At 43.7% G+C, this 113,036-nt stretch overlaps 3 protein-coding genes across 19 annotated transcripts; 2 read left to right on the plus strand and 1 right to left on the minus strand.

Moving 5' to 3' along the window:
* Window positions 1-1,295: 1,295 nt before the first annotated feature.
* Window positions 1,296-65,109, plus strand: baz2ba (bromodomain adjacent to zinc finger domain, 2Ba). Of its 16 annotated transcripts, none has more exons than XM_047581369.1 (38): window positions 1,296-1,577; window positions 13,299-13,341; window positions 35,902-36,093; window positions 39,652-39,843; window positions 39,931-40,092; window positions 40,512-40,708; window positions 40,802-41,008; window positions 41,774-42,388; window positions 43,874-44,678; window positions 44,933-45,202; window positions 45,686-45,746; window positions 45,906-46,014; window positions 46,807-46,908; window positions 47,487-47,709; window positions 48,253-48,345; window positions 50,184-50,245; window positions 50,519-50,584; window positions 51,262-51,327; window positions 51,584-51,628; window positions 51,911-51,943; window positions 53,827-53,892; window positions 54,239-54,379; window positions 54,694-54,948; window positions 55,298-55,521; window positions 56,444-56,518; window positions 56,598-56,829; window positions 56,914-56,976; window positions 57,563-57,707; window positions 58,103-58,923; window positions 59,052-59,304; window positions 59,537-59,692; window positions 59,956-60,116; window positions 60,223-60,551; window positions 61,148-61,283; window positions 61,371-61,517; window positions 62,341-62,645; window positions 63,298-63,441; window positions 63,618-65,109. In XM_047581369.1, exons 3-38 carry the CDS (start codon window positions 35,904-35,906, stop codon window positions 63,772-63,774), a joined length of 7,308 nt encoding a protein of 2,435 aa, XP_047437325.1. In that variant the 5' UTR covers window positions 1,296-1,577; window positions 13,299-13,341; window positions 35,902-35,903; the 3' UTR covers window positions 63,775-65,109. The 16 variants fall into 16 exon arrangements, with proteins under 16 accessions (XP_047437325.1, XP_047437328.1, XP_047437327.1 ...); XM_047581371.1 differs by lacking the exon at window positions 1,296-1,577 and adding an exon at window positions 11,286-11,304; XM_047581374.1 differs by lacking the exon at window positions 1,296-1,577 and adding an exon at window positions 13,148-13,212 and having other exon boundaries at window positions 60,223-60,446.
* A 983-nt stretch (window positions 65,110-66,092) lies between these two features.
* wdsub1 (WD repeat, sterile alpha motif and U-box domain containing 1) lies at window positions 66,093-75,656 on the plus strand. Of its 2 annotated transcripts, none has more exons than XM_047580517.1 (13): window positions 66,093-66,151; window positions 66,844-67,261; window positions 67,621-67,808; window positions 68,521-68,607; window positions 69,014-69,107; window positions 69,497-69,530; window positions 69,660-69,700; window positions 71,030-71,136; window positions 71,281-71,298; window positions 71,566-71,592; window positions 71,924-72,103; window positions 73,362-73,496; window positions 74,116-75,656. In XM_047580517.1, the coding sequence occupies exons 2-13, from the start codon at window positions 66,864-66,866 to the stop codon at window positions 74,265-74,267; spliced, it is 1,461 nt and encodes a 486-aa protein (XP_047436473.1). In that variant the 5' UTR covers window positions 66,093-66,151; window positions 66,844-66,863; the 3' UTR covers window positions 74,268-75,656. The 2 variants fall into 2 exon arrangements, with proteins under 2 accessions (XP_047436473.1, XP_047436474.1); XM_047580518.1 differs by having other exon boundaries at window positions 66,120-66,151; window positions 66,864-67,261.
* LOC125005279 (protein TANC1-like) lies at window positions 75,402-111,950 on the minus strand. Its single transcript, XM_047580516.1, has 29 exons — window positions 111,861-111,950; window positions 111,488-111,585; window positions 110,016-110,195; window positions 107,773-107,865; window positions 106,209-106,339; window positions 103,361-103,643; window positions 102,436-102,717; window positions 96,245-96,361; window positions 95,287-95,577; window positions 94,448-94,575; window positions 91,379-91,610; window positions 90,427-90,593; window positions 88,407-88,715; window positions 85,170-85,370; window positions 84,926-85,029; window positions 84,701-84,809; window positions 84,260-84,382; window positions 83,937-84,173; window positions 83,015-83,230; window positions 82,759-82,840; window positions 81,370-81,503; window positions 81,151-81,274; window positions 80,881-81,056; window positions 80,264-80,396; window positions 79,916-79,945; window positions 79,738-79,829; window positions 79,504-79,650; window positions 77,942-78,042; window positions 75,402-77,786 (listed from the first exon to the last, which is right to left on the minus strand). The coding sequence occupies exons 2-29, from the start codon at window positions 111,561-111,563 to the stop codon at window positions 76,367-76,369; spliced, it is 5,718 nt and encodes a 1,905-aa protein (XP_047436472.1). The 5' UTR covers window positions 111,564-111,585; window positions 111,861-111,950; the 3' UTR covers window positions 75,402-76,366.
* Between the last annotated feature and the right edge of the window lie 1,086 nt (window positions 111,951-113,036).

Here is a 113,036-nt window from a genome sequence, read left to right on the forward strand (position 1 = left end):
ATGAGGTGTCCATAAACTAACAGTGAACACTTTGTTAATCCCATGTAATACCTGTTAAAAATGGATATAACCCAGTGATGATGTGGCAGAAAGACAGACAGACAGAGAGAGAGAGAGAAAGAGAGAGAGAGAGGCACCCGTTGGCTCTGTCTATGTGACCCATCTTCAGCCTCATCAGGGTGGGGCATATAAAAAACAGTTGCCCACTCCATCTGCAAAAAAAAAAAAAAAAAAAAAAAAAAAAAAGCTCCCCACCAAAACCACCACCCCACCCCCCCTTGTTGTTTTCCAGTTGAATGAAATAATCTTCCCCCGTCTGGAAACCCAGTCTGGGTCAGAGGGCCTGCGTTCAGCCTGTTGCTTATTGTGTGTTCAGAAGAGGAGGTAAAGCATACAATTAGGCACAGATGGCTGTCTTTGCCAGGCAATGTATTGATCCCATCCTGAGGAAGAGCCATCCCATTTCTGTTTTTTTGTTTCGCAAATGCCTTTCTTGTTTAGGGCCCGCGTGAAACTGATTTGTGTTTGTCTGATCGTATGTATCTTTTTGCGGGAGGGATGATGATTTGGTCAGTTAATAGTGTGGACACAGATAGATAGATAGATAGATAGATAGATAGATAGATAGATAGATAGATAGATAGATAGATGCAGCTTTTTAAAACAGTGAAGCAATATCAAGAAAAACTGAAACATTAGTCAAATATATGAATAACCAATTAGTCAACTGACTTAAAACATAAGACACGTATGGAGATATAACTCACTTGTTAAAACAATGAATGACGACAGACATCACCATTACCCCATTTTATCCTCCTTACTTATTAATGTATCACCTTTCATAAATAAATCCATGCAAACACACAAAAAATGATTATGCAACTTTACTTTTTGTCCACACTCTGCAAAAACATAATTTCACACAGATTATTTAAAATAAATAAAAAATAAAAAAATCTATTAAATATATAACTATATGTATATCAAAGTTATATTTGCCATAATAATATTTATTAAAATAAATGATTAAAGTTGCATAAAAGTTGGGACGTGGTGGATTGGAAAAGAGGGGAATAGCGAGCGGTTGTTTTCTTTGTTGTGTTTGTTTACTAGCGGCAGACAAACATATGACGCCACTAAACAACATCATAAATAAAGTTACATCCCCCCGTCGGTGCCGTGCAGCTAATGACAATGTCGCAATTTAAAGTAATAGCGGTCAATTACTGTATCCTTCCTTTTTTTTTTTTTTTTTTTTTTTTTTTTTACTACGGCCGCTGCACAAATAATAAGTTTTCTTTGTGTGGCAGTAGTGAGCTGACGTCAGGTCGGTTCCTTGAAGTGGAGCTGAATAAACCTTGAGAAGAGTCTCCTTCAATCTGCTGTTAGTAACTAACACACACACTCACACACACCGAGACTCAATTACTGCCCAATTCCCTTCTTTATCATTCGTCCCCGACCTCTTTCATAACCAAAGAGGGGGAGAAAAAAGCGAGAAGAAGACGGAGCCGAAGTGTTATTTGAACTAAAAACGCTGGAAATAAGTGTAAAGTGTCGAAACTAAAAAAAAGGTAAGTGTGTTTTTTTAAAATATATATATATATTTATATGTTTCACTGGCGCTGTTTTTCGCCCCATCACAGAACGCGAACAAGCGATGAGCTGCGTAGAGCTGCTGCCTTTTCTAGTTTCTTGGCTTTCTTTCTCAGCGTGTGTGAACTGCTTTTATCGCTAGTTTTCGTGTTTTCACGTCGCCTTGTGATTCATTCCGTCGCCGCTAAAGTTTTTTTTTACCTCTTTAACATTAAAAACCAAGCGCTTTTCACCCCTCTTCTTCTTCTTCTTCTTCCTTCTTGCTGACCTGATAGTGGGAATCGTCTTTGTGTGTCCCTCTTTTTCTCTCGCACCGTTCACTCTGTGGCAACTTCTCTTATCTCGGAGAAATTGAACTTTTTTTTATTTTTTTTTAAAGGGCTTCTTGTTTTTTCTTTTTTGCGGGTTTTAGTTTGGGCTTTGTGTCGACCGTGTGCGCGTGGAGTCGCCGGGTTTATTGGTGTATTTCGCTTTTAATTCAGGCTACTGGACTACCGTCAACCTCGCTCGTCCGTCCGTTTAAATCCATCCAGTTTTTAATAGTCGCCCCCCTCTTCCTCTCTATCTCTCTCTCGCGCACACACTCACACACACAGAGACATCGACGCCAAAATACAACAATTAGCGACAAATACATAAATATTCCCTTCGGTTTGGATTAAGTTGGACGTTTAATGTTCATTTCTCTTCCCATTGCGGTTCTGAGTTTGAGTTTATGCTTTTCTTTTTCTTTTTTTGTGTCGTGTTGCTGGCCAGCCTGCTGGGGAGCTGCTATCGCGGTCGCTTCCTCAAACCTCGAGGCACGCAGGCGAGAGAGCGAGCGTGAGCGCGAGCCGCCTGGCCGAGTAGTTGAAATTTATCCCTTTGTGTATATTACAATATCCTCCATTTTTTTCTGCCCCTTCCAAAACAACAAGCCTCTCGCCATCTTGGTTGTTTTAAATTCGTCCCTCAAGCACCCCTACCTTTCCTATCTCTGTCTCTCTATCTCCCTCTTCCCTCTCTCATACATACACTCATACAAACACACGGGCTACTTTAAAAGGAAATGGATCCAAGTTTTTTTTTTTTTTTTTTTTTAAACAAAAGTTTTTCGACTTGTTAGAGAAAAACGAGGCGAGGGTTCGCGTCCCGATTAAAGCGGTTTTGACAGATTGTGAGCGAACATTTGAAGACAGTTTAGTCCAAAAGAGGGGCGATATTTTCGCGTTTGTGGTGCTTTGAAAGGAAATGCGTTTTATGTCCGTTACGTTATTTTTATTCGCAGAGGCAGGTGGCCACGGTGGTGTTTTGATACAGTCACCTTTAAAACATGTCTGTGCTATTTCGTGCTGTTGTTTATTTTGATGCAACTAAACATGAATGAATGGATGAATGAAAGAGGGGAGGAAGGGGGAGGGAAGGAAGGAAAGATATTAGGCATAATTAGCAAGAATCCTATTAAAGGAAGAACAGTCACCGTAAAAATTAACTGGATGTCACAACCACATAACTGTGATTAAACATCATCTGAATCACAAAAGTTTATAATTGCATGCGCACAAGCACTCAAAAAAGATTATGACCAATTAAAGAAATGCAAACAAGTTTAATCATTGTAAGATCGATGGATCGACTTGATCATATGGTATCATATCATCCGTTACCACAGAGGTATAACTCTGGTTTGCAACAGTTTCGATGGTGACCTGTTTTAATTTCTGTCATCCATCTTACAAAAGGTGTCATTTTAGCTCATGCATATGCACACAGTTGAAACTTGATCTCACTTTCTTCCGCTGTGTCCCTGCATAAGCAGTTTAAAGAAAGAGGAGTCAGGGAAGAAAAACAAACTGAACAAATGCTTTGAAATGGAAAATCTGATCATTTCACCTCCCACCTCTTTTGTTTGCCCGTTTATTGCTGCAAAGCTGGAGTGCAGAGGAGCAGATGTTTAGCCAAACATGAAGGCGCGGTGCCTCTGTCCTTATGGGGACGGCTCTCCCTCCTCTCACTGCTGATGCATCGACATGACAGCTGCTTGATTTCATGGAGCTGCTAAGAAGCCATTAGTGGTATCAGTGAATTGAAACGGAACAGTGTCTCCCAGTTTTCTATCACTAATACAACGGTCTATTGTAAGCATTATTTTTGTGCAGATTTCTTTGAATATGTGTGTGTGTGTTTCTGCTTGTGTGTGTGTGTGTGTGTGTGTGTGCAAGTGCTGCAGCTGAACATACAAACCGACAAGCAGTATTAATATATTTGTGCAGTGTGTTGTCTCATAATTTGAGAGAGAGTGAGCAAGAGCAAAAGTGAAGAAAAAAGGGGAACAAATCTGTCGGAGTATGTTTGCCATGTTGGTTTGAAATGAAAGCACACTGTGCTACCTCAAGCACACTCAAATCAGAGATGTCTCTCCTCGCCAGGCCAAGGGAAGAAAAAAAAAAGTCAACTCTCGGTTTGAGTTTTATTCTCCCACTGTTCCTCTCTCTTTCTCTCTCTCTTTCTTAAATTGGAACTGTTGTTCTTGAAGAGATAAAGGGGAACTTCCGCGTGACTTGAACATTTAGGAATTAAGGATAGACATAGTTAAGCCCTATTTGCATGTCTACCAAAGTCACAGCAAACGGTTGCTATTGACTAAGCTGATTAGGTGAAATTAGGTTCACGAGCTCTGTGTCTGGGGGTGCTGAATCTGACAGAACGTGGACAGCTTTTCAGAAGACAATCCCATGTGCACACAAGGCTGTAGTCTATATAATCCTTAATGATTGAATATGGGGCTATATCTTATGGGTTCTTTTTTTTTGCAAGAAATCCATAGTTTATGTTCTTTTGAGAATGAAATGGAGTGAGATTTATTAGGTGTGTATGATATAATGATCATCGTGTGGGACAGTGCTTGCTTTAGCCTGTGTTACCATAAATCTGTCCAATGTGTCCGTCACACAAATGGGTTATCAGTTAATTATATGTACACTGGTGGGCACTTTTTGACTTTTGCCACAGCACGTTATTTCTCTTTAAAAAACGACAACCACTGGCTTGTTTTGAAAGTTGTTGTCTTGTGTTTCTAACAACTTTTGTGATGACTGAGTAGAGCTCAGTTCCACATTTTAATATTAACCCAAACCGTGTGACCATGTCAGCAATCAGGGCTTCTCCTGCTGTAGGGAAGAAATGCAAGAGCAAAGTAAATCCTGTACCAATGTGTCGCAAAAATGTTCCCGTCCCCTGACTGATTGCAAGCACAAAGTAGAAAGCTACAGCGATATGTCTGACAATCAGGACATGAATGAATGAAGCGGTGCTTAAGGGCCTTTGCATCTGTACCAAGGAAATCTCTTATACTATAGTTTGAATCGATAGTGTCAAGAATGACCATAGAAATGATACTTATTTGATTTTCTTTCTTTTATTTTTTACAAATTATTACTCTTTAGAGTGACTTAACAGCTATTGAGCCTATTACTGGTCATATTTTCCCTGGGCTAATATGTGTTCTGCATTTTCTATGTGACTAGGTATGTCATAATGTGGCTGATGCATGGGAAAAGATGAAGTGGATTATCCCAGAAACATTTTACGTTTTCACAATCATGAAATCTAACTTGCATATTTTTAAGTGTCTGTATAAAGTGCTCAAGAGTGCTTCTGTAAATGACTTCCACCCTAAATCTTTCATGGCACTGATGTCAGTGCGTTATATTTAGTCAGAGATTAATAAGCCCTACAAACAATCTATTGATAATAACGGCCATCTGGGAGCACTGTCAAATCTCTGCGTGTTAGCGCTGACACAGAGCTGTGAAATTTAGAGAGGAAGTAGAGGTCGGCCCTGTGTCAACCAAATGATTCAAGAAGTAATGTTAGACAGCGTCCTGAAATAATGTATCAAGAAGCTGAGGACTTTAACGGACTTTTTTGAAGTAGACATTAATCTTATAAGAGTTAATGGTTCTTTGAAGAGAAGCTGCATTTCAGTAAAAGTCCTAAAAGCTTCTCGGCATTAGATTGATGACACATCTTATTGTTGCAGATCAAATTGGTGCTGCTGTGTGTCTGTCTTGGACTACTGTTCTGTGTTATGCGTCGGAGGCCCATGCAGGCAGCACACTTATTGATACGTGGTTACATGGCCTCGCAGGTTAATGTCCTCTCAGCTGGAAAGTTGGTTAGCTCTGCCTAACCTTATGTTACCTCGCTATTTTGGTAACACTGCATGTTCTCAGAGTGTCCTGATAATCATCAGGGTACACAAATAATTGTCTAAAGTGCATGCTCGGTGTCAGCTGCTTTTAACATAAGCGGTCTGCATCCATCTGTATGGCGTAACGCGCATATACACTGCGAAAACTAATGAGATAGGGCACATATGCTTCCTGTTGTAGAAACAAGTAAACAATCTCAAATGTTAATTAAGACTAAACAAATCAACACCCGTTTGGTTTTTCTCCACATTTGTGCGTGGATTACATGTGGTGGATTAATTACCAAACAATAAGCAGTGTAAAGTGCAAGTGGGTCACCCCATGTTGACTTTCAGGAGACAGAAGACAGAGCGGCCAAATTTGGGAGGGAAAGGCGATAAGCTGCTTCTTTGCTGTTCGTCCCCTGGGCCTCTATTTATCATTCAATGTGAGAATTTCCTTGATGAAAGTCAAGGTTGTTTGTGCATGCTCTGTCTCGTTGGGATGCCTGTTTTTCCACCAGCAAGGTGAAAAGGTTGATTTTCCCCTCTAAAGAGATGCCTTGTTTGGAAAGTCCAGGCCAGTTTCTTTTAATGAAGTCTCAAAAGGTCCTGATGATTTTTCCACTTCAGGGCTGTTTTTGTTTTGTACATTAGTGAGGAGGTGAAAATACAGATGTACTTTGTGTTTTGTGAAGCAGTAGAACAAAAAAGCGTGTGCGTCCTTATAATTCACCGCGTCTGCGCCGCATATTCATGTGGTAAAGACATTGCAGGGAAGGTTATTACTTTATGTGAACTGAAAGCATCCATTTAATGTGGCCTGTATGAAACATAACGGTGACTAGAAACAAAAGACATGGCAACATTATGAAAGCATTTATTTTCTTGAAAAAACCAATCACATCAGTGTTATTTGGCTTCGTGAAGCAGAGACATTCATAGTCTCGTAACATTAGCTGAAAGAGGCGAGAGAACGGCATAAACATGGTGTTACGGATTTTCTTTTCTTGAGAAAGCCACAAGTGATATTTTTTGTCCCATCTCTGTCCATCTGGGTTCCCAGTATTTTCTTCCAGCAGGGAATGTGATTATGGAACTGGCGACGAGATCCGGAAAAGCTGCTGTTTAGTTTGATGTTTACCACACCTTTACTTTCTCAATCTGTAGCAGGGGGGCCTGTGTTTACGCATTTCTCTTGAATTCTCCCATGCTGGCTGCGCTCAGGTGGGAAAGGATACGAGGAATGGAAAAGAAATAGGAAGAATGTTTCGGATGTCGGAATGGGAATGATATTGGTTTCTCTATTGGTGTGCCTCCTGGGTCAGTGGGGTTCTTGATGATACTATAGAATAGCTTGTAGCAGGCAGGGGAGCCGTGAGCCTTGGTTGATGTTAAGATGCACGTACACACACGCACACGCAAGCAGCTTGACACACACACACTTTGCTGTCAGAAGAGGCATTTATGCATAGGGACAGGGTGCACACACACACAAGACGCACACAGAGGTATACACACAAATGTATGAGATTGTGCCTCGACAGCCCCCCATTTATTGATCTTCTTCAGCATTTAAAATCTGGTCACTGCTGCCACAAAGGCTTTTTATTTTAGCTGCGCTGGCAAAGCCTGCTCTGAGCTAAGCCAGAATTTTAAATATTTAACTCCTACGTAACGCGGAGAGGAATGACAAAGATAGAGGGAAACAAATAGGAAAGCGGTTTTGATCTATAGGTATATTTGTTCACACGCCGTGTTTTGTGTCGAACAGACAGATATAATCGGCCCGCGGTGTGTAAGTGCCATAGTTCAGAATAAAGATCTGCATGTGCAGCACCTTTTCCTTCATAAAGTTTGTATGAACTGACGGTTGTCCTCTATCTCTCTCTCTCTCTCTCTCTCTCTTTCTCCTGGAGAAGCTGAAAAGAAAAAGAAGTGAAAGCAGTTGACTCTGAATTTAACTTAACTCAGAACTGACCTACATGGCCTTACCCTGTTGGTAGGTGCGTCTGAAATGCAAGCAGTCATTGGATTAGTCATTGCTGGACACCCGGGACAAGCTGCTGTTTTTAGCATTTAAAGGTTAAAAAAAGGATACTCATGTGTAGAGGGGCAACTCAGCGGCGTCTAATCTGCACAAGTCACGTAGCACACTCTTTTACAGTCACCGTTATCTCTTTTCCTAAGTATAGTCATTCTCTCTTCTCGATGCAAGCGAGCCACAGCATTAAAACAATTTATTTCCCCTTTTTCGTCTTAGGAAATTGTGTTCAGTTACTGCCAGGTGGTGTGTAGAGGAAATGGTCTGACTAGCTCTGTTCACACTACATTTCAAAATAATTTGTCTTGAAAAGGTCAAAGCAGTGGATTTTGAAATGCTTCTGTATTGTTGGGAAAAAGGCATGTTGCATTAGGATTAGTCATTAAAACACGACCAGGCAGTCAAACAACAAGGTTTTTCCTCATCCAGTTCAACCTGCTGCTGCTGCTGGTGCTTCTGCCGCTGTTGTTTTTCTCTTGTCCAACCATGAAAGCCTAGCCCTGCTCGGTCTGTGGCATTGTCCCGTTTTCCCCCACTCTGTCTGTCTGTCTGTCTCTCTCTCTCTCTCTCTCTCTCTTTCGCTTTTGCTCTCTCTTTCTGAACGATGACACTGAGAGACAGCTGTAACGTGAGACGCCTCTCGATCCTGGCAGGGGCTTCGAAAGCCGAGGCAGAAGGGAGGGAGAGGGCCTTTATCTGAGACTGGGGGCGCTGACCTCCCTCATTCCCCTTCTCTTTTTCTCCTCCTTTCTCTCGCTGTCTCTGCGTCTGCTAGCATACCATATCCTCCCCCCACCAACAGAAGCAACGGCTGCACTCTTAAAGAAAAAAAAAAAAAAAAGTGTAATGAGAAAACACTGTCTCTAAACCTGATGAATGAAATAACCCGCGTTGTTCCTGTTTGCACCGTTTAAAGTTGCTTTTAAATCCCCAGCATCTTTAGTCAGTGTTGGATGGATGTAACTTAACAACTGACTATAGCGAGGGGATATTTGAGTGACTTATGTTACTGATCTGTGTAGGGACGGGTTTTGTGTGTCTGCATGTGCGTGCGGATGTAGATGGAAACATCCACACATCCCCTGGACTCTAGGCTATGGCTGCTAAATCCTCTGTGAGAGCTCCCGTGTGTAATCCAAACATTTAGAGCTAATTTAAGCATGCAGGCAGGAGCAGCATCCTTTAGGAAACAACAGCTCTCTCTTTCTCCCGCTCTCTTTTTCTCTCCATCCTCCACTGTGTGTGTATGTGTGTGTGTGTGTGTGTGTGTGTGTGTGTGTGTGTGTGTGTGCGCGTCCTTTTTACGCGTGTGTGTCTGTGTCCGTGTGTGCGTGTCTTGTTGTCGCTGGAGGGAAATGAAAGCACTCAATCACTCACCTGTCAGAGTACTTCAAAATCTGTCCATAACAGAACCACACACACACACACACACGTACACATAGACACACACACACACACACACACTCACGGACACACACGGACACATATGTGCATACACACTTACCCCTGAGGGTTTGACAGGACTGGCCCTTTATTGACTCCCTTGATCAAGGAGACAGCAGATCCATTTAATAGAAGCTCCACACACACACTCGCAGGCACTGAAATCAAAGTGGATTCACATCTGCTCTCCACACAGCTCCACTGTATCCTTCTCCTCTTGTACAACAGGGCTGGTAGTCATTTAAAACTGTTGCTTTATCGGGTGTTAAATTAAATTCCGAACGCCAATACTAATAGATGTCATGATGTTTTTTTTTGTTTGTTTTTTTTTTTTGTGGCGGGTTCGGTCAACGCGCTCTTTGTGAGGGCTGCGGTGTTATTACACCCAAAACCGCTCTGAATTGACACTTAGCCACATCTCGTGTTGTTGCGTGGAGTGCAGTCGTGTCATGATACAAAACCCATCCCGGGTTATAGGCATCTTCTGTTGGCCCTGGCCCCCGCGCTCCCCAGTAGGCCGTGTTTTGTGTTGAGTGTTTTGGAAGGCCGGTTAGCCAAGAGGGTGCTGGGAGGAGATGTGACAGCTGTGTTGGTCACGGCTACTCTGACCTTCACACGTCATCTTGATGGATCTTTCAAGCTGTAATGATACGCCGAACCTGTTGTGTAGGACTGTGCTAGCCTGATTATCCTCTGGTGATGATCTGGTCACATTCTGTCCTGATACACATATCAGAATGCAGCAGGGGACAGTCACCAGAAAGGCCTGTTTGACTACATGGGATTTGTCTCGCGGTGAAAAGCAAGAAATTTAAGTAGATTCCCTAATGCGGCGATGGGCGTTCTGCCATCATCAAAAGAAAAGTTATCATGGCAACAAAAAAAAAAAAAAAACATGCGTCGACAACATACACAGACAAAAAGAGGGAAGCACACAATCGAGCCTGATGTTTCATGCAGTGTACATTCTACCTCTCACAAATGGATCGCACTAATGTGCTGAGCTTTTCACCGGTCTCAAAGCGCTTTGCTTCAGTGTGTGGTGTAACCCGTTCCCTTGAGAGGGCACTTGCTCCATCAAGTCAAGGAAGAAACCATTTAGTGGAATGACAAACACACACATGTATTCACACACAGCACCAGGAGGCTGGGAGGATCCTTTATTCCTCCGCTCGCTCCCTTCTTTGCCCCACGAACGTACACTTGATCACATACAAAAGTACTTGCGCAGAGATTCCATTTTGTCAGCTTTCAGCCCCAGATCATGTAACGATAAAAGATGCTGCCCTGCAGTTAAACACTGCCAGTAAATCACAGGGCAAAGAAAGCTGCGAGAAGCACTTATTTTTAAGCAGCATGAGAGACCACACTAGGGGGGGGAAGGGGTTGAGACGGATAGGGTAAGACAGAAAGAGAGCGACAGAGAGGAAGAGAGAGCTTCTTTGTGCACTGTGTACTGGTATTGTGTGTGATGAAGAGATGAATCACTGCTATTTAGGGATTGGTTTCCTGCAACTGATTGTGTGACGACTCGGTGGCGGACAGACTGTCAAGACTTGCCTGTTTTGTTCTGGGGGCTTCAGGAAAATGTCTGCGGCCAAGTCTCGCTAACTCACTCCCACAGGGCCCGGTGTGGCAGAGATCAGCAGAGACAACAGAGGCAAACACCTCAACCAGTGTCGCTCTCCTAACAAGGCATCAAATATTTAAAAGAGGGGATTTTAGACCAATCTCAATATGTATACCTTCAGAGAACACTTGTATTACGTGTTTAAATGTTTTTTTTTGTAACGTGGTGTCTTCTTTCTTTCTTTCTTTCTTTCTTTCTTTCTTTCTTTCTTTCTTTCTTTCTGCCTGCTACAAAAGCCTCATATTTAACCCTGTGCAGATGCCTGATAGCTGTTGTGTGAATCCTAAACTAAAGTCAACATCTGTCTGTTTGGCTGAGGCAACAGGGGTAGATTAGGGAAGCCAAACAAGACAGTTCAGAGCGACATCATAACCGTTAGTTTGTCCATGTGCAAGCACGCCTAAAGTTTACGTGGAGGTAATTATGCCTTTTTTTACCGTCAGTGTTTTTGTCTAATTATTTGGAAATAACAAGTGGTTTATTATTATATTAATATTTGGATTGTTATTCAAGCTACTACCAGTTTAATTTGCTATAAGCTACATTCAGAAACACAATCCTTCCACAGTGAAATCATTAATTTTGGTCATTTTTTTTTAAAGGAGACACTTTCTCTTTTTCAGTATCTGCTAAATATATCTAGGATCTGGAGTGTAGGTTGGACAGTAGTTGGCATCTATTGATTTGTTTTCTGTGTTTTATGCGCCAAATAATTTGTGAACAAATCAAAAAAGATTAATCAGTAAAGGGAATAATTGTTAGTTGCAGCTGGTGTGATTTATGAGGACATTAGCGTTGAAGAAGGCTGCGGGCGTTAAGTCTCAGGAAAGAAGCGCGTGTGCATGTGTGTTTTGTGATTTTTTTTTTATCCATCTGCTATTGATGTAAAACTGGTAAGATCTTACAGTAAAATGAGGTTAATAGACTAACAGCCTGATTCTCAGTCAGGCAAATGATGGCAGACAGCACTTGCTTTCTTATCCAGTGTAATTCACCTGACTCGTGGCTGGCAAATCATTTTCTGTGCTGAAGTCCTATGAGCAGAGATCCTTTAATCATCCACTAATAGGCCTTTATGAAAAAGCTGAAGATGAATTCAGCCTACCTGGCTCTCTGTTATCATTATCACTGCGATGAGTTATCAAAGTATTTGTGTGCTCCTAAAGTCTGTGTGCATGTGTGTGTGTGTGTTTGTCTGTCTGTCTGTGTAGATAATGAAGGGGCCTATTACAGTTCGATCAGTTCGGTTATTATCAACACAGTCAGTCTCGGTGATTCCTGTTCTGCGATAAATTGAACTATAATGACAGATGTGTGTTGCATTACGTACCACTGACTCTGACGTGACAGGAGGGCATCTGGAAAAGACAAAAATCAGTCGGGCTCATGAGTTGTAATGTACTCGTGTCTTTTTTCTTTCTTTCTTTTTTTTTTTTACCATGACAGTCATTTCAACAAGTGACATTTACAGAAATTGCTGAAGCACTGCAGGAAAAACAAAAAAGCAGAAATACCATAGTATACGATCGCATTCGTGCCGATGAAGCATCCACCCGACTTGATTCTGTTGCTGTTGACCAGATGGATGTGTTTACTGACAACAAAACCTTGTTAGATAGCTACCCACACATGCTGTAACACTGTGTTGGTGCGTCTGGAAATGTCTGGAGGAATCAGCTTCCATATGTCTGCGCGCATGTGTACGAGAGGCCCGCAAGTTTGTCGGCGGTGTATTTCGATAGCACCAAATCACAAGTGTCACGAGCTACAACTACAGTTCTCACTTTTAACTTTTCCTCCATATCCAAGGACACGTTACGTCAGCATAAATGAAAGTTGTAAAAATCTGTGTGCTTTCCGTTTTATGACATACAAAGCAGGGTGGTGTCTGTTATGGTGAGCTGCTTAGATTAGGCTCAGACTGTAAGTGCACAGGAGGGCCTTAGAGACAATACATGAGAGATGGGCGTGAGAACGCTGGTAAGGCTTGGTTCTCTACAAGAACTGTCTTGTGTTTAGGGAAAAATATCCTCGCACTCAAAGCTCCAATGTCTAGATCCATTTCTAACAAACAGGTTTTGCAAGGAAGGGCTCAGGGAGAAAGAGACTTTTTGTGGGTGTGAATGTCTTTTTTGTGCGTGCATCTGTAGCCACAGCTGTGTTTCAGACGTCACCGTATTTTTTGTTTGATGTGACTGAAAACCACAAGTACTAAGCTGTGTAACTTTAACTTTGATATGCAGGTAACTTTAGGGGCTTCACCGTCCTCCGTGCTGTCGAGAGAAAACTAAATGACACTGAATACGTTCAAATAATTGTACTATGGTACGAAACAAAAACAAAAAACATGCCGGATACACATGTTCAGACTATGACTCCACAGTGATCTTTTGTCTCTGCTTTTTCTCCAGGTGTTGCAGCAGTTATGTCAAAGAGTTGAAGACATCTCTAACAGTGAGTACACAGCAGACGAAATAGTTTTCACATCTCGTCTTCTTTTACTCCGTGCCCCTGATTAATGTTTGCGCGTTGCAAAATACTTGAAGCGTGTCCTTTTTTAAAAAAAAAAAAATATTGTCACACACTTCTGCTTTTTTTTTTTTATGGCACGCCAGAACAAACTTGCAGACTCCTCCAGTTTCAGGCCTAATTTGATTTTCATTCATTCAGCGAAAGAGGATGTTTTTTTTTTTTCTCCCCCAATTAAATTTAACAAGAGCCCCTTGAAAAGCAGTTGTTATGATTACATTACAAATTCGGGGTTCATTCAGTGAATCAAGCAATTAATTAGATTTCTCCCATTCTAATCAGAATATTTGTATGAAACGTACGCGCCTAATAAACATCCTTTGAGTTTGCTATCTGTTCAGACCCGACGCTGAATGTAAATGGTTGTTAGCTGTGCGACACTGTGCTTCTCGGTCAGGATCCCGGATTGTGTTTCTGTTTCGGCTTTAATCTCCTCCGTCCTCCGACCCTTTCTTCCGTTTTCTTTCTGTTTTCTCACCCTGTCTGTTTGTGAGAGCAAGCTGTACTCAGGGGCGCGGCAGCGTCCTCAAGGCTTCACTTCACACACACCAAGGTGGCAGTTTATTGTTCCACACACAGACAATGACTTGCACTTTCTCTCCTGCCTGACTTGATGGCCTTGTGCCTGTGAGTGTGCCACCAGATCAAATGGGATCTTTTATGAGAAGTTTTTTTTCTTTTTTTTCGTTTTTTTTTTTTTTTTTATACTGAATGCAGAGCTCAGGGAAATACTTGACTGTCTTTTTTAGCCTTGTGTGTTACCAGGCCTGATTCTATCAAGTGTAACCGTTGCTGCTTCATCTCTGGTTGTGAGTGATACATGATATCCTCTGCAGGTTGGGGCAAGAGGGTTGTATCATTTGTGATAAGTATTGATGAGTCCTCTCCTGGGGAATCAATTTCGAGGGGGGGGGGGGGGGGGGGGGGTGTTTGCCTCGTAGCTCAACCCCCACAGCTGGTTGCTTCTAACTGTTGTCTTGGCTGCCCGACTCTTTCTGCAGCCCCATAGAGAACAAGCACAGCAGAGCACAGGGAAAGATGGAGCTCGTCCAAACAGCTATGGTGTAATTAGCTGACATTTGTTGCTTGGAAGACAAGGGAAGGAAAAAGGAAAGAGCTGCTTGACTCGAACACCCAAAGGAATATGCAGGAGCGAGAGAAAATGAAAGAAAGACAGAGAAATGTGTCTAATGGCACAGAGATATAATTATATTACGTTCATGTTTGTGTGTGTGTGTAACTGTGTGTGATATGAACCCATTGAACTTTATGCGAGTATTTATGTCAGTGTTGTGCCACCAAAAGGCACGAACCACTGGTCCACAGGAAGGACTATTAAATATATTAGGACAGGAATTACCCTTTTTTTTTTTTTTTTTTTTTGCTGAGAGACAATATCCTAGTCTTCCGTTTAGCATTCTTGTTTTCCAGAGCATGTCTCAAGGTATTCAACTACATCAGCTAGACATTACACAACTGAGCCACACAGTACCCATATGAAGCAGTCATCCACAACCAAGCTGATTCTCCGGTTCCAGGAAGGTTGTGCGCGCCTGCTTGTGAGTTAGCGTGCGCGCATGTTTGCATGTCTGTTTGTGTGCACGTGTTTAAGGGAGAGTGTTGTAATGCATGTGGACTATCTGTACTTAAGCCAAGGTGCTGCGTGAAAGAGCAGCAATGCTTACGCAGCCCCCATCTGCTTGATCCGAGCTTGAAATGCAATGCTTTTTAATGACAAAATACTGAGTGGCTGGGCGGTGTGCAGAAAAGGGGAGGTGTGTGTGTGTGTGTGTGTGTGTGTGTGTTGTGTGAGTGCGAGTGTGAAATAGAGAGGAATAAAGGGAGAGGGAGAAGGAGAGAGAAAAACATCTCGAAGGTCAGGAGCAGCGGGCGGCCGTAGGGGAGAGACACGTGAGACAGAGATAGTCTTGCGTCAGCCCCACAGCAGTCCGTTCTTTATGTGCGTGTATGTGTGTGTATGTGTGTGTGTGTGTCCTGTGGGGCCAGCATTTCCATCCGCATCCCACCGTGTGTTACAACGGAGCACCATGCCAGTGTTTCTATTCTTATATTCTGAGGAGTGTTTTGAAGATAGATAGACAGACGGACAGACAGACAGACGGACGGACAGACAGACAGACAGACAGACAGACAGACAGACAGACAGACAGATAGATAGATAGATAGATAGATAGATAGATAGATAGATAGATAGATAGATAGATAGATGGATAGATAGATGGATAGACAAATTACTGCTTGGAATTACTTTGGAGAAGTCAGTCATTGAGCTATAGATAATTTTTTACATGGCTCCTGTGACAGTGGAAGGGGAAATTACACCTTCTAGCCTGAGGGGAAAGAATTTGTGTGTCTCGCAGCCTGTCACAAAACCTGAATAGGGATTCATCAATCCTAGCAACTACTATCATTTTTCAGCTCTTATTCACGAAGCCGCTTTGTTTCTCACAGTGTCTTTTTCCCAGTGCCCTTTAAACTGGTGCTCTGTTAGATTGGGGAAGTGTTGGAGATAACGTCTAAACATTTAGTACTTTGTACTTGCCTCGGAGCTACGATTGTTAAAAAGCTGCTGCGAGATTGTCCTCGGGATAGGGAGCAGCGTAGTTTTCACACACACACACACACTCCTGAATTAGTTGGGGCTTACCCATCCATGGCTTTGTGTCGCCTTCACGCTCACCCACGCTTTTTCTTCTTCGCACACACTCAAGAAAACACTGACCCGTTCCCCTTCTTCTTGGCCTGCGTGGTCTCCACAATCCTGTAACCACACTTTTGATTCACCCCCACTGCCAAACAGCCTCTGCTCTCCTTGTCCCAAATGAAGGGCTGCAGCGTGGGGTGAGGCTGCTCTTTTACAGACCCTTGTGCTATGAATCACTGCTCGCACCCAGGGAGCCTCAGTCCACTCGGGGGCTGCCTGCCCCGGACCATAATGTGCGTGGTCATGAGGGGGCCATTTTGAATAGAGGCAGACAAAACAGGAGCTGTGAGCTTTCTCCTAGAGAGGGCAACAACGGGAGTGGTGTGTGTGTGTGTGAGTGTGTGTGTGTGTGTGTGTGTGTGTGTGTGTGTGTTCGTGGATGTATGTATGTGTGTGTTTTAATGTGTTTGTTGTAGTAGGAAAGAGATGTTGTGCACACAGTGAGTTTAGGTGTCATAATGCAATATACTTGTTTACCAGTAATTTATGAAACATTAGAAGAAGACCTTTAAACCCCATCACAAACCTTTTAGCTGCGTACAAACAGGATTGCAATTTGAGCTCTTGGACTCAGCCCTAATGCCTGTTTGACTGTTAGAGTTGCAAACAAGTGATGATCCAGCATTTGCCATCACTTGTACTTACTCACCAAGCTACCTATCCCGTCACACGCATGACATGTCAAATATTTCATCTGAGACTTTGTTTATTATCACTGAGCCACTTACCAAATCTAAAGGTGTTAATGTCTGGTAAAAAAAAACCTTATTACAGGATAATATATGAATCTACACACATCTGTCACGCTGTTAATTGGTGGCCTAGCTTGTGATATAAAAATAATCAGCTGTATTTGCCATGTGTATAGTAACCCATCCGGTCAGCACACTTGGAGTTGTTAGCAGGGAGCCTCCGATCTGCACCCGGGGAGCAGATTGGAGGTTTAAGTGCTTGCTCATGGCACGTCAGCTATGGCCATAAGGGGAGCAAACTAGTCTCTGTTTCTCTAATCACTACTGCTTTGTGTTTTCTGATTCATTTCTAATTTGTTTAGACCGTGTAAACTACTGGTAATTGGTTATCATTAATAGAATTATTATTAACAAGCCTTTATATTTTCTGTACTTTGTGCATGCATGTAAGTGTTGCAGGGTTACACATTTATGGAGATAATTAAGCGAACCACACACACACACACAAGCACACACTCATGCACACATACTTACCCGATGCCAGCTGTTGCCCTATGAAAGCCTCCAGGTTTATTGGGTCTATCCGCTGCGTTTATGGCTGAACCACAACTCTTCAACTGTCTTTATTCCTTGGTCTCTGTCTCTGCCGCGGCCCCTTGTTTTTTGACATCCTCTCCAGCTTCCTGCCCCCTAACCCCCTTCTCCAGTCTGCCTTCCTCCTCCCTACTTCAAACACCCCAAACACCTAATACTATGGACGGGATTTCTGCCTATAATGCGTGCTTGTGGCCGGGAATAGTTTGTCCCTGCTGGGCCTGTGCGTCCCGGGGCCTGTCGGGCAGGCCAGGTTGTAACCTGGATACAGCTGCAGTCCAGAGGAGCCATTAGCAGTGCCAGGAGGCCCCCAGCTCCCAGTGAGAGCTCATTACTGTTTGTGTGCAGTCACACTTCTCCTATGAAACACAGCAGCGTGCCTGGTGAAACTAGCCAGGACATTGAGCCTCAGGGAAACCGGAGAGACGGAGAGAGGTTTCATCGAAAGAGGAGAACGAATACTAAGAACGATATTAATCATTAAACACTTTTCGGCTTTTCATGTACTTAACTCTGAGAGTGTGAGTATCTGTGTTTATTGGATTTGATTTGCTCTGTGTTCAGTGTGTGTACACGCGTTTTGTGCTCTCTGAGGCACAGTTCAGCTGTCTGGTCTGGTCTGGTCTGGTCTGGTCTGGTCTGCAGATGCCTGAGTTGGGGCCTGGTGAACAAGATAGCCCTTTTTTTTCTACATCTCTTTCCTTTCCTTTCCTTTCCTTTCCTTTCCTTTCCTTTCCTTTCCTTTCCTTTCCTTCCCTTTCCTTTCCTTTCCTTTCCTTTCCTTTCCTTTCCTTTCCCTTCACTTTTTTCTGCTAGGTTTCATTTACCAGTTACATCCCTGGCTGCCTCCTCTCTTTCATCACTGCATCTGCTGAGGGCCATCTTGGGCAGAAGAGAGTTTTCCACCGCTCTATTTTCTCTCTCCCTCCTTCTTTATGCGCCTCTCAGGGCTCAGTGCGGCAGCTATACGCGGTGGCTTTGGAATGAAATGTCTCTTAACCGAGCCATGTGCCCCGGAGCTACGGTAATTGCAGGTGAAATTCAGCTTCCTCTTTAAAATGCCATCTCTCATTTCCAGTTACCGGCCCCCTCCATATCTCTCTCTCTCTTTCTCCGCCGCCCTCCCCTCCTGCCGCTCTCTCTCCCTCTGGCTGTCTTTCAGAGGCGTGTGAATCCCTCAGCCCCTGTCGCGTCTCTCTGCCCCAACAGACACTCCCACAATGCACAGCGCTGATGGTTGCACGGTGATATCAGCCATGCAGAGGAAAGGGAGGGCCACTTCCTAGACACATACACATTCAATATGTGTGCGTGCGTGCGTGCGTGTGCGAAAGGCAGAGTGCAAAAATAGTATGTGTGACAGAAACTGAAAGTGCGTGTTTGTTTGCGAGCGCGAGACAATGAGCACATACATCTGTGCATATACGAGTGGAAAAGTAACGTGCACTGTTGTGTGTTTAAGCGTGAGTGTGTGTGTACAGCGTCAGCAAGGCGTGAGCTGTGTAGAGGTGACATCAAGGTGAACGCGGCGTGCAGAATGCTCTGCCGACTCGGGAGGCAGCAAATGGCTCTGTGGCAGATGGAGTCTTTGTCAGGGAAGAAAAATGGCAGCTCAAGAGCGTCAAAAAGACCCCCACCTCTTCCTCCCCCAACACACAGACACACACACACACATACGCACACACTACTTTCTGTCAGCCCGTGTCCCTTTTTTTTTTTTTTGCACAGTTGCTCACACACACAAAAACATTCACACAGAACACACACTCATAGATACAATACATGCTTGCACACACAAGCAGATGCACACACATGTATTGACACACATACATCTCCTCCCCCCCCCCCCCCCCCCTTGTCCTCCCCTCCTCAGTGAGTTGGGCTGGGAGGCGGTGACCTTCCCCTGCTCGGAGGGTTCCCTGGCTGTTTGATCAATTATCCCTCTCCCATTGTTTACCAGGAAGCAGGAGTGGAGAGGAGAGGAGAGAAGGCTCAAAATGGCCACTGTCAGGTGGAGGGATCCATTTCCCTGCCAGCGAGGGGGTGGGGGTTAGGGAGAGAGAGGGAGAGACGGAGAGACCGGAGCTGTGAAGCATGCTTAGAGGGAAGGGAGGAGCATGAAACCCTGGCAGTTGGGATGATGTGACATTATACTGAAGGTAGAGCTCTGGGAGTGATTAACAGATGTAATGCTGACATCATCTGTTAAAAGGTGGCTGTCAGGTACCGAAACTTTAAAGAATCAATCATTAGTTGCGTTAATACGATATAAATCCTATTTGGAGCTGGAATCAGTGCCGTGTGTACTTTTCATACGTACCGCGATGTCCGTTGTGCCGCACGCATGTATGCATAACGCCACAGTGCTGCAGGTACCCTTCCTATTTTTAGTGCGGCGAGGTGGGGGGGGGGTGAGGTGGGGTAGTACATACTCTAAAGGTCAGGTGGCAGAAAGAAAAAAACGAGTGGGAACAAATGATGCACTAAGCGAATGACACTCTGAGGTCCTGCTTTAATATGTATGTATCGCAGGTTGATGGCTGATTTCATTAGCGCCTCTCATTGTTATGCATAGATTGTCCTCCTGCAGCAAAATGAATATTGTATTCACACGCGCGCGCGCGCACACACACACACACACTCACACACACACACTCACACACACTCACACACACTCACATACACACAACAACTGCAATTTTGCAGGGAATACTGTATGTTTGGATCTTGCAGAGGACTTGAAGAAAAGGTTGACGTTTCCACAGGCTGTTATCTGTGTCGGCTATAATTAAAACAATTTACAGAGCTGTCATTTTAACACGGGTTTTTGGCACCGCCGAGGACAATTCCTGTCAGGTAGTTGGTGTGATTATTTAGGGACCCTTGTTGATATTTGAGAGAATTGTTTTCAAAGCCGCAGGAAAAGGCTATCTTCGTTGGCAAAGAAGTCATGTTGTGTCTGAGAGTTTAGATTATGTCACTTCAGTTTACCTAAACCTGTGTGTTAGTGTTTGGCTGTAAGACAACGAGGGAGTTAAAGAGATAGAGAGAGAATAATGTGCTCGGTGTTATTCATTAGTTTGTGTGTTTTATGTGGCTATATGCTCATCCTAGCACACAGAGAATACATATGGTCAGCGTGTGAAATGCCTGACCGCCTCTTTGTAATCCTCCAAGATGACTGTGTTTCAGGAGGAATTCCAGTCCTTAGTGGGGCATGAGCAAATGTTCTGTGCAAGATATTAATAGCTATTGTGGGCGGAAAAGGAAAAAAAAAAAAAAGCTTTTGCATTTTTCCATATGTTTTGTAAGGAAACAGTCCAGATGGATTATCTCTTGGTCTGGAGCTTTTCTCTTGCTTCAACCAGCTCAAATCCAAGTGGCGTTAGACTTGCCAGACGCACACATACACACACACACACACACACATCCGAGGACACACACACACACACCACTCCTCCTGTCTGAAGTACAACAGACTATTACTGATTAACATGTCTAAACTCAGCCAGTTCAAAAAGCCACTCTAATTCTTTTTCCATCTTGGTCTCAAATGAATCATGGCTGACGCGACAGTCTTTCTTCCTCACATACCTCACGTTCCTCACAGTCACCGAGATATGTTTGTCGCCTTCCTATTTGTTGCCTGAGAAACCATGTTGGCTTGTCTTCTCACATTTCACACTTGGTTTCATCCCCTTAACCCCTAATGCCCAGCATGGATGGGCTGCCTGACCCCTCGAGTCACGGATGTTAGACTCATAGGCATCACAAGGGCCAGAGTTGAGCTTAATGTTGGCCGGCGATTGCAAGCGTGGTGGACAGGAGCAAACTTTCAGACTTTTGTTACCGTGTTTTGTTGCACATTTTAATTCTATTTGTATTCTAACTTTTTTTTATTATTATTTTTTAGTCATTGTCAACTTCGTGTTCTTTAGTGTTCGACTAGATTTTCATGTCTTAATACAGAATGACAAAGTAAGACACCCACACTCACTCCTCCTCTCCTGAGTTGGCACACACAGACGCACACACACACACACATACAGAATGCGCATGCAGACATACACACATTATGTGGTATGACAGGACGCTGCATATTCTGAGTTTCACAGCAGGCTGGCATTCCAGGACAGCAAGAAAGAGATAATGTCAGTGCGCTGCTGGTTAACTCACTGTTTTATCCTGTTTCTGGGCCACAAAGCGTGAAGGGTGTCTGTTTATGACACACAAGCATAGCATGCACACACACACACACACACACACACACACACACACACGCACACACACAGACCACTTTTCCTCTCCCAGCCAGTTAGACAACAACAGCTAAAAAAAAACTGACACAAGATGCCCATAGATATGGCTGCCAGCATAGACAAAAAAGCAAGGCTCTTGTGTGAACAGATCTCGGTTTTCTTTTTTTTTATGACACATGGTTTCTGGAACCAGGAAGTGTGCCACACTGACTGACAGGATGTAGGATGATGTTGTGTTGGTGTTTAAATTGTGCTTTTAGAGGTCGCAGTCGCCAGAAATAGACTTTCAAGTGTATTCTTGTGCAACACGTCTACTTAAAGGGCAGCCTTTTTGAGCATGTTGATTCTTCATAACCCGGCCGTGCTAAATTTAAATGAAGAAATCATGAAATTCACCTAGTCAGCGGTGGAAAAAAAAAAAAGAGCTTCCTCTCCAAACCACCCACACTGCCTTCAGCCTTGTTGTGACTTGTTTGTCTTTGTCGTTGGAGGATTTCTGCTTCTTCCTGAACAATTGCGTTTAAACACCCTCAGCTCCAGAGGATGGGAGCTGGTTACACAGAAGCAAAACAGTACTAAAAACACAAAAAGACAAGTGGAGCCTGTGAGACAGGAACTGTAAAATACTCCCTTTACCACCCGCTTTCTATATGCATGTCAGGTGCATGCATGCTATTGTCGCTTTCATCGCTGGTGTGTGTTGTCATGTGCAGCTGTTTGCTCTCCAGTTAGTGTGCTGTGTAGTGAGTTAGTGGAGTTACGGCACGGTGCCGTTTCTCTCCGCTGCGAGCTTCTCTCTGATTTATTCTTAACATCTGTCTTTGGCAGGTGTGTGGAACCACAAGGTCCTCTCTCTGAGCCTGTGATGTAGCTATCATTGCGGGCACTGTGTGTCTGTGTGCTGCATTTGTGCAAAACAACACTTCCACCACCCCCTCCTTGGGATGAGTCATATTTGAGCCCTCTGTAATCCAAGCCTGTGTTTCATGTGTGTGAACAGACAGACCCTGAGCAGTGGTCTTGGTCTTGACTCCCTCTGGGGCAGTGAGTGGGTGAGACGCAGCTATCAACAACAGGCCCAGGCAGCTTCGGTTTCAGCCCCACCACACAAGGAATCTACTCGTCATGACATAGGCACAGATATGCAACACCAAACACAGGCAGATAATTCATGTTGAGCCAAAGCTATTATTCTTTGCTCTCCTTAGCTCCTCCTGTAATAATATCAGGTGACAAAAAAGGGGCTGATGGCAAACGTTGCGATTGGTTCAACTGTTAGGAAGCGTTAGGATCGCGAGGACGGGCCTGTGGGTTTGGTTTCACATGAAACGATAGTGTGACACAGCGGTGACGCTCAGTCTAACACAGGTAACAGGGAGTGTGTGTGTGTATTTAATGGTCATGTGTGTATCCACCTGTGGGAGTGTGATTGCAGTGCAGTGATGTCAAAGCCGGGTTTGACACAGTCTACAATGGCGACTCAAATATTTTGACTTTTTGTATGAAACCACACAGGGGAAGTGTGGTGACACAGGAAATAGAGCCATGTCACGGGGGAAAAAAAAATGAGCTCTATTTTGTTGATATTCTGTGCAGCGTTTCAAAGCACCCCATTGCTGGTGTGACAAACTCTTTTAAAGGCACAGCTGGACTTTTTAAAGGGTCTTTTACATTTGCCCCCAAGGGGGAGAAAATGTGTCCTGGATAGAGCGACAGAAAGGTGATACTGGAAAATGGTAGAGTGAAACCGTTTCCCATTCTTATACTCTTTTGTTATCCCTTTATTCTGTATACTGGGGATGAAGTGTCGGCTTGGTAATCCACGATGTTCAATGTTTAGCTGGGATTCGTTTTTTTCTTTTCTCCAATAATGATGAGATATTTTGTATGTGTTTCTAAATATATCCTGCCCTGGTTTTGTCATTAGAAAAGGTAGGCAAGGGCACAGGCGCAAGAACACAAGGACTGGACAATTACATTTTTACTTTGGGAACATGAGTCGTTAAATCTTTTGAGACCATTTTTTTTTTTCCAGAACTGCTTTGAATCAGATGTCACAATAACAGAGCAGAAAGAAAGAAAGAAAGAAAGAAAGAGAGCGCAAACCATGTCAAAGTAACATTATGCACGCCCTGAGGCAAACTGTAATGACCATAGTGTTGAACAGTCTTAATCCCAGCTCCCTCTGTTGTAGTTTTCTTTACAGAGACACTCTGGACTCTTAACACAAACAGTGACCCTGTCTTTGTGCCGTACAATTAAGTTTCCTGCTATCTCTGGCACATTTATTATAGGAGACGTTACAATAAAATAACTTTTAATATAACCATTAAGGTTACTGATGTGTTTTTGTCTTTCAATTTGCTCACTTGAATATGTGTGTGTTATGTGTGGGGTGCACGTTCTAAAAGTCACACAAGACACAGAACAATTCAACACATGTCCATAACCGACTGTTGGCTGGATCATTGGAGCTCAAAACTATACTGATTAATAGAGCCTCTTTATCGTTGCTGGTGCATGTTCAATAGGCATTTTACTTTAATTTATTACCTTAATATCGAGAGACAAGAGTAAATGGCTTTGCGCATTTTACATGCTTGCCAGCTGTGATCATTTTGTCCACTTACACAACAATTGCAACAATTCACTGTCACACAACTAGAAGCACTAATCATCCTGAGGGCCTTGTGGTTCAAGGCCACGTTCACACGTACGAAAACGATCATGTTTTCTCAGGTTTTCCTTACGGTCGGGTCTAGTATTTCCCTGTAAATTGCAAAACCGCATCTAGCTGTAGAACGGCTGTAGTACATATATATCCCAGACCTATGTGGGGCAGAGCATGCGCTTCAAACCTGTGCGCCGTATACAAACGTACAGTCTGGATTATGGTCCGTAATCCTTTTTTAGCTCATCGTAACGGCGAAGCAACAGTATATATTGGACCTAGCCACCCAATAAGGGTCAATACTGTATCTGATGCTGAACCGTCACAAGCCCGTAGCCATTAATGCTGTTGTTGTTATGAGACGTCGGGGGCTAGAGGGTCGGGGAGGGGGGGGGGGCGAGCGTGGGGCGATGATATCATTATGTTTGTGTCAGGCTGTTCACATGAATGAAAAAAAAAAGGAACCGCACAGGCTCCGTATTTTTCTTTTTTTGCACTGCGACCTGGATTCAAAAGGGTGCGGTTCCAGTCACAGGAAGATCCGGATCTGTTATTGACGGTAGGCAGAACCGTGCAGGACCTATGCAGTTTCACACAAAAACCGTATTCGTGTTAACCATGGCCCCAGATACATAATAGGTTTTCTGGTTTAAAGTGACAGGGTGACATGTCACCCTCTTTTCCAAAAAAAAAGTTCATTTTGTAGTCATATAAATCCAGACAAAGCTGCTTTCATTCCGTGTTTATAGACCACTTTCCCATATCGGGAGCAGCACACATCATCACCAGGTTTCATGTCGGTGCAGTCAGTAAGCAGTAATTGAGTCTTTAGGATGCGGACCAAAAGTCGCTAGTCGCCTAAATGGTGTTGGGAAACAGGTTTATATCTTTTATTAACGGACTAGTTAATAATAGACAATATAATGACTCATTTCTCTGTTACTGTTATATCTTGTTTGCCTCAGCACTCCTGCAATGATCTGCGTACACATACACGTGATAATATATTCAGATTCTCACCTTCTGTAAGTGTTTACCTTCCACATTGGAATACTTATTAATCTACCTCACAGCACAAACAGTGAATAAACATGAATGAAGTTCTTTCCCTGTGATCTTAATGAGACCCAATATTGTCACATTAAGGTAATAAAAATGGTTACTGATTAAGTTTATATCACTTTGCTGCATCATGAAAGTTACCTGTAGAGCAACATTCGATGGGCTTGTCATGTTCTTTTATAAGTACCATTATGGTGAATTGCCTCACAGTTTCAATTCCAGCTTTATCGTCAGCCCTAACGTCTGTGACTCACAGACACACAAGCAACGTTCAGGCCAATCACACAGGGCCCCTGGTCAGACACTACAGCTTCTTTTGTCAAATCAGAAATGTGAAGCTCAATATTGACTTAACAAAAACCCTGCTTGTCAGGACTTGTGTGGACTCTTATAAAGGGACATACAGAACAAGTCAGCTTAGTGTATGCTGTCGTGATGAGCTCCGAGTATCACAGACGTCCACCGGGCTGTCACAAAAAAAAAAGGGGGGGTGATGAGATCATCTAAGATTTGGTCTCAATACAATCTCCCTGCCTTCCTTCCTGTCTGGAGAAGTGTAGAGTGGGAGTGAATGCCAGGCTTTATTTGTCTGGAAATATTTACTCAGTTCATCGGTAAAGGTTGAACTAACTGTCACAGCTCGTTTACACAAACTAATCTGTGATATTTCATTATAAAACCTACGCAAATACAACATTTTTCCCTCTCCTCTGTGTTTTGGCTACATTTTGTGATTCTTGTGTAATAGGGATGTAAATTAGCGGCTGATATTGCAGCTTATGTGTCTGCGTGTGTTTTTGTTTGCATGACTGTCTATGCGTGCGCGGGCATATACATACATGCATGTGTGTGTGTGTGTGTGTGTGTGTGTGTGTATGTGTGTTTTGCAACAGTACAAAGATGTCCCAAGGGTTTTTTCCCCTTTTCTCATTACAAATGCTAATGTCACATTAATGAAATCGGCTTAGTTTAAGGTTTATAGCGTAGCCTACACTGAGAGATTTGGCCTTGACACTTCCCACATATTTCAAGTTGAATCATATTTTTTTCCTGTGGGCATACTATTTTGAGTTGCTCTAAAATGTGCTGGCCCTGAGTGAAACTTTGGAGGTAAACTTTAGAGCATGGTTGCCAAGCTTTGTCATCGTTGTAAATTGTTGAGCCAGAGGCTACTCAGCCTCCGAAGACGAGCGCTAGTCTAGCTGCAGCAGTAATGGCTTCAGTCAGGGTCTGGCTAGTGTAAACATTGTGTTAATGTGCTAGCAGCGGTTTGTAGAGTCAGTAGCAGTTAATCATTCCTCAACAGAGAGCTTGTCAGGCACAACAACATGCCACAGAGTTAATCATACTTATAGATCTCTGGTTTCATACAAGGAAGGCTAATTTTTTGGCCTTTCCAGTGAGCATGTACAGTTGTATCAGCAGCCAAGATTACAGGGCTCAAGTAAATATATGTATGAGCAAACATATTTGCATATTTACATGTGTAATCGCATTGTTTTTCCCACTGGTTCATTTAAGAAAAAAAAAGGTTCACAATATCAAATGAATGAAATGTTATTGTTGTCAGTTACATCCTTTAGCCGTCAGTCAAAGTGAGTGCGATAGGTTCCATATTCCAACCTTTCGCGGGCGTTTTACTTTCTGCCTCAGTTTTCCGCGTTTAAAAGACATTTAAAGCTTAAACCGAGAGTAAGAAGGCAAGATTGTTCTTTGTAATTAAAAGCCAATTTTGTCAAATTGATTAGGTTATGCTAATCAAGGCAGATAATATCTTAAAAGCAGCGTGAGGAGAGGAGATAGAGGGAGTGTGAGGAGTGGAAAGGAGTGACAGTCCAGCCGCCATTACAAGCTGCTGATTTCTGCAGAGTGCTTCATAAAATGTCAGAGCGCTTCTCCCTGAGCAAGACACTGAAAAATGGCAGCGCTGTGATGTGCTGGCACCTCACCTGCTGCACTGTGTGTAAATGTGTGTGTGTGTGTGTGTGAGTGTGTGTGATAGAGAGAGAGAGTAAGAGAGAGACTACGACTGAGTGTGCATTTGTGCAAGTGTGTGCTTGCCCTTGTGTACATGCCTGCATGTGTGTTTTTACATCTGTGCGTGTGTGTGTGTGCGCGCGTGTGCATGTGTCCACGCTGGCCTCCCTCCCATGTTGCAGTGAAGCAGAACAGAGTGGCTGACTGCCTGCTGCTTTGCCTCCCTCTCTGTCAATACAACACCATTCTCTTCCAGCCAGTCATTTTCACATGTTTAACATTAAGTAAAGCATCCGTTTGAGCAGAGGAGTACAAGTGATTGGCGTACTGAGTTTAATGCTGATGGATTTTCCCTCCGCAGACCCCGCGTTGCCAGATTGTTGTCGAAACTGCTTACTTGATTTCAGCATTTGCTCGCACGCACGTGCAACAGCGTGGATTTTGTTAGCACGCCACGCACCTGTAAACTTGCTTTCTGTTCATTTCCTCGTGTTAAGTGCGTGTTTAACTTAATTCGCGATTTCGTCTGTTTGTGTTCGGCACAAAAACCGGGGTGCTTTAATGAAGTCATTATGCGCGGGTGTTATTAATGGTGATTTCAACAAAAGGATGAAATAATAGGAAGTGTGAAAAGCGAGAGTGAGAGACGAGAGATTGGGCGGGAGAAAGGTGTTAAGGTGGAGGGGGGGGGGGGTTTGCGGAAGAGACGAGCCAGAGATGTGAGCAGCCGTTTTATTTAGAAAAATGTTAATAGCTAAATGAGCTTTTGCACGAGCAGGAACCGGGGAGAACATCACCTCTTGATACCATGAGTCGTCACAATACTCCATTTTCTGTGTCTTTAATTCAAAAGCAAATATCCACTCCACTGCACGCGGTATTATACTGTCGTGATCTTGAGTAAGACAAAAGAAGAATCGCAAGATTATGCGTTATTATTATGGCTATTATTATTTATATGGTTTATAAAGTGCATATTAGCCCAAAACACGTTATGTTCGAGTCAATACTTGAACTAAATAATAGTGGAAATTCAGTTAAAAGAATAATTAATTATCAGAATTATTGCAGATTAACTAGGTATCCACAAACAAATTGACAAATTGTCTCTTGCAGTATGAGACATTTTTGTAACTGATCTTTTTAATAATAATACAATTATTTCCTGGACACCTTCTGACCTGTAAAGAAGGAACATGGCTCCTCAGGCTTCGTGTGGAGGAGGGGAGCGGGTATTGTGGCGCGTACACTGCGTCTTGTGTTCTGTTAAACAACACATTATGTGCTCCGGGAGCAGCATTAAACCAGACTAGTGGCTGCTAGTCACGGATAAGGTATTTCTGTCATCAGACCACTTATCTGAATTCTGTCACATTTGCACATTGATATCCGTTACCTACTGCAAGTAAAGTTTCCGTTGAGCTGAAATCTAAAGGGATCCTTCCCATGGAAATGGACAGAAGGGGCTTCAACAATTGCTCAAGCAAGGTTTGCCACTCTCTGGCTATTCCATTGTTCTGTCACTGTCAGTTTGTTTTGCTATTTGACATGCATGTCATTTGCATTATGCATATCTGGAGTACCCCCCACCCGTGCGTGTCTCTCTCTATCTTTCTGTCTCCTCCCCCCCTTTCTTTGGTTGATATTCCCAGATAACTGACGCTATTTCCTGTTATTCAGTCTCATGTTTTCTTGTTGTATTTCCTGCATTTATTTAGATATGTGCAGTTCACAGAACGGGGGATATCTTATTTAGATTTTCACAGGAAATCACACTCAACAGACCGTGGTTTATATCATAAATATTTTTTTCCAGGATTGTATCTGGCTGGATTGACACGTGATACGAACTTGAAATCACACACGATACATTACATACGATGGTGTATCATTTAAAATGTTTATTCTGTTAACAGAGTGTTCTTTTTCCTGTTCATTTCATTCAGTGCAGACCATACTATCAAGCCACTGTGAGAAAAATGAGCATCACCATCAATGTAAAAACTTCATCGCTATTGTTTTTAGATTATTCAGCATTCAGTTAAGTTGCTATAGCAAGTGCATGAGAAAGAGACGCATTGTGATACATTAAAGAGGAGTGGATGCGTTCCAAGTGCTTAGAGTTAAATAGTTTGCAATAATGTGTCTGTATTAGATCTGTCTTAATTTTAATGTGTTGTTTTCTCTAGATCCAGTTCTATAAAGGTACTAGATTTTCAAGTTAGCATTGCAACACTCCCTGGTCGGGGCATTGTCGTGAGAATGACACGAGATTATATCACTGTGCGAACGTCTGCCGTGGTGTTTGCTGTAGGATTGTAGCCACCTTATTTAATTTGTTGGATGCACTTTCTGAAGTGAGTGGTTCACCTGGCATTTAAACTCAATATTTGAGGCCTCGAGGAACAGTTTTTGCGAATTATCAGTCGGGCTCTTGGCACATATATTGAAGCTTTGTCGGGGAAATTGGGCTTGAGAAAATGTAAAATACTGTAACAGTCTGTAATCAAAGTGGTAATTCACCTTAACAGGCAGTTGCTCACCACACCTCCAACACATCTGGCGAGTGCCTGCGCGCGTGTACATGCGCGTCGCATGAATGTATGCGTTATTCTCAGAAGCACTGAGCTTGTGTTATTGTGTGCTTCTGAACTGCTCCGAAGTCATTATGGATTTGTGTAGACACATGCAGCCAGTGGCGAGAAGATCTGGTTCAGTCTGCAGAAAAACCGTAATGAGCAATGAGACAGATGAGTGTGAGTGGCTAGCAGAGGGAGAAGGGCAGATTCATCAGGGATGATTGCCTGATGCACACTTCTGGTTTTTTGATGTGAAGACCCTGCTAGGTTACCATGGGGAGAATAATTAGCTTTGGCTGGATGCAGATGCGAATGAGCGTAAGAGATGGGAATTTTCTTATTGAGCTTACTTTATGATACTTAGAGTGGCGCATATGGGCGTGCTCGTGTGCACACAGACACACACACAGATTTTCTTCCTTAAGCACACGCACCCAGACACACACTCAATGCCAGCTCATTCTCTTCTATTTACGGTCAGGAAATGGGAGTAGTACTATGTCTGGTTGAGCTGAGTAACACTATTCTGTCACACATAGGGTTGACATCAAACACAAGTGACAAGCCTACCCTATTCCTCTCCACCGAGTCGTCACCATGTCCCAAAATCACATTATTGTCAGTGGGAACCCAGCAGAGACGGATGGTGAGTAGGGGTGTTGATTCCAGCCTTTGGCTTCTACAGTATGCTTGAAAAGGCAAATAAAGCTATTTGGCAAGAGCTGATTTCTTGTCATTTCAAAAATATACAGAATGCGTATGGCGCACCGTTTGGTTTTATATTCGAGCTAAAGCCTTTTACTGCGACACGGACACGCGTGTGTGTATGGGTTACGCCAGGGCCCCGGTGAAGACTCAGTCTGGAAACTCTTCAGTACTAACACTCTCCCATTTGTTGAACACGGGACCATATCATTACCTTTTTACCCTGGCAGGCTGTAAGCAGCTCTAGCGTGGTAAGCTCCAGTGTTACATGAAGGCAGGCAGGCAGGCAGGCAGGCAGACAGGCAGTGGTGTGGCTGTAATAAGACCTGTGGCCAGCACCACTGCCAAGGCTAGCTCAGGCAGGGTGAGAGATGGTGCCCATCCCCTACATGCCCTGCTCTGCCATCTGTCACTGGGCAGGAGCAGCGCCGAGGGAGGGGTCTGAGTCACTCAAGTTGTTGTCACCTAGACAGGCCACACTGGGGCATGTTGTCTCTTTGTGCTCCTTTCAGGCTCTGGCGCAATCAACTGTGAGTTCACGGCACAATCTTTTAAAAAATATCCTGTTTAGTATCATTTTTCACCATGCTTTTTTTTTTGACGTTAGGATTAAAAAAAAGTTGAGTGTCTTGGTGATTAAACTCATACAAAAAAAAAAAAAAAAATGCAACGTAATCAGAGGAATAACATTTAGCTGATTAATAAAGTCATGCAATCAGCATGTTATCACAGAGTACATACTGTCTCTTTAAATGTTCCCTCAGTCGATGTTTGATACTGGACAAAGGTTGTCACTTAATTTTTGCAGAGACGCCTGGTTATGTCATTTCCTGGCTGATGGTGTGCGTGTCGGTGGGGGTGGGGTGGGCGGTGAAGGGTGGAGAAAAGGGGTCAGGCGAGCTTTTGCGTGTACATAGTGCTTTAAACAAGACGAGCTTGCTCAGTTAGTGTTCATTACCAACAGGCAAACAGAGCACAAACATCCATGAATATGCACATGCCATGTCTACAAAAACATACGCCCACACGAGCATATAAGAGGGATGGGAAGTTCAAACACACTGTGTGACTGAGCAACAGCTATACAAGGTCAGAAATAAAAGATGTTCCTGCTGATTCAGAGTTCGTGTTAATGATCTCACTTTCACAAATGCTGGTGCAACAGAAAGTACTGCTCTCTGTGTGTGTGTGTGTGTGTGTGTGCGTGTGTTTGTGTGTGTGTGTGCGGCTTTTAGTGATGAGTGATTCATGAGAACTGACTGACTGTTTGTCACCTGGTAACCAAAGGAGTGTCTGGATATTAGACGAGTATTATCAATTCTCAGAAAGAACTTCATCCCTTTTTAGAAATGGCACTGTAGAAAAGTCAATATGTTTGTTTTGAGTGATACAAAAATAATAATAATAAAAAAGAAAAACGCAATGGCCCTTAAATGCTGCTTACGATTACTCATTGCAGTCCCTTTTCGTTACCAGCCACCTTCACCATGACACACTTAATATGTTGACATTTCTCTTGTTAGCTGCTTGGAGCGGGACACGGCTAAATAGAGGTCTGTGTTTGACTCGGTTGCGGATCACAACAAAAGGCAGGGAGTACGAGATCCAGAGGAGAGAGTTGCTGTTGCAAAAGCAGTGATGATACAGTCTTTGTCGTCTGCAGTGAGGAGGAAAAAAAGACGGAGAGCTGGGAGCCACCGTGTGTCTTTGAATGGGGTCAGGGCATCGTGGGGAATAATGCATTTCCCTTCTCTTGCGCCAGGCGCTCCTTCCATTACGGCTGGAGAAGAGACATTGTGTCCACACTCTGATTACCACTGATCCATGCTGATGACTCTGTTGGCGGATTATCTCAGTTAGTATCAGCCATCTGTTACTGTGTGTCCGTGTGTGTGTGTGTGTGTGTTTTGTGTGTGTTGAAGGGGTGAGGAGAAAAGGGGCAGGAGTGACACACATGGGATGTTGAATAGTTTGAGGCGGTGACACACTCACACACACACACACGCGCACACACACACACACTTATATAGGCACATATATAGCCGGCCCTTTGTAAAACACGTACGTAACCAGGCACTGTTACATACACACAACACAGACACGCAACACCACAAAACAAATCCGTGAATTAAGGCCACATACCAAGCAGCACAGGCCATTGCGCCGCCACTATACGCCACACACTCTATCTCTCCTTTATACTATTCTGCCCTCCTTTCAGATCATACTGACATGTGAAGGCTCCTATATGAAGGCCACATGCAATCATAAAACCGCAGAGCTGTTTATAGCTACACTATCTCCTGAAGGGCCGCATGCAGCCACTATTAGCTGCATGCGTTGACAGCTGGGTGCTGCGTTGTATTTGTGGACGTGACTGTGAATCCGGCGCTGGAACACATCTTATAAATCATAGTTCAGCCATTAGCATAAATTCTCCCTCTCCTTGCATCTGCGAGACCTGCTGTTTCTGGTTGCGGTGTTCCGCGCTGATTGGTCGGCGTTGTTTAAGTCAAATTGATTTAGCCGTTCACGGAGATTATGACGCTCGCCTTATAACGCCACTGTGGTGTGCCGTTAATTACCTATAAAATCAAGCTAATTCTGATTCTAAATCCATTTTAATTTCTCATAATTAAGTCAGGATTGGATCCTTAAATACCTCGGCGCTCCATTATTGTTGCAATCATTGTTGTGGCTGTGCATTTGGTAGTACATTGCTGAGCTCAATCTTATTATTGTTATTAGATTTAATTGCACTAAGTGATCAGTTTGTAGTTGTCGGAGGAAGATGGACTTGCCTCGCAGAGGTCCCCCCCCCCCCCACTCTGTCCTCTCTCCCTCTCACTCTCTCTGTCTCTCATCCCAGAAAGAGGCCCTTTGAGAGATTGCGAGAGATGAGAGGAGATGAGGGGGAGGGAAGCTCTGCTTTACACCTCTGCAAAGGAGGGATTGCTTTTTTTGTTGTTTGTTAGGGGGGGAAATCAATTCTGTTCACATCATCACGTTTTGACAAGGCGAGGCATTAAGTGCAGATATTGAGAAACGACAGGAATGGTTTACAGCCTGTCCTTCATCTTCTCCTCTCCTTTCCTTTCTCGTGCCCTTTTCCACAACAAAATCAGAGTACATTGTCTTGCTCATTCTTTTTTTCCCCCTCCACAATCTCTCAATCTTTTCTCTCCCTCTTTCTGCGTTTTTTTTCTTCCCGGTGAAAAGGTAGGGAATGATCCGCTTCACTTACCAGCTGACACCACATAAGCTCGCTCGTCCTCTGAGACACGAGCCTTTTGTTTTCATGTGCATTATGATAATTATGAAGGGCCACAGCTCCTCTCCATTTTCATCACACGTCTAATGATACTTACATTTTTTTGTCAGGAGCGGCCACGGAAAAGTCATTTTTTTTTTTCCTTTTTAATCTCGCGGAACAATCCTTTTCAGCTTTTTCTTTTTTTTTTTTCCCCTCCACCCTAACCTGACATTTAAAAGGTGACAGCTAAAGTGAAGAGGAGCATAGAGTGTGACAGGCGTTCGCGCAACAAAGTGTGGCGGAGAGGTAACACTTTTTGGTTAAGATTAACAATAAAACTCCTCATCTGCGCTCGGGCAGAAATGAATTCTTGTAACTAATAAGTAACGTTCATTTACTCGCCTTCAAGGTTGATAATTTGGCTCTTTAGCCCACACCCTGTCACCTTGCATGAGAGGCTATTCGAAAGACCTTTGACCTTGCTCATAATTACACAACCACCGTCTTTACACTGCAGCAATGGCAGTCATGGCTGCCCAAGTCCGATGGCACACCAGCCTCCTCCCCGTGGACTGCAGCAGGTTTTCTTGTCATCCGCGCCTCTCGCTCTCTCCCTCTCTCCCTCTCTCTTGTCAGTGTTGCTCCTGGCGAAAGGCTGATACTTGATATTCAGAGGATAGCAGCTTTTGTCTCAGAGATTTAATCAGTGGCTCTGCTCCCACTGCAGAGGAGAGAGGGAGGGAGGGAGGGAGGGAGGGAGGGTGGGTGGCGGAGGGGTGGCAGGAGCGGGAGAGAAGGGAAGAGAGATGGAGGCAGAGACTGTTTATGTGTAATGACACAATAACAAAGCCTGCCTGTAAAACACAATCTGCAAACTGTGCTTTTGAAGGGGATTTTCAGTCCTGGATTAGTGTCAGGCAGAGGGATGTGGAAAAGGCGAAGAGAGAAAAAGAGTCAGGTTGATGTGATAGACAGGGGAGGTGATTTTGTGTGCGTGTGTGTCTCGTCTGCAGTGGGGGGTTAAAACGCGCGAATTTGCGTCCTTGTATGTTTGTGCAAATTCATGTGTTTTTGAAACTGTTTTGTATTTATTTGGCTCCACAAGTCAGCGACTGTGTGGGCACAGCCACATTGTGTTCTCAGTTGTAAGCAAAAGGGGATTAAAGCTGAATAATTTGGCTGCAGAATGGCCAAATATTTCTTGTAACAGGTTTATGTTGTTGGTTAGTTGATAATGGCGCATGGTGACTCTGTGGGACTGATAATGGAGAGCTAACATTTTGGTTAATGCATCTATCAACTGAAAGCCCGTCCATTTAGTTTTAGTTCTTACTAAAAGGACTCAGGGAGCAGTGCTGTTTTTAAGGGCCTTAAAGTGATGTTACATTTAAGTGGCGTGCTTTCTTCATCAGGGAGGTGTGAAAAGATCCTGCTCGTGGAACGCAGGTGTGCACGTGTGGGAGTTTGCACATGTGTGTCCTCGTATGTTTGCGGGGCCAGAGGATGACAAAGAACGGTGACAAATGTATTATTTGCCTGTTTTGTGTTTCGAGTGTTTTGCTAACCTCTGTCATCCCGAACATCCCACTTCAACCTTTGCGGAGTGAGCTCTCTGTAAAAGTGGCCGTCCTGTTGAGGAGCACATTCCCACCACTGGTATTTTCTTGCATCAAAATGTAAAAACCCGCTTTGTTGTCCGTTATCAAGAGTCCTTAAACATGTCATCCTCCTTCCTAGCCCATACTGAATCAATAGAGGCTGGGAACCAGTGAGCATGGCTAAATAGAAATATTGTTCAGGGGAAGTGAGATGTGAAAGGAAAAGTGTCAGGAGGTGTGTGCGTGTGCACGCGTGTGCTTGAACATGTTGTGTAGGTGTGACAGTATGCGTTTGTGTGTACGTGTTTGTGAGCGTACGGGTGGGTGTGCTTTGCTATTGTAACCCTGCTGATTGGATTGTGTTTGACAGATATGGAGTCTGGAGAGCGGCTGGCCTCCCCTGCGCCCACCCTGTCTGCTGCTCGCACCTCCTCCCCTGTGGCCTCTTCTTCCTCCTCCTCCTCCTCCTCCTCCTCTTCCTCTTCGTCATCGCCCGCTCCCCACTCTAAGAGCAGCCTGGCCCCGAGCCCCTCAGCTCTGGGATCCACCCTCAGCACCTCTGGTAAGGAACACTTGTTCTCCTTTTTGTCCGTCTTCTGTACCTCGGAAATCTAAGCGCACGGAAGAAAAATACCGACGCACGACAAGTTTTCCTGTAGCCACAAAAAGATGCTAAGTGTGGTCACCTTCATGCCTTGATAGCATTCAGAATGCCCCACATTTCTTTACCATGAAAAATGAGTATCCTCCAGTATTAATTATACAGTTATTTTGCAGCCGGCATGAATACACCTCTCTCCCAGCTACAAGGATTTTTTTTTTTCCTGACAGCTTGGGTTGCAATTGAAAAGCTGCTGCATTAATGAATCCCAAACAATTAGGGGGCTCTTTTGTGTGAGAAACACACACATGCTTCGCCATGTCTCCTGACAACCTTCAGCTCTCTGGCTCCAGCTGCCTCAGAGTCAGGCTCAGCACGCCACTGTGCGTGTGTGTGTGTGTGTGTGTGTGTGTGTGTGTGTGTGAGAGAGAGAGGGAGAGAGAGGGAGAGAGAGGGAGAGAGAGAGAAAGCCTCTGCCTGCATGATTTAACATTTGTTAGCCACTCAGTGTCTAGTCAGCCCTGTCCAGCATCCAGCTTCCTTTCTATGTATTGGTCAAAGCCATTAAGCAAAGAGGAGTGTGTATATTTGGTGTGAGTGTGCGTGTGTGTGTTTGTATCTCTGTGTTTTTCAAATATCCCTTGTGAGAGACAGAGTGAATCATTTGCTCATACTTTCTTTCTCCTCATCTCCTAATGTCTTGCTGTTTTTTTTCGTAGGCCTGCTGCAAGCGCGCACGCACACACACACACACACACACACACACGTCTACACACGTAAACCACCTTCGTACTGAGTAGGGAATAGGATATCCAGCTTTCTGCATGATTGTTGTGTTTTCTCCCAGTTACGAGAAGAGGAAGAAGGAGAAAGCAAAAAAAAAAAAAAAAAAAAGCCCCTTGTTTTGTCCTCCATATCTCCAGTGTTGCCCCAAAGAAGAAGCCATTAGGAGCATCTCCTCCTTCCTATGCATTATACATCCCTCTTATCCCTCTGTGCCATTACGTGCGCTCAGATTTTCTAGATAAGCGATTTTGGACTGAGCGTCAAATGAAATGCTGAGAGGCAGACTGTTAGTCCTGAACTTTTTTTTGGCGTGCTCTGTAGGAATCAAGCGAGCCAGCTCTTCTTTGTTTCGTATAACAAACGCCCTGTTCGGTGTATGTGCATAAACATAGAAAGTATTTTCGTACATACATAAAAATAAAGCAAAAGAGCCACAATATGTCATGTGTAAGCAAGTAACATCATCTCATTTTGCAGAGATATGGTATCACTCAAGGTCCTTTGCAAATGTGACATAACATACAATATAAATATGAACACAGACCTGTTTATATATAAATATATGCGTGCGTGCGCGCGTGTGCACGTGTCATTGATGAGGATATCACTTCGAGAATAAAAGCTGATCGGCGCTTGTAGCACTCGCTCCTTCTGGGATCAACTCACGGATGCAATTAACTTAAATCTGTCTGTGGAAATTTGATTGACTGCAACAAACAACAAATTAATCCCCCTTCGGCAGCATCCAAACATGAAAAAAGCAGGCGGTGCAGTTTGTCAGAGTGGAGGAAGGATTGAAACAGAATGAGAAAGAGGGCAAGAGAGCGGGAGAGAAAAAGAGACACAGAGTGAGGAAGAGCGAGTAGGTAATCCTAGGTATGTCTTTCCCGTGCCTTTTCTCCCTTCAAATTTTTAGATTTAATTATTCGCCTTCTGGAAGCCTGCATTAATATTGAAAAGGCATTTGCAGATGTCACTTTGTGTTGCCTAGAAAAAGGAAGGGGGTGCGCGGCGGAGAGGTGGGTACCCCAGGCGGGAGTGAAAGCCGTGGCTGGCCTTTCTGGGGGTTGCATTGCAGTCGTTTATCTTCGTATCCACTAGCTGACGCTGGCAAGGCGGGCTCTACATATTCAGCATATTCTAATGACATTCAAATGGCAGATTTTGTGGCAGAGAGGGGCCTTGGAGCCAACACAAAGGGATATACTCTCATATGTCACAATGCCAGAATGCTGGTAAGGCCACACAACCACAATCAGTTTGATTCCTGCTTAAAAATGAGAGTCATCTGTACAACCATGCAATTCATAGTCATGTTCAGTGTTTTACTAGAGAGCGTACATAACTGACTCTACTATTACATCTCAGATTGCATTAGTTCAGAAAACACCATGCTCCACTGTCACTCTGCTTTACATTTCCGTGATGTGTGCACATGTATAGTAGTTTGACATTTTCATCTGCAGTGTGCACAACACTTTTTCTTTTCTTCAGTCATCACTTTTTTGCATGTGTATTACCTGGCTTATGCGGAGGCATCAAGCAGGCTTGCTCTCCTTTTCTGGAATAGAAATTGAATTTGCATGAAATATGCTCACACCAAATTGCATCTGACTCTGGGAGGAGGTAATACGTGGCAGTCGCCCCTGCCAGAAATGATTGTGCTCAGGAAAACGCTAGACGATGATGATGTTGATGAAGTATTCTTCTGTGCTGAAATTGAATGCCAAAAGGATAGAAGGAGGTTAGCTTTTTACACCTTATACGCACACTCCTTTTCCTCGCCAAGAATATGCAATCTTTGTCACCGTGCAACATATTCTGACACTCATTTTAAACTGAGAAAATATCAATACAAAAATAGTCCCTTGCTGGAATTGGATTATGACAAAATGCTATGCAATTTAAATGTGAATGTTTTACCGTATATACATGAACATAATGCTGAAGCAATCGTTAGTCTGTCATGCGGAAACAGTATGGCTGCCACTTAAAATTAGGTGCAGAGCGCGCTCAGTGAAAACTAAATGTGAAGTTAATTCTCACACAAACAGAAAACAGTTGTTACGCGTGTAATTCTTCAAAAGTCATAAAAAGGATGGATAAAAAGCGACACCATCAAACGCGGTTTAAATCTACTTTTTCCACCCTGTCGATTCTTACATCAAGAGTTTACAGAGGTAATTGGAGAACAATGTTCCCGTTCTGTGCAAATAAACATATAGAAAAGTAACAGCAGGGCAACGAGTTGTGCTAAGGTGCAATAAACAACTGTCATACCAACTGCGCGCTAATGTCAAAATGGAACTTTTGTGGAAGAAAAGATGCTAAATATGTACAAATATTAAAATTAAGTTAAAAGTGAGTATTTTTAGACACCAGCGTTCAAAGCAAAAATCACCTCCTTTATGAAACTGCAGCTTCAAATAAAAAAAAAAGCGGCATTCAATACAAACAGCTATCAGCACGAAAATATGCGATTTTTAACAGTAATCTCAAACCTTGTATTCACAAATCAGCATCATATTAAACTGACAACAAAAATAAGTGTTTATTTTTTGTTGTTTGAAGATATGGTAGCTTTTCTTCCTTTCTTGTCCATTACAACGCAGTCATTTAAAGGCTAAGAACATTTGTTGCCTTGTGTCGTTGGCCATTGTGGTCTTATGTTTTTTTGGTGGATTGCACTTAAAGACATTTGAGCATGTCCTACTTTGTTCTGATCTATCTCAGGCCGTTTGTTTGGAGCAGCAGGAGAGCAGCCCTTCATCGGCTCCACATTGTCAAGTGCCTTCCCTCTGGTTAACCACCCAGCCTTCGGAGCCCTCTACTCTGCCGGAGCTGGCAGGCCTGAGTTTGGGGGCCTGGGCTCCCTAGGCATGTCAGCTGCTCTGGCCGCCCACCCACAGTTAGGAGCCCTTTCTGGTAAGTCGATGGCGTTTGTGTTTTGGGCAGCGGTCGGCCACATGGGAATGCACCTTAAATATCTACTCTCCCTCCCTCTCAAAACAGAGTGGTGGCGAGCTGCTGAAGCCCACGGACGGGGAGCTGCTGCCTTTCTCCCCTCTTTCATCGGCTTTCCTCCGTTCTTTGCCCCTCACATTCAGCCCAATCACAACGTTAGTCCTGTTCAGCTCAGGATGCCCGGCAAGAATAGCCATTCCCCGGCTAAAGGTACAGCAATGCTCTCGTGACCCATTAATTGATCCGTCTCTCCCCTCCCGCAATATCTATCTGTGTGTCTTCCACAACCTAAATCCAATTTGTCTTATGAGATTTTTCCTTTTCATGCTAGATTTAATGACTTTTAGTCCTCACTTAGTGATTCTGTAAACCTCCTCTGTCTCGTTCTTTCCCTCATGTTCCCTCTCGTAATCTCTGTTTCTCGCAGTCTTTTAATTTCACAGTATCTTTTAATTTATCTTTTATTATGTAAAACAATCATGTTGGGTTTGTGCCTCGCGCAGCCAGCATTTTGGATGAGATACATGTATGAATCAATATTTGTATCACCCTTATTCCATTATCTCTTCTTGCAAAGTTCCCAGAGAAGATGGAGCTGATTAGTCATACAGCAGATTTTGTGTTTCCAGGGGTGAATGGTGCAGTGAATGGCAGCGGGGTCTGTCCTCCTACCACACAATCAGGCAGTTTTTCTGCAAACCCGGCTCCCGTTCAGGCATCAAAAAAGCCCACCAAAAACTCCGACCCCTCTAATAGCCACCGTAGCAGCCCTCCGAACAATCCAGCAGAGTTGGTGGAAAAGACAATTCAGAAGCCTAAAGAGAAGGTGAGCGCTGGGTTTATTCCTCGGCTTGAAGTTAAAATGTGACATTTGCATTATGTAGTCGAGCTGATTCCAACTGTCTTTCTGTCGATTCAGAAGCCACGGAAGAAGCCGGCTGACACTTCTTTGGCGAGTGAATCAGGCACATCCTCAGACAGCTCAAGTGACGGGTCCCTCAGCAGTGATCTGGAAGACCTGGCAGAGGATGACGAAGACGACGATGACGACGACGAGGATGACGAAGAGGAGGACAAACAGAGTGAACTATCAGACTCTGACAAGAAGTCAAAGAAGAAAACAAAGGTGAGAAAGAAAAGTATATTTTTATTACATGGAAATAATGACATTTAAAGAGTGTGGATGCAAAGCAGGACATCAACATGGTCACAAGCTACATGTGACTGGTGTTTTGTGCCTTCATTTACTAAAATAATTCAGCGTAATACTGAAGGACGTGTCTGGGATTTCAACTGGGCACTGAAAAGGCTCTCGACCAGTTGCGGGCCAATTCATGTTAATGTATATTTAAACCATTTTAAATTTGTGGGGGAAAAATTCTAAAAAAATCTATTGTAAAAAATCATTAAAAAAATGTTGAAAAAAAAAATATATAAAAAATGTCTAATCAACCGGAGAGAACCGGTTGAACACCTATTAAAAAAAAGTTTACAGTATTTAAATTACCGTAACTCACCAATGGACAAAGTTCAAAGCGTGGCTGAAAGAACACTTGGAAGTTGCTCAAAAAAGCTGCAATTACGGTAATAATGACGCACCGCTGCTGTTGGCTGCAGGTTGGGGAGCGATGCAAGACCGGGGAGAGAAGAGAAGGAGACAGTTGTTTGGAGAATTTTTTTTTCGTAAAAATTAAGTTAGTTATATCATTGAGACAGATAAAAACACAAATTCCCAGTGTTCAGCCACACTTTGAATTTTGTCAATAGAGCAAACCACCGTGAGTTACGGTAATACAAAAACCGCCGGTGATCTGTTCGGTTTTAAAGGGTTAACCCGTTATCATACCATGAGGCTATTCTTCGTCCTAACTGTTTTATATTTCCTCTCCAGGTTATGTTATCTAGCACTGGAACCGCAAAGGCGGACAGGTCACACTCTGAGGACAAGAAAGACACCGGGAAGGTCCCATCCAACCCCCCGAACCTCGTGCCCTTACCCTGCTCTGCCTCCCCTCCAGCCTTGTCCCAGACATCGCCACTGCCCCATCACAGCTCCAGGTCCCGGACGGAGGGGCCGCAGCAACACTTCAGTGTGATCCAGTCCACTGGCCTGGCCGCCAACTCAAAGCCCCTGGCACTCCTCGGCGCTCAACCCCACAGGGAGTCTTCACCATCTTCCTCCCCCATAGCCCTCACCACATCTCCGAAGGCAATCTCCAGCACTGCCTCCCCGAAACCTCCCAAACTGCTGCCCTCATCTTCCCCCCAACACCTGCCCCTCTCCCTCTGCTCCTCCCCCAAGCCTCTCTCGGTCCCTTCTCCACCCCGCTCCACCCTCCCGCTGTCTACCTCCCCGAAATCTCATGGTTTGACCCCCTCTTTAACAAGCCCGCAGAAGTCCTCGTTGAAGCCACCAAAGCGCGCTGCTCCTGGCACCACCAAATCCAACAAAAGGAAACTGCTGGAAGCTTCACTTGCGCAGATCAATGAGTTCAGGCTCAAACAGGTAAGCCAGCTTGAAAAGTGCAGCTGAATGTTGTCAGTTTTGTTGACACTGACGCTTTAGTCTGGGAAAAGGTTGAACAGAAGTTGACAGTAATGAAAATATTCCCTGGTGCTGGAGTGTTAGATCTGCAGTCTTGTTGATGTATTTTACTTAACCACATTTATTCAAGAAGCTCAGTGACAGCAACAGAGGGAAGCTCAATTAAGAAAGGAGTCATTATCATATTGCTACAGTTTCTCACACATAAGAATCTGGGATTTTATGTTAAAGGGAAACATATTCTAACGGCATCTTTTCGTTTAAGTTAATTATTTTTGTCATGTTCTGCTGTAGTTAATGCAAATTGGTATTTACTTATTTATAAGGACCACAAGGAATACTCACACATGTACTTTATGGCCATTTGCCTCTGCTACTTTAGTAAATGCACAAAACCTTTATTATAATTATATATTATATATATAAATTATAATTGTAATTTATTTGTCTCATGTCTTACTTGTGTGAATTAAGCGTTAGTCTTCGTTTTTTCACTGGAATATGTTGTATCATGTTCAGGCTTTCTTCATTAAGCTATATGATCTATGTGCTATCATGGGTTTTTATGTGCTTTTAATTATTAACATCTTTGAACTGATTTACAGTGGTTACATTTGCTTAACTGCTCCGGATGGTCTCTTGTTGATGAAATGGTTTCTGAGGCATAGACATTTGCTGGGACCACATTCCACTGTATTAGTTCAGTTTTTAGGCAATTCAGATGTAATGCTATAAAAACTGACATTTTTATTTCCTTTTGACTACACTAATTCCATTTCTTTTGATAAAATATGAATCATAGCACGGTAATCAATAAGCTAAACTTATTGAGATCAGCTTATTCTGTGAAAATCATTTCCCTTTTTCGTTTTACCAGTATAGAGAAGTTTAGAACGAGCTAAATTCCCCCTGTGGTTTCAGCACTGTTACTGTATTTCATGGTCTGTGAAATTGATTTGTTTCACTTCATATCACATCCAGTTGAAAGTGCAACATTAAAGTCTAACCTGCCTTTGCTTAAGCACAGATTGAAGCAAACTTGTCATCGCTTTAAAAAAAAAAACATGCCCAGCCGCATGGCGATAATGACGACGGAGCTTTTGAAATGTGCAGACAAGTAATTACAATTTTAGAGGGATACACAGTGTCTCTTTTTGTGAACTTGGCTGAGAACAATGCCTTTGGTTATTGCATTTATGTTCTTTTTGTTTCCCCCCAAAAAAGCCTAGGCACAGCTAACTGTACCAGTGTTCATCATTGTAGTTTTGTCACCTGCTCAAACAATCAACAGTGATGCGAACTGACAGCTAGAGCAACTTCACTTTGTCCCATTTCTTTTCTGTTTTTTTCCCTAACCTTTCTTTGTTCCTCCTATTCACTCCGTCCCTCCCCCGACTCCCCTGCCTCTCCTCGTTCCTTCCCTCTCTTCTCCTCTTCTGTTCCCAGACTCTCATGTCCCAAGGGCAGACGTTCCCAGCTGAGCGAAAGAAGCAGCAGCAGGGGCCAAACAAATCTCCCAAAAGGACATCTCTGTCTTCATCGCCATTGCCACCCGTTCCGCCTCCTCCACCCCAGAACAATCACTCCAACCTCTTCCTCTCGAGTGCCCTGCTGGGTCTCCCTGAACCCCATCACCCAAATGGAGTCATCCAAAGCACCACTCAGGACGCACCTTTGGCCCTCATCACCAAACCTCGCAAAGACTCTGCCTCTCAAGGCAAGTCCCCTCAGCGCGACTCAGATGCTGGGTCGATGCCTGTCAATCTGAGCACAGGGGCAAGTAGGACCCAGGCTGGGTCCCCGTCGCAGCCCCCGACTACCTCACCCCATGGGACAGGCCATGGATCCAGAAAGAACAAGACCTCGAAGGGTAAAGGACAGACACCGGGGCCGGGGCAGGGACAGGGACAGGGACAAGGACAAGGACAGGGACAGGGACAAGGACAGGGACAGGGACAGGGACAAGGACAAGCAGACCCTTCAGCTGACTGGAAGGGCTTCTCTCAGAACCACCTGGTACAGTCTCTAGTAGATTTGTTTCGGGGAGGAGCTCCCGGGATTGGGATTCCTGGAGTGAGCATCCCTGGAGTCGGTATTCCTGGAGTGGGGATCCCCGGGATGTGTAACCCCACAGCTGGTCTCCCAGCCAACAAGGAATCCGACGATTCAGGGGACGACGACGATGATGAGGATGACGACCTTGAGGAGGAGGAGGAGGAGGATGAAGAGGACACAGATGATAGTCTGTCAGGTCGGTATCTACGCTGACCACTTCCAGTTAGATGTTGATGAAATGTTTACATCAGGGCTGCAAATCAGCAATATATTAGTACTCTATACTATTCTAAATTGCTTATCTTACAGCACATTGACTAACCAATTAATTTACCAATCGTTTCCGCTGAGTGACTGAGTAAATTCTATAGATAGCCTCAAAATATAGCCCTGCAAAAGAGACTTGGTTCTGACTTCTAACAGTCTCACCCACTCTGTGTCTCACTTCAGAGTCTGACAGCAACTCAGACAGCGACGTCTCCGGGAAGAAAGTGAAGGAGTTAAAGCTGCTGCCGTCTGGATCATCTAAGAAGGAGATGACTTCCCGCAGGCTAACCAAAGGCCCAGAACTACTGAACACCTCAACCAATCACACCGCCACCAGCTGCTCTCCTCTAAACCTACAGGTCATCAAGACTCCCACCATCGCCACCAGCTCCAGTGCCTTGGCCTATCACAGCACTCCAGGCTCTTCTTCTTATAGCCTCGCCTCTCCATTAGGTAACGTGCTCATAATCCCGTCTGCAGATGGTGTTAAGAATCCACTCTTACTGTAAAGTCATACGTAGCACCGTGAACGACCGTGTGTCGCATACTGCAGTGGGTAAAGAGGTTGTTGCTTTCGGAAAGACAGGAAGAACGTTGTCATGGCTTAACCAGAGCTCTGAGGTCCTGTAGAGGCATGCCTAAGAGCCTTGACAACTTGTTTGGCACAACAACGAGCTTCATTTCCTCCTCTTTCAGTGCGGAGAGATTATCCAGATCAGAGAAAATAGGACATACTGTACGTGTAAATTGTAAGACGCGTCCCAAGAAGGCATTTATTTTCTCACTGTAAATATTTTCTTTCCTCTTATGCTTTTGTTCTTTTTTATCTACACTTTAAATTTTAGTTTGGGGGCATTAGTTTGACAATCCAGAGAACTGTGCGTGTATTTATGTGATCACTGTGTAAAATTTACGGTTGAACTGTCTCTTCCTCAGGCTTAGGGAAGAGGAAGAGGGTGACGGATGAGAAGGAGTTGATGATACCTCTGGAGTTGGGGTATGTAAAAGTGGCTGGGGGAAAAAAAAACACAGCTCACATGAAGTAGTTCATTCCTCACTGTGTTGAATTTCTTGGCACCTGAGATCGTAATAATGTACAACACACACTTTTTTTTTGTGAACGCCTGTGTTATTTGTTTTATTCTTGAAAACCTAGGTGGCGAAGAGAAACGAGAATCAAATCAGTGGCCGGACGGCCGCACGGCGAGGTGGCCTACTATGCCCCCTGTGGCAAGAAACTGAGGCAATACCCAGATGTGATGAAGGTACCCGGGCATCACAGTGCTGCAGTTTAGTCTCATCCATGACACAGAAGCAAATGTTCATGAGCAAAACAATGAGCAGTTTAGGTGTTCAAAGTGGATTTTATATTTTCTTATTTTTTATTTGTGACGTCTTTGCTAATAGCGGCAAAACTTCTCATCAACACTGCTCATGGAAATGCTTGTGTGTATCAGAATTTGCTATATATTGTCTATGCTACTGCTCCAGCTGCACTCCACCCTGCCCCCTCCCTGCTTTCTTTGACCCTAATAGTGAGAGATGATATTCTTAGATTCACTTCTTGTGCCACTTTTTCACCTCTCCTTCCTCCCCCCCCCCCCAAATGATTAATGATTAGTGTTGGGATGCACAACTTTGGCCCCGTTTGTACAGTACATTACAAACTATCACCTTCTCTGTTTGCCTCATCAAAAAGCTCAATCTCGCTGATTGTCAAAACTGCCTCCAAGTGTAGCGGCGCAACCTAAAAATTGTCTATGCAGTAACATTCACTCACTGCCAGCCCGTCACTAGGCAGTAAAAAGCCAAGCAATGCTTCAGATAAATAAGAAAGGGCCTGAATTGTGCACCCCAAGGTCAGAACGTTTTTCTCTCCCGAGAGCTTTTGCTCTTTTTTTGTCCCCTGGCTTTTATAATGATTAGTAGCACTGCACAGATGCAATGTAACCGTAGACTCCCTTCAATCTAGTACCTCCCAGTTGCTTTTTCAATGTCGCTAATTTCGCATTTTTTTTCTGCCTAAACCAACGCCATTATTATTTTCTCTTCTGTAGTATCTATCCAGAAATGGAATAAGTGGCATCGCGCGTGATAATTTTAGCTTCAGTGCAAAGATAAGGGTTGGTGACTTCTATGAAGCCAGAGAAGGACCCCAGGTGACTGCCTTTCATCTCTCTCTCTCTCTCTCTCTCCCCCTGATCCCTGTTCATCTTTTCATCTAGTGGCAGGCAAAGCTTCATGCAGCAGTCACTGTCAGGGCATGGATAGGAATCAACCAAAACCTTCAGTAGTCCTAGTTCATAGACCTCTCACTGTGCATGGAAAAATGTAATAATCGCCTGACATTACTTCCACAGGTGACCAGTGATATGTGCCATGTTATGTGTCTGTGACACAAAGAGATAAACTAGAAAATTAATGTGGTGTATTATTGGACGCAGAATAGCGAAAATAGATTTATACAGTGCTGAGGGGCAAGAGAGGCAGACTGCATAAAACTTAATAAACATAAATGAACTCCTATTTATTTCACAGTTTTGCTGGAGTTTTATAGAAAATATAGTGATGTGTTGTTTTATTAAATAATTACAAGAATGTTGTTGAATCAGAGCATAGCTAGAGGCAGCTAATTATCAAGTTGTTCCTTTATCACATTAAATGATAAATGCTAACAAGTCAGTATCTTTGGTATCTCTCCCCAATCTTTCCACCTCCACTTTGTCTCCGTCTCTAGGGTTTACAGTGGAGCCTGTTGAAGGAAGAGGAGGTCATTCCTCGTATTTTGGCGATGGAAGGACGCAGGGGTCGTCCCCCGAATTCCGAGCGTCAGTTAGCGGGCGAAAGTGCCAAAGGTAACCGACGAAGGAAGGGGCGACCCCCTAATGTGGGCGATCCACTGGCGCCCGAGGGTCCAAGTCCCAGTGAGGTCAAACTGCTGCGCAAACTAGAGGCTCAAGGTTAGCAGAGGAAATGAGCCCTGAAATATGTATGTGATAACCGTGCCTGTCGTTAATCAACAAAACGTTATTCATGTCGCGGAGACCAAATTCAGTTTTTTTTATTTTAGTATATGGACACGTCAGTTTTTTATCTGTCATGCTTATTTGTTAGATCCACCTACGTTATGTGTGATAATGTAGATACTTGTCAAGATGAACCAGCATTGTTATCATGTCTTTGTGATGTTTGTGGGCTTCGGTGTGTGTGTGTGTGTGTGCTTTGATTAAAACATGGCTCCTGCTATTAGAAATTAAAAGTAATTTTATGCCTCCAGGATCTTCTGGTGGTTAGGCGCTCTATTGTATAAAATATTACAAGTATATCTCAATATTTTATGTATTAATTGACTGAATCAGTAAATATTCATATTTGTGTGTAATTGTTAAACGTCATAAACGAAACTTTATAAAAGGAAAGGAATGCTAAGTCAGACTACAGTAGTATTCAGGTATTCTCTTGAAATGTCTGACGCACAATGGTTTTCTTTCTGCTTTGTGTAGAAATAGCCAGACAGGCCGCCCAGATGAAGCTTATGAGAAAACTGGAAAAGCAAGCACTGGCGCGTGCAGCCAAGGAAGCTCGGAAACAGCAAGGTAAGAGAGCACGGGGCTGTAAACATGAAGGTTATTCAGCTGATCAGCCGGTCATTTCAGTCTACTTTGATCTAAATGAGTCTTGCATAAAGACCAGCAGGTTCCTTTTCACGAACGTATGCTGCTCATATACCCTTTGTTTTTGTATGCTGGCTGATATTCATTTTCATCACCTCAACGCAAGGCTTTAATCTTCTTTCCGCTCTAATCTTTTATTGCAACTATGCAGCTTTTTTTTCTCCAATATTATGATTATATATCTTTTGTTCTTATACATGATGATGAAGCTAAAAAGTAAAATCTCTTTGTTTAACTTAAATTCAGAAATCTAACCAAACATGATGTAGTATATTCCGAAAAGCATGATGCACAAAAACATTTAAACTGGAGAAAACAATGTACGTCTCCGCTCTCAGTGTCACAGCACTTTTATTTTTTCAGTTGAGCTTTTGCAGCGGGTACAATTTCTTCAATATGGAAATGAGCACAGATACACTGAATAAATTTAGTGACACTGGTGACCTAAAAACTTTGTGTCTTTATATAAACTGTCTTATCGGTCTGAAATCCTAGAATCAAACTTGTGACCCAGCCGGTTATTGACCTAATCTATATCCAGGCTGTCAAAAATCCTTGAATCACAAGTCAACGCACAGCAAAGATGTTGTGCTTCAGCAGTTACTGCTGCAACTACAGTTGTTTGTGGCAACGTTGCGTCAGTTCGTACAAAAGGAACACTACGATGATCCCAGTGCTGTGGTGGCAATATTTATGTAAACCATCTTGTGTGCCATCTCGCTTCATTGTTGTCTGCTTGTAGTTTAAAATGTGGCTTAAACTGGCAGCAAAGCTCACGTTTAACTCACCATTTACCTAAATAATGACAAATTAAAATTGGATTTCTTTCATGCCCCTTTCTCTTCTGACAATGGGATAAACATTGCATTAGATAATTACATGATCTCCCATATTGCTTTTATTGAATTGTTTAAAGTTGCTTTAAAACCACTGGACACCGACTATCAAAGCGCTGTTGCATTCATTATACACAAGAAGGTATCGCACTCAGTAACTCTGTAAGTTATATGAAAAGGTTAGACAGTCATCACCGGCATCTAGAAGGTCACAAAATACAAGTGTCTCCATTTAAGAGGCTGCGCTGCCGAGATGTTTAAGCATCCTTAGTTGAGGTCAGGTCCCGTAACCGTGACACCATGATACTGGAATGAGCTGCAACACAGCTACAGGCTAAGAAGCTCACTCCTCTGGGAGTTTTACTAACTTATATTTCTATGATATGTTTTGTGTCACTGTCATCATCGTGGCCGTGTGTGGATGTGTTGGTTGTTTTGAATTAACTCATTTATGATCAATGGTCTTGTTGCTTTTCAATTTAAATCCCAGGCCTCGAATAAATAAGTAACTAAACTGAACACATCCAGTTAGGTTAATAATATCCTTTCCTTTAAATCAGTGTTGAGACATAGTCATGGTGTGATCTGTCTTGGAAGTTATGATCACACAGTTTTTAAGATAAGCTCTTTTCTTTGTGCGCTGCTTTACGCTTATAACTGGTCAAAATAATATTACAGATGCTCATTTTTATAAGGAATTCTTTATATAATTTATTATATAATGTGCAATTTTGAGCAGAGCCTGCACACAATCTTGATTGTTTTGTGTTTCGTTGTTGCTAATCTGGCCTCTCTCTCATGTAAAACATATCCTCGCCTCGGTAAAACCTTTCGAATAAATAACTCTTAACAACCCTAATTTCTTCATGACATGAATACATTTTGCAGTGCACTTAATACATATCACTGATTTGACTCTTGTAGCTATCATGGCAGCTGAGGAGCGGAGGAAGCAGAAAGAGCAGATCAAGATCCTCAAGCAGCAGGTGGGTCATCTTTATCAGAAATGATATAGTCTTCCTTTTTTTTTTTTTATTCTAATCTAAATTTCCTAACGCACATACTCCCTGTAAGCACTGTTGGAACTGCTGAATTGTTATTCTGTATTTTAAAGCTTTTCAATTACCATTATTACTCGTAGCTTCTGTACTTCTTGAGTGGAATAGAGTGGCTGGAAAGTGATTTTATCTGTGGATGTTTTCCAATGTCTAAAATATTAAAAGATTATGTGCGTGTGTTTTTTTTTTTTTTTCTTGCAGGAAAAGATCAAGCGTATTCAGCAGATTCGAATGGAGAAGGAACTCAGAGCGCAGCAAATTTTGGAGGTAGAGAATCTGATCCAACAGCACCTCTGATTAAGCAGAACATTCCTGGATAGCTACAGCCCCTCCGTCTATAGTGTTTTAATCTTCCTAAAGCTCATTACTGAACAGCGGCATGCATTGGAGGGAGTTGCGTCTTCTTAGGCATAATTCCACATGGAACTAATGCTAAATTGGTCTTGGTTGACGGCTGTTGAATATTAAAATGGCTGTTGCTGCCTCTTCAGACCTTATTTAAATTGGACAGAAAAGTCTTTTTTCATCAGACAACAGTAACAGTTTAGCATAAGTGGGTCGAGAAAAAAAAAAAGGTGCTGTTTTCCACACACAAACACACATCCGAAGATGCTTACACACACATGCAAGCACACACAATTATACTGTAGGAGCTTCAAAGTGTTTTAGCAGGACTAAATCAATTTTGAGTTGACACGGTTGGCAAGCCACTCTTAACAGGAGGCTTCAACATTTTCACAATTACGTGTTAAAGAGATACATTATTCATTCGCTGTGTTTTACAAATTTGACTGGCATTCAGGAGCATGAAATCTTTGTGCAAAATATAAAAAAAAAAAAAAAAAAATCTGCAAACAATCAGTTAAAGTGCACCAGAGCCCTGACCCAAGACTGATTGATGTGTGTCTGTCACTGTGATTCTTGACCTTAATCTTTATTCATAGGCCAAACGGAGGAAGAAAGAGGAAGCCGCCAACGCCAAAATACTAGAAGCTGAAAAACGAATAAAGGTACGTTTGTATTTTCGTGAAACCCTTGACAATAAAAAAAATAAAAATAAATAATCACAGTTGGTTTATTATTCAAATGTGTGGCATCAAATTTCACATCGTGGGTCCTTTTTTTCTGCTTAAGACGTAGCCGGTGATAAAATGAGGACAGCCCTTTGAAAGTGGAAGAAATTCCACCAGTCTGTCGTGATTGTGATGATGTTTGTGCTATGGAGCATATTGATTTTTCCCTCATCTTCTCATTGTTTCCTCCAAGGAGAAAGAGTTGAGGAGACAGCAGGCGGAGATCCTCAAACACCAGGTAGGCATTTACTACGACAGACTCAGCCTCTTCAACACAATAGTTAGTTCTGAATAAGACCTCTTAGCTCAAACGTCTCTTGTAGAAGAAACTGACAATGTGTGCGTGTGCGTGAATGAGTATATATGTGCATCAATGTGAATTTAAAGACGTGCGTGCGTGTGGTGTAAATGTGGTTAATTGCCAAACTTGTGTGTATCTTCAGTATTTCTCTTTATTAAAACCTTAATGGTATTGGATATCACTTCTGTTCCATAATATTTTGCCAACTCTCTCTGCCAGGAGTTGGAGAGGCATAGACTAGATATGGTATGGGTATGTTTATTTTTGTACATCTAACACCTGCATCGTGTAACTGGTTGTGTTATGGTTGTCATAGCAATGCATTAAGTGTAGCACTGGCTGCTGTCATACTACATTCTTCTGCATGGCTTTCCAGCAAAACCAACAAAAGAGAAAACGAGTCAGTATGCTGCCTCCATCTGCTCGTCCTGAGGGACAACTGACCCTGTCACGGTGGCCAGACAGCTTCTGTCCCCCTCCCCCATCCTTCCCCTTCTACTCAGAATGCATTGCAAAGGCCGCTAGCCAATCCACACTCACTGTCTGAAAGTGCGCTCGAGGAGTTTCCATCCATCACATACATTGTCTAACTGTTGTATTGGAGTAGCCTGTGTTACCCATGAGTGCCTGACGATTTTTCGGCCCAGACACTGAGCTTGAGTCTGTTCGTCCGTGCATCTGTTCCCGCAGTCCACAGAGTGCTGGACTTTAACCTGTCCCATCCCAGCCTCTCTTGTCATTCACTGTTCCTGTACTCTGCACAAAGAATGAAAACAGCTACCGAGAGTCATTTTGTCTTCATGGTGGAGCCGCTTCCAGGCAGATTTCCCTCCCCTTTTTCTGGTGCGGGTACATGACAGACTTAGCTTGAAAATAGACCTGTTATAACTGTAGAACAAGAACGAAATCAATTCCACCACGGGGACAAATATGGTTCTGTGTAGCATTTTGTTTTGGCCTGGCTCTCCTGCTTGTAGCCCTTTTCACTCATACACAGTCGCAGCTGAATCTAAAGGTCTGCCTATCTGTTTCACAGTGGACTGATCACTACATAAACCCCCTTATACCTTCACTCACAGAGCAGTGAAAGGGTGACAATTGAGATACATGAACTAATACTCGTACTTACGGTTATCACATGCAGTTGTGTTGCTTTCGATTGACTGTAGTTTGTTATCATAAAAACAATGAACATATCCGTTGCTTTTGATGGATTGGATAAAGCTGAATGCCACGGGCTTTATGCCCTTTTTGTCCATTTGTAGGACAAATCAAACCAATAACGACAAAGAAATATTGTAGCGGAGTGCTTGGCATCTAGCCTGTTTTGTTTATCACGATGACAAAACAATCCGCGCAAAAAGCCCATTCCAGTCACTACGTGCTGGAAATGTCCTTGGCAAGCCCTAAAAAGTGGCAATTGTGTCTTTCTGGTGGATCACAGAGGGAATGACAGGCTGATACGGTGGAGCGGGAAACCTAAAGAGATCAAATAAAATGATAGTCAGTCACCAGTGATTCCTGTGCCCTTTTGCAGTAGACTGTGTATCATGCACCAAAGAACAACATCCCATCCTCAGCAGTCACACACTGCGCTAATACTTAAGTCACTAAAACCACTGAAGTGGAACTGCTCAGTTTGTAGCTACTCCTCACCGTCCATTCCTCTTTGTCATCCCCTCCCCAAATATTATTGGAACGACGCGACAAACGTGCATTAGCATTGGCTCACGTAACAGAATTTATTAGGCTGATTGTAACGCCAGTGTGGCATGTCAAGACAAACTTGTGGCGACTAGTGTTATGTTGCTTCTGTCGTGTCAGCTTTAGTTTAGAGGCGCCGTCACCGATTCCAGCTGCTTCTCTTTTTTGAGCCTGTCATCACATCTACTTTGTATCGCATCTATGTGTTGCTTTTTGGTTGTCATTGTACTACTGTACTCTTCACTTATGCTTCCACCACACATGTGAAAGTGTATACATGTGAAGCATCGTTTTGTGTTTGTTCAAGTATGGTGCCTCTATTGAATATAGTGCATTACAGTTTTGCATTAATACATAAATCAATTAGTCGACCTTGAGTGCTGTATGTGCGGTGTGTGCTTGTTAATGTGCCTCTGTTTTCTGTACTTCAGGAGAGGGAAAGGAGGCGGCAACATGTAATGCTGATGAAGGCGGTTGAGGCTCGCAAGAAAGCAGAGGTAGTCTATACGCACGCGGATAAATGCGGAAACACACACATGCACACAGTCCACTCCATAAAAAGAGCCCAAGTCATTATTCCCTCGATGGATTCCCGCTTTCTCTCCTTTTTGTGCGCTCTTTCCCTTCATTCATTTTTTTTTTTCTAACACACTTACCAAGTCAAAAGATTCTGGCCCCTCAAGCACTTTTCTTTTGAATGCACAGCAGCATTAGGCTGAATTCTAACACTGCTCAGCAAAGTCAAGTAAACCTTCTTGTCTGTTTTTTTTTTCACCACGCACGCAAATGCACGCAACACACACTTCGCTTCCCTAACGCTCCCTTGAATTTTGGACTCTCTAGGAGCGTGAACGCTTGCGGCAGGAGAAAAGGGATGAGAAGCGCTTGAACAAAGAGCGTAAACTGGAGCAACGGAGGCTGGAGCTGGAGATAGCGAGGGAACTGAAGAAGCCAAATGAAGATATGTGTCTGTCTGATCATAAGGTAGATTACACAGTTGCAAATTATTATCGTTATTATTATTGATGTTGTAAGTTTAACATTTTCTTGAGGGTCAGTGTAATAAGACCACATGGTACTGCATATTTTTACATGTGGATGTGTGTGCCCCCAAGTGGTTAAATAGGAGTACTGCTAAACGTTTAAAATAACCTGGCACTACAGCTGTATAAACTGAAAAGCACCATCTTGATAACAGCAGATGCATGACTCAAACTTACACTTTGTCTTCTTGTCTACAAGCCACACAAACCACACCTTAGAACAGCATTAACTTGTAACTCTTTTCCTGTGTTCAGGCTCTTCCTGATTTCTCCCGGATCCCCGGACTCATCCTGCCGGGACGTGCCGTGTCGGATTGCCTGATGCTGATGCAGTTCTTGCGAGGCTTCGGGAAGGTTCTGGGCCTCGATTTGAATGCCGACGTGCCCACCCTGGGTATGCTGCAGGAGGGCTTGCTCAATGTGGGCGACAGCATGGGCCAGGTTCAGGACCTTCTGGTCAAATTGCTCTCTCTGGCAGTCTGTGATCCCGGTCTACCACCTGGACAAAAGGTGAGATACTTCAAAGATACTTGTGTATAAGTTTTAAATTAGTGGCAGAGTTACACTTGGAATGAAAATAGAGCACTTGTTGCCCTGTCTAGTAATTTTAAGATGTTAAGATGTTGTAAAAACATGTATTGAAAACAATAATAGCGTAATATGCAGATGTAGCACTTATATACCATATTGCTAATGTCTGATATAATAATATAATAACACTGATGCTGTTGTTTTGCTTATATATTTTAGGTTTAGGTATTGTACTGTGAAAACTATTAACCTAATAATGTCTGTGAAAAATAAAATTTGCCAAGAAAGTGGGTAAAAACCTATTTGTCACTATCTCCTTTTCTATTAGACAAAAACAATGCTGGGAGACCACCTGACCAACGTTGGCATCAACAGGGATAACGTCTCTGAGGTGCTGCAGATGTACATGGGAGCCCATTGTGCCAATACAGAACTGGCTCCTCTGGCCCTCAGTCTGAAGACCAAGGCTTTTCAGGCTCACTCGCCTGCCCAGAAGGCCTCAATCCTGGGTTTCTTGGCTAACGAACTGGCCTGCAGCAAAGCTGTTATCAGGTAGGAGCAGCACTAGGAGCTGAAATGTGTGACCATCCAACTGACCACAGGTCTTTTCTTAATGTAGCGTCACAAGATTCAAGTCGTGTTTATTGTCACTAACAAAATGTGTTAATAAAAGCATGCAGAGGTGTAAAATACTGTTTTGTCTAGTCCCACTAAGCTGCATATGTGCTGACAAAACACACACAATAACTACTATAAATGCAAATGCTGCCGCACTACTTCACTAAAAAGAAGATATAAAAATGAAAGAAAGAATTAATTCCGTTACTTTTAGATTCGACTGAACAGGCCAATTGAAGTGTAAGCATTTAACTGGAGTGCATAGTTATTGTCATAAATATATAGAATGAGCATTGTTCTCATTAGAACGGGTGATGATGACAGTATTGAAGAGTTCAAAATGCCACGGATGCATTTAGTACAAAATATCACAAATATATTAATGAAAACTGTCACAAAATAAAAATGTGGTATTTGTTGTGCAAGTGTCCATCTCGATTGAAAGCAGCTTGTGTGTGAGTGTGTTGTGTGTGTGTGTCACTGATAGAATGATGCAGGGTTATAAAGTAAGTTATTCTTTCTCTATTTCTGGAGTGACATAATTAACACATTTGAAATCCAACTTTTCTACTCAATAAACACGCACAGAAAGAAATACGTAATTTTCTAGCAAATGTGCTTTTATATTGTTTAACGTGCAAGTTATTCATCAGCTAATAAGGTTATGTTTTAGTGATGGAGTGGAAAGCGATTCATGAAGCTTCAGTAGGGAGCAGTAATTTGCAATAGAGTCCTTTTGCTTGTAAGGGAATTATGCAAGTGTTAATTTATGATGCCCTGAACTTCTTCCTGAACTTTTAACCAATATTTTATGTTATTACATTAACAATTAACGGGGCTGCATTTTCTATTAAAGTGAGATCGACAAGAACTTGGATCAGATGGCAAACATGAGGAAGGACAAGATCATCATGGAGGGAAAACTGAAGAAGTAAGTTTGTTGTTTATGTTTTTTCTAAACAAGTGAGTGATTACACACTATGATGCTGAACCTGTGTGTGTTTATGCAGGTTGAGGACCATTTATGCCAAACGAACTGGGAGGAGGGAGGCCAGTATGGGCGTGGAAGAAAACCAGTCAGTGGGCACCCCGTCCTCAGCCACCAAACGCAAGAGGAAACTGGCGGCTGACAGTGAAGACGACGACGAAGATGACGAAGACAGCGATGACCCTGCAGAGGACGACGAAGAGGAGGAGGAGGAAGAGATGAAAAAGGTTAAAAAAGTGGAGACATATGATGAGGTAATAAAAAAATGAGACAATAAACTCTTTGTTAAAACTGACCTTGTGCCACAGACGTTTACTGTTCTTGTTGTCTCCTGCCAGGATGATGTTGACCAAGCCACCAGTATTGAAGAGCTGGAGAAACAAATTGAGAAATTAGCCAAGGTATGCGCTCTTTTAAAAAAAACGTACTGCAACAAAGTTTATACCCATTAAATTAAATGTATAAGGCGTCAGAAAATGAACGCATGCTTGGGTGACGCTGATAATGTGTGATTAAATGTGGCACACGCAATGAGATTAAACAGGTCTCCTGGGGAAGAAACTATGAATAAACCACAGAAACATGGTGTATTATTGATGTTGGGTATTACTAGACATCATGCTAACTGGTTAACCAGGGCTCCAGTGCACGTCACCACAAACGTGCGTTTATTTATGTATATACAATTTAAGAAAATGCACCGTACAATTTGGAAAACCGACGTAAATGTGATGAAAAACATCATTTTCTCAACCTGAACATGCTTAAATATTCACAGGATGTGTTAAAAACCGCCATATGTTTAGTACATTAAATGAGCACGTATGCTGACGCAACACAATTTACTAATGAAGACATTAATTAGCATGAATTACCTAATTAGCATAGCATGTAATGCGTGATATATCACAGATTACAAAAGGACATTGTGTAGCATGTTTTCTGAGGGTGTTTAGGAGTCATGGAGTTTGTTTTATACCACTGCAGCAACATCACCAGACCAGAAGAAAGCTGTTTGAGATCTCCCATTCTCTGCGCTCCATGATGTATGGACAGGACCGCTACCGCCGCCGGTACTGGGTGCTTCCCCACTGTGGGGGGGTCTTCATTGAAGCCATGGAGAGCGGAGAAGGTAGTTACAGTACACCACGCGCTAAATTTGATCCATCCTTATCCCGAGATGCTTAAGCTTTCTCATCTAATTGTGAATATTATTTTACACACACACTCATAAACATATCTGGAAAATAGAAATCGCGCTAAGACATCTGATTATGCCGGAAGACGGAGGAAATTAATCTGTTTATCTGCATCTTCAGCTGTTTTTAGAAGTAGCGGAAATTATGCTGATGATGTTTTACTTTATCGTAATTCTCTAAGATTAATTTGAGATTGCATCTGTAAATTATAATAATCTCACGTAACTCTACTTATCTTCCAAAAGCAAACGGAGAATAATGTTATAGAGTAAACACAACTCAGTTTTAAGAACACACATTGACGGTACTCTCCGTTTTTTTCCTGTAGCTCCAGAGGAACTGGAAGAGGAGCGACAGAGAAGGAGGAGAGCCGCAGAGGAGGTTAAGGTCAAAGAAGAACCTCAGGAGATCGAATTGCAGAAGGAGAAACCCTCCGGCCTCGATGGGCCGGGCATTCGAACGCAAGGCTTGGAGATACAGAAAGAGGAGGAAAAGGAGCACGAGGGGAAGATAGACTCCCCAGCTGTCTTCTACCAGCAACCAGGCTGTGTTTCCAAACTGTGCACACTCCGCGATGTCAGCAAGGACGTTGGCAAAGAATCTGTGAAGGCAGAGGACAAGGAGAGTCCCCACGTGAGACAAAACGGCAGTCCCGTGGGCTCTCCCACTGTCACAACCACAGCAACGCCATCCTCCCCCCTTCTCAATACCCCAGAGCCGGCGGCAGCAACAACTCCCTCCATGGTGACCACTAATGACACTACAAACATCCCTCCCCCAGCCTCCGCCTCTTTATCTGTCCCGTGCCTGCCAGCTCCTCGCGAAAGCCCAGGGAACACTCCCCCAGCCTCGTCGCCCGCCCCGTCTCCTCACCTCTCATTCCAAGCCAACGACCAGCTGCTCAGAGTCCTGACGGAGAGGAGCGGACACTGGTTCAGTCTGCTCCCTCGCAACCCCTGTGACCTCACCTCCCTCACCACGACTCCTCCAGGAGCGCCTCGCGTGTCCCCTCAGGCAACCTCCACCCCGGGCCGACCCAGATCCCCACCTCCGTCCCCTGCCCTTCCTCTCACCCCTTCCGCTGCCTCGGCCTCAGCCAGCCCGCACCACCCGGCCGGCCTCCTAAACTACCCATTATCTGCCCTGCAGGTGAGGCTGTTGGTTGGAATAGATACAGCTGTAGTAGTTGTAGCTGTTTCCCAGCTCGCATGAACGCCTCGTTTCAGTCTCCTCCAGCTCCCTCATGCATGTGTGTTTTTTTTCTCTTTTCTCCCCAGGTGAAGTCAGGTGGTTCATTGCTAGGAGTTTCTTTCGGGAGTTGGCCCAGTGGTATGATAAGTCCCAGCCTGCCTCTGTGCAGCAGCCCCAGCCCCGTGCCGGGTCATTCTCTAGAGGGGAACACGGCGGCGAGTGTCTCCAGTAAGAGCGAATCACCTTTACCTCGCATTGAGAAAACCTCCTCCATGCCCTCTCCCGCCTTGGAGATGCCCAAATCCCTCGATCACGCCATACCTCGGCCCATCCCGGAGGGTGAGTGACAAAACGCGGTGAAAGTAATTAAAGCGGCAGCTACTGCGAAGCCCCACTTTTTAATTCAAAAGTAGTCACCTGCCTGAGTAATCCAAGATAATGGGATCAGCCAAAGTTTTGCTACGCAATTTAATTTAGGTTGAACATACTCTAACTCAATGAAGCACCTTTTTACACTGACAGATGTCCAGCGTCTTTTAACTTACATTCTTGTTGGTGCTTGTTGTCTCAGAGATGCTGACAGGTTGGTGGCGGGTGTCTGACATTGAAGAGCTGAGAGCTCTGGCCAATGCTCTCCACAGCCGAGGAATGAGAGAGAAGGTCCTCCAGAGGCAGATGCAGAAATACATGGAGATCATCCCCCAGGTCTGCACCAAACACAAAGATGGTAAGCTTGTAAAAGTTCTTCTCAGCGTGTCATCACTACATGAGTAACAGATAAACCTTTGTGTGCTGTCTTCCAAATTTAAAAGCAGGCCTGTAATAGTCTGTGACTGCCAACACTGTATTATTGACATTTGAACTACCTTGATAACTGTGCATGTAGGACTGTATTGATGTTGTGTTTAGCTGCATCGGCGAGTGAATTTGTGTGTGTGTGTGTGTGTATTCACGACTGACTGACTGACATCTGTCATGTCGTTCGTCCAGTGGCCATGATCGAGCTCCGTGAGCTGGAGGAGAGCCAGGTCAGCGTGGAGTCGGTGCGGGGCTGGTGCGTTGAGGAGCAGGCGATGGAAATGGACATTGCTGTGCTGCAGCAGGTTGAGGAACTGGAGAGGAAGGTCACTGCAGCCAGCCTGCAAGTCAAGGTGAAGTAGTAACACATGAATCCAAACAACCCCCCTTCACTTCATTTGTGACTGGGGTAAAAACTACATTTTTGTGCAGGACTAAACAGTTGATTCCCTCTCCCAGGGCTGGACGTATCCGGACCCTCAGTCCGAACGGGAGGACCTTGTGTATTATGAGCACAAACCCCCGACCAAATCAACGCCAGCATCAGCAAATGCAGGAGACAAGGAGTCCAAGGACCATCCGGAGGAGCGGGGGGAGAAGGGCGGGGTGATGCGTCACCCGGACAACCCGCTGGACATAGCAGTGACACGTCTGGCCGATCTGGAGCGCAACATCGAGAGAAGGTACCTGAGGAGCCCCTTAGGTACCACCATTCAGATCAGGCTGGATAATGTGGGTACGGTCACTGTCCCTGCCCCCGCCCCATCCACTAGTGCTGACAGGGAAGGGTAGGTCATTTCTCCAACCAAAGCTCCCCCCCCCTCTCCACTAAGACCCTTTCCTCTCTGTGTGTGCTTTATGTTTCCCATAATACTCAAAAAGTGAGGGTCTTTGGTGCTTTCACAGCATATTTTTGTGGTGGCTTGTTGGCATTTTTTTTTTTTTTTTTTTGGTCTTGTGCAGTTTTGGGGCGGGGAGGGGGCTGCACTTTGTTTCATTTCCTAGACAGGCATTGTTTTACTGGCATCTGTGTTTTTTTTTTTTTTTTCTACAGTCATCTGCATGGTGTTGTGCGTCAGTAACCTCAGTTATGGGCATACTTATGACTCCCACTATACAGTACACACTCATACTTTCTGCATGAGCGCCCTCTTAACATGACAAAATCGGTGTGTACCTCTCCCCAGCACCCAACACTCCCAAAATCCTCATGCCTGTCTATGCACAGCTGGAGCTCTTTATAGTCTGCTTTCTTGACTAGTTAAACCGATACAGCTCACTACTTTTGAGCGTGTGTGTGTGTGTACGTGTGTGGAAACGATCCCACGCAGTCACGTCTATTTTTGTGTTTCCGAGTCTCATCGCCTTCTCGTGTCTTCTCCAGCGGCGAGGAGGAGGTGGCCCACGGCATGAAGGTTTGGAGGAAGGCCCTGAGCGAGGTGCGCAGCGCTGCCCAGTTGGCCATGTGTATCCAGCAGCTGCAGAAGTCCATCGCCTGGGAGAGGTCCATCATGAAAGTGGTGAGAAAAGAAAAACCGCTAATGAAGAACAAACTCTACCAAGGAAGTGTGTGCGTGTTTTTTTTAATGAATGCACTTGTTTTGTAGTACTGTCAGATTTGTAAGAAGGGGGATAACGAGGACCTCCTCCTGCTGTGTGATGGTTGTGACAAAGGCTGCCACACTTACTGTCACAAACCCAAGATCACCAGCATCCCAGAAGGAGACTGGTACTGCCCAGCCTGCATATCCAAGGTATCAGAGCATCTTATTACGCACCGTCGCGTGTCCCTATGGTTCGCTCCGACTTCACGTGTTTGCATATGTTTTCTGTTTGATTCAAACTACACCCACCAATAAATAAGATTAATGTTACAAAGAGAGAAGACGACGTGTGTTGTTCACAGTACACACTGCTCAGGCATAACATTGTGACTACTTGGGAAAACTTACTTAGACGTGTACCACCAACCACCCCCACCCCATAGCAATGACACTTAGCAGCCACCCCCAGCAGGATGCAGCCTGACACAGACACACAGGAACAACAGCACGAGATGGTCAATTCACTATGTCCCAAACTGATCAAGTATCTGTGGGATGATCCAAAGGACCCAAAGGCCCAAACTAACGACATCCTGTTGTCAGAAGCCACAAGGGGAGACGTGCGCAATATTAGACAGGTGGTCATAATGTTATGTCTTATCGGTGCCTGGTGCACGTCGACAAGGACGCCTCTCACTCAGAAAAACATCTGCATGACTTTTATATTTCCTTACAGTTTTATTACACTTCCTCTTATGTTTAACTGTCTGTAGCGTGGACTTGGCATTTGTCCCACCCTGTGACAATAAAGCTCATAACTCACATTCACACCCTGAGAAGCTGGATAACAACAGATTTTATTGCAAGTTTTACGAGATGTTTTATGCAAATGTGGTCAGCAAAAGAGCTAAATAATATTAATGGTGTATGATATGACAAATTGACCGAACGTTTTTAGGAAAGTGGATTCTGCGCCGCCGGTTTAAACCGTCCCTAACCTTAGCAAACCTTGCACTTTTTTTTACTTTCGCAGGCAAGTGGTCCGTCCCCAAAAAGCAAGAAGCCTCCCACCAAACCGGTAGCAACAAGTGGAGGGAGCGCTAAGAAAGGCGCAGAGGCGAAGAAGAACGGGAAGCAGCAGGCGGGTAATGGCGAGGTATCAGAGGACGACTCTGCCAGCGCCAGCAGCACGCCCAAGAAGGGAGCGAAAGACGCCAACAGGAAAAGGAAGGCAGAGGAAAGTTCACCTGCTCTGATAGTGGCCAATCAGGAAAGCCCTGCGTGTGTGAAGCGAGCCAAGACAGCTCGAGACAACAACAGGGACCTGGGGTTGTGCAGGTATGTGCACGTGGCTTGCTCATACTTGTCCTTCTTTCATGTCCACTTTGCTCTAAAGAGCTTCAAGGAGATGGTGTGTTTTCACTTTCTTCTGAAACTTTGGTTTATTTCTGACTAATAACTTTGCTTATTTGGTCATAAAAACTATAGACAATAAAATAAACCCAATCTTAAAGCTTCTGACGGACATTTTTTTGGCCACATGGGAGCAGCAGAAACAACCGTTAACCACGTGATCGGCTTCTAAGCAAAGCAAGTCGATTTACCCAAATGGGAGACACGGTGGACATAGATCAACATCGTCTCATGTTCCTTTGGCTCTGTTTTTGGTCTCTACTCAACACCAGAGGGGAAACGCTCATGTATGTTAAATCCTGAACCGTGTTTATCATAGCTAGCCTCCAGCATTTTTTACCTGCTGTTTGGTCCTGAGAAGCAGCTGATTTCTCATCCGTTTTGCTGGTAATAGCCACGGCTTAAAATGTGAAGCCCAACTCTTAAACTGTGGTTCATAAAACCCAAACAATGACTATTCAAGAGCTGAGTGGTTGTATGAATATTATGACCGCGTATCTGATCCGGCGTCAGACAACTACTCTGTTTCATATACAACGTGTGTGTGTGTGTTTTTGTGTGTTTGTGTAACCAACAGAGTACTCCTCGCTGAGTTGGAACGGCATCAGGATGCATGGCCCTTCCTCACACCTGTCAACCTGAAATCAGTCCCTGGCTACAGGAAGGTCATCAAGAAACCGATGGACTTCTCCACCATACGTGAGAAGCTTGTGAGCAGCCAGTGAGTTCCCATTGCTTCTCTCTTTTTCTACTTCTGCTAAAAGCCTTCGGGGCCTTCGCGTAGAATATAAAGTCCGTGTAGTGTTTTTCAAGAAAAGAAGTTACACCGAAGAATGTGATGCATCAGCTTCGTGGAACTTTTTGATTTAATGATTTGATTTGATTTTTTTTTTTCAGATATCAAAACCTGGAGACTTTCATCATTGACGTCAACCTGGTCTTTGACAATTGCGAGAAATTCAATGAAGACAATTCAGACATTGGCCGAGCCGGCCATAACATGAGGAAGTTCTTCGAGAAGCGCTGGACTGAGCTTCTGAAACAAACAAACTAAAACAAAAAAAAAAAAATCTGTTCAGACTCTCCCCATAAACCCATTCAACTTTTCATCATGGCGCACCAGGTTTTGATTTCATTTTTACTTTCTGATGGAGATTGTGGCTTTGCGGAATTGAAGAATAAGAAGAAGAAGAAGGAGTCAATTCGTCACTAAGGAAGTTGTGGTGTGCTTAAGAGAGATGTCACCTTGGGAAAAAAAAAAAAAAAAAGTTGTTACATGAGGTGCGCTGGATTTATTACAACAGGGATAAAAGCCCCAAAGAGTCCCAGAGAAATGGGGTGTCATAGTGCAATACCATTCCCTGTCTCAGAACACTGCACTGAATGAATCCTCAAATGTCACTGATGTGTCTGCTCTAGAATACTTTCCACTACTTGTAAATAGTCTTTTGTTATTTAATCGTATTATAGTGAATGTATTTAATTTTGTAATAATTATTTATGAATCAAGGTCCACTTCATTTTCTATGAAAAGGAGGAATCAGCAGAACTGCTTTGAATTAAAAAAAAAAAAGGAATGTGTCTTTGTGTTATAATTTTTTTCTTTTCCTCCCAAATATCAAACAAAGCCAAGAAAAAAAAAAAAACCTGTTTACACTGTTCAGAGGCATCAGAGGACTGTATTCATTTGTTCAAACTGTAAAACTGCATTTATTTACAGGAACAGCAGAGAAACAGTTAAGACATTGGTGATTCATGTGTATATACTGTTTATTAATGTCAATATTATGTCTTGTTTGGAACGACGTGTAAAAATTGTTTAAGAATATTAAGATATTGTTTATGCCTTAGAATGATTGTAGCATTCTATTTTAGTGAACGTGATGAAAACATTATCATAAATATTGTTTGTACAGTATATACATATCCTCTGCAAACACTGTGGTATCCTTAATCTTGGTAGTGCCTACCCTTCCAACAGGGGCATGTAGGGGATGTTATTGTTTTTAGTTTTCATTCTTACGACAATTATTTTTTTATATGATTTCCAATCCAACAAGGCCTCCAGAGTTGGACAGTGACATAGAAATCATTCCTCAAGACCGCAGAGAAAAAAAAGGAACAACGAGCATTCAGTTATGCTTCCATAATGCATTTCCTCGTAATCTGCCACAATACAGAGGACCTAAGGCCATTTGTAACCACTGTGTTGAACCTTGCTGTGTGTTGTGGCCTGATGGAGGCAGCTAGATTTTTTTGTACCCAAGTCAAAAGTACTTGAAGTTACTTTATTTAAGATATTGTGGAATAAAAGTATCATTCTTTTGTAGGAGCTTTATTTTTCACTAGTGTGTGGCACGGACCTATTAAAAGGATGTTTTTCAACGTATGTGACTTGTTTTTATTTCATTTGCACTCCTCAGGACTGATTTTGTAGAAGGTATCTCAGCAGCAATATAAGGTTTATCCGAAAATTTTCAAGTTTTTCCAGAAAACACCTACTGAAATAACGCCAAATCCAGATTGAAGTTTTGAACTGGAAAATTGACCAGAAACATGCATTTGAACCCCTTGAAATTGCATGTTTAGATTACACTTGTTAGAATTATCATTATTTAGCTTTGTGTCAATTTGAAGGAAGTGGGACTTTTTATTCTTTTTATTCTAAACATAAACAAACTATTAATCTCGGGAGAAAGACATACAGCAGCGGAAAGGAAATGAAGATACATGCACATGGCAAAGAGTTGAAATGGATTCGAGATTCAAAATCTTTATTGTCTATATGCACAGTAAGGAAACGTGTTTAGCTGTGGGATGAAGTATGAAAATGATAAATAATAGTATAAATTAAAAAATAAATGCCAAATACATTAGAATTATAAACTTTATCAGTTGTAACAATTAAAAATATATTATTAACTTCCTGGGGAAGTTTACTAGTTTAGTACAAAGACAGCCCATCATATTTCACGTGCCTTTATTTGTATTATAAAACAGTAAGGAATCAAGTTCAAGAAGTACAACCAAGTAAAAAGTACAATTGCAACACGTGATGTGGAAGAGAAATATAAACTAGAGTAAGAGTAAGAAGATTTGGCCATGTGAAATTACTCACATTCATAAGCAGACTATAACATGATCTTAATCAGTGGATCTTTTATATTATAGCCACAATTTATCCAAACCAAAAACCTTCTAGGTTCTAATACTACACACGACACACAAATACTACACATAATATAATTCCCAACAAATTGTGCCTACAGTCTCTATTTATTATTATTATTATTATTATTATTATTGTTATTATTATTATTACAAACGTCAGGCACGTACGGGGTGACGTAATCCACATTGCGTCACGCGCCAGCTAACCAATGAGGAAGTAAACAAGCGAAAAGCGAAAAGACAACAAAACGCAGATAACGGTAAGAGAAGACGAAGCTTTAATGACACTTAACTGATTTGTCAACCCACTTTCTTATTATTTGCCGCCTCGGTTTAGTTGTTGAGCGGTCTGAGCCACCCTCCCCCCCATGTTGGTGACAATATATATCTGATATGTTAATAAGAAACACAAAGATTGTTCTCGACTCAGAAACACGGCTAGCCTTAGCCCAGCTAGCAGCATCGCGTCAGCTCCACTGTTGCATTTGTTGATTAAAGAAAGTAAAGGTACAATTTAAAGTAACTATAGATAGAATAGAGATTTTTTTTAAATGGACGATGTATTAAAACTCTGAAATTACTCTAATATGTCACTGCAGAGCTGAAGACTTAACTGCAGACTGACCTAAAAAAAAAAAGTCGACCTGACTGAAGGAATAAAAGTCAAAATATGTACGTTTCTCAGCATTTAAATGGATAAAAACAAACACTGACATACAGGCCTGACTTATCTCCTTTGAAATTCTGTCAGTTAAAACATAAATAACTTAAGAAATGGTTCATATTGTACTTGAATTAAACAGTTAATTCGCCGAATGTTCCAGATCTCGTTGCCGACATTAATGGCTTACAGATATTTTTACTTCACAGAGATGTGTCAAACAGACCAGGCAGACTAATTTGTAAAACATTGTAGAGTTTAATTTTCTCTTTGTCTCTGTGTTAACTTAAGGACCGTCTCTTCCCCTCCAGATGACGTCTCTAATCTGCACCTTGCACCACCACCAGGACGATGTCAACTGGTGTGCCTTCTCGGCCAAACTCCTAGCCACATGTTCCGGGGATAAAACTCTGCGGATATACAACACCCATGACTTCTCGGAGCTGCCTTTCTCGCCGCTGACGGGACACGGCTACAGCGTCCACTGCTGCTGCTTCAGCGCCTGTGGACAGTTCCTCGCCTCGTGCTCCACGGACGCGACCACGGTGATCTGGTCTATGGTCACGGGGGACATCGAGGCCGTCCTGGAGCATCCCGGCCGCAGCCCCGTCAGGATCTGCGCGCTGTCCCCCGACTCCGTCCACCTGGTTTCTGGTGCATCTGATGGCACTTTGGCCCTCTGGGATTTCCCCTCCAAACAGCTGCGCAGGTAAAGGTGTAGAAACAGTTTGAGAGATGGATAGATGGATACATACATACATACTTAACTGATCCTCAAAGGGAAATTCAAGGAGTCTTGCCACTCACAGAAACACCCAACCACAGTACAATAAACAAGAAATAACAATATATAGCATACCTTAAACTGTTAAATAGTCTAATGACGGATGACGCTCTGTCTGGGAGTGGATGGTGAGGAGCCGCCCGCATCTCTCATCATATCTTGATAAGCGATCAATAAATTGAGCTGAAATGTCTGTTTCACTACTGTTGACATAATATTCGCTTTCTGTTATCATCCATGAAGCTGAACCGCTCACGCAGCTACCGTTGTGTGTGATTGTGTAGGACCGGGGCGGTGCATGACACGACAATGGTAGCCTGCTCCTTCAGCCCCTGCAGTCAGATGTTCGTGACCGGCTCCACCTACGGCGACCTGCGCCTGTGGGACCTGAACGTGAACCAGCGGCTTGTGGAGAAGAACGCCCACGACCTGGGAGTCGCCTGCTGCACCTTCGCTCCCGGCATCCACAGCGGTGAGAACCGCTATCGCAGGGCTAACGCGGAGACAGACGACCGTTCGCGCTCACTCTCACGCGGTCAATTTAGAGTCACCGATTAGCCTAACGAGCACGTCTTTGGAGGTGGGAGGAGGAAAAACCTGGAGAAAACCCACACGGACAGAACATGCAAAGAGACCCGGGCTTTCTCGCTGGGAGGCATCAGCGCTAACCACCGGGCCGCTGTGTGATTCAGTTTCATTGTAGTTATATAGTATCTATAACAAATTGTCTCAAGACCCAAAAGTGTTACAGAGCAAGCACTACGGCAACTGTGGTAACTGTCCTCCTTTTAACAGTAGAGAACCTAGCTCATAATATTGCAACATTTTTGCCATGAATCATTCAAATCGGATTATTAAGAACATTAAAAGAGATGTATTCAGAGGCTTTTCATTTTATAGTTGAACAAAGAATTTCATTATCAAATATAACAGCAAGCCGATAACACGGTCATCAAATATATGTCTTACTGATTATTAATTTAGCCTGACTAAAATGCAAACCTCAAACTGTAATGGATAAAATGGAAGCATCAACTATAGGTAAAATTACAGCCTATAAAACTTAGGAGCTTGATGACATTCACACTTTTAGAAGGTTGAGATGGTCGTATATTAGGCGATACTAGTATATTATTGACCATTTTCAACAAAACCTCACCAGTGCTGTTTGTTTTGTCTTCTAGGTGGTCAAGTCGTGCAGTTTCGTCTGGCATCCTGTGGACAAGACAGTCACCTGAAGATATGGGCCATTAACAAGTTCAGCTCTGGAGGTAAGGAGACGTATTATTACATTATTACATTATTACAGGAGCGGAAGATCTCTCCGGATCTGTGTCTCACATGATCGTCTGTCATTTTTACAGTACCCAGTTTCATATAAACTTAATGACTGTCAGTGTGCCTCCATGCACCATTTGACTATTACTATTATATGAGGTGCTGCTTTCTTTGCAATCTGATGCTCTCTGCACATACACTAGGGAGGGTAGAGTTAAGGTTGATGTGTGCAGTTTCCTGCTGCCAAATAAACATGCATAGTGCCTGTATTTGTGCACGTAATTAGCAGATAAAGTATTTTCCCCCCTTTTTTTTATTATTGGCCAACTTTCTGCCTTTTCTCTCCATATTTGGCTAAACTGTGTCGATAGTAACTACATCTGTTCCTCTCACATGCAGCCTATAAGATGCAGCTGCTGCACACATTAACCGGGCAGTCAGCTCCAGTCCTCTCCTGTGCGTACTCCTCTGACGGGCAGCTGCTCGTGTCTGGGTAAGATCTTATGTTTTAGAAAGCATACTAGTGACTCACCTCTGCTCTTTGTCTTAGATGTGTTGTTATTGAATGTTAAATTCACAACTTCATCCTGATTCCTTCCAGAAAATTCACAGTTACAAGCTATGCGCTAAATCTACATGTTACATCATTCTTAAATATATCGGTCTCCAGGTCTTGATCTATTAAAGATGAAGAGATCTACTTAAAATATAGATTGTTTTTTTTTTTTTCAGAGGTGTTAAGTAGGCCACCCTTTGCATAAGTTTAACAGTGTAGTACTCCAGTGGAGCCACTAGAGGGAGACATTGATTGCTTCATGAAAACTGCAAAGTACAAAAATAATTTGCTGAATGAGACATTGCTTATTCTCCTTTTTCCTCTAGTTCTGTGGACAAGACCGTTACAGTCTATGATGCTGTAAGCACGTCTTCCTTTCACTGATTTAATGCTAAGAGTAGAGTAGTAATTATCTTTAACCTTAGACTAAAGTGCCGTCATGAAAACTCATCTTTTGTTTTATTCTTTTCTTTTTTTTTATTCCTGCAGAAAAATGCTGTTTTGCTTTACACACTGACCCATCACGAGAGGTAAATATTAATTTATATTTATATGGTAATGTTTCGATCAATGGGGTTTTCATATTGGACCTAAGCCACAACTTAAACAGCAACTGCATTCAATTTTCTCTAAGCTTCTCATTATTATTTACATCATTTAACTTCTTTTGCCATAGTCTGAGTTCAGTTTAATTAAAGTACTCTTTATATAGAATCAGTAACAGTTAAAATTGTCTCAAGTCGAGTCACATATCAAGAAACCTTGAGCATAACCCACTTATATGGGGGAAACTAGTACAAAACAAAGGTGATGAAATTATATTTGATCAGAAATGTTCTCATAGTTTTTATCTTTAAACAATAAAAACACACAAATTGGATGAGTAACTATTGAAACCTTTATTTTATCCCATGTCTATTTATACTTCACTTGGTTACTTTTGCATCAGGTAGTAACTCCTCTGTTCACGATGGTGCCCAAGTTCAGTCTCTTTAGTAATAAATGTTTTACAGGATCATCCTCTGTGACTAACGCAGGTATTGGAAGTATATTTTCCATTTATTTTTTATTATTAAATTCTACAGATAAATGTGTATGATATGATCAACTTCTGACATGTTGTCAAGCCAGGACCACTTTCACTACACCCCCCCCCCACACACACATACATCCACATGAGCGCACATAGACGGATGATCCCACTTAGCACAAGCTATTCACGCGTCCATCCAGCCACCTGTGTTTGAAAGGCAGCAAACTCCTTTCAGTGGGGCGAATGAAAGTCATTCTGGGGGGGAAAAAAAACACAGTGACTGAAGTGGAAGCGAGCGACGAAGTTGAGGGAAAAGTGGATAAATGGCGAAAAAGTAAAAAACACTTGAAAAAGTGCCTCAAGGAAACTCATTTGACTTCACACGAACTGTTGGAATAACACTGTGTGAGTGTCTAGATGCTTCTCCCAGTTGCTAATTGAGGCTTTTAGGGGATCAACATTTCTCAGAAATCCAGCTTAGGTTTTTAAAAATTGTCCTCGTTAACGTTGCCTTGACTTTCTTCAATCAGCCGAATTTAGATTTTGATCCTTATTTAGATCTTAGTGCAGCCTTTGATGTGTTAAGACATTACTGAATTGGCCCTCTGATGGAGAACATTTGGACCGCGGCTACGTGTTTAAGTCTGCTATCAAGCCTTAGTGCTCAGCTTTCCAGTTTTTAATCCTGTAACAGCCAAACCATAGCTTCAGTTTCTTTCCCTTCTTGTATGTCATAAATGTGCTTTTTTTTTTCTTTGGTTAATATGCGTAAATTACACGCCGTAATTATTTAAAGCGACACTCAGGTGATTGTCCTCTGCTGCAGGTACGTGACGGCGTGTTCCTTCTCTCCAACTTCACCGCTAATTGCTACCGGATCCATGGATAAGACGGTGAACATCTGGAGGCTGGAGGACGGCTGCAGTCAGCACGGTGAGAAAAAGCACATAAATCTTTTCTCTCTTTTTTTTTTTTTTTTTTTAAGACTGCCATCTGCATGTTTAATGATTAATTGCGTTTGTCTCGTTTCCCTTTTCTCGTGTCTGCCTCCTTCACTGTAACTCCTCCGATGGAAAGGCGGGAAGTCGTGGCCCGGTTAGTTTTCTTTTTTTATCTTTTTGTTGCTTTTACGACAGCAGAAGAAAGAAACTCTTTAAGACGCCGTGCGCGTCGTTGTTAGACATGAGATTTTGTGTATTAAACCAGCTTCGTCTTGTAGCGAAGGACACAGGTGTTGTGTACCAGAGTGCTTTCTTTTCCTTAATCGCTCCTCAGTCTCAAGTGTCTCAAGTTTGCGCAAAGATTTTATTGCATTTCTCATGTTTACAGTTACTCTTTCCTTTTTTTTTTGTTTTGTTTCAGAGGAACCTGCTCAGACATCAAGTGAAGGTGAGAGCATCGGTAACTGTCTGTAAATGAGACAACACTCATTGCACAAATATATATTTTTTTTGTTAGGAGTGTGTTTATCATCTAAGTTTGCTGTAGCATTAAACTGTCTGCGAACTGCAAACCGGTTGTGCCAATGAGAACGTCGATGGAGCCTCCAGACATTCATTTATATCATTACAGAAGCCTTGCGAGCCACAGCCTCCTAATCAATAAGTCAGTCAGCAGGACGCCCGGAATCGTCTCGCGCGGACAATATTCGGCCATCTTTCAAAAAGGTGCCGCAGCTGCCGAGGGCCTGACCGCCTCTCTTCTTGCCCCGCCCTCTCAGGGGGAGCCCCGTCGGGCCGGCTGAAGCTGCTGGTCGGCGATTGGTCGGAGGCGGACGTGTCGGAGTGGCTGGCGGAGGAGGGCCTCGGGGGATTGGTGGACACGTTCAAGGCCAACAACATAGATGGGACGGAGCTGCTCGGCCTCACCAAGGAAACGCTGGCGTCAGAGCTGCACGTCGGTGAGGAGGACAAACATCACACTCCGCTCGGCGGGAAGCGGTGTCACTTCTTCACGCCCTCGGTCCCTCGTAGCCCTAATGCCTCCTTTTGTTTGAGACGTACAAGTATGAAGCCACTTTTATGGCTATTACGCGCCTAGTCTCTTGTAAAAAAATGGACGTGTGTGGATTAGGATTTCAGTAGCTATTTACGCGCGTAAAAGGCGGCACATAAATTAAATTAAAGTAAGGCCTGTTGATGGAGGTTTTAGTCTGAGGAGATTATATAATATTAGGCTGCAATGCAAAAGCGTTCAGCTTTGTGGCTCCAGACGTTAATCTGGAGCAATTCATGACTTACATAACGCAATCCTCAAAACTGAATTTCCCATAAGGTATAAAGTGGATTTGCACCTAATATCATTAAGCCGTCTCGGATATTTCCGAGTCTGTCTGAATTTTACTTTGTCAGACTTTTTATTTATTTATTTATTTGTTTTTCTGCATAAAGTGAAACCACCAGCGTGAAGTAGGAGTGTTATGTTGTTGATGTCAGTCTACCAGCCAGGCCGGTGTTCGTCACGTAGTTGTCAGCAAATGTTTGTTGTATTGCCGTGCCGTCATTCCCGTCCCACAGCCGCTGTCAATCACTCCTCACTTTCCACGGCGTCGCCGCTGTGACAGCTTGCGCTCACATTGTTCTGTTTTTAGTAACACAGCATGAATCCCGTCGTTTTTTTTTTTTTTTTCCCCCCACCAGAGGTAACTCAGAGAACAGTATTGAGCAGCAGCGTGTTTTATCTACGGGGATGACAGACGGAGAAACAAGCTCATTTTTCTAAAGGTGGGAGTGAAATCAATAAACATGCTTTCCTTTTAAAGGAGCGACACAATAAACAGATTGTACCGGGAGGTTTATCGCGGCGTCTATAAAGCGATGCGTTGTTTAGATTGTTGTCGCGCTCTTTATTTTATGAGATCGCTCCTTTTTACACTCTCTCCAGTATTTAAACTAGTCGGAGCACTTAGCGGCCGCACTTAGTAGCATTTAGCTTTGAATTGGACAGACAGTCAGCAGACTGGGTCTGCTCCCACCATGTTCTCTCACCCACGCTCGCATTTGCCAAGAGTGAAAAGTGCTAAATGCAGGAATTACAGAGGCCCAAAACCTTGATATTATTATACATGTTTGGGTTCGTTCAGCCTGTTCCACTTGAAGTCTTGATTATTCATTTCTTGGCGTGTTTCTTCATACTTTGCACTCACTTTGTGATTGCAGAGTCAGTGGGCCTTCGCAGTAAACTCCTCAGGAAGGTGGCTGAGCTCAAGAGTGACTCGGTGTGTTCAGGCACTCCTGACGAGTTCCTGTGTCCGATCACCAGAGAGCTGATGAGGGAACCGGTCATTGCTGCTGGTAAGCTGAGATCACACCTTTCCCCACTAAACACACATTACATACCGGTTAAAAGTTTTAGAACAGCATCATTATCCTCTGGTATAGATGGTCAGAGCTTCATCCTACAGCAAGATAATGACCCAAATCTTTAGTCTGAGCTACACCAGAACTACCTCAGGATAAAAACAAGATGGAAAGCTTGAAAACATGGAGTGGACCATGGCCCAGTCTCTAGACTTTAACCCCATGGAGCTGGTTTGTGGTGAACTGAACAGAAGAGTGAAAGCAAAGCGCCCTACAAGTGTCACACATTTCTGGGAACTTGTGCAACAAAATTGGGAAGAACTCTCCACGAAATATTTGATTAACAACAAGTGTGTTCACATGTTAAATCAGTCAAAGATGGTTGCTTTGAAGAGTCGAAAGTTTAGAATATATATTTTTGGTTATATATTGATGATTTTTTTTTATTTGGTCTATGCTTTCATCCCAGAGTGAAATTAGACATTAAACTTCAGTCATTTCAATAAAAAGAAAAAACAAAATATTGGAGTGTTCTAAAACTTTTGGCTGGTAGTGTAAATTAGCTGCTGCCTCTTTGTTTGTGTCATTTACACTGTGCGCTTCTCCCCAACAGATGGCTACTCGTACGAAAGAGAGGCCATCGAGAGCTGGATCAGCACCAAGAACCGCACCAGCCCCATGACCAACCTCCCCTTACTGACGACTCTGCTCACCCCGAACTACACCCTGAAGATGGCCATTGGCCGCTGGAAGACCAGCCACTAGCATCTGGCAGACCTGTGACCACGTGTGCCCCAGATAGAGCAGCCAGCGTGTCAGGTTATTTTAGCTTCTCCTCACGCTGGGGTTTTCCTTGGTGCCACTCATTCATAAAACTAGTTATTATTAGTCCCGTTATTCACTCGAGTCCTGTTCTGCTCATGATACCTTGGTGTCTTAGACTGTCACGACCAACCATTCACTAACTTAGGCAAAGGTAAGTTTGCTCCTAGTTCTTCTCAAGTGCAGGACAGAAAACACATAGCCGAGACAAAGCGATGCACACCACTTTAAGATAAATATATATATAAAGTGCACATAGATACTGTTTTCATTACTTCTTCATACGGCTGACAGTTTCCGGTGATCCCTTCCCCTTGTTTATGTATAAATATTTTGTTGTTATCCTGAAAAGAGACTTTAATTTATGTGCATATTATATTTATCAGCGACATGATGGGAAAAAACTGTGAGGCTCTCAGTGTTGTGTGTGATGCCTTAGTACCTTTTTGTACTGACTGAATAACTAAAACACGACGAGTTGTACGCATCTGAACACTGCACCCGATACATATACACAGGATGTATAAAAGAACCAGAGAATATCCACATTTATACAGTAGCAGCTTGTCCTAAACCATACCCTACTTTCAAATGAGAAGTAGGTCCATACTTCTTTTTGCAATCAGTGGAGTCTATTAGAAAGGATTTGCTCAGAGGCTTTTCACACCTAGAGGCTACATCCAGTTCTTTTAGACGATCTACGACAGCTACAGACCAGCTTGTTTATTTAAAGTTGGGTCAGCATTACAAACATTACAAGAGAGTCCACTGCTTCAATGCCAGGTTTAGAGATATTACTTAACAGGACTTTAACTGGAAGCTAAAAAAACACTATGTGGTCTGTCTGCGGGGACACATTACGCGTGTGTCTTTTAGATTGAACACTGCAGGACCCTGTTGCCAACACACCCTATGGGAATAGCGCTTGGCCAAATTAGTTTAAGGTTTGCTTCTTCGTCCGATCTAGCCGAAATGATCGGGTAGTTTTTATTTTGGTGGCTCGACGTCGTACTGTGAAAGGAAACAAACTTAAACACCGTTTTATATTTTATACCGTAAAAGAAGTAGAGGCAGAAATGTAGTCCTCCATTAATATTTTATTATACCACGGTAATAATGTGGCAGCATTCTGTAGTGATCCGTAGTACGACTCTGAAAAGGGTATATGACAACTATGGACGTACAGCAATGTTAAAAAGTTTATTAAGTTTGTTTTATTTTTTATATCCTACGTACTCTGTAAATGCTCTCTCTCTGTGTCCAAATGAACCAATAAACACTTTATATGAATATGTTCTCTGCTATGCAAAAATAAATAACATATACTGTGAATATTGAAGCAGTCAATTCAATGTTAGATTATGACAAGAAGTTTCCAACATGTACATTGCCTTTTTTTTTTATCAAATGTACCAAGAAAAGGAATCTCAATACACAAAGTAATTTCCTTCTGAAGCCTGTAATGCTGACAGATAACCACTTACAGGGATATATATATATATGTATATATATATATGTGTACACTACCACTCAATAGTTTGAACACACCTTCTCATTGAATTGGATGAGAAGATTTGTCCAAACTTTTGACTGGTAGTGTACATATATATAGTTATAATCTGCAAATATAGTGTACACCGTACAAATATAAATGTTCTTGAAAAGACACTTGACAATAGAAATGGTCATACCCTGCGGCTAATAGCGTGAGGTTTCGTATATTCGTGCACGAAGCTTTCTCTGATTTCTATATTTTGATAGAATAAATTAAAAGTTGAGACAACATACCACTTTTCTTTTTTAAATCCCTACTTAAGGTATGCCTGGTTTCCTTGAATACACTAGTGTCGCTGTATACATGTAAGCAAAAAGCCGAGTAGCCTGAGTTGAACACTGGTTCTAGATTGTAAATGCAGTGCTGCAGCATAAATCTACAAAAACAGGCTGAGGGAAGGGAATTCTTCTCACGCCGGTCTCCCTTGCTACTATGCGGGACATAGCTTGTTGAAAACAGCCCGTATCTGTGCTTCGATAAACTACGTTCAGACGTTGGACTCTATAAACGAGCGCTTGGGTTTTATGGGGGCCATGTGCAGAGCTGGGTTGTCTCTGGTTAGGCTCGCCTGTCTGTGCCTCCCGTCGGGGAACCGTAGCTGGGAGGACGCGGTGCCTCTGGCCTCTCGCTGGTGGAGCCGCTCTCCGAACTCTCGGCCCTGCTGCTGGCTGTTGGTCTGGCTCGCGGAGAGCTGCTCCTGGAATGAGGCGCGTTTGAACTCGTTGGTTAGTCCTTGGAACTCCATGACGGACATACTGAAACTCTCCACCCCACCACCGCCACCACCACCACCACCTCCTCCTCCTCCTGCCGGCCCCTGTCGGCTCAGGCCAGAGGTCTGCTGGCCTTGGACTCGCACGGATTTGTCCATGACCCCCATGAAGGGCCGTGGCTTCAGCTCGGGTTTCGTCTTGAAGCTACCGCTACTCTTGATGGGGCAGGGGGTGTCCGGCGCCTGTTGCCTGCCTCCGTCTGACAGGTTCCCGCTGGAGGCCTGGCTGGAGCTGGAGCCTCTTGAGCCGGCCGTTCCCCCTCCGCCACCGTCCCTCCTAACCTCCATGCCGGAGCCCAGGGCGAGAGCCAGGCTGTCCAGACCCATGGAGTGGGCGGAGAGTCTGTCGGATCCCCTGGAGAAACTGGAGGAGCGGGGCTGGTACATCTGGAGGGGGCCGGGCGGGGAGGAGCTGTTGGGTGACATGGGGTGATAGTGCTCGGTGGGACTGTGGCTCGGGTGTTCGTTGCCCGATCCGGGGCCGATGTCGATACCCGCTGCCGGCGCAGGCCTCAGGGAGGTGGAGATGTGTCTACCTGGCAGAGGGCTGGAGGGACCACACAGGGAGAGAGGTCTGCCCCCGACCCTGCTCCCTGACTGAAGGGAGTGGCAGTGGTGATGAGTCCTACTGCCCTGGTTGTGGCTCTGCCTGTTGATGGCGGGAACGGGCTCGGGCAAGTCCACGAACAGCTGGTTCTGTGCGTACTCCTCTTGAGGGAAACACGGCGGCTGATCCCCTAAACCGAAGGCCGCACCTCCAGGGAGAGTCCTGTTCGGGCCGTACGGATTGAGAGGCCAGAAGTCCGGACTTTTCCCACACGGCAGGCTCACCTCCTCGCCTTCCTCCGCCTCTTCTTCCTTCTCCGCGTCGTCGTGCTCCGCCGGGACCTGCCTCTCCAGGCTTCCCTGCGAATAGACGTCCGCTTCGTCCTCCGTGGTTTGGTGGTGGTGGTGGTGGTGGTGGTGGTGGTGGGTGTGAGGGTCCCTGTTGTAACCCTGCGCCGCGTTGTTGCTGGATGCCTTCTGATAATGTTTGCATTCCTCCTCTACTCGCGCCAGCAGGCGTCGGATCTCCCGGTTGGACGGGCAGAGTCGTGCTGCTTCGTGGAGGTCTGCCAGCGCTGCAGCAAACTGCCTGGGGAGGACAGGGAAGACGAACAAAGAAACTTTCAAGATGCTTAACTTACACGGCCACTGGGGCGCAGCAGCTTCAGCGCTGGTTCAAGTTGCTTTCCGCTGAGTGTGATGGTTCTGCTTTCTAGTAACACACTTCATTCAGTATTGCCGTACCTGCTACTCCTCTTGGCACGTGCCCGCGCATAAAAGGCTTCGTAGGACCTGGGTTTGAGTTCCAGGGCTTTTGTGGCAAACTCCTCAGCGATGCCAAAATCCTGTGTTTTCAGATAGAAAAGTGCATACGTTTAAAAATCAGGATTTGGAACATATACACCAACCAGGCATAACATTATGACCACCTTCCTAATATAGCATAGGTCTCTGCTGTGCCTCCAAAACAGTTGTGACTCATCAGAGAATGTTGTTAGTGGGGGGACTTTGGGTCCTATGGAGGAGAGGAGCCTCTGTGGATCATCCCACAGAAATTTGACCAGTTTGGGATCTAGTGAATTTGGAGGCCAGGTCAACACCTTGTGAGTTGTGTGTGAAGTGTTTTTGTGTGTGTGTGCGGGGATGACTATTACAATGAAGAAGTGTCGTTGCTATGGGCTACCTGGTCTGGTCTTGGTGCGTTTTTCATGTCTAAGTAACATCCACACCCATGCCAGGGCCAAAGGTTTCCCAGCAGAACAACATAGTAAATGTTATTCACTTCTCCTGTCAGTGGTTTTAATGTTGTGGCTGATTAGTATGTGCGCACGAACAGCCGTGTGATTAAGAGACTAGACTGTTTGTTTGTAATTTGAGGCCATTTCAGCAAAAGTGGCATTTGTTTGCGCCTTCATTATACGAAGCTGAAGATCAAACACTGTTTAATGAAACAGAAATGGAGCCGCAATCATTTTTATTGACCAGGAGCAGAAGAAGAGGAGGAGGAGGAAGAGGAGGAGGGGGAGAAACAGACTGAGCGCTGCCTTTATTTATTTATTTATTTATTTATTTTAAACTGCGCTCATCATCACTCTCAGGTGAATATTTAATGACGCCGACACATTGTGTCTCCTGATCTTGAGACCGAGGTCGAAATGGCAGCCTTGAATTGCGAGATTGTGGCCGTCGCTGTTGAATGTTTAATGACGGTATCGCGCAGTCTCCCTGCTGGCCCTTACTGCCCGCGTTTTGGTTATAATACGGAGGATTTAGCCAGCCCACTTGCTCGTCCACTGTAAATAACCCCCTGTAGAGACACGGAGAAAAGAGTGCGGACTCTTCAGTCTGCCAGAGAGAGAGAGAGAGAGAGAGAGTGACCTTATCACATCACATTATCTGCCCCATTATTCATCGGCCACAGTGACCCTAAGCGTGGCATTTTTACACAGTCTGTTAGGACGTCTGTCATCGCCGGGGTGGGTTCCAAAACCTGGCTGCAGGCCACACACATCTATCTCCGCACTAACAGCACACGGTTATTCATTATGTCACCACCTGCTTCCAGGTCTTACACGTACACTCTGTTTACCGGGGAGACGCGAAATTAGATCTGAAAAGCGGGAGGTATTTTCGTAGTGAGCTAAACCGGTGTTGACATTATCTTTTCATGTTGATACTGATAAATTATATATCTTAAGGAACCATCTATTTTGCCTTTGACGGTCTCCCCGCTGTTCCCAAGGCGCCTAATCAACCTGCGGATGTTAAATAGTGCATGAGCAGTTTGGTGGAGCTGCGGGCCTCACGTTGGTTTTCCTGCGGCAGCGCGAAAGGTTCAGATAGAGGGAGACTCTTAGGTCTTTGAGCCCCTTCAGCTCCTCTCCTTGCCCCTCACGAGGAAGCTTCCTCAGAGCGTACTGGTACCGCTGGCCCGCCTCCTTCATTCGCCCCTTCTGAAAAGCGCAAAACAAAGAGCAGTCAGCTTTTCACCACTGCTAATCCCGTGTTGCTCTTCATATCACGCCGTCTGTAGCATTCACCTTGTAGAGCATGTTTCCTTCCTCCATCAGCTTCTGCAGCAGGATGAGGAGAATGTCCGGCTTGGAGGAAGCCATGGCCCACGTGGCGTGACCTGACAGAGTGGTACAAATACTCATCTTTATATCATACGTCTTGGCCCCGTCTCTTCTGCTTCCTGTCTCACATAAATCACCGTACCTGATCGATCGTGGGGGGCCGTTCTGTACCCTTTTGGTTGATGAAGACGAGCGACGGGGGATGGAAGAAATATATACGAGAGAAGAGGGAGTTAGAGGTAAGACGCAAAAGTGCAGCTGCTGCAGAAAAGTGTAACAATCTGCTGTACGGCTGCAAAAACCGCCACATATATATCTGTCAATATTAGCAAAGCCTCTATTGATTGGATTACAGCAGAATGCATTCTCTGAACACCTCTCTCTACGAGAGCTGTTTAACTGTACTATGTAATATTACATATTTCTGGATAAAAATTCCTAAATGTCAAGTTTACTGTAGGTGCGTCTTGTTAAAGTGTGGCCCTCTCACCCATCTTGGATCCTTTCTTCAGCAGCGAAGCCACCAGAGCCGGGTTCTGGCAGCCGGCGGGTCGGTCAGAACCTCTGGCGCCGTTGTTGTCCGCTCTCTCCAGCACGGCCCCGTGTTCCACCAGGCAGTGCACCTGGACGTGCGTCGAATGACAACATCATTTAGATTTAAACGTTGAGAGCGGAGCGGTGAAACGGCTCTTTACATGCTGCGCGCTCCTCCACATTAGCAGACGTTACCAACAGAGCCGTCCGCCCCTTTTCTGACTCTGGAAAATGGTTGATTATGAGATTGTGTTGATTACTCTCCCGCTGATCAATGAGAGTCGAAATGTTTGGAGTGAAGTTCTCTGACTCAGCGTGATTGAAATCCGACGTCCTGTGCTGCAGGGAAAATGGTGATTATGATAATTTCTTTTAATTTGCCCAAAATAGCTCCAAATTACAGCCGTGTGCTGCATTTGCTAATCATCTATTTTAAAATGTATATTAAGCCACTTATGCGCGAGATCGCTTCTCCAAAGTCATAAAAGTGCGTCGGAGCCGCAGATAAGTAATGTTTGCATCTAAATAAAGCTTTTCAACATGATTTCATCTAAACAACGGCGTGAAACCCACTGTGTCTGCGTCCCCGTTAAGGGCAGCCAGGTCCAGTGGAGTCCGGCCCTGTCTGTCCGGCTGGTTCGGGTCGACCCCCGCCTCCACCAGAAGCTGCACAGCGCCTTTCTGGCTCTTCATACAGGCCCAGCTAAGTGCAGTCAGCCCTTCGTTATCAGCGGACGACAGAGAGGCACCTGGGACCGCAAACAATACGATATTGTTCTCCGGGTTCATGCACATTTGTCACGCACGCGTGGAAATCGCTGTGGAAGGTGGGGGAGGCCTCACCCTTCGACAGCAGGAGTTCAGCCGTGCTCACGTGGCCCTCGGCGGCAGCCAGCATCAGGGCGGTGCGACCCTGCTTGTCGCTGACGTTGACGTCAGCGCCGTGCTTCAGCAACAGCTCCACGACCTGGGGATCAGTGGGAAAATTATTCACCGACAAAACAAAAAAAAATGGTGAGATGTGGAGCATCCAGTGGCGGTCACGAGCAGAATCTTCCTCACCTGCACGTGTCCGTGTTTGGTGGCGCTGAGCAGCGGGAACATCCCCCTCCGGTTCGCTATCTCCAGCCCGGCCCCCCGCTCCAGGAGGAACACGCACATCTCCATCCTCCCCCTCCCCGCCGCTGCGCTCAGTACTGACGGAGGGTTCGGCGGCGTGACGAGACGACGAGGCGGGGAAGAATGTGGAAACGACACAAAGAAGCGGGAGTGAGAAACAGGAAGAAAAACGACGGCTGGATATTTTCTTTTTTTTATCAGCTGAATTCTAACATGGGGTGCTCCTTCATATCATGCTTCTGGTTTATCTATTAGACTGTAACATCTTTCTGAGACAGAATTTCTGCTAAATATAAATCTAGATAACCTTTTTGGTTTTATTCATCTTTTTCAACAAAATCAAAAGAAAAAAAGAACAAGGAACTGACTCTACACATTAGATTAACCGAACTACACCAGGCTGTTATTTTCACAAAGGATGGGCTTCGGCCCTTTTTTTCTAGAGTGCACGTCCTTCACGCTAATCAGAGCAGTCGGGGACAGAGTCAAGGTATCGATGCTATTCTCTCTAACCCTCCAAGTGCCCTTGATGAATGCCATATTGCTTGATGTGTCCACGTGCTTCAGTGGGCAAATCAATTGATAATTAGTATAAGAAAAGCTGCTGTCATATGAGACAAAGGAAAAAACTAAATCATTGTGTCTTTGTTAAATGTTGAAAGCCCCTGCTCCAGTAATTAGACTGTATCCTTGACTGACCATTTTATCTCCGCTAATGGAGCGTAATCCAATGACCCTAAGATTGACATGAATATAAAAACAAAGCCGGAGTGGCGTGCATACAAAGACTGAATGTTTGAGAGAGTGTTTCATGCTCCCACTTTTTCTATCTCATGGCTGCAGGGGGACTATGTAATAGAATTAAGCCGTAATGGTGCTGTAGGCAGAGCTACGGGTTTCATCCGACATGCTTTCAGGAAATGGAGCTAACAGAATTCTGCAAGCTGCGTTATCACATCTGTGATGCGGGTAAAAGAACTGCAATTGAATAAAGGCTGCTTTCAGATGCTGCGAACGCGACAGGACGAGATATATCCGCGCGATAAACGTGACGCTCGTTTTTTGTCCCAAAAACCAGAGCAGCCTAAAATCATAATGCTAAAACCAGATAATGGGCACTATGCACTGTTGCGCTCCTGCAGCTCCAGTCAAAGGGGCTCCGCTGTGCATCTGTGTGCAGGTAAGTTAGTTGCTTTAATGTACGCTCATTGCACAGAGCTAGGACGAGCCTGAAATGCAACCCCGAGGCCCTTGAGCCTGACTCTAGAACCCCACTGATGGACAGAAAGAGGTGAGAAAGCTAAATATATCTGACTGATAGGAGAAAAGCACCCGTTTCTCCCCAGAGTGAGTCGTGAGCGTCCATCTGCACTGCCAGCTGTTCATCTTTCAAGTCCAGCAAGCTTTTCACCACCTGCAGGAAAACACAGTTTTACAATCTCGCTGCACGGAGACGAAACCAAAGAACCCACAGACCTTGAGCACAGAAATTAACAAACGGCATCAAATAAATCCTCTCGTGGCCACACACCATGCTCTACGTGAAGGTTCATTTTTTTGTTCATTAGGGCCTTGTTCTGATACATACCTGCGTGTGTCCCACACTCGCTGCAGCCGTGACCGCCTGCTGCACTGCCTGTGTTTTCCCAGTCGCTGCTTCATTACTGTGGTGCTGCTGTGGGTCAGTGGGAATCTCTGCTGCCGCTCCCCAATCTTGGCCCAGCAAGATGCTGATGATTTCTGCATGGCCCTTCAGCCCAGCGTGGACCAACGCACACTGGCTACTCTTATCAGCATGGCCCACCTGGCACAGAGGGGGCACACAGAAGCACTTACAACACTGGCTCCGGCCTTCGCCTGTAATACGCTGTCCTAGATCCGCCGTGTTTATGTCATCTCTCTCCCAGAATAGATCCTGAAACTGTGGTGATATAAAACCAGAGCAGTTCAGGATATCACTGGCGTAAAAGGTGCTGATAGACGCAGTGATCCGCCGTCGGCTGAAATCAGATTCGTGCACCGTAATTATTCTGGTTACGGCGTCCGAACCATTGACTGTATGGACTGTGGGCAAACCCATCGTGACGTGATTCTGAACCTTGAAAATGAAGCCCGAAGTGGGCGGAGCAGTCGCCATGTTGGATGAGCTTTACTCCGCTCACAGTTGAATACTGAAAAAATACGGACATGGGGTTCATGTTGGGGCGGAGCTAAAGCAGCTCGGAAGTTAAGACCCGCCCACCCAAGCTCAGGCTGCCACCTGTCACTCAATTATGTGGAATTTTAAACCTTAATAAAAAGACTAAATGACTAAAATTGATTTTTGTACCAGGCTGTAAACATGTTTAATTTTGCTGTAAAGTTGGGCTTTTTAACATGGGGGTCTATGGGGATTTGCTCCCTTTGGGAGCCTCAAGCAGCCACTCGATGAGCTGGAACTTTTTGCACTTTGCTCAGACCCGGAAGTTGCTGCCTGCTCCAAACCCGCAGTTTCCAGAGACGACACTGACCTTGGCTCCTTTCTTGCAGAGAAGGCTGACGATGTCTGCGTGTCCCGCAGCGGCGGCCAGGCACAGGGGCGTCATGCCGCCGTCCGTGGTCCCGTCTACAGGCGCTCCCATTTCCAGCAGCAGAGCCACCATCTCCAGATGACCCAGGTGGGCGTGGACGGCCAGTATGGGAGCGTGCCCTATCACCTCCGTGCACCAGGTCACACTAGCGCCTCCGAGCATCAACAGACGACTTACCTGCAGAAAAGAAATAATTATATATCGCTGTGTAAAAGTTATTCTGGAGTTTTTTTTTTTAAATGTGGGACAACGCTGTGTGTCACCTTGATGTTAGGTGTATATAGGTTCCTGAGGGAGGCCAGCGCAGCGGACAGACTGTCTGTGCTGCAGTTTACCCACACGGCCTGAAGAACGCTGGAGGACACGCCTGTCTTCTTACTCAGACCCTGTGAACATGTGAACACGAGAGACACATTACAGACAAAGAACAAGCTGCTCAGATGAGATCAGCGGTGCAGAATCTGAATTGCGTCCCAGGAGTAAAGCTGAGCCACGCGAGCAAACAATCTCCAGCGTGGGTGTTTATGTATATGAGTGTTGCTAATGTGTGTGGGTGGAGGTAGGTGCCGGGGTTCACTCTTACTTCAGCGCAGTAATGACACGGTAAAGTGTAGGATCTTGTTTATGTGACGCCTTTGGTGAAATCGAAGCGTTTCAGAAGGGATCAGTTCCAGGCACAAACCCACAGAAGTTATTATTGTTACCTTGAATATGTGAGCCTTGAGGATGTGGTGTCCCAGTTCCATCGTCTGCTGCCGGTTCAGCTTGCCCTCCTGCCTTGAGAACATGAACGCCAGGAGAGCGTGGCCACTCCTGTAGACAAATGTACAGCCCTCTTATTTTAATCATAAATGGCACACATCAATTAAACACCTCTTGAAGACTTTTATACAACACGACTCTTAAAAATCTTTGACCTTTATCCTCACCTAGGCTCACAGAGGAAGTCAGTGCTTTCTCCATCTGCTCTCCAAACCAGCCATTCTCTGAAGGAGGGATGACACAACATGCGTGTGCCATCCCTGCGTCGAACCTACGAACATAGTGAGAAGAAGGAGACGCCTTAACCTCGAAGGCACGTGTCTTATTTTCCATCAACATACAATTTGAGCCAGACTAAAGCTTTAATCATTACCCGACCCCTCGCATGCTGTCGTATATCAAGAGTCTTACCATGAATCCAGCCAGACTGTCTAATCTCTGCTGGAAGTCCTTCCACTCCAGCTCCCCCCTCACACTGCCTGCATTCAGTGCCCTGAACATTTGTTCATCAGTCAGCGGGTGCAGAGACGCCAGTGCCACATTTAGCACCGGAAGCACCCGCTCGAAGACCTCCTTATCCGGGAAGCTCACACGACACATCAGCAGGTACACCTAACAGAGGGGACATGCTGTCAGCGAGGCGGGATTTTGCCGGGACTGAATCATTATTTTGCAGTTAAAACATGTGACTAACTTGTTCACATAAAACTCGCTGGATAAACACAATGAACACGAAATGATCACACAATGAAATCTTATGTCATTAATTAAGTCATATGGACGTGATTAATTTAGCTTTATTTAGAACAGGGGTCTTCAGTGTTTTTCAGGCTAAGGACCCCCAAACTGATGAGAGATTAGGTATCCAAGGTGCCCGTGCAACTGCCGTAAACCTGACATAAACATGTTTATATATGTATGTATATGAAATTATTGGATCCATCTTGGCCTCAGTATTTGGCTCTGTTAGCTTCTCTTCTGCTAATATTGCCGCGTGCTTCTGGACTTCACCTGGGGACCGAATCCAGGCTCTCAGCCAATTGCATGATTGGCTTGGCAGCAACAGGGGCGGAGCCTACTGTGTACAGGAGGCTTAGATTGACAGGCGTAGTGTGGCGCTCTGTGTGAAGGTGCGTTGTTGAGACGGCTCCTGTATCGCTGTATCACCTATGAATTTAGAATATTAATAACCTTGTTGGAAGCTGAACATGATAGTTAAGAGGCAAGTCATAGCTATAGCAACAACCAGAGAAACAGCTTTACCTGTTCAAGCATCCATTAAGTAGACCTGCACAACTTAAACACACCTCAACAGGGAGGCTTTCCGCACACATTATTAAATCATCATTAAATCCTCTGATTTCTTAGTCTTTGTTTGCAAATTAACAGCCTCTTATCTGCTGTCCTAATTAAAATTAATGATTATGTAATTTTTATCTCTTATAGATCTGAACAACTTTTTCTCTTCTTTTATACATATATATATATATATTTTTTTTTTTTTCTGCCTGCGTACCTTTGTGTGCGTATTTTACGGACACTGCCTGCCTCAGCGGTCCAGGCTCGATGCCATTTCACGACAGACAGCTCACCAGGATGACTGACAAGTGTTTAAGTGCGAGACTGTGAACCTCCTCAACACTTACCACTACCAGATGAGGAGGAGGGACGGTACAAAAATATACGCTTAAGGTAAAAGATCTGCATCTACACATTAATCTACATAGTAAGTGAACTGAAAACTCACGAAACACACTTCACTAAACTTTGCGTGTCGCTGGACGCTTTACACATTTAGCTAATTCAGTGGTTTATGCATTAGTTTTAAACTAATGCTAACTACATCGACAACATTCTTTTCTGACATGAAATTTGAACTCTTAATTCTGAACTATCACTTTTATTTTATTGTTTACGGAGCCGTATGAGTCCTATGGGTTGGGGGGAGGGGCCTCTGTGGATCATCCCACAGATACTTGACTAGTTTGGGATCTAGTGAGGCTGGAGGTCAGGTCAACACCTTGTACTGTTCTTCATTTTTTTTTGTGTGTGTGTCTGTGTCAGGCTGCATCCTGCTGGGGATGACTGCTGCCATTAAGGAGTGTCATTGCTTTTCGGTGGGGGTGCCTGGTCTGGTCTAGGTGGGTGCTACATGTCTAAGTAACATCCACACGAATGCCAGGTCTAAAAGTTTGTTATGTTTACTTCACCTGTCAGTGGTTTTAATGTTGTAGCTGATCAGTGTATTGCTAAATGTTTAACTTATGGGTTTGCTTGCTGCACTCTAACAGAAAGTCACATGATCTTGCAGTCGACCACCGCGAGACCTTGTTTTGGAAAAATACAGCAGCAAATGGCAAGAGATATGGAGAATAATTATTTTTTTTATTGATTCGTTGAAACTGTGCCATGAGTTACAAATGAGCGTGTTTACTTGCAACTTGATGAAAGCGCAGCCTCTTACAAAGATAGTGAAGAACATTTAGTTTTGTGTGAAACCTCGTCTCGCACAATATTTGTCACCACAGCACCAACATGGCCGTCACCAGTGAATGTGGTCGGCTTGTAGAGAGGGAAAGTTAAAAGATCACTTAAGACTTTCGGGTGAGTAATCCTTCTAATTATGTGTTTTCAGTCTTACGCTGGAACAGTTTTACAACAAGCTGTGACGATCTTGACTGTCTTAAATCATCCTATATCAGGGGTCTTCAACGTTTTTCAGGCCAAGGACCCTCAAACTGACCTACTATATGTGTTCTACGTTAAACTCGACCTAGTGCTACTAATAAATATACATTACTATTATCATTTTACATTCAAAATTAAGTTATTCAAATAATACACAGGTTCAAATATATATATATATATATATATATATATATATATATATATATATATATATATATACACACACACATTTTATTTTTATTTTTAATTTCAAACATGCAACATGTCTTCTGCCTCCATTTATCCCTTTACTAAAATATGTTGGATTCATATTGATGTATATTTAAAACAATTTAAATTTGTGGGATAAATTAAAAAATATATATATAAAAAAAAATGTTGATCAACCAAAGATTTTGCGACCCCCCCACCCCCTACATTACCCCCCGCAGACCTGTGTTCTATATCATGGGTAGTTTAGTTCACAGCATAACTCAATTGATTTCAGTACATATTTTTTTATTCCATTTTCCATTCCATTCCATATTTATATTCCACATGTCCATCAAACTAATGCTCTAAATCATAAGTCTTCAACAGGGGGTCTGCGACCCCTAGGGGGACCATGGAGGTACTGCATGGGGGTCACAAAATCTTTGGTTGATTAGACATTTTATATACATATATATATATATATATATATATATATATATATATATATATATATATATAATATTGTTTTTAATTTTTCCCTACAATTTTCCCTCTTAAACACCAAACAAATTACATTTGAACCTGTGTATTCTTTGAATAGCTTAATATTGAATGCAAAATGATGATGATAATGTATATTTATAAATAGCACTAGGCCGAGTTTAATTCAGAACTCATAGTAGGTAAGGGGTCCCTACTTAATCTCTCCATCAGTGTGGGAGTACTTGACCTGAAAAACGTTGAAGACCTCTGCTCTAAGTGTCTCACCTCTGACAGGGACACAGGCACAACCAGGTAGTTTCCTCCTTTCAGAGCCAAGTGGCCTTTGTGGAACAAATCCAGAGTCAGCTGAAGGTAGAGGATGGAGCCGTGACTCCGCGTGGACAGGTGGCTGCTGAACTTGCTGAGGAGCAGAGGATCGGGTGCCGAGCCCGTCGGCGTGGTGACATTAGCCGCGACCTGGGTGCTGCCGCTGACTCTGTGATGGATGTAGTCGCTCAGGTCGGCCCCCAGGTCGCTGCTGTCTGGCAGGATGTCCAGAGAGATGCCAGAGAAGGGGAGAAGGGTGGTGATTTCCTGCGTCATAATAAAACAGTTAAATTACTGGTGGAACGCTGTTTAACATATACATACTTATAATAGCACGCGCTATGTGTAGGCTGTGTGTCTTTGGTGCATTAACTAAGGACAAATTAAAAGCACCAAATCCAGGACCCAATCCTCAGATGCTGTTGCCTCTGACTCATGCAGAGCCATGGGATACAGTACAGTAAATAGTGTGACAATGACTCAAGCTCCAACGTTGCTCACAGGCTTCTCTCAGATTCACATTTCATCTTCTCTCTTGCCATCCTCAAGTGCTCAACGCTCGCCAAAACCAGCTATGACTGATCAGAAAAGGGAAAAAAACGAAATAAAATGCATCTCAGTTCCTCATCAACGATGACTAACGTTTTGGTTCGCAGACGAGCCATTGACTTGTGGCTACAGACGGTGCCCCAAACACTTGAAATAGTCAAGTAGTTTTACAAGAGTAACGGAGGGAAAAGGGAAAACAACGATCCCACAGGGAAAACGTGAACGCTGCAAGAGTCGGATAATAGCTGCAACCTTTCATCTTTACATTTTGATATTTAACGCTCGCTGACTTCAAATGCATCATGAAGAAAATGACCCCAAAATGCGTTTTGTGTATTCCCAAACACTAATCCAATTATGTAACCGGCTGGCTGGCTGTCAAGCTCCAGACTCCCAGTAGTATTACCCTCCATTCACGCTGTAATCCATGCAGCATTTGGAGGCTTGGCTTTGGCGTTGGACAGATGCGTCTGCTGTTTGGTGGGATTACCAACCGGATTGAGAAAATACATCAGACTAGAGAGAGCAACTGTGCCAAACGACGCCACTTCCTATAGCATGGCAGCAGAAGCTCTACATCAAATATGTACAGGGAGCAAACAGAGAAGGAGCGGATTTCGCAATACCTCTGTGGCTGGGGTAATGTGAGGAGAGGTGAATATTTACAGCTCGTTTCCCCCGGTGTGCACTCTTTTTTTCCCCCTCACATCTAACAGTAGCGAACTATTTGGATAGTGGGATTTACCCAGGCTGTGACATTTCTGCTTATATCTAGTTAAAGTGCTCCTCGCTTGGCATAAAAGGTGCTGCAACAGTCGATAAAAAGTGGTGCAGCACTGAAGTAACGCACACAAGGGAAGCAATAGAAAGGAACGGAGTTTCATTTGTAAGATTCAAAACTTAAAAAAGACATTTTGTCCAGAGATGGATATGCTGGTTAGTGACCACATGCTCTCAAAAGCATATAAGCTGTTTGAAACAAAATGGGACGTTATCACAATCACTGAGTTCAAGAGAGTGACTGAAACCCAACCAAGTAGAGGGAGGCAGGGGGAGTTTCTATGCTCCTCCCTGTTCTAACACACAGTACATATGCATGCTAGTTTCATTGGTAATTGGTTGTAGGTGTGGATGCGAGTGGCCATGGATGTTTGTCTCCTTGTGGTAGACACCTTACACCACGGAGGACCCCACCTCTCACCCAGTGATTGTAATGACCCTTCTCATAATAAGTGTTAATATCTAATGCGTAGATACTGGCAATACAATATAAAATAACCATGCATGCTTTTTTTTTGTTTGTTTGTTTTTTTGTATGTACAATACTGTATGTTTCAGTGATGCAGGGACCACAAACCACTTCATGCGATGTGGTGGAGGATATCTGTGCCACGACGACAGGTGTGGTGTGTAACATAACCCCACTCACCAGCAGGCCGGTCCTGACCGTGACCACCAGCTTAAGCCACGGTGGGAATTTGGAGACTATTTTGGTGATGAACGTTGCAATGGTGTCCCCGTAGTCTGGTTTGTGAAATTCTGCCTCATTGAGACTGTCGACCAATATGATGTAGTCCTCTTCAGGCAACCTCCTCTCTGAACGGGAAGAAAAGGAAGCAAACGGACAGTTGAGGACAATAAAACGCTGCATCACATTTCATTACGGCAGGTTTTATCTACGTCCTTTTATGGATAAAGTAACACTGATTATATTCTCCTGAAAGGGAGATGCAGAGTATTGTTGTTTATTAGCTAGAAACAGGACACATCCACTACGTTTCACATCATCAAATCTGTCAGTGCACGTCTGAAAACCTGAGAGGACTCGAACGCTCACACTCACCCGCACGAGGGCTCTCCATGATTTTTTTTCTTTTTTTTTTTACCCCCTCCTAACCTGCTTAATAGAGATGGAGTAGACAAAACACTCCTTCCACTCAGACTGTGAAGGGCCTGGACATTACAACACATCAATCTAGCTGGCTGACTGTGTCACGAGAAACTGAGCCGGCTCACACGTCCCAACATTCAGAGCCTCTCCCCCAAGTACTTTGTGACCTTGAAATCCTGTGGGACTCCGATGATTCACTGGGGTAAAAATAACACTCATCTATTCCCCATGCAAATGACCAAACATCTGTTTCACACTCTACAGTGTTTCAAATCATTGACCCTAACTAGAAAAAATAATCTATGAGCCCATCACGGAGTCATTAATAGGCTATTTCACACAGGAGATGGCTGCACGCTCGCTAATTGCAGGGTAAGGGAAGCAGACAGTCCCCAACCCACCTTTAAGCTGATACTATTTTAAACTTTAAAAGCTCTTTAAATTTGAATTGCACATTCGTCTTCAAGTGCGTGCGTGCAGACTTCATTACCCTTGCGCAAGCTGGCCATGGGCTCCAGGATGCCCTTCCGGAAGGCAGCGATGGGGTCTTGAACGCAGGAACGCAGGCTGAGCGTGTTCTGCAGGTGAGGCTCCTGCACCAGGAGGTCCCTGTAGGGGCCGAGCTGCGTGGCTCTGGCCAGCAGGGCGGCGACGCTGTGCACAAACTCCGGCACCAGGCATGTGTAGGTGTTGTCGGCCTGGCAGAAATGGTAGGCTACCACCTGGCAGGAGGGAGAGGCAGGTGATGAAACGCAAAAGAAAGAGGTGTTTAATGCGACAATCCTAGATTCATGTACATCTTTAGGCATAACTAATAAATTCGGAACCAGACCGAACCGTTTATCCATGTAGCGCTTCTAGACATTTTGTTTCGCATGTCACTGTGAGGCGTGGTGAAGATAGACTGAAAAAAGGAAGCGGCAGACGTCCCCGATTTCTAGGGACATGCCCATTTTGGATGACGACTAAAGCTGTCCCTGAAAATGGCCCCAATTTTAAAAATTAATAAAAAAATGTTGCGCGCAGGCTACAATTATTATGGTAGCTGGTCACGCAGCTATTGACATTAGAGACATTAAATATGAATAAATATGTCAAAATAAATGAAACCGTAATTGTTTCTTCATTTCATCTTAATAACATTGGAGCCTTGCAAACCTGTTTTATTACTCGTGTGGGATAAATTATTATACCATACTAATATTTACTCATCAGCACAGTAAAATAGTCCATCCGTAGTCAATCTACTGCATTAATTCCTCTCTCAGCCAGTAGAAAATGTTGTAAAAACATGATTGTGCATGACAAAAAATACCCTGATACACTGTGATGTTGTCAGAATTTTGAAAAATACAATGATATACATTTCTGGTCTTACCGCCCACCCATAATGTGTATTTGGGTGTAAATAAAATCTGCATAACTGTTAACGGCTTGGGTGAAAATAGTGGAAAAAGAATGTATTGGAAATAAAACAGGTTTTAACAGTAGGGGAACACAAAAAAGCATTTCATGAGGCCATAATGTGTGATTTTCCCATTAGGAACGCAACAGGAGGTGGAAGCGCAGAAGAATATTAAGTTGGTTGAAAACTTCTAAAAAGCTCCTCTGGCTATTTTGCATGCACTTCATCATGACGTCAGCCTGTCACTTTTAGTCAGCTGTCAAATTAGGCTCCAACATCAGATCATGTGTTAAAAACGAATGTTCTGGCGAAAAGATACCGAGCATCAACTTCGCAGACGGTCGGATTTTCTGTCCGAGTCCTGCAAAATCCTGCTCCAGTTCGTCTACGCTCTATGAGTCAAGAGCAAAAGTCATGAAAAGCACCTTTTTTACTTTTTGTTATTTAAAAGAAAATCCTTGGGGCGGTCAAGCAGCTGCACGTGCTCTTTGATTTATGACTCTGAGAAGTAAATTGGGTGACCCCATCACGCGCGGGAGAGGGACAATGTTACTGCACAGATTCATACGCTGCATTATTATGCACATGGTTCCCTAGAAGAAATACATAAAAAGCTAAAAAAAAAAAAAAAAAATCTCTTTTCACACCGTATAAAGATATGGGTCACAATGAAATAACACTGAGATACAGTATAAACACAGAAAGAACTGAGGTGGATGAGTCATAACACTGACTACACGCAAAAAACTCAATGGGGACTTCATTGAGTCGGTCACTGCAGAATTTTTGTAAAGCACTGGTAGAACGGGGCTACAAGAAATGAAGCCCATTTTTTGGAGATTTTTTTTTCTGCTTTCCTCGAAAATAAATGCAACTACAAGCTGAAGCTGCACCTCAGACATATGCACTCGATGCTCTCTAGGTCTGAGCCCCCGACCGTCCACACGCGACGCTGTCAATGGTTTTACTTTGAGCAAACATCCTTCGCCATCACACGTAGTCTGACTAGTTCCCATGGAAACTCTTATTGAGGCCACGCTAGTAAATTTAGAAGCTTCCATGTCATCTGTGTGATGCAGTCAGCAGCGTGTTCTACATGTGCTCAAGAAACGGAGAAGAACACCCTGACATTAGAATCTCGTGTCACAAACGTGCAGCCTCATGCTGCAGCTCCTCGACGAGAAACAACTGAAAAAACGCTGATGTCTGTTTTGTACTCTTTTTCTTTTCCTTTCATGCCGATCCCTCTTCAGTCTTTTGTGAAGGCTTTTAGTAGTCATAGCTCCCTGCAGTACTGTTTGTGAAGCTGTACTGTGTGACCATACTTGACAGATGATAGAAGTGCAGGGAAATAAAGCAGAGCCAGGAAAACTGCCACCGTGCCACGGTAAACAAAAGGACGTTCCCTGTTAACGTAAATGTAATTTCTTGCATTTGTCTGCAGGTGACTCATCAGCAATGAGATGAATAACCACACGCGCAAAGATGTGTTGTGCAATTGTATATGCATGTAATGTATCTATGTGAGAATCAATTTGACTGATTATTTAGGGTCATCAGAGTGGAACATTTGATTTTAGGTCAGGTTGGCATAAGGAATGTTGTTCTGATGGTAATGGTATAGTTTGACATTATGGTGAATGCACCTTTTTTTGTATTATTGCAGGGAGATGAGAAGATAAATTATAACTTCCGTCAGTCTGCACTTTGAACATAAACCTGCTGAGGTTATCTTAGCACAACCACTGGAAACTAATGTGAAACAGCTGCTCTGGCTCCGTTCAAAGGAAGCGAAATCCACCTCTTGAACTCGCTGGCAGCACATCACATCCGATTAGTTTAAGTGAAAAAATGACGAGTAATGGGAGATTATGTGCTGAACTTAGACAAGGGAGCAGAAACTTTCTTGGCTCCTTTACAACTGCTACAAAACAAGACAATGCAATATTTATACATTTTAGATGTTTCAAAGATAAGAAAAAAATGTCCAATCAACCAAAGATATCTCGACCCCCCCTGCGGTGCCTCTGCGGACGCCCTAGGGGTTGCAGACCCCCTGTTGAAGACCTACGCTACGAAGACATGTTTTGCAATTGCATGTCCTCACAGGTCTAGAAATGCAAACGTTAGCGTGCACGTGTGTTTTCAGGTTACCTTGGCAGCCAGGCATCTGACAGCCTCTTTCCTCTGTGCTGCACTCTCGCTCGTCCCACCAGCAGCACTCTGGTTGGGCTGGGAGTCGGCTGGCTGTTTGGAGGCTGCTTTTCCCTGCCTATCCCCACCTGGGCGAGAGCACAAAGGCACAAACAACAAACGCAAAGCTGCCATTTACACTCGTTAGATGAATTCTCAGGTGAGAGCGCGGAGATGTCAGAAGTGAAGTCTACGAGGAGCCGCAAAAAAGACTCCTCCAATTAATTAGTGCATCTGTAAGCAAGACTGGATGAGCAAAAAAAAGATACATAAGAAGGCTGCAAAAAAAAAAAAAGACTGCAGAAGGACCTGCAGGCTGGACTCCTCACACCACATGCTATACCCTCTGTTAAATTTAAATTAGAGCGACAACATACAATACGGACATCAATAAATAATGACCCGGTGCTGAAAAATGAATGCAACTCCGCTTTTTCTGTCCTGCCTTGCACTCTTGCCAGTAATCTTAACAATACTTCTTAAGGCACTACTTGAAAAAGGCTGAAAGCACATGATGTGAGAAAAATGTGCAAAAATATGTGCATTTATGTGCAAAATCCCACACATGAAGAGAAATGGAAAAAAAACAAAAAACAAAAAAAAAAAACAACCTCACTCCTGTTACACATCTGCAATCAGCAGAGAAACCTCAGGGGAGAACTTGAAAGAAGGGTGACCCAGTTACTAACCCCTTACCATAGAGCGATGTTTGTTCCACTATCTTATCCCAGCTCACTGGAGCACGTATAAACTCAACTTGTAGCGTTCCACTGCTGTGTGAATGAAGAGGAGACCCTTACATTTAGGGGAGGAGCTGGGGCTGTGAGGGACGTTGGGGCCTCCGTGCAACGTGCGCATCCCGTGGCAGCTGAGCGTCACCAGCCGCCAGATGATGGCCGTCTTGCCGGACCCCGCGTTGCCCACGATGACGGCACCGCGCCCCTCGCAGCTGCTCGTCTTTTTCAGGACCTCCTCCAGGCGCGTGAAGAGCCAGTCGCGGCCAACGAAAGGGGTTTCGGCCGTGATGCCGGGGACTTCAAACAGCAGCGGTTTCAGCATTATGTCAGCCTGCTTGAATGGCACCAACCTCCCTGCACAGAGGAAGAAAACAACGTTGAAGCTGCGCAAGAATAAATAAATCCATATTAGTGATGTTCGATAACACCGTTTTCACTTTGAACTGATACTGAGTAAAATTCGGGCTGGTATCGGCGATACCAATCTGATACGGATATTTTGTGTAAATGTGTCTGGTAAACCTAAAGAAAGTAGTGTATTTCAAACCATAGCTTCATAAAGAATACAAGACGTCAGAGTTTTTTAATGTATATTGAGGTAGAGGCCTTATTTACTTTATAGTTGAACAGAAAAAAACAAAAAAACAGGACACAATCATGCAAAATATGTGAAAAATGGTGTTTCAAACACTAAAAAAGTATATATTAATTCTGTCACTGTGCTCTCCTCTTGTGTCCTCATCATAAATTCCTCGTATTCTGTGTTGTGGTTTAACCTGAGGTGTTTCACGTTTAGTTTTACTTTCTCTGCTTTAGTTTACTTTGAAAAATTTGAGAGTCGATTTCAGAGCACAAACACCTGGTATCAGAAGTATCAACATTTCAATCCGCGCATCACTACTCCATATATTACATGTGTGAGTGGTTACAGCAGGGAAGTGCATACATGTTCCCGTGTATATCTCTGCAACAAGCTATATTTATACACTGATTCTCCCCCTGAGGCGCAGCCACAATATACCTTTGGAGTCATCACTCGCGCGTCCAGCTGTGTTGTGTTTGCGGACGGAGCCCCTGTGGCCAGCAGCCCTTTGGTTGTCCAGATAACTCAGATCCTCCAGTCGAGTGGAGCTTGTTGCTGCAAACAGAGAACGAGCAGGGAGCGGATTCAGAACGTGAGACGGGGGTTGCGGGTTATGCACATGCACACGCTGCAGATACTCCACTCGGTTATAGTATCCATGGAGACATAAACAGTTTTTCGCTCTTAATGATAAATGTTCGATGACCTTGAGGAGACAAGAGGGAGGAAGAGAGAAGAAAACAACTCATCTCGCAAAAACTGTAATCTCAAGCTGGGTCTGAAATGACCAAATGTTTCTTGCTCGTCTCACGCGTCAGGACAGCAAATTTGTGATAATCGGTGGAAACACGTCGCCGGCTGCAATGCAAAAATGTCTCAGCTGTCAGTGGCAAGATTACGCACGTTCCTCAGATCGCCAAATAAGCCACATAAAAGCCAGCGTGATGGATATAGTTGAGAACATGTTGTACTTAAGGGGAAGAAGCAAAAAGATAAGAGACCTTCACTCCCACAATTGCCTTATCCATCCACCCACTCGCACCACAGAGTTTACAGGTCAGCCAGGCTTAGTTTCTGCACTTTTTTTTTTTATCCAAGTTATTGTGAAAATTGAGGAAAAAAGAGCTTTGTGCACTTTTGTTCTTTTTTTTTTATAGCAAGATAAAATGAAGATACAATACTTTATAATATAATACAGCGGTCGTGGCTTTAGAGCAGATGTCGAGAGAAAAGTGAAGAACCTCTGTTTCAGTCTAATGATAGGTTGTATGTTCGCCTTCTATTAATAATGAAAGGGAATCTAATGAATTCAGACATGGCACAGAGACAGATAACCTCTAATATGCAGAAAAACAGAACTGTGTGTGCTTATTTGTTGCTTGTTCCAGAGTATCCAGCAGATACTTGATCAGTTTGAGGTGAATTTGCTGTTTTTCATCTTTTTTCATTTTTTATAGTTGTTCCTAAACAGTTTTTGTGTGTGTGTCTGTGTAGCAGGCTGCATCATGCTGTGGATGCCTAGGAGTGTCATTGCTATATGGTGAGGGTGCCTAGTCTGGTCTAGGTGGGTGCTGCTACGTTTCTAATTCACATCCACACCAATGCCAGGTCCAAAAGTTTCCCAGCACAACATTGAATTCTCACAAGGTGGTCAATGTCATTCACTTTTCCACTTTTACTGTCAGTGGTTGTGGCTGATCGTATATATGTATATATATATAAAATAAATAAATAAATCCAGTGTAAAATCTGAAAAGCTGGCATTACTGCTGCCACTAATCCCTTTAAAGTGGGGTTAAAAAAAGGCCCCCGGTCACGTTGCACCGTAACACAGCGCAGATCAGACCAATCAGACAGGCAGGGGACGAGACAGAGACTTCGCATTATTATTATTATCAGTCATGCAGTGCACATGTTAAATGTGGTAATCTTGGACCGTCTCAGAGAGCTGTGAGATGTGAGCCACACAACTTAAAGTTTCACGTTAGCTGGACCATGGCTCCATCTTCTTTATTTAGAGCTCACTTTCTGAAAATACTTGGGAACATACAGTTCAGAACATATTCTGATACGTCCACTATCCCTACGTGTGTCCACCACATCACGCAGCGGAAGAGTTGTGTAACAGGCCATTGGCCAGCTACTGAGGCCTGTAAATATTGTAATTTACAGGGCTGTTAGGAACTTGCAGCCTGTTCTGTGAAATACCCAGTACACAATAAAGGGCTCTCCAGTGCAAGACAAATCGATTACAGTGTGAATACAGTACGTATAATAAAAGAAAATAGATCAGGGACAAGCAATTAATGTGCCGCGCAATACTGAAAACATGAATTCCCCTCCAACAGGTGGAGGAGAATTTTCAGGATGAGGGACATGCATGAAATTACCATAATTGTCAAGCAAGAAAGGGAGAAGTGAGGACTGAAAGAACATCCACAGTGAGAGGATGGAGCACAGCCTGCTGCAGCAGTGAGAAGGAGGTGTGGAGTGGGATGAGAAATATTGCTGGCTAAAGACAGCCAGGCCAAATGGCTGAGTGGACGAGTGAAACGGTGAACGAGTTAAAATGTGTTTTTCGGCGAGTTTGACACAGGGACGCCAGGACAGCTCATCCCTCCGCTGACAGCCCAACCTATCCCACACTCACTGCCCACCTTTATGTTCCCTGTTGATGACAGAGTAGATGATTACCCTGCAGCCCCTGTTGATCCTTCATCACTTTAAAGGTCACTGCTGCGGCCCCCGGCCCCAGGCCTAGCCCCCGGCCTCCCTGATAGCCTCCCTTAAATCACGAGCAGCCCCTTCAGCGTCATTTCACAGGAACCTTTTCAACTTTAAAGAAACACATTTTGAGAAATGCCCTTTTTCCTGGCGGAGAGCTAAATGTGAACCAATGCCTTTCTGCAACATGTGACCCTAAATTTAGATTATTTTCACAATACTTACTGAGCACAATACAAGAGGAAACCTTGATACCTGACCAGGCATGCCATGCTGTCTTTCACAACCTGATTCGTGTCATGACGGTGTCAGGAGACAAGAATGTGCACGTACAATGGCGGCTGAGCTGTGACACCCATTTTCAATGCCAGCGCTTCTCCATCTTCCAACTTGACATTCGAAGCAAACTTGCAGGTAATATGTCATTTACAAAACTAGAAGTGTAAAAACAACCCACCGTACATGAGCTGCTACGTTTAACATCTGGGATTTCGTACAGATAACAAAAACACGATGCACTGTGTCGATTTGTGAGCTTCAGATGCACTATTAGGTAGATTACGGTACTCTTGCACCGCTGCAGGGTGATAATTTGGCTGATTCAACTTTTCTTTATGGAAGAAACTAGAAGATATGTGCATCTGAAGCTGTAGAGTCATGACGGGCTGTGTAAGACAAAGAACTACGTCAAACACACCACCGTGATTTTAAGAGTTTGTAAAAAACTAAAAGTGGTGTGGAAATGAAGTTGATCATTAAATCAAACAATGGTGAGCATTTTGTCCTTCTTACTGCGTTATTTTCAACCACAAAGATAGTGTTTCTGCTCAGGTTGTTACTATACCCTTCTGATTATTTACTGGACACAAGTGTCTTAGACGGAAGAGGAAACACTGACTAGGTGTTTGGTGACATAAGAGGAGGCCTTTTCCTATTTCCATGTGACAGGAATGTGGTTTAGTTATGGTCATCTTCATGACATGTGTATTCTTAGCTGTCGGAAGCTAACCAATTGCATGACAATGTCCGTCTTTGTAAGCACTATAAGAGACAAATGTTTTTCTGTTGTACCTTTGAGATCCACCCCGCCACTTCGTGTGTTGAGGTGTTGTACTGATATCCTATTGTAATTACAATATACTCAAATACTTTCAGTTTTGTGTGATTATTACGTGTGCAGTGTGCTACCTTGCAGAGACAATTTCCACCACAGTGGCAACACAAAATACCTGCACCAGTACCAAAAGCGGAATAGGTTGTGTGTCTGTTTGTGGTTCATTGCAGCGTTAAAATTTGGCGTTTTAATTCAGGACGGACGTAGCCCAAAACAATTCGTCACATATGTGCAACAACCCTGGTAGCATTGCTCTGTTTATGTGTCATTTATGTTTGTTGACCAGAGGTTCCTTGTTCCTTTACAATGTGTATAGCAAAGATAATGAAGGAAAAACATAAGCAGCCCACATATAGCTCAAGTAACTAGACAAGGATTTATGGTTTTGATGACTAAAGCATGTTTAAAATCCTGTTATGTTGTGGGTTTATTTAAAACTGAAATGATGAACTGTCTATAACCCTTATTCACTCTTGTTTCCAGTTGCTTTTGGCCGAGCTACGCATACTGTCTGCTAGGTTTAGTCAGATATTTAGGACAGATTCAGTTCAATCTTATTGACATAGCGTCAGTAGCAATCCAAACGGTCTCAAGATGCTTTACAGATACAACCAGAGCAAGAACTGAGGGGATGGTGGCAAGGATAAACTCCCCTTTTAACAGGAACAAACCTTGAGCAGAACCCAGCTCATATGGAGGGACCCATCTGCTCGAGGTCGGCCGGGTAGAGACAGAAAAAGAGCGAGAACGGAGCAGCAGGAGGAACGAGATGAATTCATACATACATCTGAATAAATCATCCGTGCAGCAGAAAAAAAAAACACGATATAAACAAGAGAACAAGATGTAGGCGACGCATGTTACATGACTGTTTCATAATGAATAAAAAGAATGGATAGCGGTAGCATTCAAAATATTCATTACGGAAATGTTCTTTAGGTACGAGGCACATACGGTGCCTGTTCTGTTCAGAACGCAAACAAAGCTTTCTGAGAATGTGTGTAGCTGTAATTTTTATTTCAATTTCACACAAGCCTTCTGCACTTTTCCATAATCACAACCAGGATGAATCATTGTTTTTGTAGGTCAGTATGACTATAACTGACCTCTCTCATGATAAAGAAGTTTAAATGTGCTTTAGACCCTCTTTCTGTTGACAGTCATCGTACTGTACAGCAGTTTCTGGCACTTCTGAGGGTGTCCTGGTGTGTCTGGCAACAGAATAGCTGTTAGTGGGAACCTTTGGGTCTCATGGGTTGAGGGGAGGGGCCTCAGTGGATCATCCCACAGATACTTGATCAGTTTGGGATCTAGAGAATCTGGAGGCCAGCTCAACACCTTGTGATGTTTTTCATGTTTATTTGAGTTTTTCCTAAACCATTTTTGTGTGTATGTGTGTGTGTCAGGCTGCATCCTGCTGGAGATGAGTGTCATTGCTATGAGGTGGGGGGTGCCTGGTCTGGTCTAGGTGGATGGTACACGTCTAAGTAACATCCACACGAATGAATGCCAGGTCCAAAACTTTCAAAGAAGAACAGTGTATTGTCACAAGACGGTCAATGTTATTTACTTCAGTGGTCATAATGTTGTGGCAAATTGGCGTAAGTAGCATTTTGGACCTTCAGTTATGCGTTGTAGGTTGTAATCTGCATGCAGTATTCTGTTTTCATTTGTTTGCCCTCGATGTCCTGCTGCTCTTTTACATTTTCATGTTTTAGCACTTTTAGTGTCCTTTAGTGCTGCTGTAACAACTACTTTTTTTCCATCCAGAAATAGATGGGCTTAATTTTTTTTACTTCAAATCATAAAGTGCATAATAATGTACACAACGAATGTGGAGAAAGATTCTGGCAGTCACCAGTGGCTAGCTTCATCTTCATCCCGAATTTCATCAAGAGTACCTACATGAAAGCACTGGCTGACAGAAGAAACTGGCAGCAATTACTGAGAATCCACTCCCGGGGGAATCTCTTCTTTTGCTCCCACCACAAATGAACTGACATCTAAGAGGAGGAAAAAGAGCCTTGTGCACCAGCATAGATCGTGACTGGAAAGGGAGGAGAGGGGGGGAGGGTGTATTTTTTATGAAAACTGGAGACCTCCCTGGACATTTAACTGGTACTGCTCACTGTGTGTATTCAGTGGTAAGTAGAGCACCAGTGCAGTGCAGTGTAGTGTAGTGTAGTGTACCTAGGTTCTGCATCACCGGGATCTTGCAAATTATGCTTCTACCGTAATGGTTGAATACTTGAAACATGCCAAGTCAACAATCAATTCAATCAATTTGCCATTCAGTCAATATTAATCAGTCCATTAATTAATCACCCAGGTCACAGCTGTCTTATTTATACTCTCATTAGCACACTTCATCTACTGTATAATGGAGGCATTAGTAACTCACTCAATAGCTTTCTGATGATGTTTCATTTACTTAATGTGTACAAGAACGGAGGTGTAAAGACGACACGTTTCGGTTTGACGGGGGTCTGCGTGTGGGACCGTTTCTTGGCTGGGAATGGTGACTTCCTGGAGTCTCTAGTGGTGGGCTAGCAACCCCAAGGTGACAGCAAGACTCCAGGAAATACGTTATAATTAGTGAGCTTTATATGGTGCCGGTAGGCGTATTTTATTCCCTTTGGATCATTGTTTTTCTCGGTTTCCTGGCTTAGCTAATGGGCTCCTGGCACCACATTCATATTGAATGGGCAGTTATTGATCTTTTCAGCTAATAAGTGATAAATCGTGTTATGCCAGAGTCACACTATTCTTTTAATTACAAAAAAAAATGTACCTGCCACCGAATTTGGACGGGGCATCACGAGGGAGGAAGTGCCGTGTACGTGGTGCTGTGGGAGGGGTCTTTTCGGCGCTGGCGGAGTCCTCGGCTCCATGATCTCGGTCCTAGGTAAGGCCTCGTCTGGCTGGGCTGTCAGATTGTCCCTGGCTGGCCCGAGATGGCGGTCCTCGCTTGCACGGCCCATTGCTCCAGCGCCGCCCCCCGGGCCTTCGTCCTTGGTCAGAACTTCGCTGGAGGTGCTGCGCTCCTCATTCTCGGAGGAACTGGTGATGGTTGCTGAGCAGTGCAAAGAACATATGCTAATCGCAGCCAAAAAGAGAAAACTAAGCCATGTTTCTAAAGAACATCTGGCTGTCATTTTTTTTTTCTTTTTTCTTAAGATCGACTAAAGACTCCGACTCCGGAGAAAAGCACATTTACCCAGTAAACATTCAAATGCAGCTGTTTCATCAAACGCACATTAAAAGCCCATCAATCAATTAGTTTTATCGTTCTCTATGAGCCCTTTGCCCCTTTGTATTCAACTATAAATACAAACTCTATTTAAGGAGAAAAAAGTGTCCTATTTCAGGAGAATCAGACCCATAAGCAACAAAGACAGCAGTGTCCCAGTTTTGACAGGAGGGAGCTGAAGCCTTAAGGCTGAAGTGGCACAGGCAGCGTAGAGACACTAGCTGTGGGGTAGGGGTGCACGCCGGACAAAGACTTAGACTCTGTGATGTTGAATCTTACTTCCCATCAGCTTGTAGGATGACGGGGCAATTTGAGGACAAGTCGAGTTAGGATTCTCTGATAAAACGGTTCCATATGGCGTTAAACGGGACGGCGACGTTTGTTTAGATCGTGCACGGCTAGCCTTCTGCATTGCATGTGTCGGATCTGGCAAGGATTCCCAAACATACACGTCAGCAACTCTCACCTATAATTCCACTGTCCTTGCTCTCAAGGGTTGAGGTGGGGCTCTGAGACGGAGGCCCGGGGCTGCTCCCGGGTCCAGAAGCAGGACATGGGAGGGGGCTGGAGAGGGTTCCACTGGGGCTGGTGCTCGTGCCACAGTGGGGAGAGGGTAAGGGTAAAGGCTGGGGCAAGGACTGGCCTCCAGCACCGGTGCTCAGGGTGGACGGGGGGCTCTCTGAACAGGGGGAAGCAGTGCTGCAGGTCAGAGTGGAGCTGGGACTCCCCCCCTGGGCAGAGGTATCACACTGAAGAACACAAAAGCAGACAGAGTTACAAGAAGTTAAGCTACGCATAAAGACAAAGGGAAGCACCATGAAAGACATAGAGGAGAAAAATAATAGAACAACACGTTTAATTCTCTTATTTCAAGAGTGAAGTAAATTGACTGTGTTAGTTGTCACCGCTTTAATGATGCTGCACTCTGCATGACACTGTTTGCCTTCATGCATGCTGCTTTGTGTGACTGTGACGGAGTGTGTTTGAGTGTGCACACAGATGGGAACTGAAAGGATAATTCCAGTTATTTCTATCCCGGCTGCCATTTTCCCACTTTTTCATAATGACGGCTGGTTGTACTCAAAACAAAATCACTTACTGTTGACGTTAACAATTTACTGTAAAAGTCTGTGTCCACACTGTCTGCTGTTCCACACGGATGATTTCAGAGACACCATTAATTTAGTTTTTTTTTTCTTCACAGACTGTACAATAAATATATACCTAAAAGAAAATGTTACTATAGCAGCATATAGATTATTGGAGCAGTGAGCACAGCTCTACAGTAGAGCAAAACACCAAGCAATTTTAAACACAGTAAGGTCTACAATGTACCATCTAGAAATTATTTCTTCAAAAACAGAATCGCATCTGTTGACAAAGACACCCACTTTTTAAGAGTAAAGAAAATATACAGAGGTGTTAACTACTCTTAATTTCTTTCTAGACTGTCAAATAAATCTTATTGTATTGTTTTTACGTTTTCGTTCACGTTTGTATAACACGTGTTTTATATCTCAAGACATTTTATTTTTTAATTTTAAAGAATATTTCGAACCTAATTTTAAAGGACCAGCGTGCAGGATGTCCAGAGACACCCAGTGGTGAAGTTGCAGATTGCAAGCAACCCTCCCTCTGATTTTTATTCAAGGTCAGAGATTTGGAACAAACCACAAGTTGCTCGACTTACTCATGACCTTAAAACAGCATTTGTTTGAGTTGCAGTCGTAACATTCTCCAGCATGGAAAAAATGGCTTTGCTTGTCAGCAGTCAGTAGTTTGAACTTCATGTGTGGCAACATGTCAGGAGTAGTTATGGCTCCTCTTAATAATGCATGAGCTTGATCCTAAATAGAGAGGCTACTTTAACATCCTTTTCTTTATTTGTATATCCTCCTCATCATGAACAATATGCCAAATGTGGATATTCTGGATTTAATGCTCCTGAACATCATAAACTCTCATCTAAACTCACTTTAACTTAAGGATCAGAAATAACTACTTTCTTAAAGCAAACAAAGCAGAAGAGAGAAGAATCTTAACTAATATGTTTACTGTTATAGAGAAGTCATAGAGATTGCTAACACTCAAATAAACAATGTCTTTCTATCTTGCAGCGTTTACTTTTCCTCTGCCATCTTATTCTCATTTTTTTTTATTAATAAGTATAGCAATCAGCAAAACATAAATCAAATATTGTATCTGTTCATTTATGGCTAGGAAATAAGTGAGCATAAAACAGCAAGCTCCGACAAATGCCATGGTATTGTTTGCACACTGCTTGGCAGCAACAATGCAACAACACTCTCGCCAGCAGCTGATGTCGCCATGACAACGGTGTCAACGATAAGACACATTAAAAACCACATTCATTATGGCAAGATAATCTCCAGCTAAACTGTATATTCACTAATACTCAATAATCATTTATTAATCTCTAAACGATTTTTTTTTTCCAAATACGAGGGGATGGGATGAGTCCAGATTTAGTTGCTGTTTGGTCTGGACAGTGGTCTGGACTTCGGAAAGAGAGTGTGTCCCTTCTGGGCTACTGTAGAAACACAACAACATGGTGGAACGGGCGAGAGAAGTCGTGACAGCAGCCGGGTTCATTTGTCGCCAAAGATAATATAATTATGAATATTAGATTCCATTACTGCAAGGAGATTCACCCTAAACCTGGCACACAAGATCCTTAAGAGGGTGTGAAGTGTGAAATTCTTCATTGCTGTTTTTTTAATATTCCTGATTCTTGTGTTTTTGATCGTGTGCATCTCAGGCCTCCTCAAACTGAAACAACATTCCTGCACCTCGGAGACTGTAGGGAGACAAGGCAGCTGAGTTTAAACATCTCACTGTTATTCCCTTTATACCAAAGCCTCATCTATCTTAGCCAGGACAGCCCACATTCCTCATATGAGCCTCGCTATCTCTGTGAAACTGACTGAATCTGGAGCTCAGGTGGTGGAATGAGGCTGAGAAAATGGGCCAAGGCTGAGCAATGCAAAGGCAAAAGAGATGGAGAGACGTACTGTAAGCACGAGCGGTAACTCATCACGCGGAGGGGTTAAACTAATAGAGCACTGAGTCCAGACCAACACAATGATGAATTTCTTTTTTTTTTTTTTTTACACAAGGTGCTGAATGTGTCCCTGCATACGCCTGCATTTTAAATAACATATCTTAATAAAGCAGAAGATCTGAGATCCTGACAGCAATTTACAGTCTAACAAATGAAGGTTGTTTCAGTCTATTCATTGATATTTTGATATGACTTGACAGCATGGGGTCATTAAATCAATATGCCGCCCTACCTTCTTTTCCCTCCTGTCCTCCATAGGAGAGCTAGCAGTGCCGGCCGTTGCTTCTCCCAATAAAAAGCATAGTCTGGTCATCAGTTCCTGGCTTGAGAGGGAGGAGCCAGGCTGGGGCTCCACGTGGAGGTCTGGAAGACACACACATTCAGGACACGGGGATTAACGAGCAAATGGAGGCACAGCAGGTCAAATGACACCGCCGTCGAACCGATGCTCCCGTTTCGGAGCGACGGTGGCTCGCTCGCGAGGTTCCCACCCAGCAGCGTCTGTGTGGCGACTGCAAGAAAATGTATGCATCCACAGGTCAGCGCGGCCCCAGCTGCACTGATTATGAATGCACACATAGTGGCTTTCCAGTCCCCGGTTGAGGCGGCGGCGGGAGGTTGTGTAGGGTTGTGAGTTCGCCTGTGCACATGCCTGCCAGGTGCACTCGGTTGAGGGACGAGTTGTGAATTTCAATGAGATTGGTGTCGACTCCGGAGCAAAGGGAGGGTGTGCCTCAGCTCTGCCTTCGCTATTGCTCCCGGGGAGATTGGCTGACAGAGGCCATGTGCTGCATTCATTTATCACTGTTTAAGGCTCCCCGGTGCTTTGACCTCCAACCCCTGCTCCGCTTCAGATCCGGCGCTCACCTCGGCAAAGCGAGGCTTCTCCGCGCCGTACCCAGCCCGAGCGACGCATGCCTCCGTTCTCACACCTCGTCCGTGTCCTGCTATCAGCTGAGTAACATGCATATTGAGCAGGCATATAAACAGGATGACAAGACACCACAGATTACAGGAACAGCTCACTCCTCCTCACACACATCTTTTCGTTTTGACATCGCATTTCATTTCGCACCCCCTTCGCCGATTCAGCTCAACTGCGTGCCGATCGCAAGCCTCGTCTGTGTGTTTTTCGTTTCTTTTTTTTTCTTTTTTTGAGAGGCAAGCCCGGTCACTTTTGTTTGTAGTTAAGCCTTTGTCGACACTCTTTTCGCAGCTGAGGATCTGCTTAAGTCTTGGGTGGGATGTGGTATTTCAGCGAGAGGGAGGAGAGAAAACTTTGCATTTAGTCAGCAGAGCACCGAGACCCAATGTGGAGTAACATGAGGACACTGAACGTCCAGTGCTATTCATCAAACCACCTAGCAGTTGCCATTGGAAACGGGAAGCTGAGAGGTGCCTGGCAACCGGGATGGAAGATGCCTCATAAAATCTGTATAGCCTAAGGGTAGCCCTCCGGTCAGAAACACAATGAAAGCTAGCGGATATGTAAGTATTTGCAACATTAATGTTTTTAATCTAAACACAGCTGTGTAGGCAGCACGTAGAGGAGTCAGGGCAAAGAATTAGGTGAAACTGTAATCAACAATACACTAAACATTACACAGACATCTCGGTCTATACGTCGCCTCTGAAAGGAAAAACTTAATGGAAAGCCTTTTTGATGTTATTAAAACACACACACTCTCTCTCTCTCATCTCAGTCTCATTCTCATTCAGTTTCACTGATCAATAACCTGTAAAAAAACAGACATGATGCAAAAAAAAAACACACGCCCACACGCTCCTGTTCTCACCTCTGTGGTCTGCCCTGCCACGGCACGAGGCAAAGACAGGAGGTTCTCTCGGACTGGAGGAGTCATCCACATACTCCGGCTTCCTTACCCGTCCTTCGGCCACAGCAAAGAGGCAGGAGGGAGAGCGAAGGAGAGCAGGCAGGGTGGGAGGGAGGGAGGGAGGGAGGGAGGGAGGGAGAGGGTGGAGATAGGGAGGGATATGAAAGAAAGTGAGAGAGGGGGAGAGAGAGAATGAGGGAGAGATTAAGCTTCTCCAGATGAGATCTGTGGTGCAGAATTTGAATTGTGTCCCAGGAGTACAAAGCAGAATGTACAGAGCGCGAGCCATGCATGCAAACAGAACAACATTCACCGTACTGTGGGCATTTATCTATAATGTATTAACACTGCTAACGTGTGTGTGTGGTGTGTGTGTGTGTGTGTATGGACAGCGGTGCACACTGTGTGGGTGTGTCTCAATTTATGCACAAAATCTCAGGGTTCTCGGAAGCGCACATACTTTAGGACCGGAGATGAGAGGTCTCTAAAAACTGAAATGTCCTGTGTTTTTTATTTATTTTTTTATACTCAAGGTTATTTAGTGTATGAACGATGCACGTGAATAGACTCGGAAACACTCTGCAGTCGAAGAAACAGTTTCATATTTGACTCTGCGTGGCCACACAAGAAAATAAGAAGCACAATATATGTTTTTACCAGCTGTAGATATTTTTTTTTTGTCATACTTGTCAGGTGTGTTGAAGAAAAACAAGGCAGGGCTGCGTGCAATGAAATGTAATAGCTCCCTTTTATTGAACGGCTGTACCTGCTGCGGGACACCGCCACCTAGTGCTTCTTTTCAGGTGTGGCAGCCTATTCAAACACCAAGTATGTTTTCTTTTAATCTTTTCCCAACAATTTTCGGATGATTAAATTTTTGCAGAAATATACTGCTTTAGTAATAATAAATATGCATGTATATTTATTTATTAGTTACAAAACTTGTCCAATTAAATATTCATAAAGTACAGTAAAATGCAGAATCTGACCATCAAATGAAACAGAGAAGAAGATTTTCGCACAAATGATGATGATGGTGATAATGTTCTGTCCTCTACAGAAGTTTGTGAGGTTTTCATGCAACTACACAAATAATTTGGAGAAAATTTGTTGTGCAGCTTCCTCCCGTGAATGGAAATCTGAACCACACAATACACAGAGAATGCATTTTTTTTGTTAGGATAGGAAACGTGTGCTGTCCAATTTTAAAAAGAAATTTCACGTCTTTATTCAAAGATCTTTCTACCCTTTCACATTGCTTACCTTTTGTCAGCATTTTGTTTTTTTAGACTCTTGAGGATTCAACAAGTATGTGAGCACGAAGTAGAAAGGGTGAGAAGCTGCCATGTTGCTGTGTATGTAATCTTATTACAAAGCAATTAACTACTTCTGCTGCTACATTTATAGTGGTTCATATAATGTTTGTTCACACAGTTTAAATCAGGAGGATTTATGATAAAACTGGAACCGTACCGTGTATTATTTAATGTGGAATTTAATTTGAAACTGGCCAAGGCCATTGAAAACATGAAAACAGTGCTCAGCCTCCATTCAGACCAGTTAAAGGGGAGTTGAAGGCAGAAGAAAGAAATGTAATTTTTGTAACTGAATATTTTACTATGATTTTTGTTTTTCTCCTTCTGAGTTTCAGTTGATGGGAGACACGTTTTAGAGGAAGAAATGGAAGAGGAAAGATCATATGGCTATTTCCTGTGGGGCACAGATTTCAGATCGCTGGCAAAACTTTGGTTCCACATCGCAGCTATTTGTGTAGTCAAAAGTGTCATGAAACACTTGCATGGCCACATGGGATGCGGTCAACAGTAAGCGGGCCTTTAGTTCAGATTTCATATATTTTGCCTTCGATCACGACTTTGATATTTTATCCAAAAGTTATCTCCAATCTCTAAATTGACCTACCTAGTTGAGGTTCCTTGCCTAAAGTTATTTTGCTTAATTATTTACCCTTACAATCTGTCACATGTTTTCAGGCCCTGGGGGGGAAAGTCTGTACGCTCTCGTGTTTTCACGTCATGTATGGAACAGCCAAACGCAGAGAGGCTCCCCACTAATCAAGGCAGGGACATGAAAGCAATCAGTTTCTTTGTAGCTTCCCCCTGATGCGCGGCTCCTCGTCACTCTCAGTTGTTCACACCGAGACCACGCTCTGTTTTGATTGCTATCGCTATTCCAGTTGAACCCACCTGGGAACTTGACGCACGAGTGGGAGGGGGCTATGTTGGGCTGGCGAGGGAGAAGAGGGGAGGACGGTAAAGAAATGGACACGCCTTTGGTCAGCCTCGCCGGTTTTCCCGGGCTTTCAGTGTGAGTGGCCCGCTGGCCGCTGACCCGCTGCAGGGTGCTGTGGGCGTACACCTCGCCACCTACGAAAGAAGAAACGAAGGGAAGAGTTCATCCGACAGACGTGCAATCAGATTGAGCACTGCAGAGAGAGAGCAGAAGCCAATAAAATACATCTCACAATAAAGCTGCGGCAGAGCAAACATATCTTGTCTTCGAAGCAGATTGCTGGATGAGGTAATGGAAAGTTGGCGTTGCCAGAATGTCTATTTAAGGGAATGGGATCACACTTGCCTAAACAGGGTACATTTATTAAATTATAATTCAATATTTCAATCATTTTCCACTCAAACGGGCATTAAGGAGGAGAACTCACAAAGCCATGTGATTACAGAAGTCCTTACTGCCACTTATCCTGATGTACTTGATTGCAGCAGTGTGCGCCACGGTGTAATTGAGTCATTCATTTCCTTTAAACGAGTCTGTTTTGGCTGTTATTACCACGAGCCAAATAAAGAATCACATATCCACCATAAACTCATTCAGTCTGTTGCATAATTCCTGAACGTATATATATATATATATATATATATATATATATAAATATATGTAAAGATCACTGACTTTTAATGAGCCGCGTGAAACAAAGCGAATATGTGACATCTCTCTGCAAATGGTCAGAGTAATGTCAACATACTGTAAACATTCGATATCATTTTAATGAGACTGACACAGTTCTCCATCTTCCTCTCTGTTCTTGCTACCCAGTGCGGCACGCAGTTAAATATTGATGAGCAGCATAGTTGCTCTAATACCAGCTCTGCTTATGTTCATGTCTCTCCGCTGCACAGTCTGAAATCTGCCCTGTACTGCGGTGGGTTGACAAGTTCAGCCTGAGAAATGTACAAACAGCCTCGCTTAAACTGCAAAATGTCTAAAGGAAAAAAAAAAGGGAGGGAAAGTTTTTTGAGTTCACAGCACGTTTAAACCAAATGCACAGGTTAATATCGTTCACTTTCATCCACTCAAAATTTCAGTGTGTTTAATAGGTCAGGATGTTTGCTTAACCCACTCTAACTTTGCCTGACACACTTTAAATGCAAGCAGCGGGACTCTGTGTTAAGGACAGAACACACTGGTGAATTAGGCTAATTGAAATGGCTCATCTTGAATCACCCATGAGGAGAGAACCTGAATGAAGCCCTAGCGTGTGCAAAATAAGGTGAATCTCCCTCTATACACATTATAAAACACATGTGATCAAAAAAAAAGATGAATGAAATGTAATTAAATGAGATACATGTCGGAATGTGCAATGTTATTTTAGCAAACATGACATTTTTACTTTACATACACTTCATTTTTTTTGTCTTACCTGCATGTCCCCGGTTCTTCTTTTCCCCTCGTTTTCCTCCTCCATCTCTCTTGTTTCCAAACACTGCTCTGAACATATCTGGTGCTGCTGCTGCTTCGCTGTGGAAGGAAAAGTAAAATGTTCATTTGAATTAGGAACACTTTATTTCAAGCAACTATACCCCCACTGTTAGTCCTTAATTCAACTGCCAAAGAGCCAGATGGTGTGTGTTGTTGTTGTTGTGTTTTTTTAGGCCATAATCACTGACTAGTCTTAAAATAGATATTACACACTTATTATTGGTGCACACAAGGGAGGTCACACACTTTTTTTAACAAAAAAAAAAAAATAAATAAATAAATAAATGTCATAATAAAATCGAGCCTTAAGTTACCTGTTCTCTTAAGTCCTCTTTGGTGGCCGCCGCATGTCTTCACATAAATCCACAGGAAGCTGTCGGTAGAACGACTGAACCCACGGAGTCCAATTAAGAAGTGAGACGGAACCTCAACGAAATGATGGAAGAAGGGTGACGATGTGCGCATGCGTGTTTACCCCCCCCCCCCCCCCCCCCCCCCACACACACACACAAGCACACGCACACTTTGATGTGCCATTAATGTTTAATATTAACTCGTTTACTCGTTTTATGATGGCTAAGCTCTAATATGGACTACTTCTATTTCTTTATAAATTATTATGATTAATTATTATTATTAAATTCAAACAAAAATATGAGTAAATGTCTGTAATACTTTATTATATTATATTATATTATATTATATTATATTATATTATATTATATTATATTATATCTTCTTCCTGAACTGGTTGGGGCGGAGCTAAGCCAGTCTGAAAGTTGAAGCCCCGCCCACCAAACTCTCCGCTAACGTGTTAGTTCAGACTATCCTCCTTTTTCTAACACGTCTTCCCAGCACACCAGTTCACCTCGCTTGAGGTAAGTTTACCCGAACACTGTAAAGAATTATTTATGATTTAATATTAGTTTAACTATACAAATAAACTATTTTAGTAACTTGGTGCCTGCAGATTTGGTTCTCTTTTGGGTGTGCTGATTTTAAATGAGGAAGGGGAGGGGCAAAATGAGCATGAGTACAGAAAGAGGAGCACTGCCTCCTCAGAAGGACTGGAAGAGGAGCTGCGGCTGCACGAAGTAATTTGAAGAGAAGCTGCAACAAAATACTGATATTAACTTTGTAGATCGATCCGCCCATCCCTACTCAGCCATGGGCCATTTTCACCGACTATTTTCTTACTACAAGTTGACGGGACAAGAAAAGTCCTCTTTATTTTACATTGCAGCGCGTTAACAGCGGCTCAATCGCCTCAAACGAAGTGGTCTGTGATCTGTAAGTATATCCCATAGCCGCCTCATGCCTAAACTAAGTTAGCACGTTTAGCTTTAGCCTCCAGCTGTAAGTGCACGCCGGACACGTGTCGTGATTTCAAGATGGCGGCGCCTACATGTGTTGTGGCTCCTCTATGTCTCTATAAAACGGTGTAAATTAGCTATTGACGCTTTGTGTCCCCGTCGAAAATAACCCTTGAA

The sequence above is a fragment of the Mugil cephalus genome, chromosome 3 (assembly GCF_022458985.1).
Source record: "Mugil cephalus isolate CIBA_MC_2020 chromosome 3, CIBA_Mcephalus_1.1, whole genome shotgun sequence".
NCBI lineage: Eukaryota > Metazoa > Chordata > Actinopteri > Mugiliformes > Mugilidae > Mugil > Mugil cephalus.

Bases quoted from the DNA above. Each gene is read 5' to 3' on its own strand.
- wdsub1 (XM_047580517.1), top strand. From the start codon at position 66,864: ATGACGTCTCTAATCTGCACCTTGCACCACCACCAGGACGATGTCAAC. The intron at 69,108-69,496 runs GTAAGATCTTAT...TTTTTCCTCTAG, and splicing joins GGGCAGCTGCTCGTGTCTGG to TTCTGTGGACAAGACCGTTA. The intron at 71,593-71,923 runs GTGAGAGCATCG...CCGCCCTCTCAG, and splicing joins TGCTCAGACATCAAGTGAAG to GGGGAGCCCCGTCGGGCCGG.
- baz2ba (XM_047581366.1), top strand. The intron at 40,709-40,801 runs GTGAGCGCTGGG...CTGTCGATTCAG, and splicing joins TTCAGAAGCCTAAAGAGAAG to AAGCCACGGAAGAAGCCGGC. The intron at 60,552-61,147 runs GTAGGTCATTTC...TGTCTTCTCCAG, and splicing joins ACTAGTGCTGACAGGGAAGG to CGGCGAGGAGGAGGTGGCCC.
- LOC125005279 (XM_047580516.1), bottom strand. From the start codon at position 111,563: ATGTTCAGAGCAGTGTTTGGAAACAAGAGAGATGGAGGAGGAAAACGA. The intron at 95,578-96,244 runs GTATATTGTGGC...TCCTCTGTGCAG, and splicing joins CGCGAGTGATGACTCCAAAG to GGAGGTTGGTGCCATTCAAG. The intron at 84,810-84,925 runs GTGAGGATAAAG...ATTTGTCTACAG, and splicing joins GACTTCCTCTGTGAGCCTAG to GAGTGGCCACGCTCTCCTGG.